Source organism: Pseudorasbora parva, chromosome 5 (assembly GCF_024679245.1).
Source record: "Pseudorasbora parva isolate DD20220531a chromosome 5, ASM2467924v1, whole genome shotgun sequence".
Classification (NCBI taxonomy): Eukaryota; Metazoa; Chordata; class Actinopteri; order Cypriniformes; family Gobionidae; genus Pseudorasbora; species Pseudorasbora parva.
The window spans coordinates 8,070,483-8,187,971 of NC_090176.1; the positions used below are offsets into that span (position 1 = coordinate 8,070,483).

Sequence of the window (117,489 nt, forward strand, 5' to 3'; positions counted from 1 at the left end):
AATTGATTTTGGACAGACTTCAACAGCTTAATGATCTACAGCAATATAGAGCGAGCTTTGGTGAGAACTAAACACATATTTAATTACTACATTTGTAATTTCTTGCTAGAAAATATTGGTAAAAAAACATAGTTACACACAAACTGACCTGCAAACGCAACTTTCGGATGCCATCTTTTCCCCCAGCCCAACTGTCACTGAATGGAAAGCACAGGATTGTGGGATATCAAAGGCAGCGAAGGACACATGTATGCTGCCTTCACAAATCCATCAGATGAAGGTTTCTCAGGAGACAGGAAGTGAAGCTAACATTAGATTAAGACATGGATTGATGCCTTCCTGCCTTGAAATGTGTCCTCCGAAGGCAGCATTTTCCAGGTTTCGGACGTAGCCATGGTCTTCACCTCACAGCCGGTGAAAAATAGGACTCGGGAAGAAATCATGTTCATGGATGCGGTCATTAACGTTACTGTAGTGAAGCAGAGCAGGACCGAGTGTTGAGGAGCTGAGCACGGCCCCTGGAGCAATTGTTACGCAAACACACGGCTCACGAGCAGAGGGACTTTTATTATGACGGGACGGGACACAGTCGCCGGCTCCATTTCTGCTTTCCTGGTCATGAGTATGAGGTGACGCAGCTCTGTTTATCATATTAGATACATTTAAGTGTGTTTAAAATGATGTTCTGATGTTACTCTGTGCGTTCGCTCGGCGCTGATGTGACATGTTCACACTGCTAAGAGTAAAGCGCTCCTGCAGAATAAAACCGAGGGTAACGCAGATATGACGCGACTGACAGGCGACTCCCTCAGACGCTACGCTGACACGTCCCGGGTCATTGGTTTAAATAGCAATTTTCTCCAAATTTACAAATGGTTGGAAACATTTGGGATATTGTAAGTACTCAACTGAACAAAATATATAACACTGGCCTAGTGGTTTTTGGATATTTAATTGCAAAAATACTACATAGTACACCTTTCTGGAAAAACCATGTAAACAGCGACTTCTAATTATCTTAATCCGATTAGTCATACTCGAAGTAAACACTAATCAAATTAATGTGGAGTATTCTTATTTTAGTAGCATAATACACATGTACACACTTTAATCACACTATTAACGTTGTGTGTTTTGTGACAGGACACATACGCACACGACAGTGGTCAACCATTTGATGGCAAACAGGAAAGCATGGCTGCGTCCGAAATCGGATACTTCTCTACTATATAGTATGTGAAAAACCATATGCCAACAGAGTAGTATTTTCTGAATTCATAGTATTCTAAAAACAGTAGGCAAAAAGTGCCCGGATGACCTACTACTTCTAGCGAAATTCTGAAGTGTGCTTATATGATGGACACTTTACTTTCCCATGAGGCCACAGGAGAGGATTTAAGAATGGAGGTGAAGGGACATAACTGATGCTGGTAGGTCACATGATAACAACAACATGGCGGATGTAGTATGTCGGGATAAAATTCATACTACACTCTATATAAAAATATACATCAACATTTGTGTATCTGATTGGAATCTGAACTAAAATTATTGTCAAACCACATTGTGTATTAGGACAGTTTTGTGTGTGTCCTTGCAGCTCTTTCGTTTTCTGGAATATTTGCTGCTATCTATTGGTTTCAATGACGTTGCGTTGGTAGGCATAAGCCAAAAACAGCAAAGGCAACCGTGACATAGAGGGGTTTATAATAAAGATGTTGTCTTATTTACAACATGACATTGTGCAGCCGTTGCGCTCTGGACTACTGCGTCTTCTGAGGCAGCAGCAGAACCGTACGAGTCCAGTATGAGCGGCTTTTTTCCATGCTGTGGTTCCCGCCGGTTTTAAAACCTATCCCAGTTATTTTGTCATTTTCTGCTTGTACGGCACTTTGCTGCAACACAACCATGATTTCAACCTTGATAACAGCGTCTGACCTTCACGCTTTACATGGCGTGAGAAAGCCACATAAACCACGCGAAATCTGATCAGAGCAGTCAGACGGAAACAGAGCTTTTCCAGAACTTTCCACATGAATTTAGCTTGAAACTGATTTGTATTTTTGGCCGTTCAGACTTGCTAAATCGGATTTCAATTTTCAGTCTGACAGTCTGAATGTAGCCTTAATTAGCAGGTTCAGTTGTGTTTGATCAGGGTTGGAGCCGGAGCTGAACTTTGGAGGTAGGTATATCTCCAGGAGCAGGATTGTGACCCATTTGTCATTTAAGGTTTCAGAAGGGAGTGTGCGTGCACCCCTTTGCGGCCGATATGTGCCCTCAATGCACATTTCTGATGGGGTGTCCCTTCTGAACTTTAAAATGACCAACTGGACACCCCTCATTCTTCACGATCACACACATGGCCATTGTAAGTCCACAAGAATGTAAGTGCACATTTAGTGTGCCATCTGGGAAAGGGACACACTCAAAGCAGCATTACATCACAAAAGTGTGGACGTGGAGGTAGATCGCGAGGGCTTCGGTTCCATTTGGGACAGGGCCACGGGAAGAGCGGAGTATGCCAAGAGTAAGGGCCCACCATGCGAGGGGGGCTCAAATCACAATTTTTTTATTTTATTTTTTACTCTTCAGTCGCACTTTTTGCCCAATTAGCCAATGTTGTATAATATGTTAATTAAAGAAAGTGTTAAGGAGTGAACATGTGCGCGTGACATAACCGACATAAAGAACATGATGATAAGGGTTGCCAAGTCAACTGTTTTTTCCCCGTGGATTTGAGCTACTTTTAAACTGTTGCTGCTGATTGAGACAGGAGTTGCACTCTCTTTTATCCACAGGGGCCATAGTTTCCCTGCATCTGATTTTAGACCTGTGTCCTGTTTCGAGTTTAGGCGTGCTTTACTCCACTCCATCCCACGCTTTGCATTGCCTTTGGTGATATAAGGCTTGGATGAGCTGCTCGGCCATGGAAACCCATTCCATGAAGCGCTCTACAGACTGATCTTGAGCTCATCTGAAGGACACAGAAGTTTGGAGGTCTGTAGCTGTTGACTCCTCAGAAAGTTGCCGGCTTCTGTTCTCTGTGACCCTCAGCATGCGCTGACCCCGCTCTGTGATTTTACGTGGCCTATCACTTCATGGCTGAGTTGCTGTTGTTCCCAATCGCTTCCACTTTGTTATAATACCACTAACAGTTGAGCGTGGAATATTTAGCAGTGAGGAAATGTCCCGAATGGATTTATTGCACAGGTGTCAGCCTATCACGGTACTACGCTTGAGTTCACTGAGCTCCTGAGAGCGACCCATTCTTTCACTAATGTGTGTAGAAGCGTCTGCAGGCCTAGTACTTGATTTATACACCTGTGGCCATGAAGTGATTGAACACCTGAATTCAATGATTTGGGGTGTCCCAATACTTGTGGCAATATAGTGTATATGTAACCTGAGACGTTATATAGAATTTGTTGATAATGGTGTTTATGTTTAACCACCCCATAATTGCTGTGATGTGATTTTTGAACTGAATTATTTAAAGAAACCAATTCAAAAGAGCAATTGTTTTTAGAGCCGAAGAGCCAAATCGGATGTTTTTAGTAAGGAGTGACGCTGCTGTTTTAGTCTCGGAGCAGCTAATCTCACACCTCACTGAATGTGTTCACTATCGCTCGCTCATCATACTGTTTTCTCAACCATGAGCTGTGTGGATGTACTGACCTTTCAGAGTTTCTGGACGAGCGCATCTACAGTTTGAGACTGCCAGCACCCCAGTCAATGTTACACACGTCAAACCAAATTATGTGTGTTTGTATAACAATTTTAGTCACCAGCACCTTTATATTTCCCACATTATTGCTTTTAAACTCATTTTAAACTTTGAATAATTTAAGGACATAAACTAGCAACACACCTGTGGAAATTGCACTGTGTGTTGTAATGGCAGTAATGAGATACATTTTCTCAAACTTTGGGATGTGGATTCTAACTATTCATTTATTTTGTTAATTATATAACAATAGGTGCAATCTATCTCCAAGATCACACATTAATGCGTATAAATAGTACGAGTGTGCAATGTCGTGGAATGTATACGCCAAAACTCATTTTGGCGTGCATATGATACGCACTTTATGGCGTATGACACGCGCTTGGGTAGGTTTAGGGTAGTGGGGTGGGGGGTTTGTATGTATAATAAAACGCCATAAAATGCGTATCATATGCACGCGAAAAACAGCGTATCATATGCACACCAAAATGAGTTTTGGCGTATACATTCCACGACATTGCACACTTGTACTATTTATACGCATTTATGTGAGAATACCCTGCTCCAACACAAGGGCTCTTAACATAAAAGAAATGCCAAATGAAGGTCCATTAAATCTTTGGTGGTAACACTTTAGAATAATGCTCATTAGTTAACATGAACTATTAATGAACTGCACTTATAAAGCATTTATTTAACTTTTTTAATTTTACTTTTAACATTTACTAATGCATTAATAAAATCTTGTTAACATTAATGCACTGTGAACATGAACAAACCATGAACAGCTGTATTTTTATTAACTAACGAACAAATGAACTGCTCATGGTTAGTCCATGTTAGTTAATACATGAACTAATGTTAACTAATGACCATTATTCTAAAGTGTTACCTCTTTGGTCTAAAATAGGCATTACTTCAGCCTAGACGAAACGCCTTGCACCTCTTTTTTTTTTTGTCTTGTTGTATTCAAACGACTCTTTAGGATATTTACTTTTATTCAACGGCAGGAAATGAGAGCCGAACAATAAATGTGGTGTCAGGGGCTCAAGTCCTCTGAGCTTAACCACTGGGTGGCTATTGTCTGAGCTTCCTGTTAACGTGTGTACTCTCTTAAACTTCTGTCAGTTCAGGGCGACGTGACCATCTGGGAAACATATTGGAGAGTTTGTTTTATACTCTAAACCAAGCCTCTGTTCTCTTTTGCCCTCTATTCCACCCCAAGACGTCAAGTCTTCAGAAGAGCCTCAATCAGTTCAACAGCGGTGCTGATATTTACAACGAATTCACTATCAGGAAAAAAAAGCTAATCCAGACACACCTTTTTGTACTTTGTTCTAAATTTAGCACAATGATGAAATTATGACTTCATGAGCAATTAATCATCCGTCCTTTTTCCCAAATCCAAACCGTTTGTCCTGTAGGATTGCAGGGAAGCTTGAGTCTGTCCCAGTATAGGGTTGAAAGCTGGGAACCTTGGACTTGTTTTGGACCTTGGCCAATTTAGTGTCTCAGGTTCACGAGCACCCAGAAGAAAGCCACACTAACATGAGTTGAACATGCAAACTCCCCTTCAAAAAAAGGCCTCCATGGATCCAGGACTCGACCTGCTACCCACTGAGCTGCCACACTTAATCATATTTTCACAACATGCATGCAGTTTTCACATTTCATCTTTTATTGTTAGTTTAAATGTCGGTATTTGCAATGATGCTACATAGCCTGGTAAGGACTGCTGATCTGAATATTAGATAGGAATTGATTTAACATCTTTAAGGTGAGGTGTGATCGTTGATTACACTTGTTGCCAAAAATATAACCATTGCTTTTATCATGTTTTATATTTTTCATTATTACATTAAGGTAGCTATATACCGCTTGCTAGTCAATACAATGCAAATCATCAGGGCATGAGGAAATGAGTCAGCAGCAGCTTATTTGTCATTTCCTATTGGGCAAGAGAAGGAAAGAGGTGGATGAAATATAAACAAATGTTTCTAAGAAGTCCTAAGTATACTTTCAAGATACAAAATACTGTATTTTTATAATAATTATTTTATAATTTTATAATATTTTATTTCTATTTTGTATTTTTATTCTGAAAACATTTTCATGTACTTGTGCCCATCTCTGCCTGTAGGGCTATAATTGCAGTAGTTGAGAAAGGATTGCTTTATATGTACATAAAATGGGCAAAATAATCCCAAATGAATCCGAATGGTAACAAAATAGGGGCCATTTACACAACACCACTTTTAAACAAAAAAAATTTTTATTTACACGGCAGCTGTGTTTTGTGGGGCATGACAATGCTAACTTTTGAAAACTGTTATATATAAAAAAAAACTTTTGAAAACTGGTATGAAAATGCGAACTTTTGAAAATGATACCGTTACTGTCTCTGTATAAACTACAAAAACACAAATTTGTGAAAACGGTGATGTCATGCCCATGTGTATTCTTTACAAAGTGATATGCCAACAGTGTTGGAGTAATACATTACAAGTAACTTGAGTTACGTAATCAGATCACTTTGTCAAGTAACTCGTAAAGTAACACGTTACTTTTTAAATTTAAAACAAAATATCTGGGTTACTTTTTCAAAAAAGCGACGCAAGTCACTTTTTCACATTTATTTGACAGACAGCTCTCCGTACCCATGTTGAAATGTCAAGAGTGAGTGCAGAGGCGTTGTGTGTAAACATGTTAATGTAGTTCTAGACTAAATGTGAGCGTTATTCATCTCACTTGCACAAAAAATTCAGTACTCTTCAAATCAGTCAAAATGACTAAATAAATTCAGTCAAAATGCAAAATCAGAATACTATGCAAACCTCCAATAATTAAATGTTAAATATATATATATATATATATATATATATATATATATATATATATATATATATATATATATATATATATATATATATATATATATGCATTTAATCTGACTTTATTGAACAATGTATTGATGCTAACTTTTAAGTAGGCCTAATGCAAAAGTAATGCACCGCATTACTTTTCTTAAAAAGTAACTAAGTAAGCAATTTGTTACTTTAGCAATATTGTAATGCGTTACTTTTCAAGGTATTTACTTTCCCCAACACACTGGATGCCAACAACTACTGGCCTGGCAGCAGAATAGGCCTACAGCGTTTTAATCGCTAACACAGATCCGTGAATGGGATACTTTTTGACGGCGTCTGTACACGAAAAACACACAAGAAAAACTTTGCAGTTTTTACATAGTTGTCATGTAAACGTGCTCTTAGAATAGTTTGTGAATTGGATTTGAACCGATAAGTAGGCCTATGGATAGTAGCCCCACAGCAGAAAATGTGAATCTTCTTTTAATAGACACTTCAGTAGTTATTTAAAACTGTAGTTCCCTTACGAAAACTAACCATGACTTTACTGCAAATTAAACCAAAAACAATGGTTAATATTGTAATATAGCATGGTAACCACAAACTAAAAATGGTTTGCCTACACTATAGTTTAACGATGGCATTTGTAGTAAAACTGTATACAAATGGTAGCCTAATCAATTTGCTACCCTACACTTTTACTATGGTAAAAACATGGTACGTTTTTGAGAGGGTTTTGCATTGGTTAATATTGCGTATTCTTTCTATAGAACAAGAACACAACGATAGGCTATTTTCTCATGTCATTGCATGAAGGCTGGACAAAAAAAAAGATTTGATTTGATTTGGAAATCGGCAATGATCTAAAAACTTTTTTTTAAATCTAAAAACATGTTGTTCATGAATAGGCTAGTTATTTTGCACACTGTTCGAAGACAATATGGGGTCTATACCATCATCTCAAACACGTCAGGTGAATATGAATTCTTGACACCCAAATGATGAACTTATGAACACGCACAGCATCATGATGTCGTCACAGAGAGGGGGGTCTCCATGGTAACGCGCCATGAGGAGGATGCAGTCCCTGAGGAAGAGCGCGCGCGTGTGTGAGGATCGGGTCATGTGGTCTCACAAGATGGCGACTTCGGTGCTGGGATGTGAGGAGTAAATCTGAGCTACAGACCTGCAGCAAACACACACACACAACACATCTCTCATCATCACACCGCACGTGTGCATTCTCCGTTGCTCGGTGTTCAGTCGGTGGGAGTCAAAGTTTAGCTCGGCGACAGCTTGTGCAGCGTTCCTTCATTGGACAACTCATCAAAACCCTTCGCCTTCAGAAGAATATAGTCATATAATCTGACTCATTCCTTATGGAATAACTGCGGGTGTGAGGATATAAGGCAGATTTTGTGTGTTGTTCAACCCTTTGTCCATCTGAATCACTGACTGCAATGGCCATCCATGTGTTCGGTGAGTCGGTCACGTTTCATTGCTTTTATTGCAAGTTAACATGACAACAGATCACGGTGTGTGATGTGTGTAAAGGCAAACACACACATATATTTGACAGAGATCTCCAGACCCTTTGGGCGCGTGATATTAACACTTCATAACATGATTTATTGTATTATTTCATCAGAGGAAAGTAACAACATTCACTCGGTATAGTATTAGTAGGGTATCAGAACACACAATGAGATCATGTGATCAAAATAAGTTTGGCATCATCATGCAATCTGTCATTGTTCTGGTGTTATTTAAGGAGTTCAGGTTATTCTTCTCTTTTGTTCGTCTTCATCCTCAATATTTGCTTTTGTTGAAGTAGTCACACTATCTATCGTCCTTCATAGCAACAGGTAAATTGAACCAGAACGGGTACACACATGCTGACATGTTCTGTGACTCCATTTTAAATATTGAATTAATATTTAAAGCTCATATTTATTATTTGACTATGGAATATGCGATTTATACATTTCATAAAAAAATATTTGTCACAGCAGGACCATTTCAAATGAACAAAAGGGGGTTCAAATGAATGAAAAGCCATCTAAATGCACACTTGATAACAATTTATACCTGAAGTTGATTCAAAACAAGCTCTTGGACATGTTGTATATCAAATATACATCAGCATATGGCCTCAAGCACTTCATCATGGAGAAAAAATGTGTGCTTATCTTTGGATGAGGAAACCTCCATCCTTCTATTAATATGTAATGCTGAATCATACACACAGATTATCAGGTCTGCTGTGCGAGTGTTATGAGAAGATATGATGTTAAAGGCATAATATGTAAGATTTTTGGATTAAAATATCCAAAAACCGCTAGAACAATGTTATATATTTAGTTGACTTTATTATCCCAAATGTTTCCAATTAAATCCAGAGAAATAAGCGATTTTAACCAGGACACGGACCGTGTGTCGCCTATCAATGACATCATACCCATTACCCTCGATTTCCGGTTTTATTTTCTAGAAACCATGGAAACACCAAAGACGCTTTAATATCTGATGTGTTTTATTTGACAGGGGAGCAACTGTTTGGATCATTGATGGACAGAAACTGATCATTGTTCTCCAGCTCAACACAGTTAGTCTTATTGTTTAAATCTGGTGTTCTTGATTTACGCTTAATATCGATCTAGCTTACAGTGTGAAAAAGCGTAAGCAGGCGCACAGAGTAGCTTTATAATAACTTTTAACACGCTCAAATGTGTGTAATATGATAAACAGCGCTGCATTAACCCACATACACATGAGCAGAAGCGCTCGTCTGGCATAATACATGCTCCGCAAAATCAAGATGTCATCAAGCTACACCTTTGTTTTGAATAAGCGTTGAAAAATTACATATTGTGGCTTTAAACTCTTCTCCGTCACTGTATTACATGTACAGACTCGTACTGCTCTTTATCCAGATGCTTTGAATGTATTCAAACTTGAAGAACCCTTTGTGATTAACATAATAGAGAGATTTTTTTTCTATTTTGGATGTTTCTGTGAAAGGAAGAGGAAGCTGTCAGCGGGTCTTTCCTTGGAGAGAGTGAGAGTGAGTTGTAATGAGCAGCAGGACCGCAGTATTGTGGAGCGGGGCCAGGTTCTTCAGTCGTAATGTGACGGGCCTCTCCCTCTCCTGCGCTCTATTGTTCATCAAGAGCTCACTGCAGGGTCTTTCGACAGGGGTTTCCTGCTAGCATTCATTAATCTTATAATGATCACTTCTTGGAAGAACATCTTCATGTCGGCTTAACAACAAATTCATTCAGAAACGCCAACGAAACTGTATCCTGTGCAAAAAAAAACGTCTGCTCACCAAGACTGCAACATACAGTAAAACTATAATATTGTGAAATGTCTGATTACTATCAGTGTTGAAAACTGTTGTGTTGCTTCATATCTTTGTGGAAACAAAGATACATATTTTTTCAAGATTCTTTGATTAATAGAAAGTTTTTATTAATTTAGGTAAAATATAAATATTTTGTCTTCTCTTTACTAATGTGTACATTTAATGTGTCCTTGCTTGATAAAGGCGTTGATTTATTTATTCTTTAAATCTTTTTAACCCCAAACATTTGAATGGTAGTGTATCATGGTTTGAATGTTGGCCACAATTACTGGCACCCCTATTGAAATTCTTAGGAGTAAAATATCTCTTAAGTATATTCCCATTCATATTTCAGTTTTTAGCACACCAGGGTGACTAGGAACATGAAATTGTCCAGCCATGACTTCTTGTTTCACAGGAGTATGAATATGAGGAACACAAAGGCCAAATTCCTTTAATCATCACCACAATGAGTAAAACCACAGAATATAGTTCAGATGTGCAGCAGAAGATTGTTGAGCGTCACAGAATAGAAAGCGGCTGTGGTAAAACAGCTAAAGTATCGAAAATCCCCATTTCCACCATCAGGGCAATAATTAAGAAGTTATTTCAAGATTTCAAGGTAACTCAAGATGTTCTGAATCTGCCTGGATGAGGACGTGTGTCGTCCTAATGCAGGGTTTGAGTGGAAAAAGGTTCTAGAAGGATGGAGATTTTTTTATCAAACAGCCCCTTCAACACCACATGTTGTTTGGGAGGATTTCAAGAAAACCCTACTCGCTCATCCAAAAACAAACTCCAGTATAATCAGTTGTCACGACCGGAACTTCAGACGGGACCTGGTTCTGGTTCAGATGAGTTTGGTGCAAACAGGGATAAAAAGTCCCCCATGCCCGAATATACCGCTGGATCTTTAATATTGAGGGCCTATTTTTTAGCTGGAGGTCCTGGACATCTTGTTCAGACACACGGCATCATGAATTCTAGCAAATACCAAAAGATAAATCTTCAAAACCTGACGGCCTCTGCTAGAAATCTTATAATGGGCCGTGGTTGGATCATCCATCAGGACAACGGTCCAAAACAAACACACAAATGTGCCACTGAGCACAAAACGAAGCTTCTGCCATGGCCATCCCAGTTCCCGGACCTGAGCCCTGGAGAGAATGAGTGGCTGAACTGAAGAGTATGGATCTGGGAATCTGACGGATCTTGGAGAGATTCAGTATGGAGGAATGATCTCTGATCCTTATTTTGGGAAGAGGGGGTTGCAACTTGCAGTAATTGTGACCAACATGAAGAGAAAAACATTTATAGGGTTATGAGATTTTCCCATTCTTTAAATTGTTTTACTTTCAGTGAAAGGCTAAAAAATTTTTGAATGAAAGATCAAAATTAGAAACAATACAGATTTATTTTCACAGCCACCTTTGCTATTTACCAAGGGTGCCACTATAGCGGAGGGCACTGTATCAAATAAAAGCAGTCTTAGTGAGCATAAGAGGCTTCTTCTTTCAAAAACGTGAACGTTGACAGCCCTAATTAATACTTTTAAATTTACAACTTTAAATTTACATCTGAGCTACTTTTTCAAATAAGTAATGCAACTTTTTCCCCCCATACATTAACTGACAGCTCTGTATTGACTGAAATATATCACATAAATGACAAATATACTTTATGCATTTAATTTCACTTTATTAACCAATTTGCTGCTGACCTTAGAAGATCCACTTCAGCCACACTAATAAGGAAAAATGACTTTAGATAAACTGTTATTGCAGAAGCATGTTGAACTTCTGCTTTTTTCTTCTTCAGTGCCCTATAATGTACAGGTGTGAATTTGCATTTCTTTCAGCCTGAGGCTTATTAATTTGACTTTTGGTGTGAAAGGGCCTTCACATTTGCCAAAAATAGAACAACAAACAAGCAAGCCCACAAAAAGTAACACGAAAGTAATGTACTGCATTACTTTCCATAAAAAGCAAATAAGTAACGCATTACTTTTAAAAGTAACAGTCCCCAACACTATACACTGTAAAAAAAAAAAGGCAAATTTTGAACTTTTGCAGTACAATCGACTTGGATGTTTAAGTTATTTCAACTTAAATAATGTTAAACTGACTTTAAAAAATGAGTCACTTCTTGTATAACTAATAAAAACAACGTTTCTTAACTTATTTTGATGAGTTAAAACAAAGTAAAAACATAAGTTGTCTTAACTTATTGAACATATAATTTTTTACAGTGTAGTTTTACACATTCATACAAACACTGCCATTCATAAGTTTAGGATCAGTAAGATTTGTTTGTAAAAGATGTCTCTTCTGCTCACAGAGGCTGCATTTATTTGATTAAAATACAGTGATATTGTGAAATATGATTTCAATGTAAAACAGCTGTTTTCTGTGTGAATATATAATAATAATATATAATGTATTCCCGATGAAAGCTGAATTCATCATCATTACTCCAGTCTACACGATCCTTCAGAAATCATTCTCATATGAGGATTTGATGATCAACAAACATTTATGATTATTATCAATGTTGAAAACTTCATATTTCTGTAGAAATGGATGCATTTTATTTTTCAGGAGTTGATGAATAGAAAGTTCAACAGTTTTATCTGTCTTTTGTTACATTAAACATGAGCATTCAAAAATTTAAGGAACTGTTTATTTTATATTTAACTAAATATTTAAAAGAAACGCACACAACCGTTTTCAACACTGATAATATTTAGAAATGTTTCTTGAATCGTCAAATCATGCTGGAAATTCTGTGTGTGTGTTTTTAAGCGATTAATCATTTTGACTGCACTAAATAATATAATCTAATGAATTCCAAATAAAATGAATATAACAGTAATAAACAAAAGGTTTTAGTACAAAAAAAGTTATAATCTTTAACAAAAATAATATAAAAACTGCAAATCCTCCTGTTGTCCAACAGATGGCAGTCTCACACCATCAACACACACAGACACACGTGAGGCTCATGTGTAATGTACTAGTGAAGTTGCTCTCTCTCACACACACACACACACACACACACACACACACACACACACACACACACACACACACACACACACAGGTCACTCACACACCGCTGTTGGGGAATTTTGCTGTTTCCTTCTAGTTACAGTAGATGTGCAATATTTATCTAGCTCTTGGAGATTACATTTACTTCATAATGAAGATGTAAACATGAATTCTTTTTTTCTTTTTTTTGCCACAATGTCTTTATTTATTTTCACTTTTTAACACCTTGAATACAGCCTTTTACATTCCTGTACATGCTTTCGAATTCCATACAATCATGGGATTGCTGCATCAAAAAAAAAAAGGAGAAAAACAGAAAAAATAAAAAATAAATAAAACTAACAAACACAAAAACAACAACACTCTAAACAAAAATGTTCCCTCTGTTTTAGTTCAAGGTCATCTATTCTAGATTGACTATTATACTCACACAAATTGCAAAAATAAATATATATGTTGAAGGATTTATAAATTCTGCAAGGTTGGAACCACAGAGTCCACAGAGATTAATGTTCCACTTCTTCATCTGTTAAATGCAAATCCTTAATATAATTAATAAAGGGGCTCCATATGTTTTCAAATATATGCTGTTTAGCCTTTTTTTTTAGTAAGTGATTTTTTCTAAGGGAAGGCTTGACAGCATGTAAACATGAATTCTACTCGCATTTCTTTTTAAATGTGTCATTTTCATGCATTTGCACTTGTTTAATTGAATGTCTCTTATTTCTCTCAGATAACGATGAGTACAGACCTCCTGTTTGGAAATCCTATTGTAAGTTTATTTTATAATACAGACAAATAAAAGTGCAAAAAAGTGAACATTATTCTAGTTGAGAAGTAAATTAAGTTTCTTATGGAGAATACAGCTAATGGAAAGTTTTTCCATCTCCATCGGTAATATAGAAATATGCATTTAGATAGAGATGATTTTAAAAATACTTAATACATTACATAATTCGTATATGTGTGTGTGTGTAATGTTGTCCCCTTGTCCTGTTGTGTTGTAATAGTGTACCAGCTCCAGCAGGAGGCGCCGCATCCACGCAGAGTCACGTGCACGTCTGAGGTGAGTGTGAATATCAGCCAATAAACGGAGAGGATTGTAATGTAATGTCTTTTAATGGGTGTATACGTGTGTAAGACTTTTAAGCATACAGATGTCTCCGAAGACTTGAAATGGGTTTAGTGAGCCTCCAAGCGCCCCCTGGTGGACGACACATTCATGGCTTCTACACACTAGCTATCTTATTATTTCAGCATGGGCTACTCCGCTCAGTGGTGCTTCTGTTGACCCACGTCCTGTGCTTTTAGCTCAGTAACAACCCTCACTTCATATAGTTTGTTGATATTTCTGTGCGTGGTGAATCTTTTGGGATCAGTTGGAATATTATTTAGGTCACCCATGTTGGTTGATTTCCACATGCATGTGTTAATTGCACGGCGGTCTAGACTCGCGGTACCCTCCAGAGGCGAGACGCAGTGTAAACTCGCTGGGACGCTCCATTAGTCAGGCAGATCGCGGTGGCAGTAATTAAGGAGCGAGATGCTGCTGTTGAATTATTCATCTTCTGTATCATGATAATCTTGTGTTTGTGCAAACGGCCTCCGGTCCAGTGCTGCGTTTAGAGACGGGTCCAACCACTGAATCTCTCACAGTCTGCAGGGGTTTATGAACGCTTCCTCACAGATGAACATCAGTTATGAAATCTGATGGTCACTGTTAGCTGCTGTTTGCTAGATTTTGCTTAAAGGGGGGGTGAAACACTCAGTTTCAGTCAGTGTCATGTCAATCTTGAGTACCTATAGAGTAGCATTGCATCCTGCATATCTCCGAAAAGTCTTTATTTTTTTTAATAATTATATAAGAAAGATGCGCTGTTCCGAGTCTTTCCGAAAAAAGCCGAGCGGGTGGGGGCGTGTCGTGTGAGCGGAGCTAAATAATGACGTGTGCAGCAGTGTGTTGAGTCGAGTCCGTCATCCCTAACAGCGGGAAAAAAACGTCCCCAGAGCAGGACGTCTGTATGTGGTAAGTTACAAGTTATACACTAACTATATAATATGCTTAGCGGCTTGTGTTATTTACATATTTATACTTGAATTATATCGTCGTATTTTTGTCTTTGAAGGTGTACATGTGGGAAGTGCAGTTGTGCACGTGTGTGTGTGTGTTTACGCGTGGTTTGTGTAGACAGTAAGCGGACTAAAAAAAACACAGACATTTGAAGCAGTCTAACTCACCGCCTGCGGTTCTAACGTTGGGACCTTTATCGTTGGGACTGCTCCATCCTTCAGCATTAGGCGATTGGGAAAATCCGGCGTCGAGCTGGGCCTTGTTTATGAAACAGTCGGCACCGAAATGCAGCGAACAGATATAAACATTCGCGCAACTCAGTTGCTGATCCGGAAAAGCAAATTACATCCACTGTTGCCTTACCGCGGGGTTTTGGAGAATCTGTGCAGGACTGTCTTGGTCTGGCAACCAAAAACGCACTTTTTTGGTGACATTATGTGCTATGTGTAATTGTCACCTGTCCAGCATCCTACAAGCCAGCGCTTTGATGGGCGTAGGCTGTTGCTTTCGCTCTCTCCCTCGCTCTCTCTCACGCTCTTCCGGTAGAATTGTCCGTAAGGCCCATACAAGGAAATTCCGCCCCCATTAACGTCAAAGGGGACGCATGATCGCAAAAAACTTGCCGAAACTTATGACTAACCGGAAGTAGTATTTTTGACAAAGAAATACTCCCATCAAACGTCCACCTTAACTTTTGAAACTTTGTCCATGTTTAGTATGGGATTCCAAGTCTTTAACAGTGTAAAAAGATCAGTATGCATGAAACAGCATTTCACCCCCCCTTTAATAATATTAAGAGTAAAAGTTTTTATAAATTTATAGTAACATAAATTTATAGTAAAGCAGAATTTATAAATCCTTCAACATATATTTTTATTTTTGCAATTTGTGTGAGTATAATAGTCAATCTAGAATAGATGACCTTGAACTAAAACAGAGGGAACATTTTTGTTTAGAGTGTTGTTGTTTTTGTGTTTGTTAGTTTTATTTATTTTTTATTTTTTCTGTTTTTCTCCTTTTTTTTCTTGATGCAGCAATCCCATGATTGTATGGAATTCGAAAGCATGTACAGGAATGTAAAAGGCTGTATTCAAGGTGTTAAAAAGTGAAAATATATAAAAACATTGTGGCAAAAAAAGAAAAATAAGAATTCATGTTTACATCTTCATTATGAAGTAAATGTAATCTCCAAGAGCTAGATAAATTAATATTAAGCAAAATAATCTGCCAATGGGGTGAGAAAAATAATCTTAATTCAAACAGAAAACAAGATTATTTTGCTTACCCCATTGGCAGATTATTTTGCTTATTTTAATCAAAAACTCTCTTCATTTTGAGTAATTTCTTCCCAAAACAATACATTTTTTAAATGTTTCTTAATGTAAGAACTTTTAGATATTTTGACTAGAAACAAGACAAAAATACTAAGTAAGAAAAGCATTTTTTGCAGTGTGTTTGTTTCGTCAGTAGAACCCAAATGAAGATTTATATCTCTAATCGTTGCTCATATAAAGCATGTTAAAGCAGATAAACATCAAATTTTCATTTTTGGGTGAACTATCCCTTTATTGATAATATGTTGGTATTCATAATATTTTTTATTATTTTATTTATCCATTTTTCTGTACTGGAAAATGACAATGGTTTTTTAATTTTTTTAAATATGTTTTTATCTTCACAAATGAAACCGATTGATCCTCAGTGAAAATGACTATAGCACAATAATTGTTTTTTCTTTGATTATTTAAATCAGCAGAAATTATAGGTGTCAAAACAAATATCGATCTATCGATCTATCTATCTATCTATCTATCTATCTATCTATCTATCTATCTATCTATCTATCTATCTATCTATCTATCTATCTATCTATCTATATTCATTCATTCATTCATTCATTCATTCATTCATTCATTCATTCATTCATTCATTCATTCATTCATTCATTCATTCATTCATTCATTCATTCATTTATTTAGAATTAAGTTATGAAAAACATCTCACCCCAAAATGAAAACACCAATATTTTGTACTTATTTTTACTTGCGTATGTATTTTATTGTTGAACAGAGGTGTTGTTTATGCTTAGTTCAATGCCTTAAAGGGGGGGTGAAATGCTGTTTCATGCATACTGATCTTTTTACACTGTTAAAGACTTGGAATCCCATACTAAACATGGACAAAGTTTCAAAAGTTAAGGTGGACGTTTGATGGGAGTATTTCTTTGTCAAAAATACTACTTCCGGTTAGTCATAAGGTTCGGCAAGTTTTTTGCGATCATGCGTCCCCTTTGACGTTAATGGGGGCGGAATTTCCTTGTATGGGCCTTACGGACAATTCTACCGGAAGAGCGTGAGAGAGAGAGAGAGGGAGAGGGAGAGAGCGAAAGTAACAGGCTACGCCCATCAAAGCGCTGGCTTGTAGGCTGCGCTGCACAGGTGATGTGCACTATTAACAATGACATCAAAAAGTGCGTTTTTGGTTGCCAGACCAAGACAGTCCTGTACAGATTGCCAAAAACCCCACGTTAAGGCAACAGTGGATGTAATTTGCTTTTCCGGATCAGCAACTGAGTTGCGCGAATGTTTATATCTGTTCGCTGCATTTCGGTGCCGACTGTTTCATAAACAAGGCCCAGCTCGACGCCGGATTTTCCGATCGCCTAATGCTGAATGATGGAGCAGTCCCAACGATAAAGGTCCCAACGTTAGAACCGCGGGCGGTGAGTTAGACTGCTTCAAATGTCTGTGTTTTTGCCTATGCTCATCAAGTAGCCCAAACATGATCACGTATAGTTAATTGATCAATGGAGCATGCGATGTGTAGTGCGTGTACATTTGTTTAGCTGGCCACTATATGTGTAACTTTATGTTTGTGTATTGTAAAAGCACTCCAAACAACAATACACAAAGAGTGGGGAAATATGTTGAACTAAATAAGCGCGCTTCTTCATTCAAATGCGCTACTATTCCGTGTCTTTCTATGTAAACACTAACTTAGCCTGCCGTGCAAAACCAGTCCGCTTAATAACGTTACAATTGTCTACACAAACCACGCGTAAACACACACACACACACACGTGCACAACTGCACTTCTCACATGTACACCTTCAAAGACAAAAATACGACGATATAATTCAAGTATAAATATGTAAATAACACAAGTCGCTAAGCATATTATATAGTTAGTGTATAACTTGTACCACATAGAGAAGTCCTGCTCTAGTCATTTTTGCTGCTGCTCCTGTTCAACTTCAGCCTCTGGGTCTGATTCCGGATCATAGATGTATGGCTGTATCTGATTAAAAGCCATATTTTTATTTTGAATAAAGTTTTTCCCGCTGTTAGGGATGACACAGCTTTACGACGCACTCAACACAATAACAGCGGCGAGCACACGTCATTATTTAGCTCCGCTCACACGATACGCCCCCACCCGCTCGGCTTTTTCAGAAAGACTCGGAACAGCGCATCTTTCTTATATAATTATTAAAAAAATAAAGACTTTTCGGAGATATGAAGGATGCAATGCTACTCTATAGGTACTCAAGATTGACATGACACTGACTGAAACTGAGTGTTTCACCCCCCCTTTAACTAATTGATTTGTTAATGTGAGTAGATGCATTAATATTTGTGAGTGAAGATGAACTAATGCTGAACAGAGGTGTTGTTAATGGTTAGTTCATGTAAAATAATGCATTAACTAATGTTAACCAATACAACATTATTGTACAGTGTTACTGAAATACTTTTTTGTACTGTAATATGTCTAAATCATCATACAGTGCAGATAGTCATGTCTCATATGTCAGATTTTTAGGCTTTTGACTAAACATGAGCGAGACCGCAAGACCCATATGTAAATAATATACAGATGTGGCATTTATGTCACGTTTTTGTTCATAACTTCATGCTCCATGCTCCGCCACATCATTATTTACAGCAGATTCTCACGATTACAATGAGTCCAAAATCAACATAATCCATTTCGTTGGTCACAAGATATTCCTCACAGAGTTACGACACATCTATGGGCGTGAATTTCATCTAACAGTTGGAATAGTAAACAAAAAAAAGCTTAAGGGCAATTTTCGTAGGGGACACAAATAATGCAGCTAAAATTGTTCTTGTAAGGATGTGTGGTGGACTGAAAAATGATCTTATGTCAGTTTCAGTTCTGGCCAACAGCAATAGTTGTTTAAATATGAGTTCTCATAGGTTCACCACGCGGTGATATAATTATTATATGATCCTGCTTCTTCCACATAGCATCGAGCGCAACTTAACCCAGTGGTAGATCTACAATATTATATGTAATAATTATATATGTCCCAATGTAATGAAAAAAGTGTATGTAAAAAGTGTTCTATCAAACGATAGATATTCCAATACTTTGGAGTTATGAATCTTTACTTTTGTGTAATGCTGCTCAGAAAAAAATCTACTCGAATACCTTCAGGGCTTAAAGGTTTAAAAACACACAAAACATTCAAAGCACTCCTTTATGGCTGCTGTAACACTAACATTATATGACGTTTTAGTGTGACTGTGTGTTATATATATTTTGATGTTCTCGTTGATCATAAAGAATATGCAGAAAACCATATGCTGCAGTGAGTCTTAAAGCCACAGACGTGTGTGTGTTTTTAATAAGATGTTGATCTGCTGACGGTGGGATGGGGTCTCCTGCTGTTCGCACAATTCAGCAGGTATTTTACACACACACACACACCCCTCGGCCCGCCTCAGCTGACTGGACGTCTTCTTAATTAATGGTCTTAAATTAACTAACTATCTTAATTAACATTAAACAGATGCACACTGCTCTTCATGTTTATCTCGAGGGCTTCTTAAGGACTCGTTCTGGACCGCTCGTTGCTCTGGGCTGCTGGCCATTATCTGCTCCTGTAAAGCGCATCAGTCCTGTGCGGGGGGGTTATTGTGGCAAGAGGTTTAACCCTGTCTAATCCCCTTCAAAAGGCCCCATCATTTTATTTTATTTTATTTCATTCAGAACATGTAAATCAGTGGGCAGAGTCCTTAAACACACACACACACACACACACACACACACACACACTCTGGACACTTCAAAAAGTGTTCGGCTTTTCTGTTTATTAAGAGTCACGATGACAGAAAGTGCTTTTGCTTCAGGACTCTGATTTTACATTAGACATAAGTGGTGACCTTAGTGGCCTGCCTAATTTTAAACCCATAACCCGTTCTCATCGTAATCTAGGTCATCATATCTCTCACCTTGCACACTTTTGTTCTTGGCTTTTCTCTGTTAAGTGTTCAGTCTACAGGAAATGGTGAAATTGTGAAGGTTTTCTGCTTAAATTAACAGAACAAGATAATTATTTGTGTGACCCAGTTGTTTTGGTTTCCTAGAAGTAAAAAATGTTTTCATTAATGCAAATATTTAATCAGCCAATCACATGACAGCAACTTTCGCATGCAGGCCTGGTGAAGATGATCTGCGTAATTCAAACTGGGCATCAGAACGGGTCATAAAGGTGATTTGAGTGTCTTTGAACGTGGCGTGATTGTTGGTCTGAATATTTCAGGAGCTGCTGATCTACTGGGATTTTCACACACAGCCATCTCTAGGGTTTACAGAGAATAGTGTGAAAAATAGAAAATATCCAGTGAGTGGCAGTTCTGCATAGGGCTGGGGGATTTGACCTAAAATCTCAATTCATTGAACATTTATCCTCAATTACAATTAATGAACGATTATTTAGCTTTTTTTGCTTTCTGTTTTGTGCCCTTATAGTTCTCTGACATGGTTTTTAGGCCTACTGTAAATAGGACTGGGTATAGAGTTTTCTGACTTTTTAGGTACCGAAGGTTTTGTCGTTCGATATCAAATTTCGATAGCTAAGGAGTTAATCTTGTCAACAGCATGCAGCATGATTGGCTATGGTGGAAAAAATATTCGTTTACGGCGGTTACGCCCGGGGAGACGCGGCTCACACGTGAGGCTGTAGTGTGTAACCCCATCTGTGGCACATTACGGCTCAGAGACGGCCACCGGATCTGATGGCGTCCACTAGTCAATGCTTCGGTTTATACCAGCCGCGGCCAAACATGGAAACGTGAGAAACCAGAAGGAGTATTTTTGACACAGAATAATCCATCAAACGTCCAACTAAGTGTTTGAAACTTTTTCTATGTTTAGGATGGGAATCCAAGTCTTTAACAGTGTAAAAAGCTCAGTATGCATGAAATTTACTGGAGGCGTATCGTGTGGGCGGAGCTAAAGAATGACGAGCGCACAAAGTGGTGACATCAAGCGTGGAGAAGAAAACGCTACCCAAATTCAGCTAATACAGATATTGATCCAGAATCAGATCCGGAGGCTGAAATAAATTGAACAGGAGAAACAGCAGCAGCAGGACGTCTGTCTCTGTGGTATGGACTGTATTTAGTGGCCTGTCAACATTTGTGTGTCTTTACTCGCAGTTTATGAGGACATGATTCGGTTTATGGACTATTGTATGCGACTAAACCTTAGCACTCCCCTACCGGGAGAAGAGCCCGTACGGCCCATACAAGGACCTTCCGCTCTATCGACGTCAAGCCGACCCATACTCGAAAAAACTTTCCGAAACTTGTGAGAAACCAGAAGGAGTATTTTTAACACAGAAATACTCCATCAAACGTCCAACATTAGTTTTTGAAACTTTGTCTATGTTTAGGATGGGAATCCAAGTCTTTAACAGTGTAAAAAGCTCAGTATGCATGAAACAGCATTATAACCCCCCCTTTAATAAGGTTGAACCGTTATTTAATTTGTTTTTAATGGATTTTTATATTTTATTACTTTATTTTCTGTACCTGAAAACTACCTAAACTACTGCGTCTTTGTTCTATTGTATTTATTTGTTTGTGTTATTGCTTGTAGTTTAATTTTTTGTTCTTTTTTTATTAAACTTGTTCACTTGTCTTTGATAATCTTACAATTTATACAAGTTAGTAGTTTTAGTTGTGGTATCGAAACTAGAATCGAGAATCTGTATCTAAAATGTTCAATGTCATAACCTTATTTTTTACAATTCATGGGTCAATAACAATAACTATTATTCATTTATTACTTTTTTTGTGGTGGGGCCAGTGATAATTAAATTATTGAATCGAGAAACGAATCAAATTGAGATCTTGTGAATCAGAATCGAACCGGGACGTCTGTACTGATACACAGCCTTACTCAAATATCCTCCACAGTCACCAGATCTCAATCCAATGGAGCAGCTTTGGGATGTGCTGGAACGGGAGATCCATGAATGTGCATCCTACAAATCTGCATGATGCTCTCATGCCAATATCGAGCAAAATCTCCTCCATATTGAAACAAAAACCTTGTTGAATCTATGATCTGGAGATCTAAGTCAGTTCTGAAGACAAAAGGGGGATGAACACGGTACTAGCACTATGTACCTAATAACGTGGCCGGTGAGTGTATGTAAAAAGTCAAATCCATCCCAAAAAAGGAACCAGTTATGCTTTTAGTTTTATCTCTGGCTGTTTATTTGTGAAGAAAATATTTATATGATTTTCCTTAATATATGTGACTCAGAATCACAGACTGCCCACCATGTAAGAGTTCAAGAAATAAGCCGCCCCCTCACAGATGCTGCGGTCGTGCTGCTTTCATTAACTGTGTCTGAACCGTTCAGGGTTTGTTTTCACCCCATTATCAGATTTCATTAGCACTGCTGAGCGAGTGTGTCCTTTCTTGCCGTAATTGGATTATGTATCGCATCAAGCTTCAGCTCCCATCGTCAGATTTATCATGATTAATCAGTGACCATATTGTTACTAAATATTAGTGTGTGTGTTTTTTTTTTTAAATTACCCCATTGGCCCGATTACTTGAATAAAACAGTTGTCTAATTCTTACAGTAATTAGTTTGCAAGAGATAAGAGATGTTTTAATCCTCAGTTGTCCTAAGCAATAAGGAGAGAGAACAATCTTTACTGTAAAAATCTCAACCTCAACATACTCATTTTATGAGGAAACTGGGGTGTGTTTTAGCTCTGATGTAGAGAGTAGGTGAAGCGTCTGGCCTTTGAGGATGACCTCAGCTGTGTGTGTGTGTGTGTGTGTGTGTGTGTGTGTGTGTGTGTGTGTGTGTGTGTGTGTGTGTGTGTGTGTGTTGTAGCTCTGTAAATGAATTGTGTTGTGCTTCAGGAGCTCAGTGTGTCATCTCATTGCTGATCTGTGTTCCTGCAGAGATTCCTGTTCATTACGACTGAAGCCGCGACCTGTCTGTCCTACAGACCAGCGGCCCGCTCGTCTCTCACAGCGCTCACCAAATCAAAGAGTTAGATCTGATATGAGGGGATTTCTTTGGAGTTATCAAGAATGTGCATTCATGTGTGACGGAAGAACCCAACCTTCATTCCCTGTGTGAGAGAGAGCCTTGTGTAATTCTCTCTTAGGGTGCTTTCAAACTTGGTTTTGATTGCCTGAACCGAACCCGAGTTCGATTGCTCCCCCGCCCCGCTGGACTGTGTTCATATTATATTATTTGGGTCTGAACCAGGGTTCGTTTGCGTCATCAAAAGAGCAGCTGTTTACCCGGTTGCAACAGCGAGCGTGAAGGCAGCGAAATGTATAGCGTTGCTCCCGTCACTTTTATATTTTTGTTTTTGAACAGTTGGTTTTGTTACTAAAGCTTCAGTATGTAATGGCACTTATATCTGCCGCAAATGCACTGCAAATGCTGTAAAGAACGGCGAAGACGAGCAGAGATGAGAGATCCAGCTCTCTGCTTGCAGTATGTCAGTCACAATCAAAAAATGAGTGAAACAAACACAAAACACACTTTTTATCAAATCGTCATTAATAGCTCTTCACATCCACGATTTAGTACGATTGCGTTCACATCAGTTGTACCAGAGTTCACATGAACCGAACCCCAGACCACCGTTTTAAGCGGACTCGGGTACGGTTCGCACACCCGAGTTCTGAAGATCGCGCTCACATCCTCCAAAGCAACCAAACTCTGACGTCAATCGAACCCGGGTGTGCACTAAAAGTGCTAGTGTTAGAGCATGTGCTTCAGAACCATTGTGTGTGTGTGGGATAAGACCACCCCCTTTTTATGACCAATGATGTTGGACCCACCCACTTTTACTGTCTTTAATTCAGCACGTCTGTTTACCTACCCCTAACTGAGAAACACGTATTATTAAACACGTTAGACACTTTATTTCCTCTTTTCTAATATTTTCTAAAAAAAAAATTTGAAAATAAATGCCTTTCCGAGCTGATATGTAATCAGAAAAGGGAGTAGAGCAAGATTTGAACCTCTGATCAGTTCGCGTCAACTTGATGCCATGGCGTCTTACCCCTACACTATAGCCAAGGTTACTAACTCTGTGATTTACCTTATTTTGTCTGGCCCAATCTAGTAAATGGTGGTATATTTGTATTTAATTTAAATAGGGCATCTAATGTTACTCCATAAACAAAAAAAGTGTGAGAGAGAGGACCCACCCAGTTTTTATTTGCTTCAGATGTGTGTGTGAAAGCACCCTTAGAGGAGATTCAAGAGCAGGATCACAATGTGTGTAACCGTGCCTATACAGTCAAGGCATTCATGGTGAATGATTGTGCACCTTTTCTAACTTTTGCACAGAAATACTGACATGCTTTAAACCTTGAACATTTGTATCGTGCTTAAAGGGATAGTTCACCCTAAAATGAAAATGCAAAATAATTTCAATAAATGAAATTATCCTCATGTCTTTCCAAATCCCTAATACTTTCATTAATCTTCGGAACATAAATTACGATCTTTTTAATGAAATATGAGAGCATTCTGTAACTCCACAGCTACGAAACTAACACTTTGATGCTTCAAAACGTTCATAAAGAGAATGGTAAACCTCAATAAACCTCACTGGTTCTTGCTGAAGCTCAAACGTGCTGCGTAACACAAGAAAGAATCTCATTGGTTCTTGCTGAAGCTCAAACGTGCTGCGTAACAAAAGAAAGAAACTCATTGGTTCTTGAGGAAGCTCAAACGTGCTGCGTAACAAAAGAAAGAATCTCATTGGTTCTTGCTGAAGCTCAAACGTGCTGCGTAACACAAGAAAGAATCTCATTGGTTCTTGCTGAAGCTCAAACGTGCTGCGTAACACAAGAAAGAATCTCATTGGTTCTTGCTGAAGCTCAAACGTGCTGCGTAACAAAAGAAAGAATCTCATTGGTTCTTGAGGAAGCTCAAACGTGCTGCGTAACAAAAGAAAGAATCTCATTGGTTCTTGAGGAAGCTCAAACATGCTGCGTAACAAAATAAAGAATCTCATTGGTTCTTGAGGAAGCTCAAACGTGCTGCGTAACACAAGAAAGAATCTCATTGGTTCTTGAGGAAGCTCAAACGTGCTGCGTAACACAAGAAAGAATCTCATTGGTTCTTGAGGAAGCTCAAACGTGCTGCGTAACACAAGAAAGAATCTCATTGGTTCTTGAGGAAGCTCAAACGTGCTGCGTAACAAAAGAAAGAATCTCATTGGTTCTTGAGGAAGCTCAAACCTGCTGCGTAACAAAAGAAAGAATCTCATTGGTTCTTGAGGAAGCTCAAACGTGATGCGTAACACAAGAAAGAATCTCATTGGTTCTTGCTGAAGCTCAAACGTGCTGCGTAACAAAAGAAAGAATCTCATTGGTTCTTGAGGAAGCTCAAACGTGCTGCGTAACACAAGAAAGAATCTCATTGGTTCTTGAGGAAGCTCAAACGTGATGCGTAACACAAGAAAGAATCTCATTGGTTCTTGCTGAAGCTCAAACGTGCTGCGTAACAAAAGAAAGAATCTCATTGGTTCTTGAGGAAGCTCAAACGTGCTGCGTAACAAAAGAAAGAATCTCATTGGTTCTTGAGGAAGCTCAAACGTGATTCGTAACAGGAGAATGAACCTCATTGGTTCTCACACGTCAAGCGAACATGCTTGAGCTTCCGTCTTCCTCAACTGATGTGCAAGTTGATGAATGTGAATAAAAGCCTAAATTAAATCTGTTCATTATATAAAGCGATCGAGTCTCTTTAGATATTTTGGACTAAACCGCTCAAGTCATCTGGATTCGTTTTACGATCTCTTTATGAACTTGAAGCGTCGAAGTGGTAGTTGCGTTAGCTGTCAATGGAGGGAGAGAAAGCTCTCAGATTTCGTCAAAAATATCTTCATTTGTGTCCTGAAGATGATTTAAAGTCTTGCAGGTTTTGAACAACATGAGGACAATTAATGTATTTTTTTTTTGCACATGGTTTTCCTCGTTCAGTTTTAGGGGTTTAACATGCTGACTGTGTGGTTTGAGCAGTTCACCATGTCCGCATCTGGCTCAGATAGGGCCGTCAATGTTAATTCATTCATGGTAAATGCGACATGTTTGGCGTGCCATTAGCTGCAGGACTCGGCCCCAACCATGTTTTACATTTTAGTCTGGCTTTAATCGAACAAAGCCATTTATTTAGTTGAATGTTTTAGTTTTTTTGACCTACAATAATTTTAAGCTCAACATCTTTAGCTGTAATATAACTGCACATGTGAATATACTTATTTTCAAAAAAGATTATGGAAATAATCTAGCATAACGTGAACTGATGAATTGTGCATGTTAGGAGCAGGGACATTTATTCAAACAAATGGGGCCAATTTTGGTGTGCGGTTTTTCCTGATTTCTCAAATGGGAAAGACACAAATGTAATGAAATTAACATTATAAATGAGGTGAGAAATGGGGTGAAAATGTGTGAAACAATTGGCTCATTTTTCTATTGTCAGCTGGTCATTGCTGATATTAGCATTTAAAGATGCTGATAGAGAAACCCAGACAGAAATCAGACGCTCTCATTCTTCATACTGAAAATACTGCACACTCAGCACAAACACACACACACACACACACACACACACACACACACACACACACACACACACACACACACACACACACACACACACACACACACACACACACACACACAGGCCCTTTGACGGTTAAACTCTGGCTTTCAGTGATTGATTAGCTCTATCGTGTTGCTGATTCCCATCATTAGCTGGTTTTATTACCCTGTCGGTCATCTCACCTACAACCCGCTTCACACACACATAAACACACAACCTTGCTTTACAAAACACTTTTCTGCCTTTATTCTCATCAGGAAACAATGTTATTCCATCCCACATCCCATTTACCCAGAAACGTTCAGTCATTCACCGGCTGACACTTGTGATTGTCTGCATGTTGTGTTTCATTACGCTTTAAAGCAGAATTGGTTGGTTTATTCCTCTTGGATGTAGATATGTCAGGGGTGATATGTTTCTTGTATTCTGACTTTTGCATTGGGTAGCACCTTTTGTTTTTCTCATGTCAGTTTTAAAAGTTTACATTTATATTTTACTCATAGTACAAGAGGCATCCTTGTGAAACTCCACACACAGTTCACTCTGCCCTGCGTTTGTGTTTTCCTGTAAGACATGAATGCGAGAGAAAAGGAGAGAGAGACTGGGGGAAGGGATGAGGACGATGCGTTGTGAATTGGATTCTCCCCGTCTGGAAGCTCAAGGTTAATCAGGAGGGAGGGTTTTGTGCTCATTTGTTTGTGTTTTGGCTTTACTCTCCTGATTTTTAGATGCTGTTGTTGGATCAAGGGTTAAATGTCATCAACGTACGTTTATGGAAAACACACAACCCTAAAATATAAAGATGTAACAAACCCCTGATCTATGATAAGAAAAAACTAAGAAATCAATGAGAGAGCATCAAATGTGAAGTATCCCACACTACTTCACATTTGAAGTAGTGTGGGAACGTCAATCAGTTTTTCACTGTGAAAAAAGATTCTTTGAAAACTGCATTGAACTGTACATTTTATTTTACTTTGAAATTACATGAAATGTCCCGTTTGCCGTTAACCAATAAACAGTTTTTACCGTAGCATTTTTCCATTTAAAATTACGATCATGAGTAAAGCTGTGTTGCCTGATAGATTTCAAAGTAATGAGCAAACATGCATATGTATAATATGTTTGAAAGAACACATATTGAAAACGATCGTGTTCACATCTGTACCTCATCGTGCAACGAAGCACGCCTCTACAGAATAATAAACTTGTCTAATTCAGTGGCCCCGCCCACCGACTAATTGAATCACGCTAGCCAGTGGCATCAAACATGCCGAAGAAGAGAGCAAGATATTGTGGAAGAACACAGTCGCTGCATAAGCTTCCTTTGGATCATAATATTAGGAATGTATGATACTTCATTTATTTTTAATGAAGTTCCAGCTCACGTGGGGAAGACCGTTTGTGTGTTCGCTTCATTTCACTGTGGAATTGTTTGTAAAAAAGTCTCAGCTGGAGCTGGATTTGCAGACATGTTGAGATTAAAACACAATGCTGTGCCTTCTATATAGGATCCGACAGGAATGGTGCAACACACTTACGTGAGTAAAACGTGTTTTTATAGTTGATTGCATTGCATTGTTACAGATCGTTTTGATACGTGTCTAACAGAACATACCTTTAGCACGCTGGACCCAGACATGGGCCAGGGCTCGCAAAGCCCAAACATCCCGGTGTTGTGTGTTTTCCAACCGTAAGCCCGTCGGCAGGCCGGCGAATCTCAAATAGTGAAATAATATCCCTTTCTTGATCTGCGCTCTTCACTCTCTCTTGACTTGACATTTGAAGAGCCCACACGTGTGTGTGTGTGTGTGTGTGTGTGTGTGTGTGTGTGTGTGTGTGTGTGTGCGCGGTTCGCGCTTATATCCACTGATCGGGTGGGCCAAGTAATACAAAAATAATATTCCAATCAATCACAGGTGGGTGAGAAATAAATCATTGCGTTTGTTTCATAAAGACGTTTACGAGCCCTGTGATCGAGAGAATCATTCCCGTGCCGCTTTCAAAATAATTCCTCCCTCATGTGAACTGAACTGACGGGGGAGCTGAAGCTCATTAAATATGCAAATATTGTCCAATCCTAGCCGTGGGCGTTTACTTCCAAGTCTCCAGTGAAACGCCCATCAAAACCCAGCATTCAGGAGAGAGCCTCAAAACCAGTGTAGAAAATAGCCTATTACTTATTAGTTATGATGTTTTTGAATGTAAAAACCACACAAATGGCATTAGTTGACCTCAGACAACAGTATAAAAAAATTAAAAAAGCCAGTTCAAGACACCTTTAAATATGCATTTCTTTATTACTACAATAATTATAAAATCCAGATTAGCAGCATTTATTACATGGCTGTCTGAAATACTGTGGCATTCTATCTATCTATCATTCTATCTATCTATCTATATATATCAAAAAAAACTTTGAAGGGGTCGTTTTACTCTGAATTACTGTGAACCACGAATCTCTCATTAACAAACAGATATAGTTTTAATATCTGACATATATATATATATATATATATATATATATATATATATATATATATATATATATATATATATATATATATATATATGTCAGATATTAAAACTATATCTGTTTGTTAATGAGAGATTCGTGGTTCACAGTAATTCAGAGTAAAACGACCCCTTCAAAGTTCAACCTCAGAATTGGGACAGAAGATCTTCAGCGGCATGATTGTGGTTTGGTGTTTTCATTCATTTAATTAATTGTTACTGTACATAAATATATGATCAAAAAGTTATGACAACATTTTACGTTGCTTTAACTCATCAAAATAAGTTAAGCATTTTTCAACAAGATACAACTTTAATTCAGTTTAATGTCATTTATGTTGAAAGGACTTAAACATCCAAGTTGATTGTACTTAAAAAATTTAAGGAAGCAACTTTTTTACAGTGTTGAATTATACACAAATTTTTCAGATCTCATAATTATTCTGAGCAGAATTCAAACTCTATTGACATCCCATGGAATACAAATAAAGGCCTATATATAAATCATATAATAAGATTAAGTTTTGACTGCAGTTTCTATATTTGGTTTGCCTGTGAATTATTCAATTAAATAGTCACCATGCATAAATTTACATAGAATTTTGGATTTAGTATTTTACATTCATGGCACCTTTTCCATAGACATAAATTATTAAAAATGATATCAGCAGTATTTTACATATTCTGCGAAAGCGGCTGGGATAAGTTTACCCGTGAGGGCTTTTGCCCCAGGAAGGGGGTCAACATGCCCCAGAAGTGGAGCAAGATGGCTCTTTTTATGCGCACTGTTCCTAAGAGGGGCATCTTCCATACCACGATACTTCAAATCTCTTAATAAAGTCTCATAATGCTTAAGACTACATGCTTCTCCAAGTCGGTGTGTGTTCCTGAGTAATAATGAAGTATTCTGATGATGGATAACTTTTAGTAATGATATCTCTCTATCTTTTCAGGTGGAGAATCGGCCCAAATACTACGGAAGAGAGTGAGTTTATTACACGCATTGTTGAACCAGTTCTGATTCTACTGTACATGAATCCACAGTTACATATTTGAATGTATATGCTATTAATATGCCATTTAAAGATGCAGTAAGCAATGTCTGAGAAAAACTGTTGAAAGTGGATCGGACAGAGCAGCACAATACACTTGTAGCCAATCAGCAGTAGAGGTTCTAGCAGTAGTCCATTCATGATGGGGAGGAGAGAGAGAGCCAATCAGCAGTAGAGGGTGTGTCCACTCATGATGGGGATGGAGAGAGAGGGAGCCAATCAGTAGTAGGGGGCATGTACAATCATGTGGAGGAGGAGAGAGTGAGCCAATTACAGAAGGGGGCGTGTCCAATCATGTGGAGGAGGAGAGAGAGTGAACCAGTCAGCAGTAGAGGGCGTGTTCAATCATGTGGAGGAGGAGAGAGAGAGAGAGCCAATCAGCAGTAGAGGGCGTGTTCAATCATGTGGAGGAGGAGAGAGTGAGCCAATTACAGTAGGGGGCGTGTCCAATCATGTGGAGGAGGAGAGAGAGAGAGCCAATCAGCAGTAGAGGGCGTGTTCAATCATGTGGAGGAGGAGAGAGAGAGAGACAGCCAATCAGCAGTAGAGGGCGTGTTCAATCATGTGGAGGAGGAGAGAGAGAGAGAGAGCCAATCAGCAGTAGAGGGCGTGTTCAATCATGTGGAGGAGGAGAGAGAGAGCCAATCAGCAGTAGAGGGCGTGTCCAATCATGTGGAGGAGGAGAGAGAGAGAGCCAATCAGCAGTAGAGGGCGTGTTCAATCATGTGGAGGAGGAGAGAGTGAGCCAATTACAGTAGGGGGCGTGTCCAATGATGTGGAGGAGGAGAGAGAGTGAGCCAGTCAGCCGTAGAGGGCGTGTTTAATCATGTGGAGGGGGAGAGAGAGAGCGAATCAGCAGTAGTGGGCGTGTCCATTCATGATGGGGGAGGAGAGTGAGTGAGCCAATCAGCAGTAGGGGACATTTCCACTTGTGGAGGAGGAGAGAGAGTGAGCCAATCAGCAGTAGAGGGCGTGTTCAATCATGATGGGGATGGAGAGAGTGAAATTTGAAGACTGTAGAAAGACGGCTGAGAGACATTACAAAAGAGAAAAGCTTTTAGAACAGCATTTATTTGAAATCTAAATCTTTGTGACGTTATGAATGTCTCTATTGTCACTTATGATCGATTTAATGCACCCTTGCCCTTTAAAATATTAATATTAAATATTTATTTCTTAAAAAAAAAAAATAGTGGCCCCGAAACGTTTGAACAATTGTGTATTTTTCTTATTTAAAAGCTAATTTGAATTGAGCTCTAATGCACTATAATAATAATATTCTCTGTCTGATTGGTTTGCTGTGAAGGTATCATGGGATGATCTCCAGAGAGGAAGCTGACCAACTGCTCAGTGTGGCCGAAGGAAGTTACCTGATCCGAGAGAGCCAGAGACAGCCGGGCACATACACTTTAGCTCTACGGTACGCCATCCTTCATCTCTGACCCATCAGTCTCTAACCCACGTCTTCACTCTTCCTCCATTCTAGCTCCTGTGTCTCGACCTATTCTTGGCTCATGTGTGTTTGTCTTATTTTAGCTCTGGCTGATGTGTGTTCAGTGTAGTTATATCATCAGAATTAGCAGAACACACACACACTCGTGCTTCTGCTCTCTCTCTCTCTCTCTCTCTCTCTCTCTATCTCTCTCTCTCTCTCTCTCTCTCTCTCTCTCTCTCTCTCTCTCTCTCTCTCTCTCTCTCTCTCAAACACAATAGAGAGAGAGAGAGAGAGAGAGATTAGTTTGGATGTAGAGCGGGCCAGTGGACATTTGTAAAGGGAATATAGGTGTGAGAAATGTTTCTGTTCTGCTCCATTCAGCCTGAATCATGCTGTTTCTCTCACAAATCCGTTCAACATTATATTGTGTATGGAAGGAAGTCTGTCCTTGAAGGGACTAATGTCTGTTAATCGGATAAGCACGATGTGTGTTTACTTTGGCTGGTGTTTGCTATTCGGTCATCACTTAGGAGTTTAAAAGGGCCATTATTTTTCACTTTTATGTAATACTGATCAAAGTTTATACATCATGTGTAATTTAATTCAGTTTTACATTTAAACCAAAGTATTCAAGTAAGAAAAATAGAAACTGAATAATCAAATGTGAAAAATAATCACTCTCTGCATAGTCTATTCATGATAAATAAATGTATTCTACTAAGCTACTAAAGTTATTTAGTCGGGAGCATTGAGTGATTCCCTCTTTTCTTTTGTTGTTTGATTAACATTAATAACAGCAGGTTTATTTTGCTAAGACCTAATGCACAGATCTAATGTTGCACATCAGATGTTTTTCCATCATCTGTTCACCAGACATTTACTTCAGACAAAACTGATTCTATTTTTGTGAATACACGCCAAGACAGTAATTCAAAAGAAACATTGTATGTACTCGATACGCCACTAAAAGAGAATTTAAATCATGATAGCTTGCTCTCTGAGAGAGGCGTCTTTCTGTGCGCACGCTTCAAGTGTGTCAGTCAGCACGAGTAATGCATTGAGATCTTTTTTTTGTGGCTTATTGCGTGCTTGAGGACTCTTTCAACATCAAGTAAAATGTTTCTGTAAATCTGTAAATGATGACAGAATTTTAATTTTTGGGTAAATAATACATTTAATATTTAAGTTCTTTGTTTAGCTTACAGAAAAAAGATACACTCCCCTAAAGGATTATTAGGATCACCTGTTAAATTTTTTATTAATGCAATCATCTAATTAACCACATCACATGGCAGTTGCTTCAATGCATTTAGGGCTGGGGTCCTGGTCAAGACAATCTCCTGAACTCCAAACTGAATGTCAGAATGGGAAAGAAAGGTGATTTAAGCAATTTTGAGCGTGGCATGGTTGTTGGTGCCAGACGGGCCGGTCTGAGTGTTTCATAATCTGCTCAGTTACTGGGATTTTCACACACAACCATTTCTAGGGTTTACAAAGAATGGTGTGAAAAGGGAAAAACATCCAGTCTGCGGCAGTCCTGTGGGCGAAAATGCCTTGTTGATGCTTGAGGTCAGAGGAGAATCGGGTACCACTCATCTCCACTACAAATAGGAAAAAGAGGCTACAATTTGCACGAACTCACCAAAATTGGACAGTTGAAGACTGGAAAAATGTTGCCTGGTCTTATGAGTCTCGATTTCTGTTGAGACATTCAGATGGTAGAGTCAGAATTTGGCGTAAACAGAATGAGAACATGGATCCATCATGCCTTGTTACCACTGTGCAGGCTGGTGGTGGTGGTGTAATGGTGTGGGGGATGTTTTCTTGGCACACTTTAGGCCCCTTAGTGCCAATTGGGCATCGTTTAAATGCCACTGCCTACCTGAGCATTGTTTCTGACCATGTCCATCCCTTTATGACCACCATGTACCCATCCTCTGATGGCTAATTCCAGCAGGATAATGCACCATGTCACAAAGCTTGAATCATTTCAAATTGGTTTCTTGAACATGGCAATGAGTTCACTGTAGTAAAATGGCCCCCACAGTCACCAGATCTCAACCCAATAGAGCATCTTTGGGATGTGGTGGAACGGGAGCTTCGTGCCCTGGATGTGCATCCCACAAATCTCCATCAACTGCAAGATGCTCTCCTATCAATATGGGCCGACATTTCTAAAGAATGCTTTCAGCACCTTGGTGAATCAATGCCACGTAGAATTAAGGCAGTTCTGAAGGTGAAAGGGGGTCGAACACAGTATTAGTATGGTGCTCCTAATAATCCTTTAGGTGAGTGTATATTACTATATTAATACAATTAATTAATACTATATTCATAAAATATAGGCTATAGTAATGTATAGTATATATTTTATTAATAAAGTGCACTGTTATTTTACATTTGATTGGTTTCTGCACCTGAATACCTAAAAATGTTTATTTCAATAGTATCTTTGTTCAGTTATATTTATTTGTGCGATTGCTAATTGGTATATCTATTTTTTTTTTTATTATTCCTGAGTGTTTACTTGTCTTTAATAATGCCTGAAATCTATGTTAGGCTACTGTTTTTGCTATTTTTTAACTATAGCCAAACCTTCCTTGTGAAAGTAAAATAAAATCTTTAGTGTTTAAATTGTGTTTATTGAATTGTTTTAAATGTAATGTGTATTGTAATCAGGAACAACTTTTATTATTTGTGGGGGGAACGGGAAATCATGATGCCTGCTTAACATCATCATGTCTGTCAGCCTTCGTCTATCGGCCCAACACTAGTAGGTTTAGGGGTAGACGTTGGGTTAAGCCATTAACCTGAAATAAAATCAATGGAAGTCTATGCAATGCCCTCACCAATTTAGTGAAACAAAGTGTGTGTGTGTGTGTGTGTGTCCTTATTTATATTAGATTGTGGGAACCAAATGTCCCTAGCCTAGAAATCTAGACGCATCCTAGCCGCAGCAAATCTAATCTGCTGTGAGTATCGTCTAGCAACTCTCAATACCCTTCTGAGCTGTATTCCTCTAACTCTTGCCGGGCCAATCACATCGTGTATAGAGTCGGTGGGCGGGGCTTCACATAATGACAGCCTAGTTGCGTTTGCGTGCTACTATTAAACACAGAAACGGACAAACGGCAGTCTTTCGAATCAGCTTTGACCGCGATTCTGGAAGACTTGGAGTTAAGCTTTTCTCTGAGAAAAGAACAAAGAACGGCACTGAAGTCATTCTTAAGAAGGGAAGATGTGTTCTGAGTTTTGCTAACCGGATACGCCGAAAGTTTAATCTGTCAACAAGCTCTGCTTCACTTTCCTTGCTCTGGTTGGTTGTAGCGCTATCCTATCGCGTGCAGAGGGAGTTTGAAAGACAACCGTTTATCCGCCCCTCGGATTGAGCTGCAAATGGTGAGTTTCCAGACCAAACATCTTGATGTGGGTCTGGCTTGTCAGGCTAAAATGTCCCCATAAGGATAGTAAAACCTGAGATCACCTACATTGTGGGGCCCACCAGCGGTCCCCACTTTTCAAAATGCTTATAAATCATACAGGATGAGTTTTTTTGAGAAAGTAAAAATGCAGAATGATGGGTAGGTTTAGGGGCAGGGGCAGTGTAAGGGGATAGAAAATACGGTTTCTAAAGTATAAAAACCATTACGCCTATGGAGAGTCCCCAGAAAGATAGTAAACGAGACGTGTGTGTGTGTGTGTGTGTGCGTGTGTGTGTGCGTGTTTGTGTGTGCCCTAGACACAAAAAATCCAGAGATAATCCCTTTAATCAGCTCACTTGAGCAGACGGACACACACTGCCACACACTGCACGCGGCTGCTTTCTAGTCCAATCTCTCTCTCTCTCTCTCTCTCTCTCTCTCTCTCTCTCTCTCTCTCTCTCTCTCTCTCTCTCTCTCTCTCTCTCTCTCTCTCGCTCTCTCTCGCTCTCTCTCGCTCTCTCTCTCTCTCTCTCTGTGTCTCTGTTTCTCAGTCTCTCATGTGCTCTTCCTCAGGCATGTGATTCCTCGGAGAAAGCATCTGTTGTGTACTGTGCGCAGAAGCTTTAACATCAAAGAGCTCTATTGCCATCAGGCTTTAATGACATTAGCCTTTGTGCATATGTTTGTGTGTGTGTGTGTGTGGTGTGTCTGTTTCTGTGTGCGAGTCAAGAGTCCATACAGACCTCTAACTGTGTGTTTCTGATATGATCTCCTTGTTGTGCGTATCTGTAAGTGTTTTCAGATCCAACTGCATGCATCTGATTTTGGGCGTGTGTGTGTCTCTGTGGGAGCTCAAACAGGAAGCACAGGCTTATAAAACCTCAGCAGCTCAGCTGTCCTGTTGTTTCCAGCGGCTCATAACAGCATTACCATCTCTGATCATGTTACAATAGATTGTCAACCTGCAGTTTTCTAATACTGTTCGATATAAATATTAAATGAGCACAGTGCCTCGCTTCACTCTAAAATGACTGGGCGATATATCGCAAATGTACATATCACAGTATGCATTCATGTTGCGACAATTTGCGATAACGACATGAGTTTAATACTTCAAAAGATCAGCACAGAAGTCCGCTTCTCGGACAGCACATGTCCTAAATTCACTCATCTTCCATAGCTTATATGGCCAAACACAAAATGGCCGCCTTGCTAAGCATTCATGTAAACATAGTCAGTTTGTTTTAAGTGGATTAAAGAGTTGAGAAAGAAAGTGTGTGTGTAACAGTACAGTATATTGGTTTCGTGCAGCTCTTAAAGTGACGGTAGCCTAATATTCCTGCTTCCCTCTGTGTGCTTAAAGTTAATCAAACAACATTAGACAGAGAAAATCACTCACTGCTCTTGACTGAATAGCTTTTGTTGTTTAAATAAGAATCAATATAAATTTAATTAATACAGTAAAGACTAAGCAGTGCTTTATTTTTTACATTTGATTCAATTTCTGTTGTTAAATAATCCTAATGTTGGCTGAAACCCTAAAATGTTAAAATGACACTTACTTTTTATGTAATGCTACAAGAAAAAACACCTGTTCACTTTCAGAAGTTGATGTTTTCTTCTCACAAAAATAATGTGAAACAGTGTTTAATTAGGGATGCTACAATACAGTTAGTCTACGGTTCAATACATACCTCAGTTTTTAACCACGGTTTTTCGGTTCGGTTCGTTTTTTTTGCTCTTCTATTCTTAGGCGACAGGAACAGAAAAAGGTTAAGGAGAATTTTTTTTATTGCAATACTTTCTTTATTTTACTTGAAAGACTTGAAAACCCTTACTTAAACTTAAAACTTTACTTAAAAAGCACTTGTACACATTCCCAGTGTATTGTATCATATAATATGTATATAAAGATTTATAGCTCAGAGGTGTACAGTAGCATTTAAGTATGAAACTGAATGAATAAATGTAGGCTAAAAATAAACATACATAGTCTTCAATAAACAACGTTGATTAAAAGCTTCTGTATTAAAGTTTTTTATTTAATTTTTTATTAACATAATTTTAGAGGTGAAATGTCCCTTTAAAGTCCCTGTAAAGGCAATTCTATGAAAACATTCTAAACATATTATAAATGTTAGAAATTGTTAGAAAAGCAAGAAATGCTGATATTCTCTCTCTCTCTCTCTCTCTCTCTCTCTCTCTCTCTCTCTCTCTCTCTCTCTCTCTCTCTCTCTCTCTCTCTCTCTCTCAGAGCTAAAGCAATCTACTGCAACTCAACTCACGATTGCCATTTTGAAATGTCTCGTCGTAGACTTGTTTCCTATTGGCTATTGTGACTACTGACGTTATTACAATCTTGCTCATCCCGATAAATATCAAACATGTTTGATATGATCGGGGCAAGCCCGATTTGCGTGAGAGCAGATCGTGAGGTGCAAGATTTGATCTCTGAACGCCTCACATTACCAGATAATCTGCGCCGAACATCGGAACCGATCGAGTCCTGGAAAAGATTTTTTCTCCGAGTCTCGGGAGGGGAAAATCGGGCATAAATCGGCCTAAACCTCCTGTAGTGTGAGCCAGGCATTAACCAGTCAAACTTTAACCCTATGATTAATTCTAAATGATTAAATGTAATTCAAAAGGCCCCAACATACTTAAAGCAAAATCGAGATGTGATGTCATTTGGAACAAAATCAAACCAAATCTAAGTTTGTTTGGAGTTTGTTTTGGGTTAGAAACCGCTTGCCAAAGTGAACTTCCCGGAAAAGTTCCATTGGGTCGGTGCACGATGATGTAATAGGTGAGTGTGGCTCTGAGGTATGATCAGGTATTTCAAGCTAAGAATCATAAAACTTCGCTGTTAGTATATTATAGCCTTAATGCTTGCCTGTTAGTGTGAACTAAACCGGTATTCAAAGATTAGCCAATAAAACAGAGGTCATGTACACATAGACATGCTCTGGGCTATTCCACAGGTCAGCCAGAGGGTGAAGATTCAGTAAATATTGATGAGTGGATATATAATTATCATTGTTTGTTGCAAAAGCCTATTGATAAACTTTAAGTTAAAAGTACTATGATAAACTTGTAGAATAGATGTTTACATGTCTGTTGGTGTAACGTAAACTGGTTTATGACCTGTGTGTGTGTATCTGTGTGTCTGTGTGTGCGTGGTGTGTTTGTGTGTGTGTCCAAGAAAACCATACGTTATGAGGACAAAATGTCCCCACAAAGATGACAATTTTTGGTCCCATAAGGAAAACAGTTTACAAATCATACTAAGTGATATTGTTTAAAGGTGTCATGAAGTGGCTTTTTTTCTTCTTTTATACTGTTGTCTGAGGTCATTTAATGACGTTTGTGTGCTTTTTACATTCAAAAAAATCATAACTAATAAGAAATAGGCTTTTTTCTTCACTGGTTTTGAGGCTCTCTCCTGAACGCTGGGTTTTGATGGGCGTTTCACTGGAGACTTGGAAGTAAACGCCCACGGCTAGGATTGGACAATATTTGCATATTTAATGAGCTTCAGCTCCGCTGTCATATAAAGCCCCTGTCAGTTCAGTTCACATAAGGGAGAGATTATTGTGAAAGCGTTAACTGCAACTTGTCTTTATCAGACAAACACAATGATTTATTTCTCATCCACCCGCGATTGAATTTCATGGCCCGCACCCACACGATCGGTCGATATAAGCGCAAACTGGGCACTCATGCACACACACACACACGTGCGCGCCCAGATCAAGAAATAATTTCTGCCGACGGGTGTACGTTTTGGTTTGGTACAGCCCCAGGGCTAGTACTATTACATATAAAAAAGACGTTTACTCACGTAAGTGTGTTGCACCATTCCTGTCGGATCCAATATAGAAGGCACAGCATTGTGTTTTAATCTCAACATGTCTGCAAATCCAGCTCTAGCTGAGACTTATTTACAAATGATTCCACAGTGAAATGAAGCGAACACACAAACAGTCTTCCCCATGTGAGCTGGAACTTCATTCAAAATAAATGAAGCATCATACATTCCTAATATTAGGATCCAAAGGAAGCTTATGCAGCGACTGTGTTTTTCCACAATATCTTGCTATCTTCTTCCACATTGTTATTGCTGCTGGCTAGCGAGCCGATCGGCTCTATGAGTCGGTGGGCGGGGCTACTGAATTACACGTTCTGTAGAGGCGGTGTTTCGTAGCGCTACGACGTAAGAATGAAGCTCACGATCGTTTTCTGGGCCTGGTGTCTATAAAAGATTTCTTTGACTAAATGAAAGTTTTCAGCTCTGAAACTTACAGGATATTCTTATATTATCATGACCTTTTATATATCAAAAGGATAGGAAAAGTTGATTTCTCAATTCATCACCCCTTTAAATTTTTTTTAGAAAGTTTATTTGATGGGTAGTGTTAGTATAAGGGGAGAGAATATACGGTTTGTACAGTATAAAAACCATAGACCCCACAAAGATAGCAAACCAGAAGTGCATGTGTGTGTGGAAGAAGAGTATCCGGTCCTGATATTGATCAACATATGATCTCTTCGCCCTCATAACTACTACAAGCCCAAGTACAGGAAGCTGATACGGCCTTAGATGTTCAGTATGTGTGTGCGTCCATGTTCATTCATCATTTCTCTCTGGATCTTCTCACAGCTGTGTGTTACAGCACTCGAGTCCAACACACACTCATTTCCTCATTCTCTCTTTCAGCTTTGGGAATCAGACCCGAAACTTCCGTCTCTTTTACGATGGGAAGCATTTTGTGGGGGAGAAGCGTTTTGAGTCGATCCACGACCTGGTAACGGACGGTCTGATCACGCTGTACATCGAGACCAAAGCAGCCGAATACATATCTAAGATGACCATCAACCCTATCTACGAACACGTGGGCTACACCACCCTGAACCGCGAGCCGGCACTGAAGAAAGCTCCGCCCGTCTGCAGAGACATACCCGATGGAAAAGAAACTCCTGGAGAAGAGACCGGCCTGGAGGAGAGGGTGAGTACTGGAATGCAATTACCCAGCATGCCTCTGTGTGTCTGTCTGCTCTTCTGAAAGTCTCTAATGAAAATTCTCTAATAAACGTCAACTGTGATGAGATTGAATGAGTTTTGCCCTCAGATGACCTCTGTTTTAACCATATGTGCTACCAGGGTGAAGAGCTCAGTTACAGCATTTATGAATATGAATATTACTGTGGAATATGAGCCCTCATTTCCATCTTGGTCTTGTGCACCACACTGCCTCCAAATGGGATTCTTAGTTTACTTGTTTTTTGATTTTTTTCATTGGCTATACAGATAATTTGCATCTGCTGTCACTCTGCAAGATGATGTTATATATAAAAGTACATAGAGTAAAAAAGACAATACAATTTACACAAAAATGTTTTACATAGCAAATATCACATTATACACTATATTGCCAACATTTTTGGTATACCTGCCTTTACACGCACACATCCCATTCTTTATCCCTAGGGTTTAACATGGAGTCGGCCCACCCTTTGCAGCTCTAACAGCTTCAGCTCTTCTGGGAAGGCTTTCCTCAAGGTTTAGGAGTGTGTTTATGGGGATTTTTGACCGTTCTTCTAGAAGCGCATTTGTGAGGTCAGGCACTGATGTTGGATGAGAAGGTCTGGCTCTCAGTCTCCGCTCTAATTCATCCCAAAGGTGATCTATGGGGTTAAGCTCAGGACTCTGTGCAGGCCAGTCAAGTTCCTCCACACCAAACTCACTCATCCATGTCTTAATGGGCCGACGCTTTGTGCACTGGAGCGCAGTCATGTTGGAACAGGACAGTCCCTTCCCAAATTGTTCCCACAAAGTTGGGAGCATGAAATTGTCCAAAATGTCTTGGTATGCTGAAGCATTAAAGGTGCCCTAGAATGAGTTGAAACAATATTTTAAATTGTTCTCTGATATCTACCTAAAAGGTTTGAGGCTTATTCAAGGGCAAAAATTGTCTAGATACAGTTTTACAGGCCCATTTACAACCCTAGAAATTGTCCCTATAATGAAATGGTCTGTTTTTGCCTTATTTGAAAGGATCATGAATAATAATGTTGAGTAGTTTCAGTAATTTCAGTAGCTGACACAAGGGCAGTTATTCAGCTAACACAGTCCTAAACAGCACAAGCAGTTTGTGAGTCGTGAAAGAACACAGACCGACTGAATGACACTTTAAGCAGAACATCTCATATGGAAATGCTGAAATGCAGCTTACTTGTGTTTTCAGATCATCTGCACGCTCGAGAGAGAGTTTGCGTGCACATGGTTGCCAGATTGCACATGTTTAAGTAAAACATCGGATGTATCCTGTTATAGATAAACATCAGCCATGCCTGCTGGAACATCAGGTGGAACATAACATTTATATCCATGATCTGCCATTTCATTATATAGTCCTCACCTACCTGCAGAACTTCTGTTGATTCGGTGCATGTCCATGTTAATACCGCCTGGCCTTAAACATGGGCTGGTTATATGCAAATTTGGGGAGGCGTAAATATTAATGATCCTGACTGTTGCATCACAGTTAGTGTTATGTTGGGATTCGCCCGTTTTTCAGTGGGCTTTTTCAAGTAAAAGATTTACATAGTGAAGGAGGAAACAGTGGTGTTTGAGGCTCATGGTATGTGATTTCCATTTACAGAACTCTTATTTATCAACTATGCCACCATTCTAGGGCACCTTTAAGAGTTCCTTTCACCGGATCTAAGGCAACCGCCAAACCCAAACCGGCTGCTTTACTCCACTGCATCCCACGCTTTGCATTGCCTTTGGTGATGTAAGGCTTGGATGAGCTGCTCGGCCATGGAAACCCATTCCATGAAGCTCTCTACACACTGATCTTGAGCTCATCTGAAGGCCACAGAAGTTTGGAGGTCTGTAGCTGTTGACTCTGCAGAAAGTTGCTGGCTTCTGTTCACTGTAACCCTCAGCATGCGCTGACCCCGCTCTGTGATTTTACGTGGCCTATCACTTCATGGCTGAGCTGCTGTTGTTCCCAATCGCTTCCACTTTGTTATAATACCTCTAAGAGTTGAGCGTGGAATATTTAGTAGTGAGGAAATATCACGAATGGACTTATTGCACAGGTGTCAGCCTATCACGGCCCCACGCTTGAGTTCACTGAGCTCCTGAGAGCGACCCATTCTTTCACTAATGTGTGTAGAAGCGTCTGCAGGCCTAGTGCTTGATTTATACACCTGTGGCCATGAAGGGATTGAACACCTGAACTCAATGATTTGGAGGGGTGTCCCAATACTTGTGGCAATATAGTGTATATTCCATATAAAAGTCCAGATCAGTGATCTTCACCTTAAGTCATATTTTAACTGCAGATTTAAAGTGGTAGTTCACCCCAAAATTGAAATTCTCTCATCATTTACTCAATCGCATGTTGTTCCAAACCTGTAAGTGTTTCTTTCTTCTGCTTAACATAAAAGAAGATATTTTAAAGAATGATGGTAACCTAGCCTGACGTGGTCATACTCAGTTCTAGTCAGAATATGAGTCTGCTGCTCCATTGGGCTGTGATTATGGGGCGTGTTTCAACCGAACCAGGAAAGACCTCAATTGGGCAGACCTACAACCGCCAGAGCAACAGAGCGACACATAATGTTAGTTGCCAAATGTCAACAGAACTCAACTGCACTGTGTTGCCAAGTCTGCGTTTTTTTCCCCGTGGGGTGTCTTCCACGTCCGCAGGTTGAAGCGACCTCAATTATGTGACATATAGACCCAGGAATGTGAATTTTAGCAGGCAACCCTGCCAAAATAACAGACATTTACCCCTCAAACGCCATTTTTTTTTTTCAGAGAACCCCTCGAGAAGCTATTGTTTAGGGCTAGTAGTTGGCGGGTTTGTTGTAAAAACTTGGCAACCCTGTCTGTACGCGCGCTGGAATAAACGATTTTTGCCGGTGTTATAAAAAAAATATATTTTAAGGGTACACAGAGTACTTACCCAACATGATCAATATTTCTGAGAGAAATTGTGAAGGCGATGCATATATGAACAAGTTCTCCGTTTAGGATTTGAACAAATTCAACCCAAGCCCCTTTGATGACGTGATGATTACGTTCCTGTGATCATCTGTCCGTCATCGTCTAAAGCCCGCCCTGATGATTTCATTGGTCCAAACAGTTTTTGTTCAGGCATAATCACTCCTCTATGGATCGAGTCCAGACCCAACTGCCCGAGCTCAAATGTTGTGGGCGGGGCTGAGTTCGGCTGCCATCCAGGCTTAGTAGGATCTCCCTCTTTCAGATAAATGAGGGAGTCCGTGTACTGTCCATATAAATGCCAGAATGTTCAAAAGTAAAGCTAAGTAAAATGAAACCTGTACTTAAAGGTGATGTGCCCAGAAGGAGAGTTTAAAAACAATCATTCATTTTCAGAAGTGTCACAGTGCAGGTGTGTGTGTGTGATTTGTCCTGCTCTACAGATGTGATTGATGTCGAGTTAATGAGCAGCTGACAGATGCACACAGTGAATTTATCTCCACTTTAATTCATGCATGTAATCAAACAATCAGTGATGATTTAAACGTGCAGTAATTACTCACAGCGGCGATGCTCAATCTGTTCACAAACAATGGCTGGAAAAACGCATTTTCAAGGGTATAAATATTATGATGACTGTATTTGTGTAACGATGTGATATGATGTTCTGTTGATCTCAGGTCTGTGTTGGGCAGATATTTTCCCTGAGCAGTCTGTTTTGTGGGACTGTCTGTTCAGTGTCACCATATCCAGACCAGAAAGCAGATCTAATATCAGTCTTGTGTTGCAGTGAGATCAGGTCAGAAGATCAGCAACACACTGTCTTTGGTAATACAAGCACAAAAAATTCCTCTTTCCAGTTCTGGCTTTAGACCCTTGACCTTTAATATCAGTCATCGGATGAGAAGTTTTATTAGCTGATTGATTTCCGCTTTTTGTGTTTTAGAGCTTATCCACATCCGCCAGAATTGTAATGTTCTGCATCTCTTCTAAATCCAATCAGTCCGAAGTTCAAGCGTCAACTCAGTTCATCTTTACTGAGCTATTTTTTCCCCACAAGTCTTGTTGTTCATAACAGAATCATCATAGGCTGAAACAGTTCATATCAGCTGATGTTGTGTAACATGGCCTGGTTTCTCATGGGGACCTGCGGCTGTGAAGAGAGGCGCTGTGTGTGTCTTAGTCGCTCTAGGACATTAAGAGCATGTTTCTTAAACACTTATGTAAGATGCGGTTATTCTTTTGGATGCTTTTTCGTACTAAGCAATGTTTCTATGTATTGCTATCTTTGCATGTTTATGCTAGGGATGCAGGATAAATCAGTAACCTTATCGGTATCGGCTGATATATGCTCATTTTTAATGTTACCGTTATCGGCCTGATAAAACAACGTAGCCAGTTATATATTAAAGCCGATAATTAATGGATTATTTCCTTCAGTTAAGACACTTCAGATGGGCTCTATTCACCATGATTGCTTGAAATATGATTGGAATCACTTCAATAAAGGAAAATACAGTTCAGCACAACATGTGCAGCTTAAGTCTATCATATAGACTACATAAAATTATAATAAAAACTACATTATAATTGTGTGATTGAGACGTGGCTTTTAATGGTGAGTTTTTTTGTTTTTGTAATCAGGCTTTAGGTTTAGAAACCTGGTTTGGGTTTAGAAATATCGGTCAATACATCGGTTATCAGGAGTCAAATATAAAGAGTTATCAGCATATAACATTTTCATATCGGTGCATCCCTACTTTATGCTGAATTTAAACAATTTTTAAACCTTTATCCACACTATCTCTGTCCCTTAAGCACAACGTTAGCCTGAAGTTTCTATGTGAACGTTATGAATACAGTGCGTGTGACATAAATTTTAGCCTTGTTATGAAATCATTTTATTTTCCCCAAGTTCTTTATTTTATTCCAAATTCCAATATTGTTATTTTTATTTTTTTGGAATCCATTTTAATGGTTAAATAAAATGTTAATAATCAAACATTTTAAATCAAAAGTTTAACACAAATTACATGTTTTATTTTTAACAAATTCTGTCTTTTTCTGTTTAATGTTTCAGTTAAATTGTAATAATCAAAAAGCATGTCTAATTAATTGAATTAATTAAAACTAATTCTGGCAATCAAATGAAGACATAAAACATTAATTTAATTTTATCTTTTAATCATATGAAAATAAAGGCCCCCTGAAATCAAAAATATATATATATATTTTCAAAAAGGGGAGGAGCTTCTTACAGATGGAGCCGTTTCAGGGGAAATTGTCAACACATTGAATAATGCTGCGCGTTTCGAGGCACTTCAGTGGGCCTTTAAACAAACTTTTTTTTTTGCTGCACAACAACAAATTAACATAGAAGGAAATTGTATTTCCTTTAAAAAGTGTTTTAATAATAATTTTTAATATGAGTGTTAGTATTATTATTATTATTTTTATTATTATTATTATTACATTGAGATTTAGTAATCTCAGAGTAATCTCGCTCTCATTCGGGGTACAGATGGGCTTACCTGCACTCGTGAACGCAGTTATGGAATCTTTCCTCATTCGGCTGGTGTTTGGATTTCATGTGATTCTCGTTGTAGTGGTGATATTATGATAACTCAGTTTCATTCATTAATTTCATTAATAGCAACTCCATTTTGTACGATCATTTTCAATTTTCATCTAAGTAGTTCCAAACATCGCGAGGCAGACAACATTGCGTGATGAAATACACTAAACTACGTGTTTACAGCGCTCCACAGCGCCACCCAGTGGATTTAGTTATAACTGCGAGATTTAGAGGGATTTTATCATTGATTCAGTGCATTTACAACCAGCAGCCATATCACCCTGTAGCCCAAGACTGGTTTCCCACTGAAGCTAAGCAGGGCTGAGCCTGGTCAGTACCTGGATGGGAGACCAACTGGGAAAACTGTTAGTGAGGCCAGCAGGGGGCGCTCACCCTGTGGTCTGTGTGGGTCCTAACACCCCAGTATAGTGATGGGGACACTATACTGTCAAAGAGCACCGTCCTTTGGATGAGAAGTTAAACCGAGGTCCTGACTCTCTGTGGTCGTTAAAATTCCCAGGATGTCCTTCGGAAAAAGAGTAGGGGTGTAACCCCGGCATCCTGGCCAAATTTGCCCATTGGCCTCTGTCCATCACGGCCTCCTAATCATCCCCCTCTCCTGACTGGCTTCATCACTCGGTCTCCTCTCCACCAATCAGCTGGTGAGTGGTAGGACTGGGCGATAAAACGATAACGATAATTTTCCTCAATAAATCGATAACAACAGTTCGATAAATTCTCGATATAATGCTTACGCGTGATGCGTAATGCTGCACATGCGCATTGCAGACTTCTGTGTGCCGCACGTGCTGTTGTCTACAGTCAAAGTGACTGAAAGGCTTGGAAGTTTGGAGTGAAGTGGAGCGATACAAATGAGCGATAGTAAAGAAAACTCAGAGCTCACGACCAGCTCGGATGACACGGATATTGTTGACGAGTTAGTTCGCTCAACTTCAGTGGTTTGGAGATATTTTGGCGATACCATCCAACATAAAACAGAGCGACGTGCGTGGACTGCTTATCATAAATTCACCACACGGTGATCATTTTTTTGGGCCATATTGCCCAGCCCTAGTGTGTGGTGAGCGTTCTGGCGCAATATGGCTGCCGTCGCATCATCCAGGTGTGTGCTGCACATTGGTGGTGGTTGAGGAGATTCCCCCTTCTATGTAAAGCACTTTGAGTGCCTAGAAAAGCGCTATATAAATGTAATGAATCATTATTATTATTTTAGGCCAGCAAATCAATGCATTAAAATTCAAATAGTATTTTTAGTTTTCGAATATTAATTACAGATCGGATATTCGAGTATTCGTGCACACCCCTAGTTCGAAGAGGAAAGCGATATCTGTCAGAAGACAAAGGTCTTGCCCTTTGGTTTTCAGCTGTGATAACTAATGTGCTCTCCTACAGAATCAGACATTGCTGTTTTTATATAATGCATTATGACACAGCCCAGTTCGTTGATCCGTGACATTATAAAGTCACAATTTGTTTTGCAGTTTAGTTTCAATAAATACTTCTGATTTCAAAAGATGAAAATGGGAAATGTGTTCTTTAATAAACCTTGATGCCCTGACCTAATATCTGCCACATCAAAGTGTCCCTTACTGCATTTTGAGTTTGTTACATGTTTACTCAGCCAGGGCAGACAAAGCCATTGCAGTTCAATCTGATTGGCTGGGAATGTTTGGATTACCAAACAGCTGCCTTGTTTTTGTTTGGCAGTGGAACAGTCACAGATTGGCTGGGAATGTTTGGATGAACCAATCAGCAGCTTTGTTTTTGTTTGGCAGTGGAACGGTCACAGTGAAGAGAGAGACTGCCTCTGTTTAACGGACAATACGATTTTGATAATAAGGCAGAGGCAGAGCACTGGCGAGGACTCTTTGTTGAACGCTGATTGGTTATTTGACGGCTATTTGCAGTTGTGTATCTTGGCAGAATGGAGCCCTTATTAGGCCCTTTAAAAATTATCACATGGTTAAAAAAAGAAACAACAAACCTCTGTGTCCCTTCATCAACATCCTCAAAAGGTACGTTAGTGGTTAAAAGTGATGTCCAGGGGTGATTATTTCTTTTTTTATGACCCTACAGGTTCAATTAAACCATCTAATTTTGGGGAAAATATTTTAGATTTGTAAAACATTTTAAATATGAAGGAAAAACAAAACACTAAACTTACAATGCAAAAAGAAAATGAATAGTAAAACAAAAAGCTCACAGGAAAAAGCATGCACTGACTACAGCATGATTAGTTATTAATATTTCATTGGTTCTCTCTTGTTTTTGCATGTGTTTTTAATATACAATACAATTACAATACAATACAATTTTATTTGTTAAGCACATTTAAAATAACCGAGGTTAAAATATCTTTGTATGACAGCCTCGGCCAAAAATACTTCATTGCGTTATCACAGATAAAACAATCGACTCCAAGGCAAGCACAAAATCTTTAACACATGTAGTAATCATATTTGAATAAAGGGTGAAGATGTCCATTCTTTAAACACTGGACAAAATGTATGGCCACTTCTGTATATGTACAATTAAGTTAAATTTATTAATGTTGCTTTATAAACAAGCTGCTGTCTGTGTTAAAGGGCGGCTAAACAACTAACTTTTTTTTGTAAATAATTTTGCTTAAAGGTAGGATAGGTAAGAATTGGTTAAAAAACTTTTTTTTCCAAATTTGTTTAAACTTTCTTTATATATCAATACATAATTAAAATGTAAGTACTCTAAAAAAGAAAGTATAAAAATTGAGTGTCTGTAGACCTCTCACGACTGTTTTAAAGACAGCTCATTATTTCCATTCACTCCACCTTCACCCTTCTGGGCTCTTTCCAAAGCCACGCCCCCAAAACACATGAACACGCCTCACCGACCAATCAGCTGGAAGACGCATTAAGCCGGGTGCACACTGTGCGATTTTGGCCACGATTTGGCCGTCTGGGACAAATTTAGCAAATCCTAAAAGATTCCTCTGATCCTAGGCTAAAATCTGACGTCTTTGGTCGTTAGTTTGACATGTTCACCGGCAGCCGATTAATGAGCGCTGCGATCAAATTTTACCTCAGACGAAATTCTGGCAGTGTCAGAAGATTTGGCACACAATCCTGCAGTGTGACTTCTCCTACGACGACAGTCAAATATCTCCGTTTTTCAAGACAAACTATGACCAAAACGAGAGCTAGAGATTTATTTGTAGCCAGCATTTCAGTCCCGCGTGTAATTCAGCTCACTGTCACTGAACGCGTCATTCATTGATGATATAAAGCTCCGGGTGAGTTTTCTTGCGCGCGTCCGTTTTTAGCGCGCCTTAACTATCGTGCAGTCTGACATTAATGTCAACTGAGATCTTACAGTGTGACATGGCGATCATGTTCGTACAGTCTGACAAGGGACATTCGCAAAGGATTTTGAAAAATCGCAGTGTGCAGGACCCATTATTGACCTCAGACGAGCGGAGTGCATGCAGTCACATCATGTCAGAATCACATGTAATAAAACATCTAACTTTATCAGAATGAATATAAACAAATAAGATGTCTTTTAGTACTCACTATCAGGCTAGAATACCGGTACTGGTAAAGTTTAAAATATATTTTTGTTTGATTCGGTAACAAGCTAGTTATATTTATGAGGCAAAGCTAAAAACAGGTAGCATCATGTTTTCCCAATAACATCAGTTATTCTGTGATGAAGATGAATTTCGTGTAAGATTCATAACATATACTGTGTTTTGCATGTAAGAGTTCCCATGATGAAAGCATTGTTGATTAGTAGCTAAAGCTAACTTAGCTCTAAAAAAAGTTCCTGTACTAGCTTTTACACATGCATTTTGTTATCTAAAGGCAAGGCAAGGCAAATGTATTTATATAGCACATTTCATACACAGTGTGGCAATTCAAAGTGCTTTACATAGAAAGGAATTAAAATAGAGATACAAATGCATAAGAAAAAGAATACAATGTAAAGAGAATTAAAAATATTAAAATGATGATAACCAAAGAAAAGAACAAAGGTAAACTAAAACAGTTAGATAAGATAACTGCATAGATAATGTGCAATCAGTCGGACATACAGTGCTCAGAGCTCATTCAGTAAATGCGCAGCTAAACAGATGTGTTTTGAGTCTGGATTTGAATGTGGCTACTGTTGGAGCACATCTGATCTGTTCAGGAAGCTGGTTCCAACTACGGCTGGCCTAATAGCTAAAAGCAGACTCTCTAAAGTTAAATTTAGGTGAAATTCAACACGACAGCGATCAACTTAAGCTAAGCACATTGAGTATTTATCATCTCTACTAATGGCTAAGTGTATAATATTGTAACTTTATGCTAAGTAATGTTATGTTAGCTATATTAGGCAGCTTCATGTGCTCTTGATACATGCTTCATGAAAACATAAACCAAAACAATTTATAATCAAAATGAAAGATGACCTGTCCAGCAGAAATACAGCAATGAGTCGTTTTTCAGGTCCCTCAGTTCTCACCATCGTTGGAAAGCCACGCTGATATTTACTCGCGTTTGATTTCTTTGTTTATTCAAAGACTTTCTGTGCATTGCCTTTACATGTAGGCCTACTGTCTTCCTTTTTTTTTTGCATTGTTTGCCTTCGCTGGCTGCAAAACCCGGCACCGTGCATTTTGAATGCTCTTGCTCTTGATAGGTGTTAGCGCATGTGTGGGCGGATCCTGTAGCGAAAGCGGTGGTCGCCATGGTAGCAAGAAAGAGCGACAGTCGCCCAAGCCAATCACTTGTTTCGTCCCGAAAGAAAATAATGAGGTGTGTTTATTGCAGATTAAAACGTCTAGATTCACTTGATTTTTATACTCTTTTTCCAGAGTACTTACATTTTAATTATGTATTGACATATAAAGAAAGTTTAAACACATTTGGACAAAAGTGTTTTAGGTCATTCTTACCTAGCTTTAAAGGCACAGTATGTAAGTTTTGCCGCTAGAGGTCACGGGCCGTGCCACTGCTTAAAAGAGCGAATTTCTCTGGATTTAAACATTGTAGGAAACATTTGGGATAATTGTACACAAGTCAACAAATATATAACATTGTTCTGGCGGTTTCTGGATATTTTAATGCAAAAATCTTACATACTGTACCTTTAATTTCTTTTAATCAGCTGGTGTTTTGGTGGGGTTTTTTTTTAGTAGATATATGAATTCAGTTCTTAAAAAATGTTCCTCCTCCGGGGATCTACTTTCTTGCTGTTATACGTGTAAAATTATATCAAATTATTGGGTGGTCCGAGATTCTGTGTATGCAAAATGAGGCATGTGAGTGTGTGTGAGAGAGTCAGTATTTCTCCATGATGATTATTTTTGATATCCCTCTGTCGTAACTGCGTGAGCCGCAGGGCTCATTAGATCAAACAAAGCAAGTCTGACATTTGTGGGACACACTGGGCTGATGTATCTCCAGTGGAAAATCCCCACTGTGATAGAAAATCAACTGTGTACGTCATAGCCATGCACCTCAGTCACTAGTGAAATGTTTAGTGAAATATGTCACATCTACACGGCACACTTTCTGCGAAATTCCCTCTAGCCGTATGAGTAACACCAGCCCCTCATAACATGTATTATTCTGTTCGATTAATATTCTTGATTCCTCAGCCTCATTTTGCACAGCAGTAAATATAACTGCCGAAGTCCTAGTTTTCCATTGTGCGTTTATGACTCATGAATGAGGCTCTAAATATAAACGAGTTCGTTTAGATATCCTCTCCTACATAGATAAACACTCTGCGTCGGTGAAGAGGACTCTGATGTGTGTGCTCAGATGGATGAATCATTTCAGAAGGCGAACAGGTTGAATGATTCAGGCTGTGAAGGTGTTTGAGGAGTGCTACAGTTTCCAGAAATCACTGCGGATGTTCAGCAGTCTGGAAAAGCACTGCTCATCCATGCAGGAAACATACACACACGCCACACTCAACATGTTGTGTATAGCTGGAACCTCAGATACAAAAATAGCATGCGATAGTGAATCATCTGTTGGGTGTTTTTTTTTCTTGGCCAGCAACTGTCAAAAAATATGCAGGTGACCTTGACAATGAACAATGTATAGAAGACTGTTTATATCTTACAATTTTGAGGAAACATCTCACAATTGTGCCTTTTGTTGTCAGAATTTATGACATTTTTATATTCGGGGATCTATTTTGCCCCTTTTTACAAGTCTCCGGTGTCCACAGAGTATGTCTGTGAAGGTCCAGTTCAAAATACATCACGGATCATTTATTACACCGTATTGTAAATTGAGTGGAAGGAAATGCATGCTATTTTTGTGCATGTGTCTTTAAATGCAAATGAGCTGCTGCTCCCCGCCCCCTATCCAGAAGAGGGAGGAGCCTGAACAGCTCGTGCCTCAGGTACTCTGCCAAAAAAAATGAAATGTCTGTGTTGTTTTGATTATCATCTCTATCGCTGCAACACTCACATGACCCTGCAGTTCTTCATCATCATGAAAGTGTTTTATCTGAACGCGTATTAAAGCTATTTCAGTGTAAACTTCTGATATTTGGTTTTCTGAACGCACACACTCGAAGCACACACACAGAAAGCTGAATGTCAGACAGCGCGTCATGTGAGTATTAATCTAAAATCTTTTTCACGTCGTATTGCGCTTAACCGTCAAAAACACACAAGGTTAAGTCAAAAACACTCAAAGTTCACATAAAGACAGTCGGTTATGTCTGTGAATGTAAACAGCAGGGAAAAAAATAGCATGTGTAAATTAGATCTGTGCATTAAAGTGACAGCAGTGTAATATACAGCACCTACTGCTTTATCTGCTGTTGATATGAATCAAACAGAAAACCACTCACTGCTCTTGATGAATAACTTTAGTAGCTTCAATAAGAAAACATTTCCTCAGCTCACTGAGGGCGGGGTATATGCTAATAGGGCGGAGTCTGTCTGCAGTTGGAGGCGGGGTCTTACACTACGTGTCGTCACGTCACACTGTATAGAAACTGAAAACAGCTTGTTCTGAAACGCTGCTTATGATTTATTGGGATTAAAAAAGAGTGGGTGTATTTTTACCATTTATAGGGTGATTGTGTACACACTGCCAACAAATTTGTTCAAACAGGTCCCCATAATAGGTCCCCTTTATCTTAAAATTGCGAGATTTTTATATCACAAATCACTAAACCATGATGAGTAGTAATGAAAAACAGAAAATGTGTAAAAAAATGTACTATTTCTCGCATATGAGTATATTTCACAATGTTGAGTTAACATCTCGCAGTTTAACAACACTTTAGAACAAAGTCAGAATCGTGATATAAAAAGTTGCAATTATCTTTATTTTGTTCCAGAAACAGGCTTACAAAATAATGCATATTTTCTATTTTCAAATACTTGGATTTCCAGTGGATTTTGTCAGTATTTAGTGAATATTTCATAATAGTTTTTTTTTTTTTTTCAAATGTGTGAACATTGTTTTTCTTGAGTAAGATGAGCTCTCCTAGAACTCATTTTCTTTGGATGAGTGAGTTAGTACGGTAGAGCACTATTTAACTGGGAAAGCTTTAAGGCTCTGGACCCTGTTTACTGCTATTATGATTTTTGGTTGATTGGATCATTAAGCAGACGAGTGAGACACATTCCCGTTCACATCTGGTGTTTTAATCCGTCTCTGTCCACTTTCAACCACTTCTGTCCTGATTTGTTCAAGGGAGGGGTCTAGTTAAAATCCCATCTGGCTAGCGCTCTTCCCATAATGTTTCCGCGTTGGGTCAGTAGACAGAGAGAAGATGGTCTCTTATGGCTGTTTGAATGTTTTTATGGCTGTCTGATTGTTTTTATGGTTGTTTGAATGTTTTTATGGCTGTTTGAATGTTTTCTCCACTACCTCTGGATGTTGTTGAAAAGTGGACAAGCTTAAAATGTTTTAGACTCCGTTTACACCTGTCGTCCACTTGTGATCCGATCAACCAAAATGCATCTAAATATCAGGTGTAAACAGGGCCATAGTTACATAAAACCATTTTTGCCCCATTTTAGGGCTGCACGATTTGGGGAAAATATATAATTGCGATTATTCTGGGTAAAATTGCGATTGCGATTTAAAATGCGATTATTGTTATTATAATTTTTTACAAATGAAAAGTGTGTGTATATAACATTTTCTGTTTTTATATTAATGTGACTAATAATAAGTATTATGATTATTTTTACTGCAAAAAATATTTTTAAAAATAAGAAATATTACCATTACAATAACATTTTCATAATTACAAATAAAAAAGAATATGTCAGAATAAATATAACAATATAATACTAATTATTATTATTATTTTTGTAATATTTTACAGAAAACGTATTTTACACAAAAAAAAAACACAGCTGGGTTACCAATTAATATGCAGACAGCCTATGACTAAAAAACATTAGAAAGGTCTAAGCCTAAGGAGTTATTCCTAAAGTCTTTCTTTAATATGACATATGAACCTCTTGTGCATCCACTGTGGGGAGAAAAAAACTCCTGTACACTGAAGAAAAACATGGATTGTCCAACAAATTTATATATTTTTTAAGTTTATTAAGTTTTAAAATGTATTAAGCATTCATTTCTTATTATTCAATACCCAAAAGTTTTTAATTCATACTGAAAGCCAGAGGGCGCCCTCGAGCGGAAACCGCCACATTTGCCTCAGAGAAGTAATTGACGTTAGTTTTCAGGAAATCCATGATGTGAAGCTAACGCTGTGTAAACAGAAGATAGAGACGCTTTGATTAAACATGACGACAATAAACACGACTGCAGCAAAATATGGTGTATTTGAGTTCTTCAAGCCGTCAAGGGTATTTCATAATAATAAAGTGTATTATAATGCAGTGCTGATTGACATAGACTGCTATAAAATAACGCCTCGTCTGCCTCTCTGATGAGAAGCCACATCAGCTCACACACACACTCGACTGACGATATGAAGTGAGGTAAAACATGTTATTAAACGTTGTCTTTTGTTGAACAGGTTTATGAACGCTTCACTAGTTTGTGAAGATGTTTGTTGCTTTTTCAAACGTACGTTTATAAGCGACTCAAACTCGCAGTCTTTCAGACGGAGCAGTGTTTATCACAGAGCCGCTCTTCGCTAACACACTGGGCATTTATTTATTTAATTAAAATCGCAGCCTTTTTGATTTCATAATCGCACACAAGCCAAATCGCGATTGCGGTTCGATTTCGAGTAATCGTGCAGCCCTACCCCATTTACTGAACAATGTTTTTAAATAAAACCTTCTGAAGCAAAGACATGCAGTGATTTAATTCATTCCTTCAATGACATTTACACGTTTCACAGTAAGTGTAATTGTCATTAACATACATTAGCAGCTACTTATCCAATCTGATTGTTTAAACTAAAGCTTCACACCTATTTAGCACACCATAAACTCATCGGGTCATCTACTCTGATTCGATTTTGCTTCATTTTGCTTACACCAGTAGGCTTTAATCTCAGCACAGATCTTAACTGTTTAAAAATTAGTTGTTTCAGAATTGCTATTTAAAAGTTTTTCGAGTTTTAAAAATTGTCTGTTAGTCTGATTTTAGTCCATGTGACAGGCTGAAAGCTCCACTACAGCAAATGGATAGGACATTTTATAGACCTAACAGAAACAACTATTGTGATATATTGAGGTATGGGTTAGAAAGACTTGACTGTAGTCTCTAGTCTAAGTGTGTGTCTGTCCTTGCTCTCCTGTCATGCGGGGGAGACTGGAATGCCGCGGAGTTGCGTAACGCGATCGATCAGCAGAACACTGTGACAGTCAGAGGAAGTGAATAAGAAGTTAGTATGGGGAGAGAGATGGAGATAAAGAAGCAGGGCTCGTGTCTCAGTTGCTCTTCATACCATGCTTCACCACTTAGCATGAACAACAGCAGCACTTTAGAGGAGCAAATCCTAAACACACAAATCATGACAACACTGGAACTGAGAAAAGTCACTGGAATAGTTTAAATTGTGTTGAAATTGATATCACACTCTTAAAAATAAAGATTCAAAGGGGTGTTTTAGCATCAATGCCACAGAAGAATCACTTTTGCTTCCCCAGAGAACTGTTCTGTCAACAGTTCATAAAATAACCTTTTTTCCCATTAGGTTGTTTCCCCTGTGTCCACGGCCTAAGGGAAGCAGCACCGCGCAGAGCGTTTTCAGCTGGATAAAATATGCAGCTTTGGTGGACATGCGGCCTTAAAGGGTTAGTTCACCCCAAAATGAAATTGATGTCATTAACGGCTCACCCTAATGTCATTACACCCCTAAGACCTCCGTTCATCTTCACACACAGTTTAAGATATTTTATATTTAGTCCGACTGCGTATGCAAGTGTATGCACACTATACTGTCCATGTCCAGAAAGGGAATAAAAACATCATCACAGTAGTCCATATGAGACATCAGTGGGTTAATCAGAATCTCTTGAAGCATCGAAAATACATTTTGGTCCAAAAATAACAAAAACTACGACTTATTTCAGCATTGGCTTCTCTTCCGGGTTTGTTTTCAATCCTCAAATAAAGATTAGAACGGTTATGAATCAGCAGATTTATGATTCGGAGCGCGTGTCAATCTGCTGAAATCACGTGACATTGGCGATCCGAATCATGAATCAATCCACTGATTCATAGCCGTTCGAATCTTTATTTGAGGTGGTGCTGCAGCACTTTATGCTTCTGACACTCGCTTGTCACACAGAAGAAGAAGAAAGACAGTATTTACATGCTTGCCAAAACCATTTACACACTTTTTTACTAACTGACAAGCAGCATAGCAGCTCATCATCTTCTTTGTCTGCTTCTTCACCGTATCAATGTGTGCTCAGCAAGGCCGTTTTGTGCTTGAGCGCCACCAAGTCACGTTTTCCTTTAACTTCAGTAGCTCCAGGCACGTGAATAAAAGCGGCAATCTCATTGGTCGACCAGTTTTCAACTCGGTGCGTCCAAAAAAAACGGTAAATGCGTGCGAAAATCATCCCAGTGTGAACAGGCCTTTAGTGTGAAAAACATTCTTCATATCTGAAGAACCTTTTGTGGAATGGAAAGGCTCTATGAATGTTAAAAGTTCTTCATGGAACCATCGATGCCAATAAAGAACCTTAATTTTTTTATTAAGAGTGCAGTATAGTTGAGCTGAACCCATCCGTCACAGGACATTGTTATAGTATAAGAGACCCATTTTAAGTTATAACTCTTGACTTAATCTGTAGTCATTGTTTTGCCTTTGAAAATGTTGTCAAAAACTAGATTAATGTGCTTGTCTGAGCCACAGTGCTGTGGCTGCTCGCCGGAGGGATGCGATGTGGTTGCTAAGGTGTTATGAATATTTTTAGAGTGTTAGGGTATTGCTAGCTGGTTCCTGTAGGCGGCTGATGATGTCAAAACAGGCCACCCCAAGAAGAGAGAGATTTCGATCCCTCCAAATGTCTCTTCTGCTCACCAAGGCTGTGTTTATTTAATCAAAACCACAGGAAAAACTGTATAATATTTTGATATTCCATTTTTAATATATTGTAAACTGTAATTTTACTGTCACTCTTGATCAATTTAATGCAACTTTGCTGATCATTACTTTGTTTCTTACTGACCTCAAACTTGATCTATGGAATTTTGTTGCAAGAGAAATCACAAAGTAATATCAGAAATATTCTAAGAATAATCTGGTTTTCAGTACAAGTTATGCCTAATCAACAGCTTTTGTGGCATATTGGTGATTACCACAACAAAAAAAAAAAAAAAGCCAAAATCTGCTCGTTAAAATGGAAATGAATGGGCGAATTTATAAATATTACAATACTCACCTTATCAATAGTTGAGCTACAAAACATAAACAGCTTTGCATCTCAAAAAAATGATATTTAACAGTTTTAGTAGTCCTGTTTTAATAAAAGAAATGCATGAATGTTCACACAAAATAACTCTAAATAGTTAAGCTATTTGGTATTTTTTACCTTTCTTGCTTCCCCAATATGACACGCGTTTTCATTTGCATTTGGCTATTTGTTTTTAAGTGTGTTTCCATCCTGGTTTCGCATGTCCTTTTTATGAACTTTACAAAATTCTACCTTTCACATTTCTGCTTTTAAAACCTCCAAAAATTGGCCCTATTCACTTCCTTTGGAAATGCTTCCCTGTACCTAGGTTTTTCCTTTTTTTAAAGAAAACAAGGAACGAGTTGATCATTTTTTTGTAGTTATCAACATTATGCCACAATTGCTGGTGACTGCGCTTAACTTGTATTGAAACCCAAACTAACAGCTCAAGTTATGGGGTTTGTTTGTTGAGAGCATGAGTAATAGTATGAAGTAATATGACCCGTCTCTGATGTGTGATGTGAGTGCCGCTGTGTTATCTTGGTGAAGTGCGTGGTAAGACTTGCCTGCCAGTTCCGGTGCGTGTGATCGTTCATCATATATGGTGCTTTGAGTGTTTGATCGCCTGCGCTATGATTATGCATCACTCTGTCCTTATGTAACGTTATATAACATAACCACCCACATCTCTGCAGTGCTGAGAGAAGAGACTTTCTCAAACTTCACTGTGTGTTTCAGGGCACTGATGCCATTCAGTGATTGTAAGCTTGTGAAATCATGATGTTGATGTTACTGATATCTGTATGTTGCTTAGAAAAAGCAGAGAGTGAACGGTGGGGAAGAAGATAGAGGGATGAACGGGAAATGAGGTCAGGGAGCTGACGGTTATTATGCAAACTCAAAAGCGCATTTAACATTTTACATAACCAGAACATTTTCATTCCAGTTTTTTTTTGTTCGTTTGTGTGGTTTGCTAAAATGGCGCTTGTGTTTATGAGAAGTGGGTGATATGAAAGGTGACATTTCATGGAAATGCAAATTTCTTTTGATTTCTCTAGCTATCATTGTACTATGAACCATTCTCTGAATTTCAGAGTTTAAACTTTCTGTCCAATCCTGAAAGAGTGTTTATTGAAAAGAGTAAAATGTGGCGTATTCTGTTAAATCTTGTGTGTAGCACTTTCCGCTCTGCTTTTGGAGACTAAAGATTAGGATCGAGCAGCTAAAGTTTTTTAACAATGTGTCTGATCATTTAAGTCGGATATTAACAGCTTGAGCGTCAATTTCAGCTTTTTAACTATGAAAGGTGTGTGGGTAGGATAGTGAAATTAAATTACTATATAGACTTTCCATTCTACTGTCATGACAAGTGAATATTGTAGAAAAATGACACACTAGAATTAATACAGGTTTGCTGAACCCCACAAAATGATGCTGTACGGAGAGAACAACCAATATTAGCACTAGTCTCTGAACAAATGACGCGTCAGTTTAACACAGAACGAATAAAGGCATAGTTAGTTTTTTGCCCATGCAGTATTTCCTCAACGCATTTTTCAAGAAAAGCATGTTTCTTGATTTCTCTGCTGTAATGCGATCTCAGCTGCTCTTACAGTACAGCAGTGGAAAAGGGAATTAGGCATAATAATGAGGAATATTGTGGCGTGTTCGTTGAGAACTCAAGACTACAATGGAGGCATTTCAGGGAGTTCAGAAACACTGATATAGAGAAGAACTCCCGCTGGAGGGACTTTTTCATGCTCCATCAGCAACTTTACACATTAAAGGGGGGGTGAAACACTCAGTTTCAGTCAGTGTCATGTCAATCTTGAGTACCTATAGAGTAGCATTGCATCCTGCATATCTCCGAAAAGTCTTTATTTTTTTTATAATTATATAAGAAAGATGCGCTGTTCCGAGTCTTTCCGAAAAAAGCCGAGCGGGTGGGGGCGTGTCGTGTGAGCGGAGCTAAATAATGACGTGTGCAGCAGCGCGCTGCAGTGAGGAAAGTGATTCGCCCGCCGCGTGAGGAAAGTGATTCGCTCTGTGAGGAAAGTGATTCGCCCGCCGCGTGAGGAAAGTGAGTCGCTCTGTGAGGAAAGTGATTCGCTCTGTGAGGAAAGTGATTCGCCCGCCGCGTGAGGAAAGTGATTCGCTCTGTGAGGAAAGTGATTCGCTCAGTGAGGAAAGTGATTCGCCCGCCGCGTGAGGAAAGTGAGTCGCTCTGTGAGGAAAGTGATTCGCTCTGTGAGGAAAGTGATTCGCTCAGTGAGGAAAGTGATTCGCCCGCCGCGTGAGGAAAGTGATTCGCTCTGTGAGGAAAGTGATTCGCTCTGTGAGGAAAGTGATTCGCTCTGTGAGGAAAGTGATTCGCTCTGTGAGGAAAGTGATTCGCTCAGTGAGGAAAGTGATTCGCCCGCCGCGTGAGGAAAGTGAGTCGCTCTGTGAGGAAAGTGATTCGCTCAGTGAGGAAAGTGATTCGCCTGCCGCGTGAGGAAAGTGAGTCGCTCTGTGAGGAAAGTGATTCGCTCAGTGAGGAAAGTGATTCGCCCGTCGCGTGAGGAAAGTGAGTCGCTCTGTGAGGAAAGTGATTCGCCCGTCGCGTGAGGAAAGTGCTAATACAGATCGACCGCCGGCCTATCAGTGGGTAAGTCAGTAGCTACTGGTTATATCACCTGTTTAGCATCCTACAAACCAGCGCTTTGATGGGCGTAGGCTGTTGCTTTCGCTCTCTCCCTCGCTCTCTCTCACGCGCTTCCGGTAGAATTGTCCGTAAGGCCCATACAAGGAAATTCCGCCCCCACTAACGTCAAAGGGGACGCATGATCTCAAAAAACTTGCCGAAACTTATGACTAACCGGAAGTAGTATTTTTGACAAAGAAATACTCCCATCAAACGTCCACCTTAACTTTTGAAACTTTGTCTATGTTTAGTATGGGATTCCAAGTCTTTAACAGTGTAAAAAGATCAGTATGCATGAAACAGCATTTCACCCCCCCTTTAAAAGACATGGGAAAAAAACATAATCGGCCCGCCTTAACTAAATGAATACCTCACCTTTAACTGTGATGATGCTGCAACATCAGATCAGCATACAATGTGGCCAAAAGTGTGTTAGTCTGTGCATGTGTTTTCTCTCTCTCTCTGGAATAATCTGTCTCAGACCCTGCCCAGCCCATCAGGTGTTGTGTGTCAGACTGAATGAGTGATTGCACAGACAGATGGATTTTCACTTTTGTCGTTTTGGGAGAAGAGAGGAAATGGCCTTGAATTAACCATTCTTCGCCTCCGCCCATTTATGACCACCGTTTTGCTCCAGACACTTTTAAGAAAGCAGAAAGATCAATCTTGTCAATTAGAGATGGGACAGAAAGCCCACTTCCTGCCAGGCGGACTGGTCATCCGCAGCATGCCGGAGCTGCGGTCCTCGAAGCACGGCGTACCCATGAATTGGGCATATGAGGCCGTGTGAACTCACCTGGCACAGGTAACAGTCGTGGTGTGATGGTTCCTCCAGGTCTGCTGAGAGATCGGCACAGCTGGAGGCTTCAGCGCTGAGCGTTTCATCTCGGCTCCAGCGGTTTCATGTTCTCTGCCTCCGTTTGGCTTATTGATCTGGAAGCCAGCAGGCGGGAGGTCTCTCATCCAGCCCTACATTTGGGCACTTTGCTCACTGGCGCTGGAGAGAATCGAGTCCTCTGGTATTGATCAAAGGAAAGTGTGTGTGTGTGTGTGTGTGTGTGTGTGTGTGTGTGTGTGTGTGTGTGTGTGTGTGTGTGTGTGTGTGTGTGTGTGTGTGTGTGAGAGAGTGTGTGAGTGTGTGTGTGTGTGTGTGTCCAACATGCTGCTTTCAGAAGAGGATGAACAATCCAACTGAGATAAGAGAGGAAGATGGAAGAAGAGAGTATTCAATATAATTAAAATGCAGTTCAAGCTTCACATTAAAGAGTACAGATTTGCTTCACACATGCGAATTAGTGCCCAAGTTAATTCATTAAATATAAGCTCACCTAAAGGATTATTAGGAACACCATACTAATACTGTGTTTGACCCCCTTTCGCCTTCTGAACTGCCTTAATTCTACGTGGCACTGATTCAACAAGGTGCTGAAAGCATTCTTTAGAAATGTCGGCCCATATTGATAGGAGAGCATCTTGCAGCTGATGGAGATTTGTGGGATGCACATCCAGGGCACGAAGCTCCCGTTCTACCACATCCCCAAGATGCTCTATTGGGTTGAGATCTGGTGACTGTGGGGGCCATTTTAGTACAGTCAACTCATTGTCATGTTCAAGAAACCAATTTGAAATGATTCGAGCTTTGTGACATGGTGCATTATCCTGCTGGAAGTAGCCATCAGAGGATGGGTACATGGTGGTCATAAAGGGATGGACATGGTCAGAAACAATGCTCAGGTAGGCCGTGGCATTTAAACGATGCCCAATTAGCACTAAGGGGCTTAAAGTGTGCCAAGAAAACATCCCCACACCATTACACCACCACCACCAGCCTGCACAGTGGTAACAAGGCATGATGGATCCATGTTCTCATTCTGTTTACGCCAAATTCTGACTCTATCATCTGAATGTCTCAACTGAAATCGAGACTCATCAGACCAGGCAACATTTTTCCAGTCTTCAACAGTCCAATTTTGGTGAGCTTGTGCAAATTGTAGCCTCTTTTTCCTATTTGTAGTGGAGATGAGTGGCACCCGGTGGGGTCTTCTGCTGTTGTAGCCCATCCGCCTCAAGGTTGTGTGTGTTGTGGCTTCACAAATGCTTTGCTGCATACCTCGGTTGTAACGAGTGGTTATTTCAGTCAAAGTTGCTCTTCTATCAGCTTGAATCAGTCGGCCCATTCTCCTCTGACCTCGAGCATCAACAAGGCATTTTCGCCCACAGGACTGCCGCACACTGGATGTTTTTCCCTTTTCACACCATTCTTTGTAAACCCTAGAAATGGTTGTGTGTGAAAATCCCAGTAACTGATCAGATTGTGAAATACTGACCGGCCCGTCTGGCACCAATAACCATGCCACGCTCAAAATTGCTTTAATCACCTTTCTTTCCCATTCTGACATTCAGTTTGGAGTTCAGGAGATTGTCTTGACCAGGACCACAGCCCTAAATGCCTTGAAGCAACTGCCATGTGATTGGCTGATTAGATAATTGCATTAATGAGAAATTGAGCAGGTGATCCTAATAATTCTTTAGGGGAGTGTGTATAGTTTACATTGCATTAAAATGGGAGTGGTGCTTGCCCATGCAAACTATAATAAAACATAACATTTCTGTATTTTTAATCAAATAAATGCAGTCCGGCTGAGCATAAGAGAGTTTAAAAACCTTACCGACCCCAAGCTTTTGAACTGTAGTGTATATAATTTAATTAATTTAGATTATTTCCTAAAGTCAAGCTGAAAATGCAGTGTGTGTGATCTGTGTGCACATTGACAAGTGAGATGGGCACGGACGGTTGTTGACCGATGCCTTTCAAAATATCAGACCATTAACAGCCTATTAATCATCCTGGCCAATATATCAGTGTATCACTAAAATACTGAATAATAAAAGCACATGTTCAGATATAATCTCTGTCTGATTGTTTTGGGAATGATCCAGAGTCGCTTGGCCGATGCTGTCATTGTGATTTATGAAGGCAGATTGGAGCTTCTGATGTGTTGGTGTGTGATTGAGAGGAAAGACTCGTGTGCTCGTTTATAAAGCCAGGAAGTTGATTTAATTACACACGGTGAAACCGGTTCCTGAAAATTTTTACTTCATTTTCTATTTAAAGAATTGAGTTTATTCAGGTGTTTTATTCTCTCAAGACGAACCCATTTCATTGAACCGTAAACCTGACATGAAATATTGATTTGAAATCTCATGATAGGAAACTAGGACATTTAAGATGTAGTTAGGAGATGGGTTGTTCAGTCCAGCATCACTATAAAAAAATTGTCTGAGCACAGAATGATGCAATTGACCAATCACAGTCAAGTGTTCCAGAGAGCCAATCGTAATTAGCACGTTTATCAAATAGCAAAGGCTGTGATCTAATTAAATTAATATCCAGGATCGATAAAAATAAAAAGTGCAAAATAAAGTTTGATGGTTTAACATTTGAAAATAAGGAAATATTTTAATTTCAAGTAAATTAATAATTAATATAAAGTATAATTAAAATTAATAATACATGATTATAAAAGTAATATTTATTTTCATTTATTTATTTGTTTATTTATTTATTTATATTTTATATGTTAGTGCTTTCAAATGATTATCGTGATTAATCGCTTCCAAAATAAAAGTTTGTGTTTACATGTGTATAAATATTATGTACATTTGAATACAAATTCTTATTGTATGTATATATTAATATAATTCATATTATATGATAGTTCGGATGGCAACACTATATATATATATATATATATATATATATATATATATATATATATATATATATATATATATATATATATATATATATTTATATATAACTTATAAACTTAATAACTTAAGTGTTAATAATTAATGATAAACATCTATTAATAATAGTATTGAAATTTTACAGTTGTAAAAATATAATATTATCCTTCTTAAGTATTCATATTTGTATGTTAATATTTTTTATTTTTGGTATTTTTTATTTAGTCATTATTATTATTATTATTATTAATTAATTAATGAATTTTTATATATATATATATATAGCCATATTGATTAGGGCTGGGACTTTAACGCGTTAATTAAGATTAATTAATTACGGGACTTTAACGCATTAATTAATTACGCAAAAAAATAAATAACAATTTTAACCACACTTATTTTTGCACCGCGGAACGTTTTTCAATGAATGAGTTTTGACGGACCGATTATACTGGAACACCAACTAGCGCTCACGAGTCACGACAACAACAAACCAGTTAACATGAGCGAAGAAGCTGATGAGATCGCTCTGCTTGGCCCCGTGGATGGGATATTTTGTTTTTAAAAAACGCAAGGATGGATAAAAAACTAAAAATCCATGTGAAAAATTACTTCTCATTGTTCTCAGGTCAAATATTTATATGCAATTAAAATGCAATTAATTTCGATTAATTAATTACAATGCCTCTAATTAATTAGATTAATTTTTTTAATCGAGTCCCGGCCCTAATATTGATATATAATCACAAAATATTGCAGCCCTACATACAAGCACAGAAAACCTGTTTTTTTTTTTTTTTTTTAATGATGTATATATATTTTTTTTAGTTTCATTTGCAATTAGATTTGTTTTTCCCAAATTGTGCAGTCCTAATCCATAGTGTGGGTTGTGTTTATGGTGCATTGGTGCGCTGGCTTTGTGCTTTTATTTGAGGAGTATGAGCTCAGAGCTCATCCATGACTCATTCACCTCTTATTACAGTCCCACTCCATCTCCATCTCTCTCTCTCTCTCTCTCTCTCTCTCTCTCTCTCTCTCTCTCTCTCTCTCTCTCTCTCTCTCTCTCTCTCTCTCTCTCTCTCTCTCTCTCTCTCTCGGCCCACTCATGCAGTGGATTGGGGGGTTGGTTGCTGTAAGGCGGGGTGAGCTGACTGATAAACCCCGACCAGCTCTGCTGGGATTGGCTGATTTAAGCTGTGTAACTCAGTGTGACTGTCGTTGGGTCCTCCCTCACTCGCCCCCCTCTCTCTCGCTCTCTCTTTGAGGCAGCGCTCCAGAGAGGATATCTGCTGCTCGCAGGCAGGACGGGATTAACTCAGCAACTCATCTCATCTGCATATAGATGCCCACGGAGGGTCTTCACACACTCACTCTGACACACACTCAGGGCTTCATACAGGCGTTGAAGAATCTCCAGTTGGACTAATTGGCCGGTCATATTGGTGATTTGTCTCTCAATAGTTTTTTTTCCGGGTTCAAATCTCTGGCAGAAGATGTAGAAGAGTCTGTTAGGAGACCTCGGAGTTGTGCAAAGTTTATTTAGTCGCCGTCTTTGGCGTGGAATCGCTCCTTAAGAGTGTGACATGCCGTCCCGTGAGTCCTACGTGCTCCGTAAGGAGGAGAAGTCTCTGGTGCACAAGGCCAAGGCAGAGGGCAAGGAGCAGGGGATCGTGGCTGCGGCTCTGGGGATGAAGATGAGTCCTCAGAAACCTCCAGCCACTCTATGGCAGCCTCTCAAACTGTTTGCTTATTCACAGCTCACGTCGCTGGTCCGGCGAGCCACGCTGAAGGAGAGCGAACGGGCGCCCAAGTACGAGAAAGTCCACAACTTCAAGGTAAGGACCCGCACAGGATTATTTCGAAATATATGTTGGCATGAACACATTATTAAAAAGGGTTTAAAAAAAACAATGCTGCGATTGTTTTTTGTTTTTTTTGGACAGATTTTTTTTTGTTTTTTTCTTACTTGATAGATTTTTTTTTCTTGTTTTATTCATACAGTTGACTTGATTGAGTTTGGTTTGTGCTTAAAATAAGAACAAAAACTATTTGCTAATGGGATGAGGAAAAGAAAATTTGATGTTTTTTGGTATATTACCAATTGATTATTTGTTGTGTATCAACATTCTGTCTAATGGGATAAGAAAATAAATATAATATTTTTGGTTAAAAATAAATAAATATTGGTAATATTATTATTGGGGGTGTATCGACATTTCTGTTGCATTCTTTCAAAATGGTCAAAAAATGTTTTGATTAATTTAAACGTTTTGTGTATTTTATGTTGCTTTGACATTATAAAAGTTTTTTTAAAGGAGTACCACAATTTGTCTTTTTTTTTTATTTATTTAAAGTGTAATTGTTTTTCTTGTTTTATGCATGAAGCTTGCTTTATTAAGTTTGATTACTTATGGGATAGGAAAACAAACTTTAAATTTAAGTATTTTTTGATAAATATTGGTCATATTTTTTATTTAAATTTTTTATAAAAAATGTATGAAAAAATGGTCTCAATTCTGTCTCAATTAATCCTTCTGTATTTATTGAAATGCTTTGGCAACCTTATGTTGTTGTAAATCATTTTTTGAGCAAAATGTCATAGAATGTTATGCAAATTCTCCCCAAATGTGGTTTAAATACGTCCCAAGGGGTGTGTTGTTGCCGTGGCAGCGGGTGCAGGTTGCAGGAGACGTTGGAAGAGTTACGTGAATCTGTTTAAGACCGGGTTATGTCGAGGCAGAGGTTCAGGAAAACAAATCGAATAAATGCAACTTCTGTTTGTGTTGGAGAGGAAGGGAGAGCGGGCGAGGGTGTTTGGGGCGACAGATGGAGAGATTAGGAACTGATAGAGGGTTAGTAAACACAGTGGCGTTTCCTCATTTGGCTTGTGTCATCAGCAGGTACAGCCGTCCCAAACCCAGCCCCCCTCACGTTTGCAGTTCGTCTGTAGAGACGGTACGGCTGAACCTCAGACTGCTGACTCCACAAAGAGCTCTTCCTGCTCCTTTCTTTCTCTCATCCCTGCTTTTTCCCTTGTTGTCACATGGTTATTGCCCTTTCTAGATGCTCAGAGACTGCTTTCTTCAGCAGTACAGCTAAGAAGAATTTATTTTTGTTAAACAAAACCCTAATAAACCCTGCTCAAAGGGTGTTTGTGTATATAAGACATATATTGATGAAAGGAAGGTGGTTATAGTTGAGATTATTTTGCTTATTTTAAGCAAAAACTCTTTCAAAATTTTGAGTATTTTTTCCCCCAAAACAAGACAATTACTTTTGCTTGTCTAGTAAATACCTCTTGTTTTAAGAATTTGTAGATGTTTGGACTAGAAACAAGACACAAATACTAAGTAAGAAAAGCATTTGTTTGCAGTGTACAGCTAATAAGAAGTTATTTGTGTTAAATATGGAGATCATCAGCGTTGCATTACAGTAAATAACCCATGCTCAAAGGGTGTATGTATGTGTAAATAAGAGATATATTGAAGAAAGGGTAATAAAAGGAAGATGGTATATAGTTATACAGACGACAATCTGTTACTATTAGAATCAAGTTATTCCAGAGCTGTAATCATTAAGTATTTCATGAATAAGAAACGAGGCTTTCTTTTGATAATCCTGTAAACCACATGCATTTCTTTGTCCTCTTTTCCATAAACCGCTCAAATCCCCACAGCTCTGTAAATATTCAGTCGTTTAAATTCCTCAGACGTCTTTTATATGTAAATAGGGCACTTCTCGTGTTGATGTCAGTCTTATGTACACGGATTTCATCATCTACTGTAAGAGGGGTCTGGTGTTGTGCAGTTAAAGGGCTGCTGGTGTGCCCGCGCGGGCCTGTCCCGTAAGAGCGGCTGTGCGCGTCTGATTGGATGAGCTGTTACCTGGAGAGGAGAGAGCAAAAGAGCAGGGCTTTCCTCCCGAATGATGCCCCTCCCTCGCACTCTGCTGATTAATTGTGATTGGATTAAGCAGCGGTCAGATGTGACACTGCTCTAGTGTCTCTGATCGCGCATCCGTCTGTGTTAGCAGGTTTGATCGGCTCAGAGGAGCAGAAGTTGATTTATATGTGGTTGTGTTTGGGTGTTTTTTTGCAGGTGCACACCTTCAGAGGGCCGCACTGGTGCGAGTACTGCGCCAACTTCATGTGGGGACTCATCGCTCAGGGAGTCAAATGTGCAGGTAAATCAACACACACCCAATGCAAAAATCACCGTGGGAATCATGCTTTCAAACCTATGTTATTACATAGTTATTACTACAATATCATTTTATAAACATTCATATATGGACTCGAGATTTGTAGTTCTCAAAAGAACCTCTCAGTGAACAGTTCTAAGGGTGCGTTCACACTTGTCATGTTTGGTTCGATTAAAACGAACCCTGGTGCGATTGCTCGGTTAATGCGGTTCATTTGAACACGTGAACGCTGCCATCCGAACCCTGGTGCGCACCAAACAAGCGGACCGAGGCCGCTAAAAAGATGGGTCTCGTTCCGTTTCCAAACCAACTCTGGTGCGGTTCGATTGATATATGAACGCAACACGGACCAAAGACATGTAAACGGACCAAAAACAGGACGTAATGTCACAAGATGCCACGCATAATGCAGCTGATTTGAAGACGCGGAAAGATCGGTGTATCCAAAATGAATAACGCCTCATCAATATTTGGTCTGACGAGTATGTTTCGAAAATGCTAGAAAAAACGCACAAAAAGCAGACCTGGTTCTTCTCATCAAAGGACCTGTGTTGCCCATTATTAGCAGGGACAGACGACTGAACGGCCGTCTCTTTTGCATTAACTAACCAAACTAACCGAACTACAAGTGTGAACGCACCCTAAAAGACCCCTGTGGTGAAAATCAAGTTTTTAATGTTGTTAATATGTCTATGTGATGTTTTTAATGTGCTTCAAGTAGGGTTGCGCACTGAACTCTGTTCTTTTAACGGCACAGATCCAATTACGTCGATTCACCGATTCATATTAAATCAATGGGTGGCAAATTTTGGTACCTGAGATTACATCTGGTGATATAGACTAGTGTCTGTGAATATTAAACCGCAATAAGATTATTTAAATACCAATCCCGCATGTCTGGACATTCATATATGGACAGTTCTAGCCTACTATCGACTGGTAAATATTACAGTAAACAAACATCACAGACAATGGCAGACAGCGACCAAGGCCGGTTTGGCATAATGTCAATAACATATTTTTCACATTTTGTACCAGTACCAAATTTCAGGTTCCTGTTAAAATGTGAACAGTACCCAACACTTGCTGCATGCATAAGTCGCCACCATTGCTGAGTATTTTCTCCTTAAACCTGCTGTGAACCAAAGACACGGTTTGACATCACTGGTGTTTCTGACGTGACAAACTAACTTGTAACCAATCACGTCAATGTGTGGGCGGGGCTTTAGCATATCATTAACTATGATCGCTCTGAAGCCGGGAGTCTCAAGAGAAGCCAGGTTATCTCATTATTTTTCTGTTAATATGAAAAATCAGGTTCATTTAGCATTATAGCGAATTATGGATATGATGTATATTACGGTCCTGTCGATTCCACTGACGGAGTCTGAAATGGCGAACAACTTGTGTAACGTTAGCAACACATTATTAGCTGTTTGATAGCGTAGTCAAGCCAAATCATATTAATTACTGTAATGTTTCTGACGTTGTAGAGAGCGATACATAAAACGGATGTTTTATGGTAAAGCTACCATTCTGAAACGTCGACTTGTGTGAAAGTCTGTATGATTTCCTCTTCCTCTTCTGAATCAGTTTCTGCTTCAAACATATATGGCTGAATTAAACCAGTATTTCCACTTGCCGTTGTGCAGCGTTTACTACAATAAAATTGAGTGTGTGGATTCAGTTAGTCTGGGCTCATGTGAGTTAGTGGAGGCGGGGCTAATTTGCATATTCATGAATCAATGAAGCAATTATACTAAATAAAGCAAGGGTGTAGAGTTAAGCTATTTTAAGTCACGGAGAGAATTTTTTCACAGGAAATATTTAAAAAAAAAATGTTATTTGGGTGATCAAAGAGGAGTATATATATATATATATATATATATATATATATATATATATATATTAGGTACTCAATTACATTTTTAAATCTAATTAATTAGAGGCTTTGTAATAATTAATCGAAATTAATCGCATTTTAATTGCATATAAATATTTGACCTGAGAACAGTGAGAAGTAATTTTTCACATGGATTTTTAGTATACCATTGAATAATGACTATAATAATAATGAATACATGAGCTTAATCAACAAAATATTGTTTATTTATTTCAGTCCAGCAGACCAGTGCAATGTTTGCCATTAAGTGTAGCAAAAGCGTATTTAGAAATACAGTACATTTCAGAAATTCCAGTAGCTTATAGATAGGCAGACCTTCTGTAAACTATCTTTTTTTTAAGTAAAACACAATATTTTCAAGTACATTCAGAACATTGGAAACCCTGACTATTAGAAAACATCTCTCTGTTGCTTCAGAGGCCATAACACAGGTGATACGCTAATTCCTTGTTGTATAGCTTGCACACAACCATGCTCTTGTCGCCGCTTCCATCCTTTCGTTATTTAAAACTAAATTTCCCATCTACGGGGCAAAGCAAAGCGGTCTCATCAGCTTCTTCGTTCATGTTCACTGTAGTTTGTTGTTGTCGTGACTCGTGAGCGCTAGTTGGTGTTCCAGTATAATCGGTCCGTCGAAACTCATTCATTAAAAACCGCTCCAGGGTGCAAAAACAAGTCTGGTTAAAATTGTTATTTATTTTTTGCGTAATTAATCTAAATTAACGTGTTAAAGTCCCGGCCCTAATATATATATTTATATATTATATAATATATAATAAAAAATAAATAATATATTTAATATATTATATATATAATTTATATAAAATTATTGACTGCAGGGGGACTTAATGAAATTAATTCATTTTTATAAAAAAGTTTCCAGCCACTGCAGCATTTCAGTTAATTTTAACAAAAAATTCATGGCCCTGAGAATATTTTGTTTGAATGAATATCTGAAAATGCAATATATTAAAAAAAAAAATATTCTAGCTTTTATTCTATTCTTTCTTTAATCAACACTTGCATGTGGGCACCATTTTGAACAAAAAGTTAATTGTTTTCTTTTTTTAAAGACTACAATGTGATTAAGCAATGTTTTTTTTTATCGCTTGTTTCTGCTCTTTTTTTTTTTTACGCCTGTGTTTTGATCCGGATATTCGGTTCTCTTTCGGAAGGTGCGTAATAGCGCCCCCTACCGTTTAAGTCACACCATTGAAAGCCAGAAAATGCCATCAATGGCAGGGAAAGAGTTAATAATCTAAATAACTTTTTCCACTATAAAGGTCTTTTTGTTAAACTGAAAGGTTTAAAGCGTCTTCATGGAACCACTGATGCCAATAAAGACCATTTGTAGGAATGATTTAAAACGATTCAAAAGGAATCTCTAAAAGCAGTTTCTAAAAGTAGATTTTAACAGTATACGATGTTACGCCCTTGTGTTTATGATGAATTGGTGTGCTGTTAAAGCTATTTTTAAACTTAGCAAAAAAAATAAACTTTACTAGGTAATAAACACAGCTGTGTGTGTGTGTGCGTGCGTGCGTGCGTGCGTGCGTGTGTGTGTGTGTGTGTGTGTGTGTGTGTGTGTGTGTGTGTGTGTAGCTCATATAGGTCAGTGTGTTTCCCTCTAGATGAGGAATATGTGAATGCTGATTAGCCTGTGGAGTGATCATAGACTGGCCTACATCTGCAGGAACAGACTGTTCTGAACACTGGCATCATGATAGGATAGCAGACAGATAAAGACTTATTTATGTGTTTTACTCCTTATTACAAGAGACATGATTTTTAAAAGAACACTCCTCCTCTTTCCGGCATTTGAAGTGAACTCTTTTTATTAGGGCATGCATGTTTTTCCATGAATAATGAATCAGTTTTGTTTTTATCTTCTTTTTTTTTATTGATCTAATTAATTAATGTGGTTACCGTTATAGAATATTCCTTGTTTTCATAATCATTTGAAAGATATTAAATGTCCACCGATTATGTGTTCAGTGCAAAAAAGGATGTTTTTAAATACACTATTATTAGAGATGGTTTATCTCTGTTGAGCTCAGTTTTGTTCGAGGAATGATATTGTGGTTGGTTGTGTATGTTTTAATGATTTATTTATACGATAATGTGAGTGACACATATGTTTTCGTGAATTGACTTCATGAATAATGCATGAAACTATTTTGAAAGCAGCTTGTGTTCAAAATCCCTTATTCTGAGCCCCTTTTTACGCTACTTGTATCCACCTCCTTTTCTCACCTCTCTTATTACAGTCCCACTCCATCTCTCTCTCTCTCTCTCTCTCTCTCTCTCTCTCTCTCTCTCTCTCTCTCTCTCTCTCTCTCTCTCTCTCTCTCTCTCTCTCTCTCTCTCTCTCTCTTCTCTCTCTCTTTTTCTTTTTCTTTCAGTCTGTGATGCCACCAGAAACTAGGGCATTGAAATCTCATTTGATGTAGAGATTTGCATTCAGCGTTGTGATCTGACATGCTTTCTTCTTTCTTTTGCTTTTTGTCTGTGAGCGAGGGAGACTCAGAGCGATATCATGGGTGTCTGCCAGCCCCAGTGCCCGGGCATGTTGTGCCACATTGCCTCATGAGTGGATAATGCACCCCCCCCCCCACACACACACACACACACACACACACACACCTCCCCCTTCCCCTCGACCGAGTCCATCATGGCAGAGACTGAAAACAAAGCTGGCATGTCTTTATAATGAGAAGAGGGGCTGAGAGCTCTTTACACACACACACACACACACACACATTAAAATTCAGGGCTCGTAACAGCACTGGGTCACACAGTGTGTGAATTTCAGGATACAGGAATAGCGTCGCTCAAAACACTCCCACAGGAGGAAAAGGCCGAGACATTTGCTTTATAACACTTCAGGGTAATCACGGACTTGAAGCCTGTATTTATAATGCATGTTTTATGATTTATAATACTCATATTTTTTCCATAAATGATTGTAAGTTGCATTGTCACTTGCCTATCCATGATAAAACCTGAGATAAATGCATTCAAATACACGTCTGTGTTGAAACTGTGGCTTAAGCAGAGTAATTGACTCTGAAGCATTGAACTATTGTAAATGAATGTGCAGAGGTGCACTGGCTTCTTAGGCGTGCATTCATTTTCAACTCAATGGACCAGGTCATTATTATGCGTTTTCTCAGGCATTGGTAATGTATTTAGCAAGGTTATCATTAACTAAAACTAAAACCATGCATAAAAACATTTTCATAAAATAAACATGCACACAAAAACATATTTAACTTCAGCTATTTGTCCAGGCAAAATGTACTTATATAGAACTATACTAAAAACAAAACATTATACAGACATTCAAAAAAATGTAACTTTAAAATTAAATAATTCAAAATAATAACTATAATAGTATATCAATTATACTTATTGTTGTAATGCATTTTAAATACAGGCTTCAAATACAACCCTTTTTTTTCATCTAGTAGCGCTTACAAAGAAACTGTAATCTGTCCCGATAAGCGTGTCCTTCTGAAGCCGAGGTGTGTGTGTGTGTGTGTGTACGGGCCGGGGGTCACCTCTACGCCTCTGTGCTGAACAAGAGCTCAGCAGACCTCGGCTCACAGATTGAATGCATTACAGATGTGCCCTCTATTAGCGCCTGTCTCCTCCGCTTATCATAAACCTCGCTCTTCTTTTTCAAAAATAATTACAGTTCTGCATGGCTGAAGTCTCACGGCGACAGAGGCGCTCAAGGGGCCGTGTTTTAATCACACGCCGCAGAATCTTCACAATAAGAGCCAGCGGATAATTCAGTGCACTCTTAAAAATACAGGTTCTTTACTGGGTTCGATCCACGCAAGATTTCCATCGCACTAAACTAAGAAAATAATAATGGTCCCTTTAAGAGCGCTTCCATGAAAACCCTCCATTTTTTTAAGTGTGGAATTATTTCCATTAGACTCTATTCTAATTCCACCGGTCAAAAGAAAACCAAAATCTATTGTTACATTTTTTCGAGGGAAATTAATTAAACCAGACGCCAGCTATAGATTATATTCTGGGGTTTATATAATGTTCAGGTTTTTACATCCTGACATGTTTTTTTTAAAGACCATAAAAAAATGTTTTCTTAAATTCTTAATCTTCTATAGCTCATGTTCGGACGGTAATTGTTTCTCGTGGGGTCAAAAGGTATTTTCCTCATTGACAGGGGCTAGTCAGGGATTTAATTTCTGTCTGAATCCAGAATGTCAGTGTTTTTCTTCTACTACCCGCGTAAAAATCCCCGGCCAAATGTTTTTTTGACAAACACCAAGGTCGTGTGGTGATTTAATTTCCATCCAATCCACATCTCTTCACAGTTCACTGTTTATATCCTTTATAACCCCTGCAGAACACCGTACGATTGAGCTTTGCTGTCATCTGGAGGCATTTAAGATCTAGACTTTTATTACTGAAGTATTCACAAGAATAATCTTTTATTACCTCGCTCCTCCACGTGAATAAATCGCCATCTGAATGCACAACCTTTATCACTGAGCACATTTATTTTTACGTCCACATGATTTTACAAGTATTTACAAGAGCAATATATTTCATCACCGCTCAGAAAATAAAAGGCAGCAAACATTCGAAATTGGCTATTATTACGGCAACAATTATATATGTTAAAGTAATCAAGCAGCATTATTTTTTCCTCATGTAAATACGAGCCTGTATTAACTCATTTCTGCTCATTTCCATGTGGCGTAAAATGACATCCTTTATTTTGAGACAAAATACAAGACAGAAAACCATTTTAACTATAATCTATGCATCTTCCTATTTTTAAACCGATTTAAATAATTAAATAATAATTAGGATATTATTTTCCCATTATTAAATTAAATATGCATTTATTCTTATTATACCAAGCATATGACATTTTATTTACAGCATACAATCATCTTATTGAACATGTGAGCACAAAACTCGCTCCTCCACGTGAATAAATCAACCGAATGCACGAGTTTTCTCACCGAGGTGGCATTCACATTTATTTTTGTGGACTTCCACGTAAGAAACAATTGCCGTCCGAATAGGGCTTGTGTGTTCAGTTTGTTAATGTGCTTGTCAAGGTGGTGTAACTGTACTGTGATCCTAATGAAAAGAGGCTGAAAAAAATAGCAGTTTGGCATAATCTTTTATTAGAGTTTCTTAAAAATGCAGTGAAGCGGTTCTAAAATACACACTTTAGAAATAAAACTGTCCATCAGTCGCCAGTGTGGTTTAACTAACATGCAGTAAACTGTTTGTTGTTGTCACAGTTATGCGCTGTTTAGTTTCATTTTCATGGATTTTCGCTCGTTTCTCTTCGGTTACCTGTTCCCTTTGTCCTAGTTTCCTGCCAATCAGGCTGAACTGACCAAAGGGAGCACCGGGTGAAGTGAGGGCGATCTCCTCCACTATATTAAATGCTATTAGAAGGGCAGCGCTGCTCTATCAAGGGCTAAACTGCACAAGTCGCTTGATCCACGATTTAATCGGATAGCTCAACTTCTGCCAAATCCATTCAGTTTTGTGTTATCCAGTCTACATGTAGCTGAAAACAGTCATGACCATGAAAACTACATGACGGGGTAAATTAACCCAGCCCCCTTATTATAATATTACAGCAGCTACGAAAGTTGAAATACGGCAGAAATGTGTTAAAAATGTTATTACTCATATTAAAAATTGGGGATTATAGTTTAAATCCTCCTTAGAGGTTGTTTTTGTAATTTTTACATGTGTTTACACAACTTTTTTATTACAAACTCTGTAGTTTATTGTCATTTATTTCTACTTTAGAAACCATATCCATGGTAAAGAGGAGTGTGGTTTTATTTCCATGATCTTACTAATAGTTAAACCTTTTAATGGTTGTAATGCCTTTTAATAGAAGTAAATTTTAAATATATTAGAGCTTGATGAAATATAAATATCAGTGTCTTACATAAACGAGGTGTTAACTCTTTACCAAAATATAATTTCCTCATGTCATTCCAAGTCTTTCTCTTTTCTGTGGAATACAAAAATATATATATTTTGAAGAATGCTGGTAACCAAAGCATCTGGGTAACCCTTGACTTTATTAAAAAACAGACATTTCTCTAATTATCTTTTATGTTCCACAGAAAGGAAGTAATCTGGAATGACGTTAGGCTGAATTTATACTTCACGGCATATTAGCTCAAAATCAGGACTTTACTGTCTGAGACAAAAATGTAATATTAATTAAATGTTACTGTATTTGCAGTAAATTCAATAATATATATCACAGTTTACCTGCTCATCGGTGGATTGGTTTGGATTATGCCTTCACATGCTATCAGAATTATCATAAATACTACTTTCCTAGTTCAAGAATTGGACACGAACGCCCTCTCAAGTCAAAACGCGAATGAACGCGATGAGCTCGTAATCACAACATCAGAAGTGGGAAGTTGGATATTTCCGATAGCACAGGAGAACATAAGACAGAAAAAAAGTCTCATTTTCTGCTGTTCTAGAAAATATCGCTTAATTTGACTTGACATCATAACAACCGAAAATATCATGGTGTTTGTAAAAAAAAAAAAAAAACTCTAAAAAAATATAAAAATTTCAAAATTGTGTGCTGTATCCATTCAAGATGTAAGGAATGTGTAATTTGACATTTTTCTTCATTAAATCAATTTATAATTGAATGAATGAAATAAACATGAATACGAAGATTATATTTCTAAGATCATGGCATGTGCATTTTCATGTAGATTTTGCAGATAGTCAAAGGCTGAGGAAAGGGTTGAGATTTTTAAATCTCAAAGCCAGTCGGAGAGGAGAGCAGAGCGTTTGGCCCATTTACTGCAGGAATGAGGTCTGGAGTCGCCCGCAGCCGCAGGACTGACGCTCTCTGCACACTCCACCATTATGTCTGAGTACAGATCTGAAGAGCGCTCTCTCTCTCCCTCTCCCTCTCTCTCTCTCTCTCTCTCTCTCTCTCTCTCCCTCCCTCCCTCCAGGTCACATTGTTTTGAACACATCTGCCTGACCGCTCATTCAGCCACTTCTTGTCTCTTTTTTTCCGCGTTCTCAGTCTTCCTCTTTTTCTGTCTTCAGCCCTGTCTCTCTGGTGCTTGCTTTGAAGCAGCTGGCCCATTTAGGAGGCCACATTATATATTAATCAGCTAATTTGCCTAAATTTGCATATGGCGTGTGAGCCCTGGAGTCTGTCTGGACTGGTTGAGGGGGTTGGTTAGTGTTTGCAGTTTAAAAGAACAAAGTCAACAAAGTTAATTTCCCAGAGTTTGTTTGAGAGGCCTGACAACCAATAGCATGAGTTAGGGGCGGGGCTATCTGTTTGTCCCACCAATGGAAGACTTTGAGAAGAGAGTAATTCAGGCTCATTCAGGAGCAAAATACATTTTCATATAAATGTATTCTTTATCGGCTCCTATGTAAATGTTCTCTTTCTGACATAAACGTTCATACAATTATTCTTGCATAAATTGTCACATTTTATGTAAATGATACACAAAATATCCTGCTTGTATTTGATGGATTTTTTTTACAAACTAGTCCTTATTTTTGCAGGAAAACAATTGTGTTTGTGTTTCTTCAGTACCACGTTTCCTATCATATCATTATTATTTTAGAGAAAATATATATTTGCTTAAATATTTGTACTTGAATAGATAATCCAGACAAAATGGAAACTTCTGTCATTTATTCGCCCTGATGTTGTTCCCAACCTGTATGACTGACTTTCTTTTCAAGATAATTTGAGGAATATCGCACGTGGAAATCAACGTTCGTCAAAAATTGTTTGCTGACCTACATTCTTCAAATATCTTTTTATATTCCACAAAAGAAAGAAATCATTCAAGCTTAGAACAACATGAGGGTGAATGAACGACAGAATTGTAATTTTTGGCTCGACTATCTCTTCAATTAGCAGTTTTTTATTTCATCCGAAGTGAGCAACGCACACTTCGCTCCTCCAGTCTCTCAGAGATTTATTTTTGAGGCTTATGAAGCTGTTAGGTGCATGAAATCGCTCATGCATATTTTATAAGGCACCATTTGCAGTCCTGGCATGTTCTGTCATCGCCAAGGTGACACCAGCCCCGTCAGCCAATCAGAGCCGCGGACATCACTGATCAGAGGTCAAGAGAGGTCACTAATTAAGCAGAATGAAAGCTCAGCATACTGGAGTCTAATTTAACTACAGCACACCAACTTCAGGATCAATAATATCGGCGTGAAGCTGCTGTGAGACACTTATTCAATCATTTCAGCATGGGACTCAACATAGTGGATTTATTGCTTGACTTGCTGGTTTATTGAACTTTTATTGTTTTGGCAGGAATAACGAAATGACTGAAGACGAGAATGGCCTTGTAATTATGTGTGTTTTGTGTCTGTGTGTTCCTCAGATTGCGGGTTGAATGTCCATAAGCAGTGCTCTAAGATGGTGCCCAATGACTGCAAGCCGGACCTGAAGCACGTGAAGAAGGTTTACAGCTGTGACCTCACCACACTCGTCAAAGCTCACAACGCGAAGCGGCCCATGGTGGTGGACATGTGCATACGAGAGATCGAGTCACGAGGTGACTTTTATACATTTTATATATATTTTTTTATATTGTGGTTCTGTTTTGTTTTTCTGTTTTTATATTGGCTTTTCTAATAAAAAAATGGCAGCGGCTATTTACACTAAGTGTTAATAGCAACTAGATTATATTTACAAATATCATCTATCAATAAGAAACTATGCTAATTACACTAAGTGAAAATAGTGATATAAAAGGAGTTGTTCTTTGCAATATGTGTAAATAGTAATAGTTTTGACAGATACATACTATTTGCACCTCAGTATTGTTGTACATTAACAGGATGCAATAATAACAGAGTGTAAATTAGAGGTCGACCGATAGTGGATTTTACCGATACCGATAGCTAAGTTGGACCTCGCTTGCCGATAACCGATTAATCGACCGATAGTTTTAAAAAAGATACTAGATTAAAATATAATAATAATACATAAAATAACAGGTAAAAAACCAGTGCTGAACTTTATTACAAGAAATTAAAAAAGTACTGAACCATGAAAATGTGTTAAATTTCATATGTAAATATTAAAATATTAAAATGAGTTCTAACAGAAAAAAAAATCTACAGTAAATAACTAAAACATTAAAATATTACAAATAAATGTTTCTTTAGCTGTAACCTAGAAACATGTATGTAAATGTCAGGTAACAGTCTGCAAATCCCATTTGTTAACAATGATGTATCTATTTAGCTAGCTTTCATGAACTAAATGCATTATGTAATGTACATTTTACAGCATGTATTAATATTCGATCAATACAATTCTACCGTAATGATTCATGTTAGCTCATAGCGCATAAAAAGGTTAACAGATAAAACTAACATTGAATAATACTTCTACAGCATTTATTAACCTTACTTAATGTTACAAATGGAATATTATTGTATTATATTAAGTGTTATCATTTTATATAAATCCAAACAGTTCGCTTTTTTAGAACACAACGGTTTTCTTATCAAAATAACAACATATGTATTGACGTCTAATGCGTTTATATTTCTGTTGGATGCATGATACAGTTTCTCACATCAAAAAAAGTTTCTCAGTTACATCGTTTTAAATGCTTGAGGTAACCGTTGCTGCTAATATTAGCGTCCTGTCAGCCTCGACGACAAAGTACATATACTGCTCTTCTTCCCCTGCTAAAGCATCTAGTCAACAAATCAATTACTTTATAATGATTTGGTAACATGTACTGAAGTGTTCTGTATTCATACCGTTTCTCTGTTGGTGTTTTAAACGCGCATCAGATGTGTCAGCGCACTCTGTGCAGCGTGAGCTGTGAAGCGCGCAGCCTCACGTGTCCTCACGTGTTAATGTAAACAATCAGTAGGCTCTCGTAGGCTACTGTGTAATGACCAGCAGCCTTCAGCCGCTCCCGCAACGGACGCAAACCTGAAAAACTATCGGTATTGATTTTTGCCGATAGCCGATCGTTCCACCAATCAGCTATCGGTGCCGATTAATCGGCAAATCCGATGAAACGGTAGACCTCTAGTGTAAGTTATTATATTTATTAAAACTATTAAATGGATTCCGCCTTGATGGGTAAATAAAAGCCCTGACTACACCTACACCTAATCCTGCCCAATAAATGCTTTTATTATTATTATTAAATTCAATTTTGTTTGGCACTTTTTCCTCTTTTAGAAAATGTTCTTAATTTATATTGAAAGTGAATGCCTTTCCGATGTGATATGTGATGGGAAAAGGGAGAAAAGCGAGCTTGACAAAAGGCGGAGTCGATCGCGTCAAAACCAAGATCCTTAAGCCTTATGCTGCGTTCACACTGCACGCGAATGACGCGAATAAATCGCGCTATTCACGCAAAGTTGGACGCGTGACATTTTGAATCCATTCGCGTGTGACACTCACTAAACAACAGACGCGAATTCGTGTCATGGGAGGGGGTTCTGCCAGCAGCGGCAGTCGGCAGAAGGACTATCCGAGTTAAGGCTGCTCTCACCGGGGTTGATGAGCGCTGAGCGCCGCTGATCGCCTGGGTCTCACACCTCCGAAAACACCAGATCAAATTTTCAAATAGGAGCTCTCTTAATAAATAAATCACATATTTGAGCTTTAAGCAACTACATTCTCACCTGAAAAACTATTAAAACTACATTTTGTGACACAATACAGTAGTATTTTTAAATTACTCTGGCCGCGGGTTCCCCTATGGGTTTCCTATCCGTCACTTTACCACGTGACAGCAGTAAGCAGAATCCTCATAGGTTAACGCGGCGTGAATATTTTCAACTTGAGCGATTCGCGTGTTTCGCATGATTCGCGCGAATCACGCATTCAAAACGCTCAATTCGGGTGATCCTTGCCGCCTCATTCGCGCGAATCGCGCCGCAGAATGCATATTCGAGTCTCTGCATTGACTTTACATGTACATCACTCGCGTGAATCACGTCATTCAGGTGCGGTGTGAACGCAGCATTACACAGAGGTGGACAGTAACTAAGTAAATTTACTTGAGTACTGTATATAAGTACACTGTTTGAGTATCTGTACTTTACTTTAGTATTATTTTTTCTGGAACCACTACGCTTCTATCAATGTCCTCGAAGTCGAAAGTCGTTTCTGTAGCAGCTTTGAAAGTCAGTGGATGATTTTTTTCTTCTTTAAAAGGTGTTTGGGTTTTTGCAGAAAGCCTTTCAGGAATCACTCTTGTAGGGTCTCGTGAAGTTCAATGATTTCACAGCATTTTTTGAACACTGATCAGTTTATAGCAAAATGGAAGATGACGGATGTCAAAATGCTCATTTTGTCGAGTATTCACATAAACAAAGTTTTTTAAAAAGTTGATTATGTCTTGAGTGAAGGTAAACAGTTGGAGAATATCAGATGTGTATCAGTGTATTGGATGCGTGCGTTCGGCCTTACATGACAGCCGTTGTGTGACAGCAGCTTTGTAAAGAGCTTTATAACAATTATACAAGCATTTAAATGAGTTTAAGTTACCAGTAGTACTTTTACTCAAGTAATAAAGTACTTTGTCCACCTCTGCGCTTTACTGACTACTTTTTTTTCTTATCTTGTTTTTCCCAAACATAAATTGTTAGGTGGAGCTAGTGCGAATAGCACTTGCCAACAAGGCACGCTATTTGCTCTTGGTGTAAATAGACACTACGGTAAAAAATTGCTAATACCTATAGCCAGTGTTATGGCCAGTAGCTTATATAATGTTATACCTGTTTTGGGTTTTGTTTTGTTTTGTTTTGTTTTCACAGCATGTTTAAGGATTGTGCTTCTCTAATACTTTAAGTTTGACAGGCAAAATGTGAAACTCTTTAAAGCGCCACACATTCTTAACCATTATTACATTTTTATGGAGCATTATGTGTACTGTACAACACATTCTTGACCAAACTGTCTTGTCTCTCAGGTTTGAAGTCGGAGGGTCTCTATCGAATCTCTGGATTCAGTGACTTAATCGAAGATGTGAAGCTATCGTTCGACAGGGGTGAGTGGCGTTTTTTTCCTGATGGTGTGTAGTACTGATCCGTCACAACCCCCACATTCCACACACATGTAATCCCGATGAATCGCATACACATGCTCACCGCTGCTTTTTTTAGGTCACCCTTTGTCTTGCGTATAGAGCTGTGGGTTTATGTAACATGAAAGAGTCTGAGCTGCTTAAATGTTTAAAGTGGCACATTTGTGGGAGGATTTTCGCCCATCTGTTCGTGTTCAGATGCATGACTGTTTCATCATGACTCTCAGATGGCACGAGGACAGAATCAGAGACAGTGAGAGAAATAATGGGATCTCGACAGGTTTCTACTGGCTGGTGTTATTTCATTACAAGCTGATGAAGATTACACAATATCAAGTAGGAAAAATATGAATAAAAAAAGGATCCTGTAGGAACTTCAATTTATCCAGTAGATTCTTCTTGAATTCATTTTGATTAAAGTTTATGAGGGCACATTAATTTTTTTCAAAATGATGCGCGCGGATGAATCATTTATAATAAACACTTCAATATTCCATAAAAAAATTACATTTTTCCATTTTGATTTCAAGGTGACTTTAAAATAAGTACCAAAAGTACGGAAAATGTTTTATTTAAAGCTAAATAGATGTATATAATACAAGTAAATGATATAACAACATTACTAAAAATATAAAATCAAAATAAAATACCCCCAAAAAAATCACTACCAGTCAAAAGTTATACTTTATGTTTTTGGAAAAAGTCTCTTCTGCTCACCAAGGCTACATTTACTTGATCAAAAATACAGCAAAACTGTAATTTTGTAACATTTTAAATGGTATTTTATTTTTCTGATGATATTCCTAGGATGATTTTCGCACAGATATGAAGCTGATTTTCATAATTTTTCTTCATAATGTTTCTTGAGCAGTGAATCATCACATCCGAATGATTTCTGAAGGATCATGTGACACTGAAGACTGGAGTAATGATGCTTTGATCACAGGACTAAACTACATTTGAACATATATTCAAATAGAAAGCAGTTATGTTATTTTAATGGCATCTTAACACTAAATTACCGGCACAAGAATGTTCACAACCTCAGAATGAGATAACGGTAGCTAAAAGTCTCTGCCTTCAATCCCTACAATACAAAAAAAGCTTTTCTTACTTAGTATTTTTCTCTTGTTTCTAGTCCAAACATCTAAAAATTCTTAAAACAAGAGGTATGTACTAGACAAGAAAAAGTAATTGGCTTGTTTTGGGAAAAAATAACTCCAAATTAAGAGAGTTTTTGCTTAAAATAAGCAAAATAATAATCTAAAAAGGGGTGAGAAAAATTATCTTAACATTATTTTACTTACTCCATTGTCAGATTATTTAGCTTATTTTAAGCAAAAACTCTCTTAATCTTTAGTTATTTTTTCCCAAAACATGACAATAATTTTTACTTGTCTAGTAAATGTTTCTTAATGTAAGAATATTTAGATAATTAGACTAGAAACTTGACAAAAATACTAAATAAGAAAGGCATTTTTTGCAGTGTAGAGCCAAACAGGAGCTCTGTCAGTGCTGATCACTGCAGTTCCCATTACATTACTGCACTGTCCCGCAGCTGTGGATGAAAGTGTTTGTGTCCTGATGTGTTCAGATGGAGAGAAAGCAGACATCTCCGTCAACGTCTATGAAGACATCAACATCATCACAGGTGCTCTTAAACTCTACTTCAGGGACCTGCCCATCCCCGTCATCACGTATGACGCTTACCCGCGCTTCATCGAGGCTGCGAGTGAGTCACGCTCTACTTCTCTCTATTACTCAATGTGCCTGCTGAGTGGCTTTCCTCCATACTTCAAATCTGCAGCCCAGTTACCCATTCTGACTTTTCATGTTTGTTTATTTATCATGTAATTGTCTGTTTCTTGAAAATAATTGCAGACTTAGGGGTTTAAACTTTAAAATTTCCCCCCAAATTTTTGGAAAAGGATTAAAACCATTGCAAGACAATAACTAAAAAATAAAGCAGCTCATAGTTAGCCAGACATGGTCATACTCAGTTCTAGTCAGAATATGAGTCTGCTGCTCCATTGGGCTGTGATTATGGGGCGTATTTCAACCGAACCAGGAAAGACATCAACTGGGCAGACCAACAACCAATCAGAGCAAAAGAGCGACACATAATGTTAGTCGTCAAATGTCAACAGAACTCAACTGCACTGTGTTGCCAAGTCTGCGGGTTGTTTTCCACATCCGCAGGTTAATTGACCTCAATTATGTGATAGATAGACCCAGGAATGGCAATTTTAGTAGGCAACCTTGCCAAAATAACACACATTTTACCCCCCCAAACACCATTTTTTTCCAGAGAATCCCCTCGAGAAGCTATTGTTTAGGGCTAGTAGTTGGCGGGTTTTGTTGTAAAAACTTGGCAACCCTGTCTGCACGCGCGCTGGAATAAACAATCTTTGCCGGTGTTGTAAAAAAAATAATTTGATGATACACAGAGTACTTACCCAACATGATCATCATTTCTGAGAGAAATAGTGAAGGTGATGCAGATACAAACAAGCTCTCCGTTTAGGATTTGAACAAATATAATCCAAGCCCCTTTGATGACGTGATGATTACGTTACTGTTGATCATCTGTCCGTCATCGTCTAAAGCCCGCCCTGATGATTTCATTGGTCAGTTTCTGTTCATAATTACTCCTCTATGGATCGAGTCCAGACCGAACTGCCCGAGCTCAAATGTTGTGGATGGGGCTGAGTTCGGCTGGCATCCAGGCTAGCTGTTTTTGACCGGTGTGCTTGTTTGTTTCAGAGCTGACCGACCCGGATGAGCGTCTGGAGTCTCTACACGAAGCGCTGAAGCTGCTGCCTCCGGCTCACTGCGAAACACTGCGCTATCTAATGGCACATTTAAAAAGGTGAGAAAGTTTAATAAAGTCAAATGATAATCTAATATCGTTCAGTCATTCATCTGTATGATGAGTTTCTGTGGTCCTTGGAACACAAATAAATTCATGACCGGAAGAATGTGTTAATATTAAGATGAGTTGTGTTTAGGGTTGCTAAAGTTTGGGATTTTTCAAGGCTGAGAACTTTGAATGGGAATTAACGGGAATGTATGGGAATAAACTGGGAATTTGCTAAATTGCAGGTTAGCCTATAACAAGAATGAAAAACGTCTTACAGCATAAAACAATCAGATTGAATGCAAATTCAGTTGAATTTATACCCTGCTCACATGCGTATTTGATTAAAAATACAAAAAAACTGTAATGTGAAATATTGTCACAATTTAAAATAATGGTTTTCTATTTTATTATACTTCAAAATGTAATTTATTCCTGCGATCAAAGCTGAATTTTCATCATCATTACTCCAGTCTTCAGTGTCAAATGATCCTTCACAAATCACTCTGATATGAGGATTTATTTTGGTTGGCTCACAATTTAGTTTAGGGTCCAATTTTCCCTTTTAACTATGACTTTTGCCTTAATTAACTGCTAATTACTGCTTATTAATAGTAAGTAAGGTAGTTGTTAAGTTTATGTATTAGATAGGGTTAAGGGATGTAGAATAAGTTTATGAAGAATAACGCATTATGTGCTTCAAACATACTAATAAACAGACAATATCCTAGTAATATGCATGCTAATAAGAAACTAGTTAATAGTGAGAATTATTACAATTATTTTACAAATGGTAAAACTAAACTGTTACCGTTTTATGAATAAAAGTTTAGCATTTGTTTACAATAGAAATCTTTTGTAACAATATACACTAATCTTCAAAGGTTTGGGGTCAGTATTTTATTTTTTATTTGTTTAAAGAAATTACAACCCCAAATCAGAAAAAGTTGGGACAGTATGGAATGTGCAAATAAAATAAAAAAGAAATGATTTCTAAAATTACTTTGACTTGTATTTCATTGCAGACAATATGAACACAAAATATTTCATGTTTTGTCTGGTCAACTTCATGTCATTTGTAACTATGCATCCTTTCCTGTCATTCAGACCTGCAACACATTTCAAAAAAAGTTGGGACAGTAAAGTATTTACCACTTTGTAATGTTGCCATTCCTTTTCACAACACTTAAAAGACGTTTAGGGACTGAAGACACCAAGTGATGAAGTGTTTCAGGTGTAATTTTGTCCCATTCTTCCTGCAAACAAGTCTTAAGGTGGGCAACAGTACGGGGTCTTCGTTGTCGCATTTTGCGCTTCAAAATGGGCCACACACTCTCTATTGGAGACAGGTCGGGACTGCAGGCAGGCCAGTCAAGTACCCGGACCCTCTTCCTCCGCAGCCAGGACTTTGTAATGTGTGCAGAATGTGGTTTTGCAGTGTCTTGTTGAAATATGCATGGACGTCCCTGGAAAAGATATCTTCTTGAAGGCAGCATATTATGCTCCAAAATCTCGATGTACTTTTCAGCATTAATGGTGCCTTCACAGAAGTGAGGGTTACCTTTGCCAAGGGCACTGACACAACCCCATACCATGACAGACCCTGGCTTTTGGACTTGTTGCTGGTAACAGTCTGGATGATCCTTTTCTTCTTTGGTCCGAAGCACACGGCGTCCATTCCTCCCAAAAAATACCTGAAATACTGATTCATCTGACCACAGTACACATTTCCACTGTGTGATGGTCCATCCCAGATGCCTCCGAGCCCAGAGAAGTCGACGGCGCTTCTGGACACTGTTAACATAAGGCTTCCTTTTGGCACAGTACATTTTAACTGGCATTTGTGGATGTAACTACGTATTGTGGTACTTGACAAAGGTTTGCCAAAGTAGTCCTGAGCCCATGTGGTGATATCGCTTCTAGATGAATGACGATTCTTGATGCAGTGCCGCCTGAGGGATCGGAGATCACGGTTGTTCAGCTTAGGCTTGCGGCCTTGTCCTTTACGCACTGAAATTCCTCCAGATTCCTTGAATCTTGTAATTATGTTATGCACTGTTGAATGTGAAATATCCAAATCTCTTCCTATCTTTCTTTGAGGAACATTGTTTTTAAACATTTCAATAATTTTGTCACGTATTTGTTGGCAAACTGGCGATCCTCGGCCCATCTTTGCTCCTAAAGGATTAGATCTTTCTTGGATGCTGCTTTTGTACCAAATCATAATTTCAATCACCTGTTGACATCACCTGTTTCAAATCACATCATTATTTAACCCTTTTACCTCATTACTAGCCCTAAATTGCTCCTGTCCCAACTTTTTTTGAAATGTGTTGCAGGTCTGAATGACAGGAAAGGATGCATATTTACAAATGACATGAAGTTGACCAGACAAAACATAAAATATATTGTGTTCATATTGTCTGCAATGAAATACAAGTCAAAGTAAATTTAGAAATCACTACTTTCTTTTTTTATTTGCGTTTTCCAAACTGTCCCAACTTTTTCTGATTTGGGGTTGTAATACTTTTACTCAGCAGGGATGTTTATATTGATAAAAAGTGATGGTAAATATTTAAAATAAATAACTGAGTATCAAATCAGCATATTAGAATGATTACTGAAGGATCATGTGACACTGACATAAAAAACACATGTATAACAATAGCTGCAGTAAAAATATATTTATTTTAAATATTTACTGAATTGGAATTAATTGAAAAAATATCATTAAACAAAATATATATATATGTCCACTTATGACCAAACAAAATGTTTAGATTTGTTTATGTATGTTTATATAAATTTGCCTACATTTCCAATTAGTTCTGATGAATTCTCACAAATTCCTGTTTCCCAAAATTCCCATTGAAAATATCTGTGCTACCCTAGTTGTACTCAGAAGTTATTATATTGATATATCGCAATATAAAAATGTGACGATATGTATCTTTGATGTAAACGATATGATTTGTGAAAGAGATGTTTTATTCAGGTCTCAGCTTAATGTATTTATGAGGTATAATTCTCCCAAAAATGTAAATTCTGTCGTCGTCTCATCTCAGACCTATAAGATTTTTGTTCAACTTCCAAACACAAATGAAGATATTTTTATGATGCCTGAGAGATTTCTGTCCCTCCATTCCTCTAAATGAATCATGAAGGCGTCATAAAAATAACCAATCGAGTGGTCTAATCCATGTCTTCTGAAGAGACACACAGCATCTTTAGAGAACAACACACATCTTTATTTTGGCTTAAAATATCACAAAAGTATCATATTGTGAGTTAAGTATTGCGGTTTGTATCGAATCGTGAGTGTATCGATACCTCTCTAGTACTGTTTACCATATATTGTGTGTGTGTGTGTGTGTGTGTCTGCAGGGTAACTCAGAACGAGAAGGATAACCTGATGAACGCTGAGAACCTGGGGATCGTGTTCGGGCCGACTTTGATGCGGGCGCCTGATCTGGACGCCATGACGGCTCTGAACGACATCCGCCACCAGAGGCAGGTGGTGGAGTTACTCATCAAGAATGAAGACATCCTCTTTTAGCATCGCTAAAATGAACCACAATACTGTTTACCGCCGCTGTCTGGACTTGAATATGAAGGAACTATTTTTCTTTCTTTTTTTGGAGCAGAACTTGCCAACACACACCCTTCTTTTCCCTGTCTGATGGGTTATGCTCCTGTGTCTTGCATGTCTTCCTCCCCATTTTTGTCGGGGGTCGCTGAAGCTGAAGGGCGGAGCTCCGCACAGTGGGCGTGGCTTACTTCAGCATTATTATGGGATGGCCGTCTCATCTGCCGCTCGAGTCCGACAGATCGCGCTTCTGTTCCAAACGGCCGTTTTTGTTTTGTTTTTGTAAAACATTGTGAATTTGATATTGTCAACTTTGGAGACACTTTATCTGAAGAGCCGTAAATCGAGACGGTGGCTTTGTGCGGGCGTAATAATCTCTTCATTTGATACTTCGACTCTTTAGACAATCCTCAGTCATCATTCATACGGCTCATTCTGCTCGAGGTTTGTTATTCACGTACGTATGTGTATGAATGTTCGTCTTCTGTGATATATTTCTGGCTCTGCAGGTAAAGTGTCACCAGTGTTTTTTCAAAATCTGTGATTTGTTTTATTTATTTTTTGGTTGTTTTTTTATAGTCCTTCCGTCAGGTTGATCTGACTCTGTTCTACCTTCACGTGCCAGACCTCTACATGAGAGCCGAAGGAGTTATTTCTGCTGTAGTCACACGTCCAGGAAGAATATTTTCATTCCATGTACATTTCACAATCATTGATCTAGACTTTAGAAAACCTTCTTACACTCTCAACATGACTGGTTGATGTTTTTGGTTCTGTGTTTTTTGTATTTGATTTGAGCATGAATAAGTTAATTTATTAAAATGTACTTTTAGTACTGTGTTCTGAGTCATTTAATTCATAAAAAACAAAAAGTCCATACAAATTAGAGATGCCCCGATATGAATTGTCTATGGCGATGTGATAGTCGATTATTGATGTCTACCGATACTGAAGTTTTATTTTACTAAGGCCAAAAACTTTCCCAACTATTGCTGTAAACTAAAAGCTTACTCTCTCGTTTGGAACATTACTATAATATAAGAGGTTAAAATAAACAACTGAGCAGTTATATTCAACTGCTATTTATTTTCACATACTGTATAATTATTACACTTACAAAAACTGAGATGTTTGTATACTCATAAGGCAGTTTTCATAAACACTTGCCATCATGACGTACATATCTAATTAACAGCAAATAAGATCATCTCTAGTGTTTTTATAGGTAACTAACAAACTGAACACGGATAACTTTCCTGAGGTGAATGCAATATTACGTGACATGTTGTTCACAACTGTTTATATTGATTACATGAGACATACATTTTGTAAGTTGTACTGTATTTTTCATCACACACTGTGTTACTATGTATGGTAAGTATTGGAACACCCTACCCTGACAAGTCGGACCCACATCAAGATGTTTGGTCTGGAAACTCACCATTGGCAGCTCAATCCGAGGGGCGGATAAACGGTTGTCTTTCAAACTCCCTCTGCACGCGATAGGATAGCGCTACAACCAACCAGAGCAACGACGGTGAAGCAGAGCTCGCTGATAGATTAAACATTCGCCGTATCCGGTCAGCAAAACTCTGAACACATCTTCCGTTCTTAAGATTGACTTCAGTGCCATTCTTTTCTCAGAGAAAAGCTTAACTTAGTCTTCCAGAGTCGCGGTCAAAGCTGATTCGAAAGACCGCCGCCGTTCGGCAGTTTCTGTGTTTACTAGAAACACGCAAACGCAACTTGGCCGTCGTCATTATGGCCCCCACCCGCCGACTCTATACACGATGTGATTGGTCCGGCAAGAGTTTGGCGAATACAGCTCAGAAGTGTATTGAGAGTTGCTAGACGACACTCGCGGGCAGATTATATTTGCTGCCGCTAGGGTGCGTCTAGATTTCTAGGCTAGGAACACCCCTCTAAATCATTGAATTCAGGTGTTCAATCCCTTCATGACCACAGGTGTATAAATCAAGCACTAGGCCTGCAGACGCTTCTACAAACATTAGTGAAAGAATGGGTCGCTCTCAGGAGCTCAGTGAACTCAAGCGTGGTGCCGTGATAGGTGCATTTGTGAAAAAAAAGTCCAATTTGTGAAATTTCCTCACTACTAAATATTCCACGCTCAACTCTTAGCAGTATGAGTGGAAGCAATTGGGATCAACAGCAACTCAGCCATGAAGTGGAAGGCCACGTAAAATTCCAGCGCTTCATGGAATGGGTTTCCATGGCCGAGCAGCTCATCCAAGCCTTACATCACCAAAGGCAATGCAAAGCGTGGGATGCAGTGGAGTAAAGCAGCCGCCACTTGTTATGGTGTGGGGTTGTTTTTCAGGGGTTGGGCTTGGCCACTTAGTTCCTGTGAAATTAACTCTTAATGCTTCAGCATACCAAGACAATTTGGACAATTTTATGCTCCCAACTTTGTGGGAACAGTTTGGGGACGGCCCCTTCCTGTTCCAACATGACTCCGCTCCAGAGCACAAAGCGTCGGCCCATTAAGACATGGATGAGTGAGTTTGCTGTGGAGGAACTTGACTGGCCTGCACAGAGTCCTGAGCTCAACCCCATAGATCACCTTTGGGATGAATTAGAGCGGAGACTGAGAGCCAGACCTTCTCGTCCAACATCAGTGCCTGACCTCACAAATGCGCTTCTAGAAGAACGGTCAAAAATCCCCATAAACACACTCCTAAACCTTGAGGAAAGCCTTCCCAGAAGAGTTGAAGCTGTTATAGCTGCAAAGGGTGGGCCGACTTCATATTAAACCCTATGGATTAAGAATGGGATGGCATTAAAGTTCATGTAAAGGCAGACGTCCCGAAACTTTTAGCAATATAGTTCATATATTGATATGCCTATTCATCATAATATTTGGTCACAAACTAGCTATTCTGAATGAAAATAAATCTGAAGCTGTGTTACTTTCAATCCTGTTACCCTGACTTTATTAGTCTTTTATAGTCATGCAGTTTTCATGTTTATTTTTAGAAAATAATCACGCACATCAGGGTTTTGAACCTCAAAATTGTCCTGAATTTTTGAGAACAGGATTGAAAATATTTTGCTGGCCTCATACAAGAAACAGAAAATAAAGCAGGTCATATACAGTATTGTTCAAAATAATAGCAGTACAATGTGACTAACCAGAATAATCAAGGTTTTTAGTATATTTTTTATTGCTACGTGGCAAACAAGTTACCAGTAGGTTCAGTAGATTGTCAGAAAACAAACAAGACCCAGCATTCATGATATGCACGCTCTTAAGGCTGTGCAATTGGGCAATTAGTTGAAAGGGGTGTGTTCAAAAAAATAGCAGTGTCTACCTTTGACTGTACAAACTCAAAACTATTTTGTACAAACATTTTTTTTTTTCTGGGATTTAGCAATCCTGTGAATCACTAAACTAATATTTAGTTGTATGACCACAGTTTTTTAAAACTGCTTGACATCTGTGTGGCATGGAGTCAACCAACTTGTGGCACCTCTCAGCTGTTATTCCACTCCATGATTCTTTAACAACATTCCACAATTCATTCACATTTCTTGGTTTTGCTTCAGAAACAGCGTTTTTGATATCACCCCACAAGTTCTCAATTGGATTAAGGTCTGGAGATTGGGCTGGCCACTCCATAACATTAATTTTGTTGGTTTGGAACCAAGACTTTGCCCGTTTACTAGTGTGTTTTGGGTCATTGTCTTGTTGAAACAACCGTTTCAAGGGCATGTCCTCTTCAACATAGGGCAACATGACCTCTTCAAGTATTTTAACATATGCAAACTGATCCATGATCCCTGGAATGCGATAAATAGGCCCAAAACCATAGTAGGAGAAACATGCCCATATCATGATGCTTGCACCTCCATGCTTCACTGTCTTCACTGTGTACTGTGGCTTGAATTCAGAGTTTGGGGGTCGTCTCACAAACTGCCTGTGGCCCTTGGACCCAAAAAGAACAATTTTACTCTCATCAGTCCACAAAATGTTCCTCCATTTCTCTTTAGGCCAGTTGATGTGTTCTTTGGCAAATTGTAACCTCTTCTGCACATGCCTTTTTTTTAACAGAGGGACTTTGCGGGGGATTCTTGAAAATAGATTAGCTTCACACAGACGTCTTCTAACTGTCACAGTACTTACAGGTAACTCCAGACTGTCTTTGATCATCCTGGAGGTGATCATTGGCTGAGCCTTTGCCATTCTGGTTATTCTTCTATCCATTTTGATGGTTGTCTTCCGTTTTCTTCCACGTCTCTCTGGTTTTGCTCTCCATTTTAAGGCATTGGAGATCATTTTAGCTGAACAGCCTATCATTTTTTGCACCTCTTTATAGGTTTTCCCCTCTCTAATCAACTTTTTAATCAAAGTACGCTGTTCTTCTGAACAATGTCTTGAACGACCCATTTTCCTCAGCTTTCAAATGCATGTTCAACAAGTGTTGGCTTCATCCTTAAATAGGGGCCACCTGATTCACACCTGTTTCTTCACAAAATTGATGACCTCAGTGATTGAATGCCACACTGCTATTTTTTTGAACACACCCCTTTCAACTAATTCAACTAATTGCCCAATTGCACAGCCTTAAGAGCGTGCATATCATGAATGCTGGGTCTTGTTTGTTTTCTGAGAATCTACTGAACCTACTGGTAACTTGTTTGCCACGTAGCAATAAAAAAATATACGAAAAACCTTGATTATTCTGGTTAGTCACATTGTACTGCTATTATTTTGAACAATACTGTATAATATCATTTGATGTCCTGAATAAACCCCTTCCTTTTACAGGCCCTTTGTTGAAAAAGAAAAGCACATGACTATTGTGTACCGTAGACGGGGCAGTGCTGGATGAGAATAATTCTGAGGAAGTGCATTGTGTTCTTTTAGTCATGGCACATGACCTTGATAAAGCATGGCTTCTGTGTGTAATATCTAGAGTGACAGTTGTTTTGAAGAGCCCTCCAGATCTGTCTCAATCATGCTGATGTGTTTAGAGAGGAACACAGACGTCAGGGGTCCAGCGGCGGCCCCTCTTCCCATTTACTGCCTTGTTTTAATTGCTGGAGCTCGAGAGGAGATTTACATAGCAGTGAATGGCTTCGTCCCGCAGGAACAGCCTTTAGATCGTGTCCTGGTTCATTAGCATCAGAGCACTTTGGGTTTCTGAGGCTCAGGTCAGTCGGCTCTCCTTCAGTCATGACCCTTCTGTCAGCTGCAGAGCCTTCATTTTCCATGAAATCCCATTCAATTATCTCCCATTCTCTTCGCTGGTAACCGTGGGATGGCCACCAGAGGTGCACTCATAAAGATCCATGAAGCTTGACGAGCCAGGTTTATAGATTTTGTGACCTTTTGTTGTTTGTTTGAATATTATCCCTCATTGTTGTCGTGGTTAACTGAGAGTTGTCATAGGAGTGTAAAAGTACAAATTCTGCAGACAACAATAAATCGGTCAAAGGTTTGGGGTCGGTACCCTAGTGCATTTTTATTTTTTTTATATAAAATAATACTTTTGAGCAAGGATGCATGGAACTGGAAAATGTGAAAGTAAAGACTTTTGCATTGTTACAACAAAACAAAACAAAACATTTAATATAGCCTATGTGATGTTTTTTGTTTTACCTTTCTATTCATCAAAGAATCCTTGTAAAAATGTATCTTGGTTTCCATAAAAAATACCATAAAATTCAACATTGATTTTTCTTAAACATCAAATCATAGAATGATTTCTGAAGGATCATGTGACTGGTTTCAGCTTCGATCTCAGGAATAAATCATATTTTAAAGTATATTCACATAGAAAACAGCTATTTCAAATTATAATAATATTTCTCAATATTACTGTATTTGTAATCAAATAAATACAGCTTTGCTTCGCATGAGATGTAAAACAAAACGTACCAACCCCAAACTTTTAAATGAAATGACAAATATATCATAACTAAATCACTCCAGCATCCTTTGAGAGAAATAGATTTCCTTCCATTTCAGTATTTCTCACAGATAAAGCCGAAACGGGTCTGTGAAGCTCACGGTGTTCAGGGGCCTCATTTATAAAACGTATAAAAACTTTATAAAACGCACTTAGAGCGAACGCTAAAATCCACGCCAACATTCAAATAAAAACGGTCTGACATGGAAAAGTGCCATGACAGGGTCTGAGCAGACGTACACACTTTTCCTTGGCAGAGAGTCAGAGAACTGCAGGTATTTGGAAATTCACTGTTGTCTCGTGCTCTTTTGTTACAGTTTTTCTGAATTGCTAAAACACGGAGCCCCATTCTCTATAGCCTAAACCAATTTGTCGAACAAATCACTCAATTTGTAAAACCTTAAACAAGTTCAGGCAGTTCAGACACCATTTGCTAATCTCCTGTACTCTTTTCTCACTTACTAAAGCACATCGCACTGTGATACCCTAACGCTAACCCAATGGGGGAAAAAGAACAGCTTATGCTGGGTAAGGTATGTTTTGAAGCATGGCAGCCGGTTTAAGCTGGTCCTGAGCTGGTGCTAGTCGCTTAGAACCAGCTTAACCAGCTCAAACCGGCTGCCATGCTTCAAAACACACCTAACCCAGCATCAGCAGTCTTTTTAACAGGGACACTTGTGTTGTAAAACGCTAAACACAGAAGGCAAAAGTTAAACACAACTAAAGCACAGTTGTCATCCTTTACACACAATGACTCAAACATTTTCACATTTTCTAATGATGTGACCAAACCAGCTGTTCAGAATAAGCCAGTTCAGGTGCACAGGTGACACAGTAAAGGTGGATGAGGAGGATTCAAATGAGAAAGAGCACGGTGTGGACAGTGTTGTCAAGTCACACTAGAGGGTTTTTCCCATCATTGCCTGTGATGTGGACAAAGCTGAAAACTGAAAGACTTGACTTTGTCTCTCACTGACTTTGATTTTACAGTACACAACTTTGTAACCTTTTTTTGCTATTGCAGTTGGACTGCTGTATTTTCACAGTAAGCAGTTGCTGAATTTACAGACAGTTAATACTATATAATATTCAGTACAATACTAGACTTGCAGCGCATACAAATCATTCACCTGTATGTTGTGTTATACTTATATCTACAAAAGTAGTTTACTATGTTACAATATACTTTTTTTCTGTAACTGCGTGCTTTGGATGCTGTGTTCTCCATAACACAACTATGATTATTCAACAAACTCTGCTCTTTTTATTATCATCACTCCTTTTTTTCAGTCAAACTCTCAGTGCCGATAGAAGACTTGAGTCTTGAGGCTTTCTGTTGACAGCTTTGCTGGGTTACACACACCAGACAAACGGATATCTTTTGACAAGATCCGGCGTCCGGGGCTGGGTTTGATATTTCTGACGTGGAGAGTTCATCCGATCTAACAACACAGAACACAAGGCTCATCTTCTTCTTTTTTTACATTGAGTAAAATTTACAGTTACACATTATATAAGATTGTAAATATTTAATTGATTGGTGTATTGAGTTATCAATGCAAAATATGACCATTGATCATGATCATTTTACCCCAAAAATTCAGCAGATCTGACACTAAATCGTTTCGCTGCATGGATTACAGTTGTTACTGCAAATTGCGGTGATCCATGTACTTATTTTTTTCCGGCAGTCTGTGTTCTAAATATGTTATAACAGATCTTTAGTATTTTAGATGTGTTTTTTTCGCTGAATGCTAAATGTACACTGCCACTCAGTGGGTGTAACCGCAGTGACTCCGCCTACTATGACATCATGTGCTCTATTCAACACACCTGAACCAGCCAATCAAGGGCTGCGTCCGAAATCGCATTCCCTCGACTCGAGTAGGTACTCATTTTAAATAAGTAATTACTTCGCGACCACTATAAAAGTATGTTCTATGGTAGTATGAATTTAATCTGGACGTACAGTCGCCGTGATGTCATTATCATGTGACCTACCAGTGTCAGTTGTGTCCCTTCACTGCCATTCCTAAATCCTCTCCTGTGGCCTCATGGGATAGTAACAGTGCCCGTCGAATGCTATGGCAAGCTGTTTTGACTTTTATTCATTCTCAGGATATGTATTTGCGAAATCAACAATTCAATTTTCACTAGTTAAAATGTTCATTCTTGATATCAGGAATTATATTTCCACTAGTAACAATGGCAATTTTTGATATAAGATATTTCTTTTTTACTAGTAACAACAATAATCCTCGATATCAACAATTTGAATTTGAATGGCCGCCTATGGTGACATTTCACTAGTGAAAATACAATTATTGATATCAAGAATTAGAGCTTTTACCAGTGGGAATTAAATTGTCGATATCACAAATTAGCATTTTTACTAGTGAAAAAATAAATTGTTGATATCAAGAATTAACGTTGTTACTAGTGGAAATGTAATTCCTGATATTAAGAATTAACATTTTAACTAGTTAAAATGTAATTGTTGATTTCACAAATACATATCCTGAGAATGAATAAAAGTAATGAATAAAAGTAATGAATAAAACGGCTTGCCTATTGCCATTCCCAGGGTGTTCATTGTTGATATCAAGAATAATATTTTTCACTAATTTAAATTTAATTCTTGATATCAACAAATCGATTTCTGTGAGTGATGTCATTGATTGTTGATATCAAGAATTAACATTTTTACTAGTGGAAATGTCATTTCTGATATTAAAAGTAAAAATTGGCACTGTTACTAGTCGAAATCTAATTTCTGATACCAAGAATTAACTTTGTTGATAGCAAGAATACATATCCTGCGAATTAATAAAAGTCAAAATGGCTTGCCATACGTATGCACCCTTCAGAATCTCACTGGAAGTAGTAGGTCATCCAGGTATTTACTCTTCTGAGTACTATGAAATTGGACACTTCTTCTGTCACATAGTGTTGAGGTATACTAAACATGCAAGTGTGTTGAGGCAGTTGCAGCTAAACTGCAGGACAGTGGACCTCCAGGACATCCCTGTTTTAGATGAAATGCAAATGAGACCCCCGTCCTATCTTGAAATGTCCTGCAATCAGACTGTCCCTCTTTTTACATAAATTTCCACCTACAGTTTGAATAGATTATTTTCAGTTCTGATTCACACCACTGATTTTATATCAAATGGACCAAACAGTATAATTTATGGTGGAATTATTGTCTAAATTAGTAATCCATCTCCATTAGTAAAAAGTCAGTCTGCTGAATAAAAAGGTGATTTCCGCCTGGCTGCTGTGAAGGTAATGTCATAATGCTTGAATTACCCTCCACATGTGCCAAATGACATGTGCCACGGCTGCAGCACCATAATAAATTACAATTTGAAAGAATATATATTTGTGTTTGTGTGTGATCCATGAAATAAGTGACCTTTCTCTGTGGGCTGATAGACGTTGATTCAGACTTTCCATGTGCTCGCTGAAATCGACAAACACTGAATACAGAAATAACTCTGACTCTGGTCTAGTGACCTCAAATGCTCTGATGTCATGTGACTCTTGAACACAGTGTTGGTTGGTTGGTTGGTTGGTTGGTTGGTTGGTTGGTTGGTTGGTTGGTTAGATGGTTGGTTAGATAGTTGGTTGGTTGGTTGGTTGGTTGGTTGGTTGGTTGGTTGGTGGGTTGGTTAGATGGTTGGTGGGTTGGTTGGATGGTTGGTTGGTTGGTTGGTTGGTTAGATGGTTGGTTGGTTGGTTGGTTGGTTGGTTAGATGGTTGGTTAGATGGATGGTTGGTTGGTTGGTTAGATGGTTGGTTAGATGGTTGGTTGGTTGGTTGGTTGGTTAGATGGTTGGTTAGAATCTAACCAACCATCTAACCAACCAACCAACCAACCAACCAACCATCTAACCAACCATCTAACCAATCATCTAACCAACCAACCAACCCACCAACCATCTAACCAACCATCTAACCAACCAACCAACCAACCAACCATCTAACCAACCAACCAACCAACCAACCATCTAACCAACCATCTAACCAATCATCTAACCAACCAACCAACCAACCAACCAACCATCCAACCAACCAACCCACCAACCATCTAACCAACCAACCAACCAAACAACCAACCAACCAACCAACCAACCAACCAACCAACCAACCAACCAACCAACCAACCAACCAACCAACCAACCATCTAACCAACCAACCAACCAACCATCTAACCGTTTGATGGTTGGTTAGATGGTTGGTTGTTTGGTTGGTTGTTTGGTTGGTTGTTTGGTTGGTTGGTTGGTTGGTTAGTTAGATAGTTAGTTAGATAGTTAGTTAGTTAGTTAGTTAGTTAGTTAGTTAGTTAGTTAGTTAGTTAGTTAGTTAGTTAGTTAGTTAGTTAGTTAGTTAGTTAGTTAGTTAGTTAGTTAGTTAGTTAGTTAGTTAGTTAGTTAGGTTTGAGACACACATTTGAGACAAAATCCTTTAAAAAAAATTACCCATTAATATGTGAAGAGGAGATTAGTCCATATTCTGATTAATTTTCATTATTTAATAATAAAAATATATTTTTGTTTCATTAATTTTTTTCATTTTATATCATTGTCAAGCGTTTTAAATCAGTAGTAAGCCATGGAGACACAAAATTCTAAGAATTGTTGTATATATACATATATATATATATATATATATATATATATATATATATATATATATATATATATATATATATATATATATATATATATACACATACATATATATACACATGCATATATATACATATACATATATATATATATATATATATATATATATATATATATACAACAATTATATATATACAATATATACTGTATATATATTCACCAATCAGGCATACCATTATGACAGGTGAAGTGAATAACACTGATGATCTCTTCATCACGGCTCCTGTTAGTGGGTGGGATATATTAGGCAGCAAGTGAACATTTTGTCCTCAAAGTTGATGTGCTAGAAGTAGGAAAATGGGCAAGAGTAAGGATTTGAGCGAGTTTGACAAGGGCCGAATTGTGACGGCTAGACGACTGGGTCAGATCATCTCCAAAACTGCAGCTCTTGTGGGCTGTTCCCGGTCTGCAGTGGTCAGTCTCTATCAAAAGTGCTCCAAGAGGAACAGTGGAGAACCGGCCACAGGGTCATGGGCGGCCAAGGCTCATTGATGCACGTGGGGAGCGAAGGCTGGCCCGTGTGGTCCGATCTAACTCGCTAAAATCCTTGCGCTTTTCCATTTTTCCTGCTTCTAACACAGGGGCCCCCTTCCTAAAATCCATTTCTATATTTTTCTTTATGAAAAAAAAAAACAGTAAGTGTGACATTATAAAAGCAACATATTGCTTCCGAACTTAAACTGGCTATATTTAATGTTGGATGTATAAACTAAAAAGAACATTTTCAATTAAAAATAATTTGTATTAGCAACTTTCACAATAAATGCATGTAAACTAGTATTCAAACTGCGTTAAGAATTATGCCTTACAGCCCCAGTGAGTGAAAAAAAACAACTATAAAAGGTACAAAACAAACATATACAATTCTGGAAAGTATGTATATGGCAAGAAAGGAGAGAAACATTTAGAAAATGTTTATCCATTTTTGCTTAGTCTTTTTATTCCCTGAAATTTTCTGGAGACCCCTTAAAACCTTCGGACCCCTGGGGGTCCCTGGACCCCAGTTTGAAAACCCCTGTTCTAACACATCAACTTTGAGGACAAAATGTTCACTTGCTGCCTAATATATCCCACCCACTAACAGGAGCCGTGATGAAGAGATCATCAGTGTTATTCACTTCACCTGTCATAATGTTATGCCAGATCGGTGTATATTTATATATTTTATTTATATTATATAATGCATATAAGCCCATATATCCTGGTGTACACCATTGACTACTTTGGTTTTACCATTAACGTGTAATCGTGTATTTATAATGTTCCTAATAGTAGATGTTGACAGTCAGGCTTTGCTGCACACTAATGCCATAGAGTAAAGTATAATCCAGACTAAGGGCTGATGCTTGCAGGACGGGAGAGGACAGGGCACAGGGGTGAGTTCAGGCTCTCCCAGCATGGCTAACAGATGTTCGGCACGGCCCCCATGTTTAGAGTCAGCTTTTACAAGGCCGGTAATCAAATGTAAAAAGCACATTAAGAAAAGGGCGGGCTGTGTGCCCCTGCTGGGACGCAGGGCTCTGGTGCTGTTCTTTATAAAGCGTTTGACTCCTCTGTTCTCCTCTCCTCTCGGTCAAGGTCGAATGGCTGTAATATTTGCAGGGGACGCGTGTGGGGGCTGGACTCTATACGGCACAGCGTGCTGAAGGGCGGGTGGACTACTGATCTCTCTTAATTCAGAGGTTGCCAAATGTGACTGTCTGGATCTAAGTAAGATGAATGAAGCATGGTGTTGAGTGTGTCCTGTGAAGGGGAGGAATGAGGAAAGCTCACCCCATCAGCAGCTCAGCAGGATGGGGGAGGATTTCAGACGCTGCAGGGGTGGGGTGGGTTATTTCATTGTGGAGATTTGCCGTTTGGCAGGTAAAAAGCAATAGGTTTAACTTGGTGGTGGTTGGCTGTGCGTTTATTGGGATCATCAGCTATTGATATTGTGGTTTTGGAAGGTGTATGAGCAAGGGCAGTGGGTCTGCTGGTGGGGTGGGGGGGCATGTTGTGTTGAATCTGTTGGAGGGGGGCGGCGGTGTCAGACTCGGATATCTGAAAAACCAAAATCTAAATCACTCCAGTCAGTCACTTTGTGAGGTAATGGAATAGGACATACAATTTTCCACCTGCACGTGTGTGAGTGTGTGTGCGCGTGTGTGCGTGTGAGTGAGCACGCATTTACATGCCAGACACGGCCATTCAAATAAATGTATTCACACACAAAGAAGCCTTTCAATGGCAAAGACAAAACCCTTACAAAATGTGCTGTAGTGGTCCAGGGTGTGAATATATATCATGGTATTATGATTATCATATCATATTCATACGCCATAGTATTTATATGTCACCCCTGCGTCCAGAACAGTATACATTTTCATTCTAATCCAGGCTGGTTTATGATTGGTGTCTTGCTGGTCAAACTAAAGGAACATTGCACAGCAGACCACACCAGCATCCCAAACACAACCTGCTAGTAACAACAAAGTACTTCAAGAGTGAGCATGAGCAAGAGTGTAGTTTTTCTGAATATATCAGCAGGGAATATACAAACCAAATATAGATCTGATATTAATACTAACAGCTGCAGTTGAACAAATCATGTGAGTGAATCATTTAGTGACTCACAAACATAGGGTGCGTCTCAATCGGCTCCCTAGTTTGCCAGTCAGATTACTGATCAGGGAGTCGGCCATTTTAGGGGCTGTCTCCATCACAGGATATTTCCAGTGCACTGAAACAATCGCTCCCTAAAAAGTCCATCAATGCGCAGTGAAAGCCAGAGAGCATCAATGCACACTATGCTCCCTTGACAGAAGTTTTGAAGCGCGAAGTTTGAATCACATGAGACCGCTCACTACACATAACGACACACGATATATGTTTTTAAAAACAACATACAAACCATTATTTTATAATATTTCAGCATTAACATACATAGGGTAACAAACATTATCTAGCTAAAATGTATCATTTATTTATGGCTGAAATGTTGCATGTATATGTAACAAGCAAAGTATTTATCATAATGTACATAGTCATTGTCCTGTTGTGCACTTGTTATAACACTGTTTGATTGACAGCTCTTACGATGGTAAAGGAGCGTTCTTTGATCGCTTTCTATAAATGATTTATTCACAGTTTAAAGAACAGATTATTTTCATCCTAAGAGAAACAATGTGAAGTTGAGCGTTTAGTCATTGGTTTGATTTACTGATACACAGACAAAGAACATCTGACTGTACATGAATCCTTTTATCAGATATCACTGGCCTCAGATCAGGCATTAGAAGTAACACAGTTACTCACGTTATGGCATTACTGTCGAGTCCATATCATAAAAGTCGGTTTGCAAAACCTGCGACAAAATTACGAATGATTTACCAAAGAATCCACAGTGAAATGTACCGAATACAAATGAATAATGCTCTGAGACAGTCACATTGATGAAAATAAATAAGCACATAGCATTAGATCCTTTGGAAAGTGACGCTATTTGTTGGTGATCACGATATACTGATTCAGGAGTTCGGGAGATAGGGAACTGATTGAGATGCACCCTGCCGTTTTGAACAAATCATCTGAGTGAATAATTCAATGACTCACTAACAAATATTTGTTTAGTTCCTAAATGGATCAACATGTTTGAATATGGCGCATACCTAATGCTATATAGTAGGCGGAAAACTGTATGTGAAAATGTAGTATGTCCGAATTCACGGACGGTTGACTCACTACTTTTGATGAAAGTGCACATTTGATGGACACTTTTATTATCCCATGAGGCCACGGGAGAGAATTTTGTGAGTGTAAGGGAAGCAGCACAACTGACGCTGGTAGGTCACATGACAATGACACTGCGAATGTACGCATTCATATGATATAAAACATACTTTTTGTTTTAAAAAGAATTTGGAAAAAATCCAAGTCCAGGCACTCAATAAGATAAAAAAGTGAAAAAAGACTTTTACTGACCCACACCACCACACTTGACCCTAAATTTACCCTTAAACTGACCCATACCACCACACCTGCCCATAATTTTACCCTTAAACTGACCCACACCACCACAACTGACCCTTACTTTACCCTTAAACTGACCCACACCACCACACCTGACCCTAACTTTACCCTTAAACTGACCCACACCACCACACCTGTCTCTAACTTTACCCTTAAACTGACCCACACCACCACACCTGACCCTAACTTTACCCTTAAACTAACCCACACCACCACACCAGACCCTAACTTTACCCTTAAACTGACCCACACCACCACACCTGGCCCTAACTCTACCCTTAAACTGACCCACACCACCACACCTGACTCTTACTTTACCCTTAAACTGACCCACACCACCACACCTGACCCTAACTTTACCCTTAAACTGACCCACACCACCCCACCTGTCTCTAACTTTACCCTTAAACTGACCCACACCAACACATCTGACCCTAACTTTACCCTTAAACAAACCCACACCACCACACCTGTCCCTAACTTTACCCTTAAACTGACCCATACCACCACACCTGTCCCTAACTTCACCCTTAAACTGACCCACACCACCACACCTGACCCTAACTTTACCCCTAAACTGACCCACACACCCACACCTGTCCCTAACTCTACCCTTAAACTGACCCACACCACCACACCTGACCCTAACTCTACCCTTAAACTGACACACACCACCACACCTGTCCCTAACTTTACCCTTAAACTGACCCACACCTGTCCCTAACTTTACCCTTAAACTGACCCACACCACCACACCTGACCCTAACTCTACCCTTAAACTGACACACACCACCACACCTGTCCCTAACTTTACCCTTAAACTGACCCATACCACCACATATGTCCCTAACTCTACCCTTAAACTGACCCACACCACCACACCTGTCCCTAACTTTACCCGTAAACTGACCCACACCACCACACCTGACCCTAACTTTACCCTTTAACTGACCCACACCACCACACCTGTCCCTAACTTTACCCGTAAACTGACCCACACCACCACACCTGTCCCTAACTTTACCCTTAAACTGACCCACACCACCACACCTGTCCCTAACTTTACCCTTAAACTGACCCACACCACCACACCTGACCCTAACTTTACCCTTAAACTGACCCACACCACCATACCTGTCCCTAACTTTACCCTTAAACTGACCCACACCACCACACCTGACCCTAACTTTACCCGTAAACTGACCCACACCACCACACCGTCCCTAACTTTACCCTTAAACTGACCCACACCACCACACCTGTCCCTAACTTTACCCTTAAACTGACCCACACCACCACACCTGACCCTAACTTTACCCTTAAACTGACCCACACCACCACACCTGTCCCTAACTTTACCCTTAAACTGACCCACACCACCACACCTGTCCCTAACTTTACCCTTAAACTGACCCACACCACCACACCTGACCCTAACTTTACCCCTAAACTGACCCACACACCCACACCTGTCCCTAACTCTACCCTTAAACTGACCCACACCACCACACCTGACCCTAACTCTACCCTTAAACTGACCCATACCACCACACCTGTCCCTAACTTTACCCTTAAACTGACCCACACCACCACACCTGACCCTAACTTTACCCTTAAACTGACCCACACCACCACACCTGTCCCTAACTCTACCCTTAAACTGACCCACACCACCACACCTTTCCCTAACTTTACCCTTAAACTGACCCATACCACCACACCTGTCCCTTACTTTACCCTTAAACTGACCCAGACCACCACACCTGTCCCTAACTTTACCCTTAAACTGACCCACACCACCACACCTGTCCCTAACTCTACCCTTAAACTGACCCACACCACCACACCTGTCCCTAACTTTACCCTTAAACTGACCCACACCACCACACCTGTCCCTAACTTTACCCTTAAACTGACCCACACCACCACACCTGTTCCTAACTTTACCCTTAAACTGACCCACACCACCACACCTGACCCTAAATTTACCCTTAAACTGACCTATACCACCACACCTGTCCCTAACTTTACCCTTAAACTGACCCACACCACCACACCTGTTCCTAACTTTACCCTTTATACTGACCCATACCACCACACCTGTCCCTAACTCTACCCTTAAACTGACCCACACCACCACACCTGTCCCTAACTTTACCCTTAAACTGACCCACACCACCACACCTGTCCCTAACTTTACCCTTAAACTGACCCACACCACCACACCTGACCCTAACTTTACCCTTAAACTGACCCACACCACCACACCTGTCCCTAACTTTACCCTTAAACTGACCCACACCACAACACCTGACCCTAACTTTACCCTTAAACTGACCCACACCACCACACCTGTCCCTAACTTTACCCTTAAACTGACCCACACCACCACACCTGACCCTAAATTTACCCTTAAACTGACCTATACCACCACACCTGTCCCTAACTTTACCCTTAAACTGACCCACACCACCACACCTGTTCCTAACTTTACCCTTTATACTGACCCATACCACCACACCTGTCCCTAACTCTACCCTTAAACTGACCCACACCACCACACCTGTCCCTAACTTTACCCTTAAACTGACCCACACCACCACACCTGTCCCTAACTTTACCCTTAAACTGACCCACACCACCACACCTGACCCTAACTTTACCCTTAAACTGACCCACACCACCACACCTGTCCCTAACTTTACCCTTAAACTGACCCACACCACAACACCTGACCCTAACTTTACCCTTAAACTGACCCACACCACCACACCTGTCCCTAACTTTACCCTTAAACTGACCCACACCACCACACCTGACCCTAACTTTACCCTTAAACTGACCCACACCACCACACCTGTCCCTAACTTTACCCTTAAACTGACCCATACCACCACACATGTCCCTAACTCTACCCTTAAACTGACCCACACCACCACACCTGTCCCTAACTTTAACCTTAAACTGACCCACACCACCACACCTGACCCTAACTTTACCCTTAAACTGACCCACACCACCACACCTGTCCCTAACTTTACCCTTAAACTGACCCACACCACCACACCTGACCCTAACTTTACCCGTAAACTGACCCACACCACCACACCTGTCCCTAACTTTACCCTTAAACTGACCCACACCACCACACCTGTCCTTAACTTTACCCTTAAACTGACCCACACCACCACACCTGACCCTAACTTTATCCGTAAACTGACCCACACCACCACACCTGACCCTAACTTTACCCGTAAACTGACCCACTCCACCACACCTGTCCCTAACTTTACCCTTAAACTGACCCACACCACCACACCTGACCCTAACTTTACCCTTAAACTGACCCACACCACCACACCTGTCCCTAACTTAACCCTTAAACTGACCCACACCACCACACCTGACCCTAACTTTACCCTTAAACTGACCCACACCACCACACCTGTCCCTAACTTTACCCTTAAACTGACCCACACCACCACACCTGTCCCTAACTTTACCCTTAAACTGACCCACACCACCACACCTGACCCTAACTTAACCCTTAAACTGACCCACACCACCACACCTGACCCTAACTTTACCCTTAAACTGACCCACACCACCACACCTGTCCCTAACTTTACCCTTAAACTGACCCACACCACCACACCTGACCCTAACTTTACCCTTAAACTGACCCACACCACCACACCTGTCCCCAACTTTACCCTTAAACTGACCCACACCACCACACCTGACCCTAACTTTACCCTTAAACTGACCCACACCACCACACCTGTCCCTAACTTTACCCTTAAACTGACCCACACCACAACACCTGACCCTAACTTTACCCTTAAACTGACCCACACCACCACACCTGTCCCTAACTTTACCCTTAAACTGACCCACACCACCACACCTGACCCTAACTTTACCCTTAAACTGACCCACACCACCACACCTGTCCCTAACTTTACCCTTAAACTGACCCACACCACCACACCTGTCCCTAACTCTACCCTTAAACTGACCCACACCACCACACCTGTCCCTAACTTTACCCTTAGACTGACCCACACCACCATACCTGTCCCTAACTTTACCCTTAAACTGACCCACACCACCACACCTATCCCTAACTCTACCCTTAAACTGACACACACCACCACACCTGACCCTAACTCTACCCTTAAACTGACACACACCACCACACCTGTCCCTATCTTTACCCTTAAACTGACCCATACCACCACACATGTCCCTAACTCTACCCTTAAACTGACCCACACCACCACACCTGTCCCTAACTTTAACCTTAAACTGACCCACACCACCACACCTGACCCTAACTTTACCCTTAAACTGACCCACACCACCACACCTGTCCCTAACTTTACCCTTAAACTGACCCACACCACCACACCTGACCCTAACTTTACCCGTAAACTGACCCACACCACCACACCTGTCCCTAACTTTACCCTTAAACTGACCCACACCACCACACCTGTCCCTAACTTTACCCTTAAACTGACCCACACCACCACACCTGACCCTAACTTTATCCGTAAACTGACCCACACCACCACACCTGACCCTAACTTTACCCGTAAACTGACCCACTCCACCACACCTGTCCCTAACTTTACCCTTAAACTGACCCACACCACCACACCTGACCCTAACTTTACCCTTAAACTGACCCACACCACCACACCTGTCCCTAACTTAACCCTTAAACTGACCCACACCACCACACCTGACCCTAACTTTACCCTTAAACTGACCCACACCACCACACCTGTCCCTAACTTTACCCTTAAACTGACCCACACCACCACACCTGTCCCTAACTTTACCCTTAAACTGACCCACACCACCACACCTGACCCTAACTTAACCCTTAAACTGACCCACACCACCACACCTGACCCTAACTTTACCCTTAAACTGACCCACACCACCACACCTGTCCCTAACTTTACCCTTAAACTGACCCTCACCACCACACCTGACCCTAACTTTACCCTTAAACTGACCCACACCACCACACCTGTTCCTAACTTTACCCTTAAACTGGCCCACACCACCACACCTGTTCCTAACTTTACCCTTAAACTGGCCCACACCACCACACCTGTCCCTAACTTTACCCTTAAACTGACCCACACCACCACACCTGACCCTAACTTTACCCTTAAACTGACCCACACCACCACACCTGTCCCTAACTTTACCCTTAAACTGACCCACACCACCACATCTGACCCTAACTTTACCCTTAAACTGACCCATACCACCACACCTGTCCCTAACATTACCCTTAAACTGACACACACCACCACACCTGACCCTAACTTTACCCTTAAACTGACCCACACCACCACACCTGTCCCTAACTTTACCCTTAAACTGACCCACACCACCACACCTGTCCCTAACTCTACCCTTAAACTGACCCACACCACCACACCTGTCCCTAACTTTACCCTTAAACTGACCCACACCACCACACCTGTCCCTAACTTTACCCTTAAACTGACCCACACCACCACACCTGTTCCTAACTTTACCCTTAAACTGACCCACACCACCACACCTGACCCTAACTTTACCCTTAAACTGACCCATACCACCACACCTGTCCCTAACTTTACCCTTAAACTGACCCACACCACCACACCTGACCCTAACTTTACCCTTAAACTGACCCACACCACCACACCTGACCCTAACTTTACCCTTAAACTGACCCACACCACCACACCTGTCTCTAACTTTACCCTTAAACTGACCCACACCACCACACCTGTCCCTAACTTTACCCTTAAACTGACCCATACCACCACACCTGTCCCTAACTTTACCCTTAAACTGACCCATACCACCACACCTGTCCCTAACTTTACCCTTAAACTGACCCACACCACCACACCTGACCCTAACTTTACCCTTAAACTGACCCACACAACCACACCTGTCCCTAACTTTACCCTCCTCAATATCAGCAAAGGTGATTTGCAATACAATTTGAACATAGTAAGTACATTGTACTTATTTTTTTAAGTAAGTACATAACACTCAAACATGCAGCATCACACAGTGAAACACTCTTTGAACAACGCTCAGTCAATCAGACTTCAGGACAGATGTTGTGCTGGATTCTAACCAATCAGGTAGCAGCCGCAAAAAGAGACCTAACAATTGGGCAGGGATTCAGAATTTGACAATTTGTATAAATGGTTATATAATATATTGAATATAAAACATTGAATGTTTTAGGGCAGAAGATGATTATAAACGAGAGCACATTTGCAGTGACTGGTGGCAGCTGGCACGTGCCAAAGTGTTTGGCATCAAAAAGAGGCACACTCTGCACCCACAGAGCACTGCTCTCAGATCAGCCACTAAAGGAATGACAAAGAAAAAGAGGACAAGCTAATCGTTCTGTCTCCTCTTTCTCCTGAGAATAAAAGAGGAAATGTGAGACATCTTTTTGCTAACTGATGGGATAAAATGACTGCAGTATCTGTAAATTAATTTCAGTTTTGCTTTTGTAAAATACACAGCATGATCACAGCAAGTACAAAAAATATCTATCATCTGTCTGTCTGTTTATATGTCTGTCTGTCTGTCTGTCTGTCTGTCTGTCTATCGTCTGTCTGTTTGTTTATCTGTCTGTCTATCTGTCTGTTTATCTGTCTGTCTGTCTGTCTGTTTATCTGTCTGTCTATCTGTCTGTTTATCTGTCTGTCTGTCTGTTTATCTGTCTGTCTGTCTGTCTGTTTATCTGTCTGTCTATCTGTCTGTTTATCTGTCTGTCTATCTGTCTGTTTATCTGTCTGTCTGTCTGTCTGTTTATCTGTCTGTCTGTCTATCGTCTGTCTGTTTGTTTATCTGTCTGTCTATCTGTCTGTTTATCTGTCTGTCTGTCTATTTATCTGTCTGTCTATCGTCTGTTCATTTATTTGTCTGTCTTCTATCTGTCTGTTTATCTGTCTGTCTTTATGTCTATCTGTCTGTCTGGTTTATCCGTCTGTCTTATCCGTCTGTCTTTCTGTCTGTCTGTCTATCCGTCTGTCTGTCTGTCTGTCTATCTGTCTGTCTGTCTATCTATCTACACTTGAGGCGTATCTGTGTGACTCTGCCCCTGTCACTCCACCAGAGGTCCCCAGCCCCAGACAGTACTTTTTCATGTTTTCTAGTATTTATATATAGGCCATAACAAATGCAATGTAATGCGCGCGCAACAATCAGCGAGTAATAAATAAACGGACATGCATTTTGAGCTGAAATTGTGCTTGTGTTATTTTTTTAAAGATAGCACAAAATAAAGTTTCCAAATAAACTGCCACAGCTGTGTAGGAGATTTGTTGATCAGTTATGGTCATAGGGCTGTTATTATAGCCTACCAGAAAAATATTTGACCACATAGTAGCACGACTGACCAGTCAGAATCTAAAATCTTTAATTACATTTCTGGTCATTTCATGTCTACATGAAGGATATGTGCGGGTTAGTTCACCCAAAAATGAAAATTCAGTCATCCTTTACTCTCCCTCAAGTTGTTCCAAACCTGCATGAATTTCTTTCTTCTGCTGAACACAAAGGACGATATTTGGAAAAATGTTTGTATATAAGCAGATTTTGGGCCCCACTGACTACCATAGTATTTTTTTTTCCCTAATGGAAACTAGAAGGATTCTAGAAGGATCAACCAAGAATCTTCTAAGGATCTGCAAAGAAAATCCTAAAGGATAAACTGTAATTCTGATAAAATAATTCAAAGGCTACTTTAGAACAGAAATTCTATTAGCAATCCTATAAACAGCCTCCAAGTGAATAATTTATTCCGAGTCCAAAACAGTATTTGTTCTTTTCTGTGATTAGAGGAATGGCTGTCGCCTTCAGCATTGGAAGATGTGAATCCCTGCGGTTGGTGAAGAGATCCAGAAGATCAGAGAGCGTTTGGTGACCTGATTTTGTTCTCTAACTATCAGATTAGATACCAAATAAGCTGGAGCGATGTAAACAGGCACTGCTGATTAGTGTTCAGCTCTGGTCGGTGTGTCGTGTGTGTGGGATTGGAAGACTCCATCATCAGGATAATTGAGGTCTTTCCATCAGTATGCGCGGCGCAGACAGACAAACACGCGCTCTGGGCTTATTCTCCCTGGCGACGGGTCCTGTGTGAGGGTCGGTGGCGCTCTGGTTGGCTGGCATGTGTTGCAGTGAGGCTGGTGTAAAGCCATGCTCCTGGCAGACTGTCTCTGTGTGTTTACATCCTCCTCAGTTGCTCTCCATTCTCCTTTTCATCCTGTCTCTTCTACTATATACACTTCATTTCCTTATTCTATTCTTATCGAAAAGGCTAAGTTCAACTACACGTAGGCTACTGTAGGATACACTGCTTTTTTAGTTAACATACTGTCTTAGAAGAAAAGGTTCTATATAGAGCCTTAAAAGGTTATATCGGCGCTACGTATTAAGGTGCACTGCAAAAAATGCTTTTCTTATTTAGTATTTTTGTCTTGTTTCTAATCCAAACATCTAAAAATTCTTAAAACAAGACTATTTATTGACAAGTAAAAATGATTGTCTTGTTTTGGGGAAACAAATTAAGAGAGTTTTTGCTTAAAATAAGCTAAGTAATCTGCCAGTGGGGTAAAAAAATAATAATCTTAAAACAATAATATTTTACTTAGTCCACTGGCAGATTATTTTGCTTATTTTAAGCAAAAACTCTCTTAATTTGTTTCCCCAAAACAAGACAATATTTTTTTACTTGTCTACTAAATGTTTCGTAATGTAAGAATTTTTGGATATTTAGACTAGACACAAGACAAAAATACTAAATAAGAAATGCATTTTTTGCAGTGTTCTATAGAAAACCTATCCTAGAAATCTAGACGCACCCTAGCGGCAGCAAATCTAATCTGCCCGCGAGTGTCGTCTAGCAACTCTTAATACAGTTCTGAGCTGTAAACGCCAAACTCTTGTCGGGCCAATCACATCGTGTATAGAGTCGGTGGGCGGGGCCATAATGACGACGGCCGAGTTGTGCTTGCATGCTTCTCTTCTAGTAAACACAGAAACTGGCGAACGGCGGTCTTTCGAATCAGCTTTGACCGCGACTCTGGAAGACTTTGAGTTAAGCTTTTCTCTGAGAAAAGAACAAAGAACGGCACTGAAGTCATTCTTAAAAAGGGAAGATGTGTTCGGAGTTTTGTCGACCGGATACGGCGAATGTTTAATCAGTCAGCGAGCTCTGCTTCACCTTAGTTGCTCTGGTTGGTGTAGCGCTATCCTATCGCGTGCAGAGGGAGTTTGAAAGACAACCGTTTATCCCGCCCCTCGGATTGAGCTGTCAATGGTGAGTTTCCAGACCAAACATCTTGATGTGGGTCTGGCTTGTCAGGCTATATAAAACCCTTTTTAAGACCCTTTGTCGCCTTTGGCTTGGCTTGCTCAGTTGGGGACACTAAAATTATGATCAAAGTTATTCAACTAGTTATACAGATACAATTTATGAATTAGGTTTTAATTAATTGTATAAACTGTAATACGGATCTGCCAACATTGTCGCTATATGATAAATTTAAATAAGCTGATAACATCACTGTTTTCTCCAGAACTTTGACTGTACAGCCAAATCTAATTTTGATGCAATATTATCCTGTTTGACACTGTGAAGCTGCTTTGACACAATCGTGATTGTAAAAGCGCTATATAAATAAAGTTGATTGATTGATAAGTTCCAAAAGTGTTCTTTCTTGTAATTATAGAACCTTTTATGCTAAAAAAGCTTCTATAATGACAAGAAAGAACGCCTTTGGTACTTAAAAAGGGTTCTATTTACATCCTTTTAGGGGTTCCAAATACGTATAGCGCCGATAGAACCTTTTGTTCTAAGAGTGTAGTGCTCAGTATAATATAATAATAACAACAGTGGTGTGTTGTTAGTTATTTTTCTATTTGTAAATCAATTTTGTGTGTCAAGAAAATATGATAAATCAAGTTTGATGTTACTTCCTGTGGAAGGTAAAACCGAGAGCACTGCAGTGTGGGATTCATTACATTCAAAGATAGTATACAGTATAAAACAATATTTAGTAACATGTTATGTTGGCAGTACTCAACCCAGTGACACTATCTCACTCAGGGCTGCCCCCTGCAGTTTGAACAATTTAAACAATATATGAATAATATTGTGCCATGAGCAATCAACCTCAGAATTACTCCAGGAGGATTGTAAGAGTAGGAGTCACACTGTTTAACATAATGACTATTACCGCAAACGTTCCTGTCCACTCTTCTTTTCTGGTAGCTAAGTGTCTTTAACTTTAACTACTACTGACTTTGAAATCATTTGCTACAAAACACTCATTCTGTATACATTTTTGTACTAAATAAAATGCAATAATACAAGTACAAAGGCTCCCGATATACTGAAGAGTGGATTTGACTTCTCTTCTGGGAGAATTTCAGTATGTAATAAGTTTGTGTTTTAACAGAAGTATCCTTTGGATGACAAGGAGGTACATTGCATTTGTATAATAGTTAAAAATATACCATCATATATACCATTATACAAATTACAATATTACATGACCATAATATTCCTAGTGTGTCATAAAATTAAACATCAGCCTGCCTCTTTGTCTTGAGATATTTTGTCTCATATATATATATATATATATATGGTTGGTCCGATCTCTCTTTTTTTTTGTCAGAAAAGTTCAGAAAGTCAAACTCAAAAATCAAAATTCATAATAATAATTAATAAAGGCCTAGACTCAGATGTTCTGTCTTAAAGTAGTATTTCACTTCAGAATTAAAATTTACTTACCCAAATTTAAGTTTTTTGAGGAAAATATTCCAGGATTTTTCTCCATACACTCTAAAAAACAATGGTGCTATTTGGCACTAAAAGTGGTTCTTGGCTTGTAATAATAGGGGATCCACTTTTGGTGCCAAATAGCACCATATCTTTAAAGGTGCTCTATAGCAGGGGTTTTCAAACTTCACGATGCCAAGGACCCCCAAATATAAGAAACCTTTATGGGGGACCCCCTTCCTAAAATACATATTTATTTATTTAAAAAAAAAACTTTTAAACTATTGGAATAAATAGTGTGACATTATAAATACAACATATTGTTTCCAAACTTAAATTGGTTATACTTATTGTATGTATTAACCTGAAGAAAAACATTTTCAATGAAAATGTACTTGTTTAAGCAACTTTCATAATGTAGTTCTTTGTAAGCAGCTTGCGTACTGTGTTAAGAACCCCAGTGAGCAAGATAAAAGGGACTAGAGTGAGAAAAACTCAATAGAAAGATACAAAGCAAACATATACAAATGTTGAAAGTATGTATATGGCAAACAAGGAGAAACAATTAGAAACTAAACCATTAGATTGTTCGGTAGACTCCATGTTTGCTTTGTTTTTTAATTCTCTGAAATTTTCTGGGGACCCCTTAGAACCTTCTGGAGGACCCCTGGGGGTCCCCGGACCCCAGTTTGAAAACCCCTGCTCTATAGCACATTTGTCAAATGAACCCATAAGAGGTGCCATTTCGCATTTTATTTCTTCCTCAATAATGCTGCTAAACGGCACCAAAAGTAGTTCTTTGGTGTGTAAAGAACCTTTAAAGGGGCTTGTGAGGTTCTTTGTACGGCAGTGGTGCTATATAGCACCTTTATCACCCCAAAGAACTTTTATAAATCTTTTAACTTTCAAAAGATGACAATTTTCAATTAAATAAGATATATAAACAATTCAAAGTAAATTACATCAATACAATGAAAATATTTGAAAAGGGGAAAAAATATCAAATCACGGTTTTCCCCTCGGTGAAAATCTGGAAATGGTGTTCGCGGGGGCACTGTAGTGCGATCGAAAAGGGCACTTTGACTTTCACTTTCAAAGGGGCAGCGGCTCAAGCAGGTACACGTATTTATTCACTAATGAGGGACTAATAATACTGTATGTTTAAAGCAAATATTGTTTGCAAATAGTCCCAAAAGGATTATCAACTTCCCAACTCGAATTAGACCTAAAATTTCATTCACTGTTCTGTTCCTTTAATCTTTATGGTTAAGACATGGTTACGGCCTTGTTTGAAGCTGTAGCCTATTGACACTGCAGTTTGGACCTTTATCCCGTTGGTTGTCATTTAACAAAACCTTCAATGAAACTCAGGGAACTAGTAGGAGGTTTCACTTCCTAACTTCCAGTTATATTTTTGGGTCCGTTAAAAAGAAACATGCGAAATCAGTCTCTTAAAAGTACTGATTGACGGTGGGTTGGGATCGAGTCTTCGAGATGTTTTTTAAAGGGGTACTTCAGCGCTGGGAAGATGAATCTGTATTTAAACTGGGTCATCAATGCAGTAGAAATGTGAAATTATTTTTGAATTTGGTGCCTTCTAGACTGAGAAAAGACAGAAAATGTATTTTTGTCCCATGGGGATGAAAGACTACAATTCCCAGAATGCTTCGCTGCCCTGTGAGGCCATTCCCAACACCACCAACTTCATTACTGTGACTGAGTTAGAGAAGACACTACAATTAAAAACTGAACGTGTCTGTTCAATATAATGAGTGAGTCACCGCGCGAGTGTCACAGCCCTGAGCACTAACTGCAGGAGTGATGAGAGCTGAGGTAATCGCGACTACATTCGCGGCATACATTCACAACGCCAGTTCAGTCTGGCACGCGTTTCAGTTCATGCCTTTGCAAGCTTAACTTTCATAGAAATGAATTTGAGAAGTTAAAAGACTTACATTGCTCACCATAGCTCCGTTTAAATGATCCTGTCTGCAAGCTGAGCTCTCCCTGCCAGCTGAGTGTTATCTCCCATCCCCCATGCGCAGATTCAAAACATGCGGTAATGGCTCCCTCTGCTGGCTGTAGTCTTTAGCCTTTGGGCAAGCATTCCTCCTATGATGCAAAAATCGTCATTTTGCATCATAGGAGGAATTTTTCCAGAAATAAAATGCATAAATCTCTCGTCTCAGGGAGATATGAGGGGGGAAAGCACAATAATTTGAATATTCTTATAACTCCTTATTGATATTCAAGGCGACATGGCGGTAAAATTTAAAACTACTTACCTCAAGCTCCATTTGCAAAATTGGCATGCCAAGTTGTCCTCTTTTCCCCATGACCATATCCATATTCTCCTCTTTCACTTCTTCCCTTTTTTTTCAGTGCACATAAAAACCACAATTACCAAAGTGTGATTCATCTCGCTCTATTTGTTTACCACTAGCTCACGCTGATGACATTTATTCTTCTACTAATGCTGCAGTTCAGAAAGAGAGGATTTCAGATCTGTCCACTTCTTTAGGAAATAACGCCTGGAACGCCACTCAAAGTCGGACATTCAGTGTGTGAACTCTGGGTTTGGCCATAGTGTGCACAAAAACAGGTTATGCTGTGTCATGGCGACATTATGTGGTCAACATGTGAACGTAACGTGTGATTGACTGGAACTCACTAAATTCCGAAATACGGACATACGGATATTCCCATGTCCAACCTCTCCTGGGACGCAGCATAACGTGCGTGTAGATCCGCTCTGACGGACAACAAGTAGTTAAATCGTTGAATTTGACTCTGACTCTCATATGGCAACAATTAATTTCTACTCATTTTCGTGTTATTCAGGAAAAAAATGCGCTATGGGAATGAAAAGGGCAGGCCTCGAGTTAGCCAATGATGTGCCCTTTTCAAGTAAAATGACATTTGAATGTCCCTCCAAAACGCTCTTTCCCACCGGTTGACATGCTCCAGAAATTGCTCTATTAACCTCATTACTAAACATCTCTTCTTAAGGGGGATTTTTTTTTTCAGCATCTTTGATAAGTAAAGTAGATGTTTTTTATTCACAAATCAACTTTGTGTAACATAGTTTTACTGTAAAATAAGAAAATGTCAAT

The 117,489-nt window shown here is 39.1% G+C and overlaps 1 protein-coding gene across 1 annotated transcript; it reads left to right on the forward strand.

Annotated features, from left to right (window-relative positions):
• Positions 1–7,705: 7,705 nt before the first annotated feature.
• chn1 (chimerin 1) lies at positions 7,706–89,754 on the forward strand. Its single transcript, XM_067443159.1, has 13 exons — positions 7,706–8,070; positions 13,715–13,753; positions 13,992–14,047; positions 30,438–30,469; positions 31,843–31,956; positions 40,111–40,399; positions 66,030–66,107; positions 68,370–68,454; positions 78,796–78,969; positions 82,366–82,443; positions 84,074–84,211; positions 85,243–85,348; positions 88,721–89,754. The coding sequence occupies exons 1-13, from the start codon at positions 8,052–8,054 to the stop codon at positions 88,890–88,892; spliced, it is 1,380 nt and encodes a 459-aa protein (XP_067299260.1). The 5' UTR covers positions 7,706–8,051; the 3' UTR covers positions 88,893–89,754.
• Positions 89,755–117,489: the final 27,735 nt, after the last annotated feature.

What these genes read in the sequence shown, in the direction of transcription:
- chn1 (XM_067443159.1), top strand. An exon ending in AGAAAGTCCACAACTTCAAG is followed by an intron (nt 66,108 to 68,369) that starts GTAAGGACCCGC and finishes GTTTTTTTGCAG; the next exon opens with GTGCACACCTTCAGAGGGCC. An exon ending in ACGAGAGATCGAGTCACGAG is followed by an intron (nt 78,970 to 82,365) that starts GTGACTTTTATA and finishes CTTGTCTCTCAG; the next exon opens with GTTTGAAGTCGGAGGGTCTC.